This window comes from Schistocerca americana, chromosome 2, assembly GCF_021461395.2.
Source record: "Schistocerca americana isolate TAMUIC-IGC-003095 chromosome 2, iqSchAmer2.1, whole genome shotgun sequence".
Taxonomy (NCBI): domain Eukaryota; kingdom Metazoa; phylum Arthropoda; class Insecta; order Orthoptera; family Acrididae; genus Schistocerca; species Schistocerca americana.
In genome coordinates, this window is record NC_060120.1 from 447,340,159 (window position 1) to 447,484,337 (window position 144,179).

The window sequence follows — 144,179 nt, forward strand, 5'->3', positions numbered from 1 at the left end:
GTAAAATAATGTAAACTACTTTATTTCTCTCAAAACAGTGTGTCTTATTGCAAATCTTGTCATGTCTCCTATACATCAAATGACATTTCACATTACACAGTGACTTTCAGGAGACAATGAAAACAGGACAGAGGAATACGAGACAAGTGAAACAAGAAAGAAGAAAAGAAGATGGTAACTTCATGAGAACTGATCAAGATGCCTGAAAAGGTACAAACACTTCAACAAAACAATGCGGAACAAAGGATGACTGCCCAATTTGACCATTATGCAGTACTGGCCTTGCATGCTGAACCATTTGTTGCTGATGCCCCTGAGTGCTATGAAGATCTGCAAGGGAGACATGATGAACATGTATGGAGGGAAGAAATAAAAGTCATCGGAATGTAATGAGGCATGGGAGCTGGCAGAGTGCTGTCCAGCAAAGAAACCAACAACCACAATAGGTGTTCAGAACTAAATGGAATCAAGATTGAGACCTTGAAATTTCTAAGGAGAGGTTTGTAGTCATAGTTGTGTTCAGGGGGGTTTGCTTATGATAAAACATATGCCGCTCCTGTTGCAAGTTTGGCTATGTTGAGAACACTAGTGTCCATCAACATTGAAGAGGATCTATTATTTACAACTAAATGTATGTCAAAAATCTCTCTACATGGGGAACTACAGGAAGATACCTCAAGGTGTCACAGCTCAAAACAATCATATCTTCAAACAAAAATCTAAAAATAAAAGGCCTTGTATGGACTGAAACAAGATCCTCATACATGGAAGGTGACACTTGATAATTTTGTTATGCAGTTTCTATAACGAAGTACTGTCTGAAAGAAGCTGCGTAAATGCTGTTAGAATTTGGTAAGATCTCAAAGTGCTGCAATGGTTGGCAACTTGCTTTAAATGTTCAGAAATGTAAAACTGTGCACTTCACAAAATGAAAAAATGCAGTATCCTACGACTGTGATAACAGTGAATCATAGTTGGAATCTAGCAACTCACAGGATGTAACACTTGGTAGAGATATGAAATGGATTGATCACATAGGCTAAGACATGGATAGACTTGGGTTTACTGGTAGAATACTGGGGAAGTGCAATCAATCTACAAAGGAGATTTCTTACAGATCATTTGTGCGATCAGTTCTAGAACATTGCTCAAGTGTGTGGGATCCATGCTAAGAAAGATTAAAAGGGGATATTGAACGTATACAGAGAAGTGCAGCAAGAACAGTCACAGGTTTGTTTGACCTCTGGGAGAATGTTACAGTGATGCTGAAGAAACTGAACTGCCACACTCTTGAAGATGGAGATAAACTACTCTGAGAAAGTCTACTAACAAAGTTTCAAGAATCAGCTAAGAATCATGACACTAGGAATGTACTACAACCCCGCCCCCGAAGTATAACTCACAAAGGGACTGTGAGGACAAGATTAGAATACTCACAGCACACACAAAGGCACTCAAATGATCACTCTTCATATGCTCCATACATGAATGGAACAAGAAGAAACCCTTATAACTGGTACAATGGAGTGCACCCTCTGCCATGCACTTCATAGTGGTTTGCAGAGTATGGATGCAAATGAGATATATTGGACTTAAGACAGTAAAGTGTTGACAGATGTTTGCATATTGGTAACCTGGAAGATAGTAGGGTATATCTTCTGTTATACGCAGATGATATAACAACTGGATGTAACTCTGATAAGATCAAGATTGAAAGGGCTTTGAAAAGTCAATGTTTAATGGAAGATATGGTAAAACTTAAATCGTTTCTTGGCTTTTATTTCAAAAGGCTAGATGATAGATTGGTTACAACTCAACCTATGCACTTCTGGTACAAAAACTGCTGGAGAGTTTTGAGATGGACAGCTGTAACCCAATAGACACCAAACCTCCACTGGAAAGCTGAGCTGATTAATGATTAAGATTACGTAAGTGAATCCAAACCATCCCATCAGTTGACAGCTTGTTTGACATATGCTATGCTTACAAAAGACCAGAATGAGCGTACCAATAAATTATGACAGCAAATACCAAAGCAAACCAATGGAGAGCCATTGGTGGAAATTTAAAAAGTGTGTTAAGATACTTCAAAGGAACACTGATTTCTACTATGGAAATGGAGGAGCTGAGTTGGTTCTCCACTGTGCAGCTGCAGATTTTGGCAGTGGAAGAGACAAGAAGTCTACAATAGGATTCATTTAGCAAGTGCTTGGAAATACTGGTTTTTTGGATGAAAAAATGTCAATGCTGTGTCTCTATCTTCAACTGCAGCTGAACAGATAGCCTTGGCCACAGCAGCAGCTGAGCTATGGTTAATTCAATGGTTGACAGATATGCGTCTTAATTACTAAGGATTCTTTAAGGCAACCAACCCCATACCCATTTGCTTGGGAGATGGAGTGTGTAGGTAAACCACAGCAGGACTCATGCAGAATGAAGAACTAACTGGACATACACTGAATACAGATTCATTGTTATTAAATGACAACACAAACAACAGCATCTAACCAAATGACATTCTAAAACCAGACAGCTTACACACTAAAAATATAACAAACATGACTACCCTTTCTTCTGAGAATATATACCACCCGTATCAATATTGTTCACTTTTATCCTGCTAGAATGGGGTCTCCACAGAGCATATTTGTGGCACGTTAAAAGTGGTATGATGGCGAGTGATTTTTCTGTTGGGGGAAGGGGGGAGGGGCAGACAGAACAATAAACTAATTTTATTAGCGTTTCCTTACACCAATCAAATCTGCTTCACCATTTTGGCCAAATTCAGCAGAATTTGTCACAAACACATCAGTTTCAGAGTAAATGAGCACAAAAAATAAAATGTACTGCAATGTCATATATGCCTAGCCATCCCTCTTTCTCACTGTAAGTCACATACCAATCCTCATCAATGATGATGCGCGCGCACACACACAGTTTCCAGAATAATCAATTTTGGTCACCCTATCAAATACATTGCTGGCCAAAACAGGACCACACCAAATTCTGCAAACCAATTGTGAACAGTCTCTTATGCTGGAGATTTATTGATAAAAGTTGAACAAAGCTATTTGAGGTATTGTTAATGAGTTACTACTCTACAAAAGTAGTAAAAAATAATTCAACAAATCTTCATACGGAATTTCATCTGACACAAGAAGAGCAAGTCATTGGGTCGATGTGAGAGGAACGTGGACAAGGTGAGGCACAATTTGATGGCCCCCAAACAACGTGTTGCTGTCCTGTGCAGAATGAACTGGAATGTTGTTGTGGTGCAATAAAACTGCCCTGGACAACTTCTTCTTGAGACTCTACTACTACAGTTGTATGCCCTAGTCTTGCCCCCCCCCCCCCGCCCCCCCTTACAAGCCTAACCTCTTAGCACCATATTATGGCAATCCAAAAAAACACACTCGGCACCTACTTGTCCAGTGATTTTGGATCTTCCATTTTTAGTGGTGGCGACTCCTTGTGTTTCAATTATTTGCCTTGTTCAGCTGTGTTGAGGTCATAGCAATACACACAGCACTTTTCCACGATGGTTAGGCAGCTGAAGAAATCCTCTGGAATGGCCTGATACCACTGCAATATTTCCACTGCTGCCTCACTTTGCCAGGCATTTTTACAGGTGTGAGCAGCCACGAAACCTAGTCGGCTGTGACCACTGTCATGTTGAAACTGTAATGCAAATTGTTGAAAAATATTCCACGACTATTTTCATTTTTCCTCACTTTCATTATGAAGCTGATCTTTGAGCACTAAGGCCTTCACATTTTTTGCAATTCCCAATTCTTCACAGAGAGATGATCTGTCACTTTGTTCTTGGTCACTCCCACTTGTCTGACTACACTGGAAGTATCTGTCTCACTTAACAGCTGTGTTATGTGATGGTGCTTTGTTACCATATAATTCCAACAACTGAGAACGAACTGTAGCAGTGTCCACCTTCAATCACAGAAAACTAAGTGCTGAATGATGCTCCAATTCATAAACAGGCTGCTATGAGCAACAGCACATCATGGGAGAAGCAATCTGGTTGGTGGGGATAGGAGAAGGCTGGGCTGGGAAGGAGGAGGGATAGCAGAGTAGGGATGGGGGACAGTAAAGTGCTGCTCGTGGGAGTGTACAGGGATGAGCTATAGAGACGGTGGGGCAGAGCAGCTAAGAGCAGTCGAGAGGTTACAAGGAGGGTGGGTGGAGCAGTCGGGAGGTTACATGGAGGGCGGGTTGGAGAGGGAGAGAGGTGCAGGAAAAGAGAAAAGAAAAACAGCTGTGAGTGCACTGGTGGAAAAGAGGCTGTGTAGCACTGGAGTGGGAACAGAATGGGGGTGCATGGTTGAAGGACAGTGACTAAGTAAGGATGAAGCCAGGATGGTTACGGGAACACAGAATATATTGCAGGGGGAGTTCCCACCTGCACAGTTAACCCTTTACGTGCTCTGGACATGTCAACGCACACACCTTTGTACCTGTCCCTGTGTGCTCTGAACATGTTTACACACGCCACCAGTCCAGTAGACACATTCACAGTACCAGCTAGAAGGACTGGTGGCGCGCGTAAACACGTTCAGAGCACACAAGGACAAGCACAAAGGCGCGCGCGTTAACACGCCCAGAGCAGTGAAAGAGTTAAGACTAATTTTTGTCTCCACAAAATGGAAGGAAGGAAGATTAGGTCTAACGTCGTCAACGATAAAGGTCATTAGAGACAAAGTACAAGCTCAGACTCTATTGAGGATAGGGAAGGAAATCTGCTATGTTCTTTCAAAAGCACCATCTCTGAATTTTGCTTCGAGTGATTTAGGGAAATCACAAAAAACCTAAATCTTCATGGGCAGCTTCATGGGCAGAGGCGGGTCTGAACTGAGGTGAGCTTGAACCATCTTCCTCCCAAATGCAAGTCCAGTGTGCTAACTAATGTGTCATCTTGCTCAGTTTTGTATCCTCATCCAAGACAATTTCTGAGAGACCCTACTAGAACAGACTCGTCTTGACACACCTTAGTCATTTTTAGGCTGCTGTCACTAATGTGACTACCAGCAGTTCCCAACACTATGCTCATCACCATGTACTGGTACATTAATAGACGATTTTCACACTCAAGCAGGTGGGACATATATTGTGAATAGGTTCGTTCTTTCAGAATGTGTCAACAAGAATCTGTAATGCAGTTCACTTTAAAGTACAACAACACTGAACATGTCACCTGAGTTAAAAAACTATTTTTACAACATATCAGATAAAGCCAGAACTAACAAAAGCAACTTGTGACTCTCATTCGAGAGTCTTTTATATGTAATTAATGGAATAATTTGTTAGACAATTTGTGATATCACAATATTTTATTACTGTTTTTTTCCCCGTGTTGGTAATACCACAGGACTAAAATTATACATTCTTCATAATTTATATGATTATATACTGACTATTATTAACTGAAGCATAGCCACCATTTCATTTGCTCACTTTCTACAACATCGTTTAAAAATGTGCTACATCATAAAGCTTTTACAATTTACACAGGCCAGAGAGTTACTCTTGACAGTTAACACAATAAATTAATTGTACTTTTGGAATAAGGGTATTTTATAAGATGTATTTCATAAATATTTATGAAAATATAATATAATAGCTATGTATTACTACACACTATTTCAAATGAGATATAGATCCAATAAAAACTTAAATTGTGGAACAATCAAATCCAAATTCTATATGCGACAATATTCAAATGCAAATGACAAACATCTATAGAGATCAGACTCATGCCATAAATATGAAAATATCACAGTGGAAATAATTTCCTTGTTTCTACAATTATGTAGATTTTTCTAACTCAAGTACTATGTACAGTACTGAAATAATCGAGAGATACACTTTTAGTCTCTAGGCTCAGCTTATTAATTGTGAATATCCAGTATTAGTTCACAGCACTGAAAAGGATTAGACACTTACAACATTCTTCACCTATATACATTTCCCATACTACACCACAATAAAACTGTCTTAAAAATATTAAATTCATTAAAAGACACTGAAGCTAACTGTGACTACTACACAGGTATGCGAAAAACCATCACATTGATTATAAATCTATTAACATCAATGAATGAAATCAATATCTGCAAAGGTGAGACTGAAAAGGTATATTTATTGACTTAGCTGAAGTCTCGGTCAGGAAGACAAATTGGCGCAACCAGTGTCCAGGTGTACAGGGCCAGGCACAGCCAGCTAGATATTACTTTGACCCACACAGATGCTTCATTTGCATTAAGTGTCTCCAGGCTTGAGTTAGGACTGTAACAAAAATACAGCCATCTGAGAAGTTTGACAAATTACATGCATTTGCATAAAATTTTTATTTATTGATATTAACTTTGCCAAGCCAGATTTTAATGATAATAGCTTGGATTATTCTAAAAGATCTGTAACATCAGTAATTTTTTAATGCCCTAAGGCTAACTTGAGGTATGTTGTTATTTTTCTCTAAACTCTTATTCATGCTTTTTACCTTGTTGTCCTTATGTCTTTTCCTTTCTCCCATCCACTTCCCCTGGTTGCAAACATAACACTCAGTGCAGTGTTTTGGTTTTCTAAAGGTGTGTTTTACAACAGATCTAGACTGCCTCATCCTCACTGACCCTTGTAGCATGTTTCGGTTTGCCTATAGTACACTGACAGAACTCCTCTTGACCTTAACTAATGCCACTCCAACTGATTGTTGTCAGACTGTATCATTTTCCAAAGGATAAACATCTCCAATGCTTTTTTTCAATGGTTCAGTTAACAGCTGTGTACAAAATCTACATGTACTGGAAGCAGTTCCATTGGAAACACTGAAAAGCCATCTGAGTAAATTTTTATGATGTCTAAAACCAACCACACTGTCTTCTACTACCACTTTCTGCATAGAAGACCACTACATTAGAGTTACTTTAGGTCAAGTCTTTCAGCATTTGCCAGTTCATAATTGCAGCTGTTGCATTCCAGTTTACTAAGAAGGTGAAATATATGGTAGTGGCAACCACTAACAACTCAAATATGTGGTAGATTCAGAAGAAAATGCCGAAGATCTGCTGTCATATCTTACTTTAGAGAAGAAAGATCCAACTGCAGCAGCTGCAGAATCAGTGCCAGCTAAAAAGTCAGCAATTGCTGCACCAGCAACAAGAGTTGCACTAGGAGCAGGAGCACTCCACAAGGAGACTGCTGTCTTGTACACTAAATACCAAGATCAGCAGCAGATGTCACTGAAATACTACAACATTGAAATTTATACATGGTAACAAACTCTACATGCTAGATGCAAGCCCAACAGCCATTACAATGAATTAAATGAATCAGTTGGTACATGTGTGCAGTGAAAATACTAGTTGTTGTTGTTGTTGTTGTTGTTGTTGTCGTCTTCAGTCCTGAGACTGGTTAGATGCAGCTCTCCATGCTACGCTATCCTGTGCAAGTTGCTTCATCTCCCAGTACTTACTGCAACCTCCATCCTTCTGAATCTGCTTAGTGTATTCATCTCTGGGTGTCCCTCTATGATTTTTATCCTCCATGCTGCCCTCCAATGCTAAATTAGTGATCCCTTGACACCTCAGAACATGTCCTACCAACCGGTCCCTTCTTCTTGTCAAGTTGTGCCACGAACTCCTCTTCTCTCCAATTCTATTCAATACCTCCTCATTAGTTATGTGATCTACCCATCTAATCTTCAGCATTCTTCTGTGGCACCACATTTCAAAAGCTTCTACCCTCTTCTAGTCCTAACTATTTATCATCCATGTTTTACTTCCATACATGGCTACACTCCATACAAATACTTTCAGAAACAACTTCCTGACAGAATGAGATTTTCACTCTGCAGCAGAGTGTGCGCTGATATGAAACTTCCTGCCAGATTAAAACTGTGTGCCCGACCGAGACTCGAACTCGGGACCTTTGCCTTTCGCGGGCAAGTGCTCTACCATCTGAGCTACCGAAGCACGACTCACGCCCGGTCCTCACAGCTTTACTTCTGCCAGTATCTCGTCTCCTACCTTCCAAACTTTACAGAAGCTCTCCTGCGAACCCAGTTGGTAGAGTACTTGCCCGTGAAAGGCAAATGTCCCGAGTTCGAGTCTTGGTCCGGCACACAGTTTTAATCTGCCAGGAAGTTTCATATCAGCGCACACTCCACTGCAGAGTGAAAATCTCATTCTGGAAACATCCCCCAGGCTGTGGCTAAGCCATGTCTCCGCAGTATCCTTTCTTTCAGGAGTGCTAGTTCTGCAAGGTTCGCAGGAGAGCTTCTGTAAAGTTTGGAAGGTAGGAGACGAGATACTGGTGGAAGTAAAGCTGTGAGGACCGGGCGTGAGTCGTGCTTCGGTAGCTCAGATGGTAGAGCACTTGCCCGCTAAAGGCAAAGGCCCGAGTTCGAGTCTCGGTCGGGCACACAGTTTTAATCTGCCAGGAAGACTTCCTGACACAAATCTATACTTGATGTTAACAAATTTCTCTTCTTCAGAAACACTTTCCCTGCCATTGACACTCTACATTTTATATCCTCTCTACTTCTACCATCATCCATTATTTTGCTTCCCAAATAGCAAAACTCATTTACTACTTTAAATGTCTCATTTCTTAATCTAATTCCCGCAGCATCATCTGACTTAATTTGATTATATTAAATTATCCTTGTTTTGCTTTTGTTGATGTTCATCTTATATCCTCCTTTCAAGACACTGTCCATTCTGTTCAGCTGCTCTTCCAAGTTCTTTGCTGTCTCTGACAGAATTACAATGTCATCGGCGTACCTTAACGTTTTTAGTTCTTCTCCATGGATTTTAATACCTACTCTGAATTTTTCTTTTGTTTCCTTTACTGCTTGCTCAATATACATATTGAATAACACCGGGGATAGGCTACAACACAGTTTTGCTCCCTTCCCAACCACTGCTTCCCTTTCATGCCCCTCGACTCTTGTAACTGGCATCTTGTTTCTGTACAAATTGTAAATAGCCTTTCGCTCCCTGTATTTTACCCCTGCCACCTTCAGAATTTGAAAGAGAGTATTCCAGTCAACATTGTCAAAAGCTTTCTCTAAGTATGCAAATGCTAGAAATGTAGGTTTGCCTTTCCTTAATCTTCCTTCTAAGATAAGTCGAAGAGTGAACAGCATTATTTGTGCCATCCAGACGTGAAAGTGCACTGTTGAGGACTTCAAAGCACTGCCACTCTGGCTGATGATCCCAGCCCTGTGGTTTAGCTATATTGGTAGAAATTTTGTTGCCACTAGCATAGTGCATTATACAGCAAAGTACGGTCACACTGTTGCACTTCTAGACTTAGTTTTCATATTATATTTATTACATGAAGAACATTACCTTGAATCTAAAACAAGTTATAATCATGCTGTACTTCCATAATGTTATACTTTACATAAGGTTTCAATTTGTTTTTCAACAGTTATTGCGACCATGTATTTATTTATTTATTTACTTATTTATATATACTGTCATTTTGTCTTGCAGTAGGCAGATTTCTGGCACTACAATGGAGAACCTCCCCAACAAATTGTGAGCACTACATCCCATTCCGATACATTGCATAACACTGCACTAAGCACCAATTTAAATTTAGGAACTCTTCTCGCTAATGTTGACAGAAAACTGACAAGCAGCCACAATAAGACTTTCTCCAAATGACATTCATTTTTCTCAGAGACCTCTCATGTGTTTTGTGATCTAGCATTCCTTAAAGAATATCAAATTCACAACCTTATGAAGGTCTTTCTCCTATTCTACAAAAATATGATTGGTAGAAATTGTTGGATATAAGGTATGTGTGTCACGGAAAACACTTTTTTCAAACAGATCCAAACTTGTTTTAGCACATTTGTGTTACCTTCAGCAAGTTCCCTCTCTTCAAATCTGTATAACTCTAACATGTTTTAAGAGAGAATGTACAAAAATTAAGCATAAAACAGTTTGTTAGTTGCCATTGCCTTAATTTTTTTACATTATAGGGAGATGCAGGACCCTCTGTATATTATCATGTACTTTTAACTTGCCATCTGCTACTAAAGTATGTTAATGTGAATTTGGTTGGGGAATTAACACATCTAAATGTAATTTTGTTGTGGTCAGATATTTTGAGACCGCACTTTTGATTCCTTCTGTGTTTTCTGAGAGGAAAATGTACGTCATAGCAAATATTCTTGTGAAATACAGGGGTTGTACAAAAATATGGAAACATCACAGGACTGCATGCTTGAACATAAATACAGTCACTAGCCAAACCCACAAATTGCACTTGGGTTTTTGACCTGAACAGCACCTGTACAATGTTCTCAATATGTTGCAAGTGTTAGTCTTGGTCAGAACAGCACTCTGTGTAGTTTTGAGTACATTATGATCAAGCTAAGTGAATTTGAAGCTGGGTAAATTGTTGATATTTGTATAGTGGGTGCTTCTGTATCCAAGGCAGCCAAAATGGTTGGTGTTTCAAGAGGCAATGTCAAAGATTTATACCAGTTACAGGGAAAGTGGAAAACATCATCTGCTAAATCAAAACACGGACAAAAATGCATCTCGAATGACTGTGACAGATGATCATTGAAGAGGACTGTCATGAGAAATATGAGAATGACAGCTGCAAAAAGGCACTGTAGGACTGAATGCCACACTTACAAACCCTGTCACCACCAAACTAACATGAAGGGAGCGCCGTAAGAATGGAATTGCAGAGCAAGCTGAAATATCAAAACCACTCATCAGTGATGCAAATGCCCGTCCATGAAAACATGGTGCTGAAGCCATAAAACCTGAACTTGGAGCAATGGAAGAAAATTATTTTGTCAAATGAGTTATTTCACATTGGTCCAATTTCAGGCTTAGTTTACGTCGCAAGAACGAAACATGGTGGTGACTTGGTAGCCGTATCATGGTATTCTGTAGGGCCCATGGTTACCTGCAAGGCTGCATTACTGCCAAGGATTATGTAACCATTTTGGCTAGTCAGAGCCATCTCATGGTACAGTGTTTGTTCCACAATGGAGATGCTGTGTTTCAAGATGATAGGGCACCATTTCACTCAGCTACCATCATCCAGGATTGATTTTTTGAGTATGAGAACTAATTGTTGCATATTCCCTGGCTACCAGTCACCACATCTCAATATTACAGTCTTCAAAACAACCATATAGTGGCTCCAGATGCTGTATCTCTAGTAGCCACAAAAACAAGGAGTGCCAAAACAGATTGTAAAAAGCACCAGAAATACTTGTACTCATTCCAACAATATACTTGCAATTTTGTCATATGATGACATGATGGAGACCGTGGCTATTGTTTGAAGACAAATGTTGATTGTGTTAGGATAGCAACCAGTCACAAATTTACTTTCAGTTCCTTTATTCAAAGGAAACCGTTACCGGTTTCGAATCATTGTGATTCATCCTCAGACGGTTTACACGCTTTCTTTATGACATGTGGTGTGTTTTTACATAATTGTCGTCAAACGTCTGTTTGTGTGAACCAGTTCAGCTTACCAAATCCTCTGGCAATTTACATTTGTGAAACCTGGACTGCTAATCACTGATTCTATACAATGTATAAGACTCATTAGTAATTGGTGCTTTCAGACAATGTTTAACTACAGTGAATCCACAATAAATTGACCCTTTTTACTGGTGCTGCCAGTAGTGGAGAAAATTAGCATTAGCTGGAAGATTTTCATTTGTCTCTGAGGGAAGGAATCTATGCCACTTCCCTTTCACCACTCCTCCCTCCTAGCAGTCCCCGTGCTGGGGCAAGAATTGGCCTCATGCCAATCCCAAAAGCCCCTGCATGGAGGGCAAAATTATCATGGACAAACTGTGCCTTCTTTTCTAAACACTCAAATATTATTCCGTAATGCTTCTCTACACAGATGCAAAAAAACTTTCCCTAACTCCATTTTACAGATGGTATCTACTTTCTGATACTATCTGTCTAGATCAAACTTCTGCCACGTATTAGCTTCTCTCTCTCCTTTATGTTTTATGATTTTTTCTCTCTTCATTCCAAGTGTATTTTCTCTTGTTGGTTGCATTTTTCCTGGCAACATTTATGTGATGAACTGCTTTATTTCACCTGCTGTCAACACTTTGGGACTAGTATTCTGTTTGCTGACGAAAAAAAATTACTTCGGAAGCAATCAACTTGATTCCATTATGCCAATCAGGACTTACAGCAACATTAAACATTCTTGCATGAAGTAGTTCTGAGTCTGGAAAAGAATCTCTCATATGAAACCAGAGGCAAAAGAGAAGGAAGAAACAAGTCAGAGCTACCAGATACTGGGATCAATTAGTCAAATGGTGTGGGAAAAAGAAGCCACACAAATAATGCAATATTATGAGTATGTAATTTAAACGGACTGACAGCCAAGCTTCAACTGTAGCTGTCAACTGGTCAAATATTGGTGCAAATAGCAACAACAGCTGTAAAACAGTAAAGTGAAGATAGTCAGTGAAGAGTGCAAATACGAATTAGTCACAGTGAACATAAATAATTCATGTGGTGTTGAAACATGGTATCAAATACTTACGAATACCAGTTTGTTAGAGTCATCATGACATAAAGTGTAGCCAGAGCAAACATGACGTGGAAGAATGACCAAGAATAAGCAACAGAGTCTTCTTCATTGTCCCATACTTTGGAACTTCGACCACCGCTTTCTCCTCCATCATGAGAATTAGTTTCTGAAACAAATTTAAGAAGAAGACACTTTGAAGAGCTCACGATCTGAAAAAATAGTTATATATTCAGTTACACCACAAAAAAGGAAAAGAATACCTAAAGAAGTATCAGCATATCATTAACAACAAAGTCTGTATCTCTATCAAGAAGTTTTCTTGCTGATGTTGTAGTGGGGGGGAAAAAAACTAGTTCTTACTAGCAAACTAGTCTTACCCACTGGAACGAACACTTAGTACTAAGAGTGCGCGATTATGAAAAATTTCACCAACATTAAAAATGTGTGCTCGGAACACTCAACTTTTAGTCTCTCTGCATTTACAGGCTGTATCGTTACCAACAGAGCTACTAATTATCTTGGTAGTAATGCCCACATAGTACTGCAATGACAAAATTCAATGTCAGTGGATATAGTGTATTTAGCAGTAGTCAGAAACTACACTCTAGTGAGAAATACTGATCAAACTACATACTGGAAATCTCTTTTAAGCTTTTAGTTAACTTGGATAAGGGGCTGTGTAAGGTGAAGTGAGTGAGAAGAGAAAGGGGGTAGGGTTGGGGAGAATGGATGTTGACAGCTGGTAGGGAGGGACAAGTGCACAGAGAAGGAATATGACACCAGCATGCTCACCCTTGCACCTGCCAGAGGAGTTGAATGTTGTTCACTATGAGGTGGATGGGGGGAGGGTGAATTAACTGCTCATTTTAAGAGGTGGTTAAGCTTTATTTTCAGTTCTTTTACAAAAGAGAGAATGATAACAGTCAATACATTCAAGTGATGCCAGTAGACTGCCAAAGAGTATGCTAATGGAGCATCACAATTCAGAAAGCAGTACACAAAATGCTACAATGCTGGGATTATTCAACTATCTCAGAAGGAATACTTTATTTTTGTGAGGAACAGGATGGGTACTGATGTCATCTTGCAATTTAGAGTGTGAAAAATGTTACAATGAAAGATATGTGTTTTCTCCCAAACACTGATGATACTTTAGACTACTTAAATGAAGACAGGATTTTGTAAAACTATGACTTTACAAAAATGTCAAGTGTAAATTATTGCTGGATGTGATTATCAATAGTGACAATGCTGGAATGTCTTGTTTGATGTAGAAGTATACATACAGTTTAAGAACACATTATTGGCTTGAAATTACATTTCTACGGTCGAAAACAAGTACAATATAGTGAGATATCTTTAGATTGTTATATTAATAATGACTAATCAGAAACTTTTGTATCTAAGTCTAGTCACTAAAAAACTTGCACAAGATCTTAAATTCATATTGGTAATGAACATTACAAGAATCTTATATCTTCAAGAACCTCTTTTCTGTCACACACCAAGACTGATTCACAAAAGGGTCTGTAATGCAAAGTGACGCCTGTGGAGATGAGCATGAAAGTATCATATGGAAGAACAGAATTTTTTTTAAGTCTAAGAAAATAAGTTTGCTACTGAGCAACTGTCTTCATTATCTTTAGTCCACTACCAAATCTGATTGTCATGTTTTTTCCCCAATGCTACACAAGCAGACAAAATTCTTCGGTTACACTCTAATCAGGAAGTAACTGTTTTACTAAATGTTTTAATAAACATCAGCAAATATCACAACAATTAAGACATGTTGATAATCTCCACAGTTCCTTTACAATATATGCTACCGTCTCTAAGCTGAATCAACTCTTAACTCCACAGGCAAAATTTTGGAGATTGTTATGAGAAAAGAAACACCCAGGACAAGTGTCTCAATTTAATCCTTTTATGAGATCTGTTCAAAAATTCCAGAACTTTGCCCAAAAAAATTTTCTACACTTACCTTTTACTTATTGTGCATGGTCTCTGCCACATAATTCACAGTGGTTTGTGGAGTGTAAGTGTAGATGCAGGTATTTTCTGAATGGTCTCCCCCACTCATAACAGAGTAACTACATTTTGTGCCAATGCCAATGGTATATACCATGTGTCTTGTTTGTAAACAAACTTATTCCATTTTCTCACTGTACTTGCTATTGACAACAGTAACACTACTATTCAACAGTAACACTATTACTCAATAATGAGCTACTGGAGACCAGGAGTCTGCTAAACAACCTGTCTTCCTTTGACATACAAAACCTTTAAACTGATGTTCTTGTTCAAGAGACAACAGATATTTTTGACATGCCCAGAAATGGCAAATTAAATCCAGAAGAAATATGCAAACTGATCTTTCTCCTCTGTCTCATTACCTCATACAATTATTTTTCTTTTAACAGCAACATGCTTAAAGAAATAGATGGCCTTGTAATGGGCAAGGGGCTCTTAGGGTGTTTAGGAGATATATCTGTCAGTCCCCTCAAAAACTTATTCTAAGCAAGCTTCCGCCCTCTGCAAGAAAATGCTTTTTTACTGCACAAATGTGAACGATATTTTTATTATAGTGAATGTGTGCACGGATGACTTACACCTGCTCGTAGATGATTTTTTCCATTTTCATCCAGATGTCTTTTCACCCACTAACTTTTGTCAACTGAGTGCTCCATCAACTATTTGTATCTAACATTCACTTTATCCAATAACCAAATCACATTTGGGATTTATAGAAAGCCCAGAACCAGTGACATCTTGCCAACCTACCTTTCAGTTACAAAAGAAGATTCTTTTCTTCTATGGTTGATGGTTTATGTGACCTTCCCTTATACGTAGAAACTATTTTTAACAAGAGTGCTCAAACTTGACACACTGATAGAACCAACGTTTACCATTCTAGTCTGGTACACTGAATGCACAAGTTTAAAAAAAAACTCTAAAAATAGCACCTCCTCAACCTCAGGGCGAGTACTTCTGAGCCCATCTATGTCCCTGCATCTTTTCTGGGAGCCCTCTCTTACAGAATTGCCAGCCTTCTTAAAAGTCATCACATGAAGATAGCTTTCACAATTAACGATCAGGCCCAACATGTTTCTATCACAACAAATGATTGTTGAAAGACCTATATTGTCCTTCAGCACCTACACACTCCAGTGCTTAGTCTGGTCAAACTGATCAAGCCCTTAAAACCAGATATCAAGAACACCTTTTAATTAGTACGGGCACTGTCAAAAACAACAAGAGAACCAAGTATAATCATCATCCTCTAAATAAGTCGCAAATGCTCCACACTGGCCCCAAAGGGAAAAAAGGACTTTCACTTCTGGAAGAATTAGAAATTTCCAAGCTTGTGAACGGTCTGCGGACCACCGTCACAACAAGCAACTGATTACAAAAAATCTAACTCTTTGCGATACTACGTCATCTGCTGTCTTCCCAAAATGAAATCTTTCTGCCCCCCCCCCCCCCCCACTCTTATCCTATTTCCTCATTAAAACCAATTGGTTTCCCAGCTCCCTTACTTTCAACACTTATGGCACCTTTCTTTCCATTCTTCCCAGGTCAAAATTTTTATCTAACACAACAAATTCCTTTACCTTTCGTGTAACATTCTCTCTCTCTTACAAGACCCTTACATCACTCATTTCCTCTTTTACCTCTTCCCTCTCCCCCCTCCTATTCATTCATATTAATACATAAGGTTCCCTACATATTTAACCTCCTTGCTCCCATTCCCCTACATGTCATTCATACTTCTATTGCTGAAGAGCTGCCACCTGGCTGGCTTCCAACTCACGCAGTTCCTAGTTTGTAATCTAGTTGCTCCACTTGCGTGTTTACAGTTCGTGAGGACACTGCACTTCCACTTCATTCAGCTTGTTGGCTATAAATGTATACCTACTACTGCACCAGCTCTTCCTTCTGTTATAGTGATTTTAGCTACATAACATCTCTCTCTTATTACTTTATATTTTAATCCCACCCTTCCGCCCTCCCAACTTTTTATTGCAAAGGAGATTTGAACATTTGAATAATTTGCTGCATCTGCCATAATTAAACAGAATGGAATACATCACAATTCTACATCACTGGTCACTTCAAAAGTTCACAATCTTGCCATATCAGTATACTAACAATCAAAAGAGAAAGAGACTACATTAATTAACCAGTTGGCTTGGATATTTCGAAAGCTGGTGGAGGTTGCAAATACCTACTTAACCCAGTAACCCCCCCCCCCCTTCCCCAAACACACACACACACACACACACACACACACACACACACACACACACACGCGCGCGCGCGAAGAGAGATGAGTAGTCCAAAGATGCACACACTCTTTCAAAATAGTTTTTAACCTCAAGCAACTGAGTGCTTCTCTTGTATGTCTCATTGTCGATTGAGATTTTGCAACAGAGATATGAATGACTACAGGAGCATCACAGATTTTCTGTACATAATGAATGTCAATATACTTGCAGCTGGATCTGATTATTAAAAGTTTTAATTTCACACCACAGACAATGCACCATAGGGAAAAAGATATATAACTGGGTGCCTACCTTCATTAGCTACCAATGATGCCTCCCCTGTATGTCGCACTGCAGGATACAAAAAATGCATGTTACTGGCAAAATAGTTACATATGCTAAATTCTCTACTTAGAACAGATTATATTCTTTTAATTACAGAAGTATTTTTGCAATAAGAATCCAGTTTTAAAAATCACATACAGATTCTTTCCTTTGGTTTAAATCAAAACATACTCGAATGACAAACTTTTTGCAAGCAGCAGAGATGTTTTATGCGTCGGTAATTGTCCTGATGTTTATTATAAGTAATTAAGATGATCTACAGCCAATAAAAATTAATACAGTTGGAAATCGTTTCGAACTACAATGCTTAATCCATATTCCAGGGTAATGTTAATTCACTAATACTGAAGATAACTGGTTATCAATAAGAGAGCTTTGGCTCTGTAAATGCACATATTCATTATTTAATCTTATAGCTGTTGAGCTGAATAATTACGAAACAGTAAAATGTATTATTCATATTAGTATAAAATGTGGAACAGAAAAGAGCTTTAATATAAAACTAGAGGTTGATGCAGCTCTCTTAAAAGTGCAATTAAGTACTGAATACATACTAAATGTAAACCATTTCTTATTATTTTATAATATAAATGAATCTATTAAGTCATTCTTAAAAATAAGACATCATTTTCAAACAAATTTCTAAGGTAGGCATGTATTACACTACTTTCACAACTATTTACACAGATAGGGAATTTATTTTCATAACAATGTATATAACTGGCAAAGTTTTGTTCCATCACTTGTAGAAGATAAGCCCTGTAATAACAGTTCATGAAGCTAAAATCAAATATCTTGGGCGACAATGTAAGATAGGAGTATTCTGGGGGGAAAAAAAGGAAAAAAAAGGAAAATAATTTGATTTGCAAAAAAAAAAATGGTATCTTTATTCCTAAAATGGGCGGTTATTAAACTAGCCTTGAAAATGCCAATGAGATGGTGGACAACTCAGCAAAAGATTGAAAATACGCATTGCTGTTTCACACTGGACACAGAAATAAGCCTGCAATATGTTACCAAGACAGGTCAATTGTTCACAGTCATGTGAAAAATATACTACACTTTTCGCTCAAACAAGAATTTCATTAATACCAATGTAAGTAAATTGACAAATGGCTTTCCATAAATAAAATACTATAAAGGCTTTGTTTTGAATTTAATGTAATACCCATAAGATAGTACAGTTGAAATGAGTCTTCCCTAAATTTTTGTGCCATATCCCAGCAGAAAGTTTTGGAGCCTTTCTTTTTCAGTGAAGCAACTGTAACTAGTGTTTTTTATCTTGATGGGCTACAATTATGGCTCCTCCTCCAATTGGATGAAGCTGAACCACTGAATTTTATTTGGCAGCGAGATGGTGGACAAGATTGATTTAATAACGATGTACCTGCCCGCTAGGTTGGCTGCAAGAGGCCAGGTGACAGGGCTCGTTTCACAAGGGCTCTATGCTCACCTGATCTGACACCACGCAGTTTTACCTTTGTGAGATCATACACGACCATGTATATGTGCCTCCACTACCAGCTGATTTATTAAGGTTTGAGAAGAAGTCGCCCATCAAATCAATGTGTGTCAAGTGCTGAATGGTGCTCAAATTTAACACTTTAAAGAGAAATGGCGAGTTTCTTTTTCATTTGATGAATTATTCGTAACTGTAAATTTAATGTAATAAATGCAGTTTTGAAACTACTTAATCAGTCCTCTCATGCAGTATGCACCCATGTGGGATGGTAGCATATTGGCTGGGTGAACTGGTAGTCTAGGTAAAGTGAGAACTGAGTTTCTCCTGGCGTTACAATGTAACAGCCTAAGGTTAAAATCTTTAACCAATGATCAAACTGTCCCAGGTTCGAATTCACACACTGCTTTAAAAACAGTCTCTTAGTCTTGTTCTCTATATTGTTGTCATGGAAATATGTGACAATATTTTTTGTTACATTATTAGAGAAGGAAAGTTGCAACTCACCATATAGCAGAGATGCTAAGTCATGATAAGCACAACAAAAAGATGCACGAAATTATAGCTTTTGGCCATTCAGGCCATTAACAACACACACACACACACACACACACACACACACACACACACACACACACACCTGCAGTCTCAGGCAACTGAAACCACACTGCAAGCAGCAGCACCAGTGCATGACAGGAATGGCAACTGCGTGGGGGCAAGGAGGAGGCTGGGGCAGGGAGGGGGAGGGATAAAACAATGGGAGTGGCAGGCAGTGCAGTGCTGCAGTTTAAACAGAGGGCAGGAGAGAAGTTGGGGAGGGGAGGGAGGAAGCAGCAGAAAGGAGAAAAATAAAAATAAATTAAAAGACTGGGTGTGGCAGTGAAATGACAGCAGTGTAGTGCTGGAATGGGACAGTGACTAACGAAGGTTGAGGCCAGGAGGGTTACAGGAACATAGGATCTATTGCAGGGAAAGCTCCTACCTGCACAATTCAGAAAAGCTGGTGTTGGGGGTAAGGATACATATGGCATAGGCTATGAAGCAGTCACTGAAGTGAGGGGTATCATGTTTGGCAGTATGTTCAGCTACAGGGTGGTCCACTTGTTTTTTGGCCACAGTTTGTCAGTGGCCATTCATGTGGACAGACAGTTTGTTGGTTGTCATGCCTACATAGAATGCAGCACAGTGGTTGCAGCTTAGCTTGCAGACCATATGACTGGTTTCACAGGTACCCCTGCTTTTTATGGGATAGGTGATGTTAGTCACCTGACTGGACTAGGTGATAGTAGGAGGATGTATGGGACAGGTCTTGCATCTAGGTATATTACAGGGGTATTAGCCATGAGATAAGGGATTGGGAGCAGTGGTTGTGTAAGGATGGACGAGTATATTGTGTAGGTTCGGTGGATGGCAGAATACCACTGTAGGAGTGGTGGGAAGGATAGTGGGCAGGACATTTCTCATTTCAGGGCACCGCATCAGGTAATCAAAACCCTGACAGAGAATGTAATTCAGTTGCTCCAGACCTGGATGGTACTGAGTTACAAGGGGATGCTGCTCTGTGGCCGGACTGTGGGACTTTGGGAGGTGGTGGGAGACTGGAAAGATAAGGCACAGCAGATTTGTTTTTGTACAAGGTTGTGAGGATAATTACAGTCAGTAAAGGCTTCAGTGAGACCCTTGGTATATTCCGAGAGGGACTACTCGTCACTGCAGATGCGACGACTATCAGTGGCTAGGCTGTACATAAGGGACTTTTTTGTATGGAATGAGCAGCTGTCAAAGTGGAGGTATTGCTGCTAGTTAGTAGGTTCGATATGGACAGAGGTACTTATGTAGCCATCTCTGAGGTGGAGGTCAATATCTAGGAAAGTGACTTGTTGGGTTGAGCAGGGCTAGGTGAAGCAAATGGTGAAAAACTTGTTGAGGTTCTGGAGTAATGTAGATAGGGTGTCCTCATCTTCGATACAGATAGCAAAGATGTCATCAATGAATCTGAACCAGGTGAGATGTTTAGGATTCTGGGCTTTTAGGAAGGATTCTTCTAGGTGGTAAATGAATAGGTTGGCATAGGACGGTGCAATGCAGGTGCTCATAGCTGTATCCCGGATTTGTTTGTATGTAATGCCTTCAAAGGAGAAGTACTTGTGGGTGAGGATATAGTTGGTCATGGTGTCTAGGAAGGAGGTGGTTGGTTTGGAATCCATAGGGCATTTGGAAAGGCTAGTGTTCAATAGCAGTTAGGCCATTGGCACTAGGAATGTTTGTGTACAGGGAGATGGCATCAATAGTGATGAGCAGGGCGGTAATGGGACACCCATTCCATACCAAGAAGCTCTTCCGTACAGCCTAGCCACCCGTGCTCCTTGCATCTGCAGTGACCCCACCATCTCCCAAAGTCGCACAGTCCAGGGACATAGGAGCATTCCCCTCTTAACTCAGTACCATCTGGGACTGGAGCAACTGAATTACATTCTCCGCCAAGGTTTCAATTACCTCACGTTGTGCCCTGAAATGAGAAATGTCCTATCATTCCCACCTCTCCAACAGTGGTTTTCTGCCATCCACCGAACCTACACAATATACTCGTCCATCCTTACACAACTGCTGCTCCCAATACCTTACCTTAAGGCTCATTACCCCTGTAATAGACCTAGATGCAAGACCTACCCCATACATCATCCTACTACCACCACCTACTCCAGTCCTAACATCACCTATCCTATCGAAGGCAGGGCTACATGTGAAACCAGTCATGTGGTTTACAAGCTAAGCTGCAACCACTGTGCTGCATTCTATGTAGACATGACAACCAACAAGTTGTCTGTCCGCATGAATGGCCACCGACAAACTGTGGCCAAGAAACAAGTGGACCACCCTGTTGCTGAACACGCTGCCAAACCTGATATCCCTCATTTTAATAGCTGCTTCACAGCCTGTGCCATATGGATCCTTCCCACCAACACCAGCTGTTCTGAATTGCGCAGGTGGGAACTTTCCCTGCAATACATCCTATGTTCCCGTAACCCTCCTGGCCTCAACCTTCGTTAGTCACTGTCCTCACCTGTCCAGCCCCCTCCCTGTTCCCATTCCAGCACTACACAGCCATCATTTCACTGCCACACCCAGTCTTAATTTCTTTTTATTTCTCTCCTTTCCGTTACTGATGAAGTGGCATCCAAACTTCGACCATCATTTTCTTGGCAACTATTGGGTGTTGGTGCCTAAGCCGAAATAGATGTCCCCTCGGTTTCACCCTGCTCTGACTCGGCCAAGTTGTCACTATCATGTTCCTCTTGCGAGTGCCTGAGAGTGACATTCATTAGAGGGAAGATGCAAGTAATGAAATAGTATTCAAGTGATGACTAAATCATTTTTCTGAGGCTGTCCTGGCAGCAACCTGCATCAGATGCATAAAAATGGACATCAGAGTGTATGCTCACAGTGCTGCTTCAGACTGAAGACAGACAGAACATTGCAGGGTGCTGCTATAATGTGTGTTACATAGTAGACATCATCACACATTTTGATGTAGCTGTAGAAATTGTGTATTTAATGAAACAAAAGCATATACATTCACCAATACACCACAGAGAATACATCGTCCTTACATGGCTATACATTCTGGGAAGCTCAGAGATAGTCAGTGACTTAAATAATACTTTCAATGGAAGCATATGATTCATTGTATCATCTTGAAGTAAATGAGAAGGTGCTACACCTGGCGTTTTGACCCTTAGTTGCCAAACTGGCTAAAATACTTACAGTTTTTTATACATGACAAGTCAGAGGCTTACCAATTACAAAGAAACATCTGCATTCCTTTACATTAATAGCAACAAGAACTTACCTGCACCATTATCCTTAACAAGCACATGTTCTGTCATAGTGATCTTTGATGAACTGGAGGCTGTACGCAGGGATGAATACAATACACAGCACATCCATATAGCAAGCCCAATGATTCCTTCCATTTTCACATTGTTGCCATTAGGATCCTCTGTAGTTCCAGATATAGTGTTCAGAAGACTCAGCTTACAGTTTGTATCTGCAAAAGCAAGCAAAATAGCATTTTGTAGATGAAAATACTTATTTTCCTTTATGCAATCCTCTGTAAACTTCCTCAAAGTAATTCATATTATTTCAAGTTGTGTACACAGGAGAATCGCCAATATCTGAATGAAGACTCCACCATATACCCCTTGGGAAAGCAGTTCAGGACTGCTTTGTTGGTAGAATTCACTTCTGTGAGCACAAAACAATGCATGGTGGCAGTTAAATGATTTTCAGGAAGACAACAAAAGCATTCAATTTCAGTCAAGGATAGTAAGATGAACATCTGCTTCATAACGAGTTCAATAATAGTCTAGGTTCTGTCCACCCTGTGACCATGTACACCGCTGAACTGCCTTTGGCCACTACTACTATAATCCTTAAACATATTAGGACATGTATAGCATGCTATACAAACTACTCTGAATGGTCACCGTCTTAGTTTCTTCAGAATCTTGTGACAACAGATAAATTTGATTCAGAGTGAATAGGCCATTTTTTTCCTCATATACCCTGTTTTAATGCTGAATATGCATAATCAATGAAAAATTATGTCTCAGGATAAACTTTGTATAACCTTGCCTCAGAATAAATTCTACACAATCACATTTCATCTCTGTAGCTTTCATCTCCAGTTACAATCTCAAATATCAGTTCTGATCTTCTCCAATTTTGATCCCATAACCAAGTATGACATTTTTGCAGAAGACATAAAATACTACACGCAGTAAACAACAGAAATGATGGAAGGAATTTGTGTACTGCACATCCAGATGAATTTTGTTACCTATTATTTAGAAAGTTGTCTCCACCCTACGCATTACAAATTATCTTTTAGGTATGGCAGTGGAAAGTCTTGATTGAAAACAATTAATTTAAGGAGTGAGGCTAACAATTCACTGAAATGTTGATGTGCTGAGCCGTCGATTGGAGGGGTCCACAACTATTGACAGGATGTCCACAATTTAGCTCTGAAGAGGACTCAACCGAAAATTAGCAATGTTCATACAGTCCTGTTTACATTCATATCTACTCCCCACCAACTATTCAGTGAGTTACCTTCATTCCATAAAATATTTATAAATAATGATATTGTTACAGTGCAGACTAGAATTAATTAAGACAAATCACCATTCACATAGCACAAAAAATAAGCAAATTTTATGCTTTTTTTACTTGCAGACAGGTATTCTTTGAATCTGGAGCTAGTGGAATAGTTTATGAAAAATTATGTTAAATATTCACCAGTACAAAGTACTTAATTGTATTGCATACACAGAGCCGTTTCTTCATGGCAAAAACGGCATCAAAATACATTAAATGTAGGTTAACACTAACAAAATCTTGTATTGTCAAAGTGTCAGTTATTCCACAACTGTTAATTCCATGTTTATTGAAATCAAATAGTCCAGCTGCTCTTAGTTTAATAGTCTCCTCCGAACACAGCCCCAGAACAATGATGACCGTCTTAGCACTTCTGTTTCTTCATACTTCATGAAGCCCTATCACATCTACATGGAATACAGTAAACACCTGGTTTATGGAGCCCAAAGTCATCTTTCACGGTATCTAAAACAGCATGCATTTTTCGGAGGCGGATGGAAAACTCATTTAACATCACATTGAGGCAGGATTCTGCCAATTTTGTTCAATACTTTGTCAGTCTATGGCAGATATGCCATTGTCTTTTCCTCCTCATTTTCTGCCTGCTGGGCTTGCACTTTCTGTCTGAAAGCATGTCAGATTTGTCTCTTGTCATATCCTTTCATCTTGAAAACATTCTTAAGGTGGTTAAGCTCCCTTGGTACACTTCCTTCATCCGATATTGCATGGACCCTGTGAACCAGTGTATGTAGCATACCCTCACACTGTGAAGGATGATGGCAGCAGGCAGTGTGGTGATAGAAATCAGTGTAGGTGGCTTTCCTGTGTCCTACAGTGCCGTTTGTTTTGAGCTTGACTGAGATGTACAAAATGGGGAGTTCACCATTCTCTTCCACCTCCATGGTGAATCTGATACTGTGATTCAGAGAGTTGAGATGTTGGAGGAACTCCTGTAGTCTTTCACTGCCATGTGGCCACAACAGACGTATCAAAATACTGGGAAAAGCATGTAGGCTTTCCACGTCAGTGCAGTTGTTTCCAGTAATTCCTCTTTGAAGTGTTTCATAAACAAGTTTGCCACACTGGTGACAGATGGCACCCATGGCAATGCCATCCATTTGTTCATAATGGCAACTAGAAAAATGATATGACGAGAGAGAAATCCGACATGCTTTCAGCCAGAAAGCACAAGCCCAGCAGACAGAAAACAATGAGGAGGAAAAGACAATGGCATATCCACCGCACACTGGGGAAGTATTGAACAAAATCGGCACAACCCTGGCACAACTTAACATTAAATGTGTTTTCTGTCCACCTCCAAAAACACACGTCCTATTCGATATGGTGATAGATGACTTGGGCAATCCATAAACCAGGTGTTTACCATATTTCATGTAAATGTGGTAAGGTGTATATTGCATAGACGGTGTACATTGCATAGACTGCAAGGACAATTTAAGAAAGATGCAAGGAACACAGAAGACACCTCAAACTTATGCAATCCACGAAATCTGCAGTTGGCGAACCATGCATAGGTACAGGGGACTCAATAAGCACAAAGAAATGGAAGCCCTAAGACAGACCTTGTGTTCTGATTGTGTGTTCTGATGGAGGCTACTGAAATACAGGTGGCTGATCAGCTGATCAACAGACACACTGGGTTCAGACTCCGCAAAGCTTGGGAGTCAGCACTCAGCCAACTACAATCACAGCATTAGCCGAGAGCGGCTCCCACAACTGATCCAGGCTGCAGAAGTACTGAAGGACCGGAGTTCATGCCCAGCTTCGGACAGTGCTGTTGCCCTCACCACTCCACCTGTCACAGCCTGCCACCAGCAGTGGCGGAAGATGTAGGGGGTGGTAAGAGTATACAGAAGGCGGGAGGTAGCAAATATGCTCATTCTACAGGTATCACCTGAAGATGATACGTATGCTGTCGAAATATCATATTATGAAAATGACTGAACCTGTTTGGACATCAGACAACAGTACAAACATCTATGTTGTACTTCACACTTCACCTGTCTCCCCCCTCCTTCCCCTAAAAACATCTATGTTTTACTTACCCTGCCCCCCACCCCTTCCTCTCAATTTGTGATGATTTAGCTCTAAAAACAGAACTTTTAGGTCAATTTGTTAATACTTAAAACTAGTTGTTAAGGGCTTTTACTTCAAGTTTGTGTTTGACACAGAAGAATATAGAGTGTAGACTGGTTAATAGTCCAGTGATACTTGGCAGATCTGTACATTCTTATTGACTACTTAAAAGCAGCACTAAGCTTATAATAAAGCAAGCTAAATAGCCTGCATGAATGGTAATTAGTTGAAGGTAACTGCTTTTGGCAGAATTTTTCAAGTGTACAAGAACAATCATCAAACTACCAATAAATGGTAAGAAACAAAGAGATGAGAACTATTAAACTCTGCAGCATCTGTTGCCCCCATAAAGATAAAATTAAATGGGTACTTTTCAACAGATAACCCCACATGATAAAAGAGTCAAGGCTATGGGTGATGTTTAATACAGTCAGTACAGACTTACATGAATTGTGCAGAGCATTGCACTGACATGTAATTGACTGTTAAAAAATGTAGTACCTTGTAATAATAAGCTTTACCTTTCAACCTTAGTAGCAACAAGATTTAACTTATTTACCGTATAAATAAATTTCAACCACTTGTTTCGCTCAGCTAATGTTGAGGAAACACAGTGATACATAATATTTTACATTTTTTACTGACCCAATACACAGTCAAATTTGTGCGGCCTTTTTCCTCTAATGGGAGCAATGAAAACATTTAAAAGTGAAAGAACAATAGAAAGGAAATGCCATATTTCACTATTTTGTTCCAAATTTCTAATACACAAAATGAACATTGCAAAGCAGAAAATGGGAAATGTTTTTCGACTCAAGGCAAAGTACTACTTACAGTGAATGGCCTATACTACAAACATATTATGGGCATACTGTTGGGATGCAACAATTTCAGAACCTGCAATCATTAAATTGTTACATTATCCAGCAGAAACAAAATCTGAAAATTTACGACTCATTCCACACTTGATTCTGAACAAAAACACAAAAGATGTAAAAAGAAAGGAAAAAGCTATGTAATTTATCATACGACTGCAATCTGTCACATTTCATCTAGACCACTTCCATCGAAGTACCAGCGCCTTATCATAAGACATCAGCATTTAATAAATAGAGCCATGGTCTTGGATCATCACAATCACTGCTATATTTTCATGACCTATGAGAGAGAAACAAAGCTTTGAGATTTGTTTTCATTATCATATTTGAAACTCTTACATTTACATCTTTTCACAGTACTCTACCCGAGGTTCTATGCACTGCTTCCGCCAGTCACATCACTTGCTGACATTGTGGGAACTTCTAGTGGGTCCTTTATGCACACTTTATGCGCAATGATGGCAAATTAGCAAGCATGTACAGTTTCTTCTGCTTTGGGGAACAAGAAGACATGCACAGAGCTAGGGTAGGGGCTACTGGCTGAAGGAGGAAGGTGCCCGGATCTCGCATCTCAGGCAGACACTGTTCCCATTGCACAGTGGGCTGGTGCACTGTGACGACAGAAGTGTCCTGTGCAGATACAATTTTGGATTTTTCTTCTTGATGCATTCAAAGAATTTTGATAGGAAAACTCATGAGTACCAAACCTGAAGTTATTGTTTTCCCTGCATCTACCACAATGTTACTCATGTGGCCACCTACTGCAAAGTACATGTGCTCTTTCCCTTTTTATGGAGGGGAAAACCCAAATGCATGATTGCCACTTCATTTCAGGATCAAATTTGTATGCTTTTATTCTCATCAGTTATGATATTAACTACTACATTTTACTGCTCAGAATCAAATTGCCAAGTTGTTTGATCAGGTGTTAGAATGTACAGTATTTAATGACTGCAGATCTACTTAACCTGAAGATCCATACAGGATCTTGTACACAATGCATCTCATTCTCAAGGCTGCACTGTTTCGTTAATAGCAACAGGACTGTTTGATGAGAATATTGCTGCACTAAGCTCTTTTTGTTCAATTGCTGCAGTTTTGGCAATCCTGGTGAACTTTTATCTTCTAGAGGTTTTCTTTCGTGTCTGACGTCATTAGAAAAGATGACAAACTGTTGTTATGAAGGTAAATGAACACAAAAAGCCTGAATTCCACGATCTAAACAACCATTTATATACAGTCCTACCTTAAAATAATACCAAACTCATTGCACAAATCTGGCAGTAAGTGGAGCAAATCACAGACTAGTGGCTACCATTCAGTGTGGAATGTCCAGTTCAATTGAACTACAGCTGCACCAATTTTGGACTGTGATCAATGAGTGTACTAATGTCTTCAATTTGGTGAGCACAGACTGATGGGCAGCCTTATCCTGGCTCATTCCTAACAGTGCCAGTGCATTTAAACTTTTTCATTATTTTTTGAATTGCCTTGCCAGTAGGTCCAGGTTTATGGGCTCAGCAACCAAATCCAATCCAAATTTCACTACACGACAAACTCTGCAACCTTCATGCCGCAGTGACTATTCTCTCCCGCACAGTTAAGGTTGTAGTGGCAAAAGGAGATTTTAGTTTCATGACGAGGCAAATAAAAGTACAATTTGCGTTTCCATTCATTTTATCTTGAATTCTCTCCTTGCCTGGACAACTTTTTTTACCTCATTTCAATATAATCTCATTCTCTTGAATGCTTTACCCTCCCCAAATGGATTAATAAATCATTTTGTGGTACCTTTTGTTTCCATCTACATTTGTTGTTAATACTTAGAAAACAGAAATTTCTCTACCAAGGAAAGAATTTGAACTGTGAAAAGAATTCCCAAATGTCAAGAATTTAATATTCAAGAAAATTATTTGTTTCAATGCTAAAATTTAGCGACATCAGGTTTTGTTCTGCCACTGACAGTACTCAATGCAAAGGTTCCAAAGTCACTAAATGACGATAGATTTGATATGTAGTGTGGTTTCTTATGACACTTCTCTTGCCATGTCTTTGTGCAGGTGGACATTATCTTATTAATGTGTCTGATGTTTTTATATCAAAAAATGGAAACTGCACATAGGAATATCAACAATGTAGTAAAAGATAGATAACTACTTACCCAAAAAAACACACATCAAACTGCAGGCATGATTAAAAGATACTCACCAGTACCTTTCAGTCACGGCCTTTGTCAGGGGAGGGGGAGAGAGAGAGAGAGAGAGAGAGAGAGAGAGAGAGAGAGAGAGAGAGAGAGAGAGAGAGAGATACTTACATCTATAAAATAATGGTATGGAGAGCGCACATGCACGCACACACACAAAAAGCACACCTTACATACACATGACGGCCAACTCCATCTCGGGCCGAAATTCAACATCACGTGGAATGCCAAGCAGCAATCTGGAGGGGGAGGGGGGCGGGGACGGTGAAGGTGAAGAAGGTGAAGGTGAAGAAGGTGAAGAAGGTGAAGAGACAGTAGTGTATGGGTGGAGAGAGAAACAAACGCCGTGTGGTGGAGTGTGCAGGGAGTAGGCTGCCAACAGGTACATTGTCAGGAGGTTGTTGGGCAGGGAGGTGGGGAAAAACGAACAAAAAATGGAGGAGTGGGGAAAGATGAGCTAATGCATCAGCAGAGGACTGCAAATGAACAAGGTTGGAGATGAGAATGGAGAGGAGATCATAGATCAGAGGGGGTGGAAAGTGTTGGAGTGTATGGGGACAGTACACCACTGTAGGTGTGTGTGGTTTGAGGTTTTGGGGCACTAAACAGCGTGGTCATCAGCGCCCAAACGCATAGAAACAGTAACACATGCGGTGAAGGGACGAAGACGGACAGCGAACAAGGAGAACAGCTAAAAGACACAGACCTGACAGACCTGACGCAGTTCCAAATCCTCACATACAGAGGCAAAACAAGAGAAGAAACGCACTAAAAAGGGAAGGTAACACAAGGAAAAGAGAACAGAAATTGAAGTGAAACAAGTAGGTAATCATGACTGGCAGACCTCTTACCTAAAATTACGCCACTGTAGATTGAGGCCGGGATAATTATGAGAGCGAAGAATGTGTTTTAAGGATAACTCCCTTCTGTGCAGTTCGGAAAAGCTGCTGGTGGGGGGAAGGACCCATATGGCTCAGGTAGTGAAGCAGCCATTAAAAATCAAGTGTGAAATCAGCTGCATGTTGTGCCACAGGGTGGTCTACTTTGCTCTCTGCTGCAGTTTGGCAGTGGCTGTTCATCCTGGTGGACAGCTGGTTGGTAGTCATACCAATATAAAGAGCTGTGCAATGATTGCAGCAGAGCTGGTAAATGGCATGGCTGCTTTCACAAGTGGCTCGACCACTGACAGGGTAGGATAAACCTGCAGGACTGGGATAGGAAGTGCTGGGTGGGTGGACTGGGCAGGTTTTGCATCTGGGTCGTCCACAGGTCTACGACCCTTGTGGCAAGGGGTTGGGATTGGGAGGGGCATAGGGATGGACTAGGATGCTGTGGAGGTTGGGTCTTGTCAAAGACCTACTCTCCTCCTCCCGATGCGTGCAATGGAAGCACTTCTTTGCCACCAATCCCTCCAACCAAAACCACCCTAAATCCAACACTGAACCCAGCCTCTTCCAGTTCGTACCAAACTCCAACTGTGTTCCTCCCCCCACTCCCACCTAATCATCCACTGGTCACCTTCCAGGAATTCCTACCTCCAACTTAGCCTCACCATCCTTCCGCAAGTCCCTTCCTCAGAACATCAATCTTTCAGTAGAAGAAAAACCATTCACAATTTCAAAACAAATCCTGACCTAATCATACTACCTGCAGACAAAGGTTCCATCACTTATGAATCACAGTGACTACCTGGCAAAAGGCCTCTGCCAATTGTCTGACTACTCCACCTATAAGCCTTGCAGACTGATCCCATTCAAGAAGTCCAACACGAACTCCAATCCCTGCTTAAAGGCTTTGGCCCTTCCCAGGACATCTCCCCTCAATCAATTTCCCTTCTCACTCCTATGACACACCGCACACCCACCTTCCAGCTCCTCGAAATCCACAAACCCAACAATCCTGGACGCCCCATTGTGGTTGGTTATTGTGCCCCACTGATAGAATTTCAGCACACATTGATCAACACTTCCAACCAACTGCCCATAATTTAGCCTCCTACGTCAAAGACACCAATCACCCCTTTACCTCCTCAATCCTATTTGTCACTGTTGACATCACCTCCCTATACACCAACATCTCTCATGCCCAAGGTTTTATTGCTACTGCACACTACCTTTCCCAACATACGTCAGACTCCAAATCTACTACCTCATTCCTCAAACACCCAACTAACTTTAACCTAGCCCACAGCTACTTCTCATTTGAAGGGAGGGTATATAAACAAATCTGCAGCACCGCCATGGGCACCCACATGGCACCCTCCTATGCCAACCTTTTTATGGGCCATGTAGAGGAGATCTTCCTAGCCTCCCAAAACACCAAACCCCTAATCTGGTTCAAGTTCATTGTGATATCTTTGGACCCAGGGCCAAGACACTATCTTCATTCTTTTACAGCCTCAAAACCACCTCTCCCACCCACTTCACTTGGTCCTCCTCAACCTCATGTGCCACATTCCTAGAATGTTGTCCTCCTCTCTCTGACAGCTCCATCTGCACCTATGTGCACATTAAACCCACCAACCACAAACAGTACCTGCACTTTGACAGCTGTCATCCCTTTGACACCAAAAATCCCTCCAATATAGCCTGTTTACCTGGGAACAGTATCTGCTGTGACAAAAGATCCCTTCCTCAGTATGCTGAGGGTCTCACCAAGGCCTTCAGAGACAGACACACTATCCCCCAGACCTAGTCCTCAAACAGACCTCCTGTGCCATTTCCCCTCACATCCCCAATATTCTAACCAACCCCAAAAAGCAGCCACAAAGAAGTGTCTTCTTCATCACCCAGTACCACCACGGACTGGAACAACTGAACCACACTCTTCGCCAGGACTTTGATTACCTATCATTGTATCCTGAAATCACAGGAGATAATTTCCACCCCTCTTAAAGTGGTGTTCCATGGCCCACCCAACCTCCATCCCTCTGCCACTCCCAATCCCAACCCCTTGCCACAAGTGTCATATCCCTGTGAACAACCCAGGTGCAAAACCTGCCCAATCCACCAACCCAGCACTTCCTACTCCAGTCCTGTCACAGGTTTATTCCACCCCATCAGAGGCCAGGCCACCTATGAAAGCAGCCATGTCATTTACTAGCTCTGCTGGAATCATTGCACAGCTCTTTATATTGTTATGACTACCAACCAGTTGTCCACCAGGATGAACGGCCACTGCCAAACTGCAGCAAAAAACAAAGCAGACAACCCTGTGGCACAACATGCCGCTGATTTTCAATGGTTGCTTCACTACCTGAGCTATATGGATCCTTCCCTCCACCACCAGCTTTTTTGAACTGCGCGGATGGGAGTTATCCTTACAATATATTCTCTGCTCCCATAATTATTCTGGTCTCAACCTATGGTAACATACTGTCCCCACACAGTCTACCCAACAGTTTCCACCCCTTCTGTGCTATCATCTCCTCCCCATTTTCATCTACTACCCTGCTTATTTGCAGCCCTCTGCCAATACATCTGCCCATCTTTCCCAACTCCTTTCCTTTATTCCCCCCCCTTTTTTCCCACCTCTGGCTCCGCTACATCCTGATGCTGCACCCATTGGCAGCCTACTCACTGCACATTCCACCAGACTGTTCGTCTCCCTCCCAACCTGTACATTACTATGCCTTCCCCTTTTCCACCCCTTCCAGATTGCTGCTTGCATCCCCTATGATGCTACATTCTGACTCAAGATGCGGGAGATGGCAGTCATGTGTGTGTGTGTGTGTGTGTGTGTGTGTGTGTGTGTGTGTGTACTGATGAAAGGCTGTGGTCAAAAGCTACATGTGAGTGTCTCTTAATTGTGCCTGTCTGCAATTTGACATGTCTTCTTTCTGGTACGTACCACTCTATCTTTTCCTACACTGTTGATGTTTTTATATCTTGGCCGCATCCGACACATGATCTTTTCTTCCTTTGCATACTTTTTTGTCCTTTTACCATTGTTAATGGAATCTGTTCTCTGTCTTGTGTTTGAAGTGTCTTCTTTTATTCAAATAATAAAACTACTTCATCCCAAACTGTAATAACTTTGTTACAGTCTGTCCAAGATGCTATGGGTCCAGTAAAACATGTTTATTAAGTGGACTTCCACAAGCTACGGATATTTTGTTGTTGCTTGAGACTCCTGTAATGAAAGTAGGCAGAAGTTTGATACTTTAACACCACAATTACTGAAAGAAGAACAATGTTTGTCACTGATTAATAAACAACAGCTGCATTCGCTGCTGTTGAGGTTAATCATAAAAAGGATAAAAGTCGGTGTTTGTCAAGCAATTTAAGAAAAATTCTATGAACATGAAAAACACTGAGTGCTACTATTGTCACAAGAAATGTCATTGTGAGTGAAAAAAACTAATTGTTAAGAGAAAGTAATTCAATTAAACCTCATGCACCAAGTTTGTTTGTTTGTTTGTTTGTTTGTTTTTGTTTTAGGGCACAGAAACAACTGAGATCATACACACACACACGTCAAAACTATAGACCATGAAAACAGAAAGGAGTTAAAAAATGACTAAACATCAGCCCCAATTCACAAGAGAAGACAGCTAAAAACAGGAAGGTGGAGAAAGGGCTACTAAAGAAACCATAGAGAAATGGAGGTCAAAAACTAAAAATTAAATGGCTTTCCCATATTGCTTTGATGTATAAAAAGTAAAACGTGGATGAGAGCCCATATGTCATTCGCTAAAATGGCTGATAACCCAGATGACAAACCCAGGCGGGAACGTAAACGGTTAAAAAATGGACATTCTGTCAGGATGTGGCACTTAAAACTTTGGTAGAATGTGTACAATGTGGTGGGGGAGTGCCACTTATCAAATGATGATGGCTAAAAAGGCAGTGCCCAATACGCAACCGAGTTAAAATGACTTCCTCCTGGCAGGAGGGCCAAGAGGAGGACATCCAAGCTGCTGGGAGAGACTTAATAATTCTGAGCTTATTCCCTTGAAGGGAGGACCAATGGCGATGCCAATGGGAGACCACCTCTTGACAGACGGCAACACAGATATCACTGGCAGGAATGTAGGAGCTAGTGGGCTGAGGAACGAGGGCTGCAGCCTTGGCAGCAGCATCACCGGTCTCGTTTCCTGGCAGACCGACATGACTAGAAACCCACATAAACTGCAGGGTGGCTCCACCAACAATGAAGGAGGGACAGTTTTCCTTAACCCACTGCACTAAGGGATGGGCGAGGCACAGCGCACATAAACTTTGGAGGACGCTGAGAGAGTGAGCCGAGGACACAACTGAAAAGTCGGTGTCGCTGGATGTACTCCCTAGCCTGATACTGGGCAAAGAGCTTGGCTGTAAATACCGAGTACTGTGCTGGAAGCTGATATCCAAAGACATGGGCACCAATGACGAAGGCACACCTGACACCACAGTCAGTCCAAGAGCCATCAGTGTACACAAAGGTACTATAGTGAAATTCCAAACAAATGTTGTGAAACTGAAGGCAATACAGCGAGGCTGGGATAGCATCCTTAGAAAGTGAAAGACGGCCAAGGTTAACACAGGCCATTTCACGAAGCCAAGGTGGTGAAGGATTCACATCCACCGGGAAAGTTGCAGGTGGTGTGAAGTTATGCTGCCGAAGCAAGTGCTGAAAGTGGATTTCCGGAGGTAACAGAAGAGGGACACCTCCCATACTGATGATCAAAGGAATCATCGAAGGAGGAGGCATAGGATGGGTGGCCACACATGGCAGACTAACAGCATGCATACCTGCTGATGAGAAAGTCACAGCGGTAGAACAGTGGTAGTTCAGCAGCTTCAACATACAGACTCTCAACCGAGCTCATGTAAAAGGCGCCTGTGACCAAACGGATGCCACGATAGTGGATAGTGTTGAGACGGCGTAAGAGGGATAGATGGGCAGATGCATAAACAAAGCACCCATAGTTGAGACTGGAATGGACAAGGGACCAGTAAAAACGGAGGACAGTGGTTCGGTCGGCACCCCACAAAGTACCATTGAGGACACACAGGACAGTGAGGGACCGTGTACAGCCGGCTGCCAGGTATGAGACATGGGAGGACCAAGAGTTACCTATCAAGCATGAGCCCCAGGAATTTTATAGTTTTTAACGAACGGAAGAGCAACAGGCCCAAGATGTAATGATGGTGGGAGAAACCATTTGTGCTGCCAGAAAGTCATGCAAACTGTTTTGTCAGTGAAAAACCGAAAGCCAAAGATGCCACTCAATTACACAGATCCTTGGAGAACTGCAATAGATGGCAAAATAGTCAACAAAAAGGGAGCCGGAGATGCTCGACAGGAGACAGGACATTATAGGATTAATGGCGATGGCATTAGCTGGGGGTAGTAGTCAGGGAGATTAAGAGTCCATCACAGGATGCCTAGATCAGTACAGTCCAGCAAAATGTGGACCTCCATCAAATGGTAACCACAATGACAGTGGGGTGGATTCTTTTGATTGAGGAGATGATCATGCGTCGGCCAAGTATGGCTGATGCAGAGCCAGCAAACAGTAGAGTCCTTATGAAAGCCAGCATGGGGGACATCCACAGGTTTCTAGTCTCCTTTATCAGACATAGTTTTGTGAAATCAAATGGTTCAAATGGCTCTAAGCACTATGGGACTTAAATCAGAGGTCATCAGTCCCCTTTTCGGTGAAATCAAAGTGAGACATTCCGTACTCCAGATCCCTAAAAATTGATAGCATAATATTAATCAGGTCCATTCTGGAATACCTATCATAAGAGTCTGCTTACTGATAGCCTGTTTGGTTAATCTATCAGCGAGTTCATTCCCCGGGATCCCAATGTGGCCTTGAGTCCTGACGAGGGACGATGAGAGTAGCACCGGTTGAGAGCTTGCAAACTGCTCAAGGAGTCACTGCAGATGAGAAAAGTCCCACCGGTGCAGGAACGGATACGCTCAAGAATGCGAGAGATGCCTACCAACTCCACAGTGAAATCACTACAGCTACACAGCAAGAAACGGAGTTCAGGAAGTCCTGCATGATTATATGCACAAAGATTACATGGCCAGCAAACATCTAGCCATCAGTGTAGACTACTTCTGAACGCCAGGATGCACGAAGATTGAAGAAAAATTTGTGTTGGTGGCCCTCAGGTTGAATGGAGTCTTTTGGACCTCGGGATAGGTCAAGACAAAGCTGTAGCTAAGGGATGCACCACGGTTGTGTATGTGAGTGGGCCCAAAGGAGATGAGTAGAGGAAACAGCTGGAGTCCAGAGAGGAGGGCTAGGTGTGGGTCACGATCACAATCCTTGATTTGGACCGCTACTGCAGGAGATGGATTTCTATGTTTGGAAAGAGGAGATGGTAGTCTGGATGCTTTGGGGAGCTGCTGGTGGAGCACGATCCGCAATGGGGAATCCACATCAAACAAGCATCGAAGAACAGTCCAAAAGTGGCAAGTCTCCACCACATTGAGTAGTTGGTCATTGAGGTAAAGTTTTAGTTGTGGCTGAACAGTATGACATCAACAGAATTACATGATGAGTCATAGTGGCTGAAATCTGAAAGTTATAGGTGAGGACCCATGACTGTGCCTTTCGTATGGCACCTTGCAGTTGACTTGCAGTGATAGAGGAGCGATAGTAGAGGCAAAAGTCATCAGCATACAAGGAGGTTGATACTGAGGACCCCACAGCTGCTGCCAGACCACTGATAGGTACTAGGGAGAGGGGTTCTCAGTACAGAGCACTGTGGAACCTCTTTCTCTTGGATGTGGATGGTAATGTGGGAAGCACAAACTCAAACCAGGTCAGAAGTTCTGGATAAAAATTACGAGCGGACCCGAGACCCAACTTGTGCAAGGTAGTGAGGATATGGTGTCACAGGCCTTTTGCAGATCGAAGAAGAAGGCTAGATGTTGAGGTCAGACAATAGCTGCTTGGATGGCAGATTCCAGGTGGTATGCAAATAGAATAGTTAATTCACATGATTAAATTAAAACCATATGGTAAGTTGTGAAGGAAGTCTCTGGTCAGCAGCACAAGGTTGGCGATATGAAGTCAGTTCATACCAAAAATATTTCTGTTACTGATAAATCAGGTGTATGTACAGTGTTTAACAATCATTTTCTGAGCATTGCTGGTAATTTAAATAAAAATTTAGTTTCTGCACAGAATCATATCACTTTCTTGGCAAATGCCTCTCTGAGATTGATGTCTGAAATACTGTGATACAGACAAAAGGAGATTGAGTCAATAATTAAATTACTGAAGACTAAGGACTCTCATGGTTATAGCCGGTTGGTTTAAAAGAGGGGGGGGAAGGGACCAAACTGCTAAGTTGTCGGTCCCTTGTTCGGAATAAAACAATGCCACAAGGGTGAGAATAAAACAAATGAGACTGACAACACAAAACAGAGAAAAACCACAAGAATGACAGAAGGGAAACAAACACTTAAATGGACAAGAGGGGAGAAGAAAACTACAGAAACACAAGAAACAGGTAGAAGAGATTAAAATGACAAAACAATTACCACGGCTGGCTGACAGAATAAAAAGGAGAAGCCAGGCATTCTGCGACACATTAAAATCTCCATCCTAAAAGCACTAGGGTGGAGGACACAGAGGGACAAAGGACACGCGCTAAAACTTAGATCAAATGATACAATCCACGCTCATGACTAAAACGTCAGATAGAGTCAGCGGCAACGAGTCTGGTAACAGAAGATTTCATCGCAGGGCAGTCAAAGTGGGACAGTGCACCAGAATACGGGCCACAGTCAACCGGGCGCCACATCGACACTGAGGCGGGTCTTCACAGCACAGGAAGTAGCCGTGGGTCGCCCAAGTGTGGCCAATGCGGAGCCAGCAGAGAACCACAGAGTCCCTGTGATGGAGGACTGCCACACATTCGTAGTCTTCTTAATGGCACGCAGTTTATTGTCCGTGCTTAGACCATGCCATTCCATCTCCCAAAGCTGAAAAACCTGGTGGCATAAAAACGAACGCAGGTCAGTTATTGGAATGCTGATCTCCATAAGCAGTTTCCATGTAGCCTGTTTGGCCAGCCTGTCAGCAAGTTCGTTGCCTGGGATTCCGATGTGTCCTGGGGTCCACACAAACACCACTGAATGACCGGACCATTCCAGGGCATAGATGAACCCCTGGATGGTCGCAACCAAAGGATGATGAGGGTAGCACTGGTCGATAGCTTGTAGGCTGCTCAAGGAGTCAGTACACAGAAGAAATGACTCCCCAGAGAATGAACAGATGTGCTCAAGGGCAAAAGATACAGCCACCAACAATGCAGTGAAAACACGGCAGCCATCAGGCAAGGAACGCTGTTCAATATGTCCTCCACGACCATATGTGAAGCCAATGTTACCATCAGCCATCAACTCATCGGTGTGAACCTCTTAATGGCCTCGGTACATGTCAAGAATCTAGAGGAAGTTATAGCGGAGAGCCGTGGGTTGAACCGAGTCCTTTGGGCCACATGAAAGGTCCAGGCGAAGCCGCGGCCTAGGTGCACACCATGGAGGTGTAAGCAAATGGACCTCGAGTATAGGTGGTAAAGGCAAGGACTCCACTTCAGGCAGAAGAGATTGGACGCGAACTACAATTGTAAGTCCTGACCTGCGCTGCTGATGTGGGAGATGAACTGCCATGGGTGGAAAAAGGGGACAGTAATTCGGATGCGCAGGAGAACTATGAATGTACAACATAACTGGTGAGCAGTTGTGCATGCCTGACCTGCAATGGAGGATCTCTGGCCTCCGCCAGGACACTGGTCACTGGACTCGTCCTAAAAGCTCCCGTCGCTAGCCGAATGCCACAGTGGTGCACCAGGTCAAGTAAATGGAACGCAGAGGGTCCCACCAAACTATAAACCAGACTCCCATAGTCAAGGTGGGATTGAACAAGGACTCCGTAGAGCTGCAGCAGCGTACAGCAATCTGCACCCCAGTTGGTGTTACTCAGGCAGCGGAGGGCACTGATGTGCTGCCAGCACTTCCGCTTAAGCTGATGAAGGTGAGGAAGCCAAGTCAATTGGGTGTCAAAAACCAGTCCTAAAAATCGACATGTCTCCACTACAGTGAGGGGATCATCAGTAAGGTAAAGTTCTAGTTCCGGATGAACAGTATGACGCTGACAGAAGAGCATAACACACGACTTTGCGGCTGAAAACTGGAAGCCGTGGACTACAGTTCATCACTGCGCCTTGTGGATGGTTCCCTGACTAGTACTGGTGGAGCAGTACAAAATGCAGAAGTCGTCTGCATACAGAAAGGGTGAGATGGACGGCCCCACAGCTGCTGCTAGACTGTTAATGGCCACTAAAAATAGACACATTCAATACAGACCTCTGACGGACCCCATTCTCCTGGATGTGGGACGAACTATGGAAGGCACCAACTTGGAAAGTACGAAGCGACAGGAAATTCTGGATAAAAATCGAGAGCGAGCCTCGGAGACCCCAATCGTATAATGTGGAAAGGATACAATGTCACCAGGTCATGTCATATGCTTTTTGTAAATAAAAAAGATGACAACCAAGTGTTGCTGTCTGGAAAAGGCTGTTCGGATGGCAGACTCTATGGACACAAGACTATCAGTGGTAGAGTGACCGAGGTGAAATCCGCCCTGGCACCGAGCCAGTAGGCCACTAACTCAAGGACCCAACCCAACCGCCGACACACCATACGTTCCTGCACCTTACAAGGAACATTGGTGAGGCTGATGGGCCAATAGCTATCCACATCATGTGGGTTTTTGCCGGGTTTGAGCACTGGTATGGTGGTGCTCTCCTGCCAGTGCGATGGAAAGAGACCATCACACCAGTTCCTATTGAAGATAATGATGAGATGTCACTTGTACTCAGACGGCAGATGATTAATCATCTGATTGAGGATCCGATCTGGCCCAGGAGCTATGTCGGGGCAATGTGCAAGGGCACTGAGGAGCTCCCACTCTGTGAATGGAGTGTTATAGGGTTCACTGTGGCATGTAGTGAACAAGAAGACATTCCCTTCTATCCTCCGCGTTTGAGAGTGCAAAAGGCCGGGGGTGGTTCTCCAACGCAGAGGCGCGAGCATAGTGCTCAGCAAAGTGCTGGGCAATCACATTTGCATTGGTAGATAACACACCATTTATGTTAACACCAGAAACACCTGTTGGGGGTCTGGTACTCAAAAACTTGTGTGATCTTTGCCCAGACTTGGGAAGGTAACATATGACACCCAATGATCAAGACTTATCTCTCACAATGCTCATGTTTCCATCTTTTCATAAGCTGGCAAATGAGGGCATGGATCTGTTTAAAGACTATGAGATGCTCCAGGCAAGGGTGCCACTTATGCCACTGTAGAGCTTGCTGACACTCCTTAATTGCCGCAGCGATTCCAGTGACCACCTAGGGACTGTCTTTCGCCAGGAGCAACCTAAAAAATGAGGGATCGTGTTTTCCGCCACAGAAAGGATTGTTTTAGTTACCTGCTCAACCACCACATCAATGTTACCATGTGGGAAAGATTCAACGGTGACCACAGAGGTGAAAGTGTCCCGGTCTGCCTTATTTAAAGCCCATCTGGACAGGCATTCATGGGCCCGACGCCAGGGCAGTGACAGGAAGATGGGGAAGTAGTCACTACCACACAGGTTGTCATGTGCTCTCCAGTAGATAGATGGGAGAAGGCCAGGACTGCAAGCCGATATCAATGGCCGAATATGTGCCATGTGCCACACTGAAATTTGTGGGGGCACCTGTATTTAAGATGCAGAGGTCGAAATGTGACAGTAAATTTTCAGCATTTCTGCCTCAGCCAGTAAGCACAATGCCACCTCACAAGGGGTTACGAGTGTTAAAATCTCAAAGTAGGAAAGGTTTAGGGAGTTGATCAATCAGTGCAGCCAATGCGTTCAGGGGTACTGCACCTTCTGGAGGAAGATATTCGTTGCAGACAGTTATTTCCTGAGCTGTCCTTATCCTGACAGCCACAGCTTCAAGAGGGGTTTAAAGGGGCACAGGGTCACTGCATACTGAGTCCAGGACATAGACACAAACTCCACCTGACACTATTATAGTCACTACGGTTCTTGTAATATCCCCTATAGCTACGGAGAGCAGGGGGTCCGCATTTCCGGGAACAAGGATTCCTGAAGGGCAATGCTGAATGCAGGTGTAAAGCTTAACAGTTACCGTAGCTCAGCCAGGCAGTGGAAAAAACCGCCGCACTTCCACTGGAGGATAACATTATCGTGAAGCTGGGAAGGCACGAAGCACGCAAGGAGGCAGGTTATGCCTCAGGGTCACCTGCTGCCACCGATTGAGTATTTGTAACCATTTCTATGGTGGATGAGGCATCAGTGAGATCCAGGTCTGCAGGGGACACTAAGATCTCTAATGCATCCTCAGATGCAGAACTGATAGGAAGTGGTAGTGTTGGGGCCACCAGAGGGTCCTGTTTCTTAGTAGACTACTACTTAATTTGCTTGCTCTCTCGCTTCTCTTTAGGGGCTTGCTGGGAAGATTTCTCCAAAGCAGCTTCAGGCACAGAGGAAGACCGTAAAGCTCTTCGTCAAGCAGCTTTTGGCTCCTCGAGCCACTGGAGAGTGTCTGCCGTAGCATTAGTGGAGACCTTGGGAGAGAGGGCCCCAAGAGCCCCCTTCTGCACGAAAGGAGCTGGAGGAGGCTGTTGCTTCTCCGGGAGGGGACCAATGTCCCCTGTGTTTAGGGGGGGCCTTGCTCCCAAAGTAGGTGCTTTGGAAGCATCGGAGGAAGATTTGCCCCCTATCACCAATGGGACAGATGTATTCTGGTGGCCCGAAGGGCCCACTGTTCGTGGCACAGACTGAGGAACCACTGGCACCTGGGACAGTGATGGTGACTGTGATGTAGCTGCAGCATATGTTGACACCATCCTAATGAGGTGTAATCTTTTAAATTTATGTTCAGCCTCTGTGTAAGTCAACCGGTCCAGGGTCTTTTACTCCATGATTTTCCACTCCTTTTGGACTACTGTGCAGTCTGGCGAGCAGGGGAGTGGTGCTCTCCACAGCTGATGCAAGTGGGAGGAGGTGCACACGGAGTATGTGGGTGCAATGGACGTCTGCAGTCTCGACATGTGGCACTGGAAGTGCAGTGGGAAGACATGTGCCCGAACTTCCAGCACTTAAATCACCGCATATGGGGAGGGACGTACGGTTTGACGTCACAGTGGTGGACTAGTGAACTATCACCTTGACCTTTTCAGCCATTGAATCACCCTCAAAGGCCAAGATGAGGGCACTGGTAGCAACCATGTTGTCTTTGGATCCCCTGTGAACGTGCCGTATGAAATGAGCACTCGGGCATTCTAAATTGGCACGGAGCTCGTCATCAGACTGGGAGAAGAGATCACGATGGAAAATGACCCCCTCGATCATGTTGAGGCTTTTATGGGGAGCAACGGTAACAGGAATATCACCCAGCTTGACACAGGCAAGTAACGCTCAGGATTTGGCTGGGGATGCTGCGTGAATCGAGACTGCACCGTTTCGCATCTCTGACAGCGCTGTCACTTCTCCAAACTTATCCTCAATGTGTTCAATGAAAAATTGAGGCTTCATAGGTAGAAAGGAGTCCCCATCAGTTCTGCTACACGCTAAAAACCGAGGCGAATATAGCTCTCTCCGTTACGTAGCCCTACGTTCCTCCCACAGTGTAGCGAGGGGGGGAAACTGTTTATGGTCATACCCATCGGCATTGTATTCGATCTTGCCCTTCTTTGAGACTGCTGGTGCCGTACAGTCACTAACAAGAGATGACCTAATTCGCTTCATTGTGGGGCATCTGCCCTGATGCCACCCACTCCAATCAGGGGCTCTCCCCACAGACACCTCACAACCACAGCAAAGACCAATGATGGCCATTGCTGGGAGTCCTGATGCCCAAGGAAGATAGGCATCTACTCCTTGGCATACATGGGGTGTTTACAGTTTATCAGCAGTGCAATCCCTGTGTTATCAGGGGGCTACCATGACATCCCCACCACAATGGACTGGCTGCCATGCTGGATACTGGGCACAGAGAAATCCAGCGGGGTGAAAGAGGACAGGAGACAATGGAAGAAGATGACATACCCCAGAAAGTGTACTCACCCACAGAAGTTGAATCACAGGTGGAGATGCAAATCCATGACAAGAGATTCAGGAGACTGAATCTAAGGGCACCATGGATAACTCGTGCACCATGTAAGGCGTTCTTCCCCATACGGCCTGCACTTCTGTAGAATTTTGAAAAGTGGCAGGTCAAACCACAGAATGGGACCTGAATTCATAGGGCTGAAAAGTGTGAGACTCCTTTTAGTTGCCTCTTACAACAGGTAGGAATACCATGGGCCTATCCTAACACCTGGATCTGCAGGGGGGGGGGGGGGGGGGGCGGAGGCACTCATGGTTATTACGGAGTGGCTAGCAGAATATTAAAGTACTGTGCTGCACATGTTAACCCCATATTTAGCCACATTTGTAATTTTTGCTTTAGGAATGGTCGGTTCCCTGAACGATTAAAGTACTCAGTAGTAAAGCCGCTTTATAAAAAGGGAGAAAGGGATAATGAAGATAATTTTAGACCTATTTCTGTGCCATCAGCGTTTGCAAAAGTTATTGAAAAGGCTGTGTTTGTAAGGATAATTGACCATTTTATATCACACGATTTGCTATCAAATGAACAGTTCAGCCTTAGAAGTTGTTTAACAAGCGAAAATACTATATTCTCTGTTCTCTGTGAGGTACTGGATGTGTTAAACAGAAGGTTTCATGGGCATAATTTTTGATTGAACTAAGGTGTTTGATTGTGTTGCTCACAAAATATTGTTCCAGCAGTTGGACCATTATGGAATACTGGGAATAGCTCACAATTGGTTCACCTCTTACTTAAGCAACAGACAGGAAAAGGTCATTATTCACAGTGTTTAGAATGGCTGTGATCTGGGGTCTGAGTGGGAAACGGTCAAGTGGGGGTTGCCCCAAGGATCAGTGTTGGGGCCACTCCTGTTTCTTATCTATATAAATGATATGCCCTCTAGCATTACGAGTAACTCTAAAATATTTCTGTTTGTTGATGACACTAGCTTGGTAGAAAAGGATGTTGTGTGCAACACTGGCTCAGTTTCAAATACTGCAGTTCATGACCTAAGTTCACAGTTTGTAGAAAATAAACTAATGCTAAATCACAGTAAGACTCAGTTTTTACACTTTCTAACACACAATTCAACAAAACCTGATGTTTTAATTTCACAGAATGGGCATACAATTCGTGAAACTGAACAGTTCAAATTTCTAGGTTTTCAGATACATAGTAAACTGTTGTGGAAAGCCCAAGTTCAGGATCTTGTTCAGAGACTTAATGCTGCAATTTTTACTATTCGAATGGTATATGAAATGAGTGATCGTTCAACATGAAAATTAGTCTACTTATTTTCAATCACTTATGTATGGTATTATATTTTGGTGTAACTCTTTCCATTCTAAAAGGATATTTTTGGCTCAGAAACTGGCAGTTTGGGCAACAAGTGGTGTAAGTTCACGAACCTCTTGTGGACCCCTGTTCATGAGTCTGGGTATTTTGACATTATCCTCTCAATATATATAGTCCTTACTGTCATTTCTTGTTAACGATATTAGCTTATTCCCAAGAATAAGCAGTTTTCACTCAGTTAATGCTCAGCAGAAACCCAACCTGCATTTGGATCGGACTTCCTTGACTCTTGTGCAGAAAGGCGTGCATTATACTGCTGCATCCATTTTCAATAAGCTGCCACTCAAATTAAAAAATCTTAGCAGTAATCCATATGCTTTCAAATCGAAACTGAAGAGTTTCCTTATGGGTCACTCCTATTCTGTCAAGGAGTTCCTTGTAAAATTAAGCTGATTCTTCTTTTGTTGATTGCATTTACTTCAACTTATGGATTGACTTTTTGGGTTTCTAAACATTTTATTTTTATCTGTTATTACCTTTATGTTGTAATTTCATGTACTGACAAATTCCATGAGCTTGGAGATTTGCTCCTCAATTTGGTCCTACGAAACTTGATGTGTAAATAAATAAACCAGATTATCAGTAGTGGAACAACATTGGCGAAAACCAGCCTGGGATGGAGCCAGAAGACGCTGAGACTCAGCCAACACAGCCACCGGCTCACCAAGCGTTCAAACAACTGACAAAGAATATTGGTAAGACTAACTGGACAGTAACTATCCATCTCTAGTAAGTACTTACCCAGTTTCAGTACAGGGACAACGATGTTTTCTCACCAGTGTGATGAGAACTCACCCTCGCTCCAGCCACAGTTACAGATGGCAAGCAGTTGAACATGGCAGAGATACGACACTGACAGTCCACTGGTAGGTACTTTATCATTTGGGTGTGGACATGGTCCGGCCCTGGGTCTGTATCAGGGCAATGGGCTAGGACACTGACGAATTCCCACTTGCTGAATGGAGCATTATATGGCTCCAGGTGGCATGTAGTAAAAGATAAGAGCTTTGGCTCTACCTGCTGTTTTTGGACACGAAAGGCAAGTTGATAATTCTAGATGATGAGGCTTGAGCATATTGCAGAGCAGAATGTTCAGTGACATCATCTGGGACAGTGTAGACAGTGCCATTCGAGGTAATACAAGATACACCTGCAGCTATCCGGTATCCAGAGACATCTGATCTTTGTCCAAACCTGCGAAGGAGAGGAGCGTGATCCAATTGTTGAAATGTATAGTACCCAGCAATCTCGCTTCCATTGTTTCATTAGGTGATGGAGCCGATTAAAGGCAATGAGGTCGCTCCATCGATGGATGCTGCTCATGGTGTTTGAGAACCTGCCTACAATTTCTGATGGGATCTGTGATTTCTGATAACCACCAAGGTACTGTCTTCCATCAGGGCAGGACCAAGGAACAGGGGATCACAATCAGCTGCCAAAAGAATGGCTGTAGTTGTATTTTGGACTGCGTCATCAATATCTCTGAGCAGTGGGGATCCAAGGTTGACAGTAAAGGCAAAAGCATCCCAATCAGCATGGTTGAGAGCCCATCTGGAAAGGTGTCCATGGGAACAACGCTGAGGGACAGAAAGGAAGAATGGGAAGTGGTCACTACCACACAGGTCATCATGGACTATCCAGGGGATGGATGGGGGTAGACAAGGACTGCAGATGGAAACATCAATGGCCAAGAAAGTACTGTGTGCCACAGTGAAGTGTGTGGGGGCACCAGCATTAAAAAGGCAAAGGTCAAGTTGTGCCAGTAACTTTTTGAGTTCTCTACTGCAACCAGTAATCTTGGTTCCACACCACAAAGGGTTATGGGCATTGAAATCAACCATGATTAGGAAAGATGGGGGGAGCTGAGAAACCAATGCAAACAATATGTTCTAGGACACTTCACCACTGGGAAGGAGGTGAACACTGCAGACGGTAATATCCTGAAATGCCCTTACCTGAAAGGCCATTGCCTCCAAATGTGCATTAAGAGGCCAAGTTCACTATCCAGAACATACATGCAAACTCTGCCTGACACCCAGTCAAAGGTAGCATGATTCTTATAATATCCCTAGTATTCAGGAAAGGCTGGGGCCTGCATTGCTGGAAACCAAGTCTCCTGAAGGGCAATGCAGAATGCAAGTGAAGTGCTTAACCCTTTCACTACACAAATGTACTGTTCACGTCAATATGACCCGACATAATAAAATACTGGAAAAACTTCTACCACATGTATTTTTCTTACAGTTGTTAGCCATCGACATTGTTATATTACAGATGCTGTTAATTATCACAGTGATGCTGATGATGATGATGATGATACTCAGAACTACACTAAAGAAAATTTATTATTTTAATATTCATGCAGGATATGTCAGGTACAACAGATATTTCCACCAAAAAGCCAGGCTCAACAACCATCCCTCTGCGTGTATCATTCTCTTTCCTTCTTGTGCACTGCAGTTTTGACACAAGTAGGTGACGCGTGTTTTGCGTACAATTTTATTACACTTTCCACACAACATGTTTGTTGTATTGTCATTTCTTGTAGAACAGAGCTTACAGCATTCACGTTTAATACAGTTTCTTCTTGTTACTAATTTTGCCACACCTGCCACTCCTTCAGGGTCTTGGATGTTCCTGACCATTCTCAAAGAATCTTCTGTTCTTGGAAAATGCTTCCTTGATGCAATGTGCTCTGCAACCAGTGACTTTCCCAGTTCCTTTAAAAATATGCTCCTTCTAGTCACTTTTCTTGGATTCCAGTTAATGTCAATTCAAGTCCATGAGATATATGCATTATAAGCAGCAATATCAAGAATATTGCAGAAAACTATTATGTTAACTGAGAGTGTGTCTACAGCCCTTCTGGTTGAATTATTATCTTTTCTTTTTTCTTTTCCGTTTCTTGTCAGCCCTGTCACTTATTTCCCCACTATAATGGAGAGTGCTCATTGTACAACAATCTTATTTCTCTTAGGAATATAATTGACCACCGTAGTGTCATTTGCGAAGCAAAATTAAAAGCTATGAACCTCCTTGTTAGTCATATTTTGTGGAAGCTCCAGCTTATTTTTATGTATTGTTCCTAACATTGTTAGTTTCCTCTTCAGGAGGAGCTGTCCCAAATTGTATTACATATAAAAAGTTGTCACACATTACATTCTGACCTCGCAAGTCAGAGGTAAGATTAGCAACTACCCTCATTCCCCGATTTTATTTTCTGGTGCCGCTCCACTATCCTTCCCTGTATAAATTTGGGCTTTCAGTATCTATGAAGATTCGCTGTCACACAGAGTCCATATCTTGACCCCATATTTTGCCAGTTTGCTTAGGATGTACTGCTTGAATCAACAGTGGCTCTAAAGCCTACCAGCTGCTCGTCTATGGTCACATGTCCCCTGGATTATACAGTTTAGCACTGACTTCTAACAACTTCTCCCAGATACTGCAAATTGCAGCAAGTTTACCAGTAGGTCATCTTTTCCCTCTTGTAGAGTTTTTATCAAATCACAAGACAGGCTATATTTTACACAATGGTTCTAGGGACATGCTTGCTCGAAATATGTTCTGCTCAACATACTTATCCCACAAACTTTTTGTAGATTCCTATGTGAGTGATAAACACCGACAAGGGAGAACAGGAGTCCTAACTACTACTACTACTACTACTACTAGTAGTAGTAGTAGTAGTAGTAGTAGTAGAGATAGTATGGTATTCTGCCTTACGGCAGGTCTTGTCATGGGTTAAGCCTCTTCCACTTTTGTCTGTCCATAGCCAGTCTTTTCATTTCTGAATATGTCTCTCCTTTGATATTGTCCAGCATTTTATATCTTCTTTTTCCTCTTCCTCTTTTTCCCTCCACCATTCCTTCTATTCCTTCCTTCAATAAACAGTCATTCCTCAAACAATGTCCAACCCAGTTCCATTTTCTCTTTCTGACGACTTTCAGCATGTTTCTTTCTTCTCCAAGTCTTCTTAATACTTCTTCATTCCTTACTCAGTCTTCCCATTTCACTTTTTCCATTCTTCTCCACATTCACATCTCTAGTGCCTCCCATTTTCTTTCATCTTCCTTCCTCAATGTACAGGTCTCCGCACCATATAGTGCAATGCTCCAGATGTAACATTTGGAAAGTCTTTTCCTCAGATCTTTGTTTTGTCGTCCACAAAGTAATTTCTGTTTCCTCTTGAATCCTCCTTTTGCCATTGGAATCCTTTTCCTAATTTCAGTTGAGCAGTACATATCATTCATTATTACACGTCCCAAGTAATTTAAGTTATTTACTTGCTCTATTTCTTCTCCCCCTATTTTCATACGGCATTTTTTCCTCTTTCCTCCAATTACCATGCTTTTTCATTTTCTTCTTGTTAATCTTCATTCCATATTCTGCTAATTTTGTGTTTAGACTGACTAACATTTGTTCCATCTCTCTTGCAGTCTCTGCCATCACAACCATGTCATCTGCAAATCTTATACACTCCACTCTCCGACTCCCTATAAAACTCCTCTCCTTCCATCAAAACTTTCATTAATAATTTCCTCCAGATAGATATTGAACAGTGCTGTTGATAAACAACCACCTTGTCTTACACCTCTTCCCAGTTCAATTTCTTCACTCATCACACCACCTATTCTTACTCTTGCTCTCTGGTTCAAATATAAATTTCTAATTAGCTGTCTATCCCTTCAGTCAACTCCATGTTTCCTTAGGATTTCCATCCGTTTGTCCCATCTAATAAAAAGCCTTCTCAAGATCGATGATCACAACATACACCTTCCTTTTCTTCTCTATGTACCTCTCCCTTATCACTCTCCATAGCCCAATGGCATCTCTAGTTCCCACTCCTCACCTGAAACCAAATTGTTCATCTCCTATTATGTAATTCAACTTTCCATATAGCCTTCTGTTGAATGTCCTCAGCAAGACTTGGTCTGCATGCAATATCAGGCTTACTGTTCTATGTTCCTCACACTTTTTGCTGTTCTTTTTCTTTTCTATAGGTATTAAGATACTTTCTGTGAAGTCCTTTGGCCGTTTTCCTGTCATGTATATTTGATTACACAATTCAATCAACTCCCTTTTCCCTTCTTTCTCCAATGACTAACAGTTCCACCGGAATCTCACCAATTCCCATTGCCTTTCCATTTTTCATCTCCTTCAAAGATTCTTCCACCTCACTAGTTAGTATTGCATTTCCTTTGTCATCATCTGCAACTTCATCTTCTTCTTCTATCCCAAGGTCTTCTTCACTTGGTCGGCTGTCTGCACCATATAGCCATTCTATACATTCTTCCCATCTTCTCATTATTTCTTGGGATTCACTCACCATTTTACCATCTGCTGCCTCTACATCACATCATATTTTCCTTCTTTCTCTAATTTCTCTATCTTGTCACATTTTCCTGTCAGCCATTTCTCCTTTGCTTTTTCTGTCTCCCTTCTTAATTCATTATGCATGTAAAAAAGAATATTCAACGTTTGTCCATTATTTACCATAAACCCGTTGCCCCTCAATATCCGACATCTCTTATTTCATTCTGAAGTGCTGTAGAAAATATGAGGCCGGTTTGAATAGTTCTCGGAATGACCACGAGAGGTGAGCGCTAGCACAACAAGTTGCTCACATGATATTCATTGGACTGTTGCCTGTAAACACGTGCCACATCAGTGCTCTTGGAAGAGCACTCTGGCAGTGACATAGATCTCTTGTTGTTCCCACACAGTGATTTGTTAAGATGGAAAAATCGAGATTCGAGCAAATGATTAAGTACTTCGTAAAGAAAGGTATGAAAGCAAAGGACATTCATGCAGATTTCCAGGATACACTGGGGGACTCTGTTCCTTCACATTCAACTGTTGCTAAGTGGACACATGAATTTAGATTTGGTCAGGATAGCTTAGATGATGATTTGCACAGCAGTCAGCCAAGATGTGTCACTACTCCAGAAATAATTGCTTAAGTGCACAAAATGGTCAGGCAGGACTGCCGATTAAAAGTGCATGAAATTTATAATGCTTGCCAAATGTCGGCTGAAAAGATATATCACATTTTAACTCAAGAATTAGAAATGAAAAAAAATATCTGCAGGATGGGTGCCACGAATCTTGGCGCTGGATCAAAAATGCATGAGAATGGACATATCTGAACAATGTTTGGCCCGCATAGGAGAAACGAACAAGATTTTTTGCACCGGTTTGTGACCACAGATGAAACTTGGGTGTGCTACTGTACCCCAGAGACAAAACAGTCAAAGCAATGGAAACGTGCTGATTATCCAACACCAAAGAAAGCAAAGTCAATTCCTTCGGTGGGGAAGGTCATGGCATCAGTGTCCTGGGATGCAAAGGGGATTCTGTTTGTAGATTATCTCCCCACAGGGCAAACAATTACTGGAGAATACTATTCTAATATCCTGGACAAATTGCAATAAAAGATATGCGAAAAAAGGCCATGTTTAGCAAGGAAGAAAGTCATCTTCCATCAAGACAATGCGTGCCTGCACACATGCCGTCCCCATAGCAAAATTACACAAACTAAGGTATGAATTGCTGCCACACCTGCCTTATTCATCTGATATGGCTCCTTCAGACTTCCATCTCTTCCCAAAACTGAATTTTTCTTGGTGGACGAAGATCCACTTCCAATGAAGAATTGATAGCCGAAGTTGACAAATATTTTGCAGGCCTGGAGGACACTCATTTTCGTGATGGGATCAAGGCACTGGAACATCGTTGGACCAAGTGCATTAATCTACCAGGAGACTACATTTAAAAAAAAGTTTCAAAGATGTAAGTACTTTTTTTCTATTCTGTTCCAAGAACTTTTCAGCCACCCTGGTATTACTTCAAATGAGCTTTCTACACCACTTATTCTGCTGCTTGTATACCTGGTAGCTCCTAGGGTATTCTTGATGATATTCGAAGCAGGTAGGCGGCCGTATTGTCCTGGTGGTTTTAACTGCCATTGTATGTTCTCGTTTTTAGATATAGAATTCTATACACTACTTTGAACAGGCTGTGAACTGTTGTCAATGTCATCAGAACACTCACTTTCAGATGCATTACTGACATCTTTGAACTCAGAAACTGATCATCTGTTGAGCTATTTACTAATTCTTCCAACACAGTGTCAGTGAAGTATTTCGAAGATTGCAAGGGCTTTTCTGAATTAGTTTCAGGTAATAATGATGATCAGAAAGCCCTGCTGCCAGCAGCCTGTGGTTCCTTCAGCTACTGATTGGTATCCAGTTGTAGACCAGCAGAAGCCTTGGAAGGAAGTAACTCGAGAGTTTTCTTCCTGGTGAAAGAAGCTGGACGAAGGTGATTTGTCTCCGGGTGGGAAGCCAATGATCCCAAAGAAGGTAAGAGGGGAGCAGCAAGAGGAGGGCCCTGAACTATCAGGAAGACAGGCTTGGTTGAGCGGCTCTGAGTGTCCACTGAAGGAGGCATAATAGGTGGGAGTCCATTGACAAAAGGGGAGATGTCGTCGTAGCTGCACCATATGATACATTTACGCATGCTGGGCCTCTTGACAAGTTAGTTTGTCCATAGTCTTATATTATTTTCTTCTCTTTCTGGAGAGGAGTTCTCTTCCAAGCAGGCATAATGGTGCTTTCCACAATTAACACAGAGGGGGCAAGGTGGGGGGAGGGGCTGGGGGGTAGAAGGAGCATTTGCATGCAGCAGTCATCCACAATCTCTACAGATAGGGTTAGTGTCGCAATGCGAAGATGTGCTCAAATTTCAAACACTTGCGGCACCACATGGGGGAGGGGGGGTTGGCGGCATATGGTTTCACACTTCAATGATATACCAACACATTGACCTTTTCAGGCAATGTATCACCTCCGAAGGTCAGGGTGAAGGCACCAGTAGCAACTCTGTTGTCCTCCGGCCCCCTATGGATATGACCAATGAAGTGCACATCCTGTCACTCCAAGTTAGTGTGTAGCTTGTCATCAGATTGTTACAAGTCAGAAGAACCCGTCACTAGGCAGGAGATGCTGTTTTGATCAAAACTGATGCACTTTTCATTTCAGAGATGGGTGCCACTTCCCCAAGACAATGCTGCTTCTAAGGGCTTTGTGGCCAAGAAGGAATAATCATGAGTCCTTGTGCAGACCAAATATTGCTGGGAGTATTGCTCTGTTTGCTGCTTAGCCCTCTCATCACGTAGCCTGGGGAGGGAACATTTTAGGGCCCTCCTCTCTGCATTAAGATATTATTTTCCTTCCATAGACACAGTTGGGGCCATGTGGCCACCAGAAAGAGATAACTTGATCCACTTGATTTGTGGCTCATCTGCCATGGTGCCACCCACTTCAAATGGAGCCTCTCCCCATGGGCGCCACCCAGCCTCAGCAACAGCTACCTGGCTAGTCACAATGCTCATAGTGCCCATGCCCCAGTCACACACACACACACACACACACACACACACACACACTCTTCTTGGCATACACAGTGAGTTTTCAACTCAGGTGCCAACACTGATCCCTGAGTGGTCAGGGGCGCTACCACCACATTGGGTGAACTTACCTGCAAGATTCAAACTTCTGAGGAATTTTGAAAATTGGTGGCAGGTCAAGCTCAACAATGGAGACCATGTTTAATTAATGAAAAGTTGTAGAAAACACCAGAAGTGGAACCTGGAGTCCCAAATCAAAAACCAGGTCCAAGCAGGGTCTACACCAAGAAAACATCCAATGGAGAGGCTGAGGGGGAAAGGGGTAGTGAAAGTATAAGCTTACAACATGGGAAGGGAGTAATGCTGCAAAGGCTGGGGCCACATGGAAGCCGAGCACATGCTCCACAGGAGAGTTGAGTGTGCCCTGTGGGGAAATGTGCATGTACTCCACAGACATCTGCCCATGCAGATGTATGGGGGAAGATGCCACTCATATCAATAATTTTACTTCATACAGATTTGTATATTGTGCTAAGAACAAAAGTAACATTACCTCTGTATTCTTAGTGTTTCAGCAGGTGGTGTGAAGGCAGGCAAGGAATCGGCTTAAAGTTATCAGAAATGATAAAAAAATTGTTAAAAATAAGCTTCATTATCATTTCAAGATGACTAGCATCAGCCGTGAAAGAACACTGGTAATCTGAATATGTTATGTCAACAGTAGTAAGTGCACAGTACTACTCTATTCTGGTCTTCCAAGCAAAATTTGGGCAGAAGCTGTTAACACAGCAACCTGTACATCAAGTCTCTGCGCAAATAAGTCTATCTGTGGAAAGATACCTTAGGACAGATGGTTTTTGGAAGAAAACATTATTAAAGTATACAAGGCGATTTGGATCTGAATGCTTCATGCATACTCCCAAACAGATTTAATCCAAATTTCAAAGCAAATCAAAGATGGTTATGGTTATTTTCAGTAACAATTGTAGGCTGTATGATCCCGTAATGAAAAAAAATAACTTTCATGACACACAGTTCTCAATGAAAACACCACAAGGTGTTCTAAACAACTGAGGAACAACAACATTAAATACATATATAGGTCCCCAAAAGAAGCACAAGAATGTGAAATTCAACAGCTTCTGGAAAATGGAGATGTAGTCATGCAAGAACAAAGACCCTGGGCTACTGAGAAAGTTGTTCAACTTGGAATGAATCTTAGAAACACTGGCAAACTTTGTCTTCTTGTTCATTTCCAAAATTATGTGTCTTACACAACAGTCACTGATGAAGCAAATTTCCAAGGTGGAAATGGTCTTCAAGAGAGACTGGTTGGCAATAAATAATTCTTGGGACTTAGTGAATGTCTCCAGATCATCAGGCTATTGGTTTTAAATAGGTTTACAAAATGAAATGTGAAGCACATAATAGTAAAATAAGGTACAAAGCTAGATTACGTGAAAAACGATGTTTCACAAATCCTGAATTGATTATGGAGAAACTTTTTCCACTTGTTAGGTATGGATTAATTTTTACTCTTTTAGCTTTGGCTGGAGTGTATGATATGGCCTGGAAGCAGTTTGATGTAAAAACTGCCTTTCTCAGTCGTGATTTGCACGAAGTAGTTTTCATGGAACAGCCTGAAGGTTTCATCAATGATAATTCAACCTCAATCTGCGAATTATGAAAAGCCTTTATGGACTGAAGTAGGTTTCTCAATAATGGAACAAAAATATTGTTCAGTTTATGAAGTGTTTTCATTTTAAACAGCTTTACTCAGATAAGTCTGTTTCACACTCAAGTTGCTGGCCAGAAGGTGATCTATTTTTGCTTATAACGAACTTCAGAAAAGGACAACACACCAAGTTACACAACATTTGTGAAAAGGACATATGTGAATGGCTCTAAGACTTCTTAAGTAATAGAACCCAGTACGCTGTCCTCAACAGCAAGTGTTCATCAGACCAGGGTATCATCAGGAGAGCTCCAGTAAAGTGTGATGGGGCCACTGTTATCTACATACATTAAAGAGCAAAAAAAAACTCGTGCACCTGCCTAGTATCGCGTAGGGTCCCTGCAAGCATGCATAAGTGCCCAACATGTGGCGGCATAGACTCAACTAATGTCTGAAGTAGTGCTGGAGGGAATTGACACCATGAAACCTGTGGGGCTGTTCATAAATTAAGAGTTATGAGGGGTGGAGACCTCTTCTGAATAGCACGACACAAGGCATCTCAGATACACTCCATAATGTTCATGTCTGAGGAGTTTGGTGGCCAGCAGAAGTGTTTGAACTCAGAAGAGTGTTCCTGGAGCCACTCTAGCAATTCTGGACGTGTGGGGGTGTCGCACTATTCTCCTCTAATTGCCCGGGTCTGTTGGGATTTAGGTGATCAGACAGGACACTTACATATGTGTCAGCTGTCAGTCATACCTAGACCTATCAGGGGTCCCATATCACTAACTGCACACATCCCACACCATTACAGAGACTCCACCAGTTTGAACAATTCCCTGATGACATGTAGGGTCCACGGATTCATGAGGTTGTCTCCATACCCACACGTCAATCCGCTCAATACAATTTGAAACAAGACTCGTCTGACCAAGAAACATGTTTCCAGTTATCAACAGTCCAACGGAGGTGTTAACAGGCCCAGGCGAGGCGTAAAGTTATGTGTCATGCAGTAATCAAGGGTACAAGAGTGGGCCTTTGGCTCTCAAGGCTCACATCGATGATGTTTTGTTGAATAATTCTCTCTCAAAGTCAGAAAATCATGGACGCTTAATTATTTAAATTCATTGCTGATTTTTAGTAAATGTCATGCAAAATGTATGTCTGAATCAAAGTAATTACTTTACAATATTATAAGCGAGTCGGAAAACAATTCATAATTTTCTTCGAAAGCATTTTATAACAAAAATGAGATACAGAAATTTATACCCATTTTTCTTTTTATGACACTATTCACAAATTATTAGTGTCTTTTGTCATGACTTTCCATGAATTAAAATTGCCTAAAATGTAATAATCAACACTGCACTGTTGAAAAGAGTTCATTTGTTTTTTTCGTCATCTGCTTCTCACTGAACTTGTATAGCCGAGCTGAATTTGCACATGGACAAGGATTATCCAAGAAGAGCAGTACTTGGAAAATGGGAACTGCACACTGATCTTTTGGTGATGGCCATTTGAAAGCATTAGCAAGACCACGAGGTGTCATTAAGGAGACAGACAATTATTATCTGACCCACCCACTGATTGTCATACACACAAGAAATGAAGTGCCTCACTACAAAGTCTTCTGACATCTACCGTGGTCTCTGCATTTCAGAAACAGTAACAGGCTGCATTTCGTGGAGAACTGTTCTTGCAATGTATGTGCTACTCCAGGATGCTGCTCTCATAGCATCAACATCTTCATGCAGGAGATTAAATGTTGTTGCAACACTTTTACAGATACCTCCTACCCCATCACATGCACTTTTCCCATGACATGTTGCTAAAAATATTTTTTTTTTCTTAATTCCTGTACTACAGTGTTGACCAAACTCACAAAGCTGAAAGTGGTTTTTAAAATGAGATACTGCACATCAGTCACATACACATGTTTAGGAAATGCATAGCCTCTAGATGCTGTGCACTGTCATGAATGAGATTATCACTGACAGTAGCAAGACAGTAAGGAAGTGAGCAACAAATGTGAATATTGCTACCTGTGATGTGTGCCAGTGGAAACTTTGAATTTCATTCTGCAAAGCAACAGACTAGTTCTCAGCAAAGACGAAATGAAGAACTAATGTGTCAGTATTCTGGGATGTGGCTGATTTTATTTCTGCTATGGCCTGTCAAATGCTTCAACAGTCATCACTTCAGTATCAGGACACTATGCCATTCTGCAACCAACACTTATCTTGCAGCTCTTGATATATACACAACAGCATCAGGTCCAACTCTTTACTTCTTTCCGCTGGCACTACTTATGGCAAAACAAACAAGTTTCAAATTAGTGCAGTAAATACATGTGCATACTTCCTTCACTAGCTGCCATTTTACCCATTTTGGTCTAATGAATAGAATTTTGTGAGACCAGTTTTTAAATTCAGATTCTCCTTTCTCAGTAGGAGATATGCTTCTACTATCAACCTTGTGAGATATCTTAACTTTTTCACCATTTTTACTAACTACATCAGCCTGATTAGGATTTTGGCTGCTGCAATTTTTGTCATCACTTAAGTAATATTCCAGAGTAAGTGTATCATCTTGCAATGGATGCCCACAGTAAGAATCTGGACATGCCCAAATCCTCTTGTCATTCTTTATTTTATGAGCTTCTGAAATCAAATAGTGTGAGGAAGAGAGTATGTATTTCTGTGTCTGTTGCTTAGAATAGTTACCTGGTATCTGTGTCAGTGACTGCACTTTCTCAGTATAGGTGGCTGTTGAGATAGCAGTACCTAAGTTTCGAAATCATGCATCGTGTTTCATGCATATATATCATTATCTTCAGGTTCTGCATGAAGTGCACGTTTCATGCCCATATCACTATCTTCAGGTTCTGCGTCAAGTGCATCTGTATTATACACTTCACAAGGTTTTGAAGATGTTGCTTTTGTTAAACTTGTTTCAATTTCTTCCACTATTCTTTTCACATACTGTTTTCTTCTTGTGCTTCTTACTTTTCCTGGACATTTCTGGAGAGGTGTAGTAGGGGCTAGAGCAGAAATGCTAACATTCAACATATCAGCAACTCCACACCCAGGAATATAAATATCTGCACTGTCTTCTTCAGTTTCACATTCGGGTGATGGTGATTGTTCAGGTGGGCTGTCACTAAATTTCTTCTTTTAGTGAGTGTAGCAATTCCTGCACAATGGACATGACACTAATACGATTTTTGAGCACCTCTGACAGTTTTCCAACAATTGTGAATGTGTTTTCCACTTCCCTTAAATACCATTTCTTGTGTCTTTTTGATAGCCCACACATCTCACTCTTTCACTACTGTGTTTCCTCACTGATATTGTATCTAAAAAAAATTCAAACCAAACACAAAACTCAATACAGAATGGATTATGTGCAAGTTCTCACACATCTGTGATAAACAGAAGAGCACTGGAAACATTGTTGCTAACACACATTTTACACTAGAAATTCAGTGATGCGAAATATGCAGAATGTTGAAAAATTTTTAATACTTTAGACAAAAATATTGCCCACTGTGACTGCACTGACTAGTAACATACTAACCAAACAATACTTTGTGCAAATTTTTAAAAGTTTTCAGATGGTTTTCATGCAAATAATTCATAAAAACTAGTAAAAATGCTATTGTTTACATTTTTAATAATAAATATTTACATAATACAGTTAGCTGGAGCAGAGAAGATACTGTTTATAATTACGTCAGTAGTATCTGGTAATATGACAAGATAGCATTCTGTGACTCTCCAGATCAGACAGAAATAATCTTTTTAAGAGGAAAAATTAACTTAAATTTCTTATTTTTGTCAAATTGTAAGTTAAAGGAAGCCCATAAGTGTAGGGATGCCAACTAAATTTCAACACATTAAGGAGAAGTGTTAACGTAAAACAACTGCCAGGTCTCTAGTAGTTTTGGTTTATTATATTTATATTTTTTGTTCTCTACTTGTCAGGAGTCAAAGCAGGAATAGCACAATGGGGTGTAGGGCTTTACATCAGGAAAGAAATGGAACCCAGCGTAGTTGCAATAAGATATGTACGCGAATGACTGATGTGGATAGATTTGACAGTGTCTAGCAAGAAAATTAGGATTGTGTCAGTATATTCGCATTGTGAAGGGACTGATCAAGATAAGGTGGATAGTTTTTATGAGGCACTCAGTGATGTAGTTGTTAGAGTAAAGGACAAGGACAGTGTTCTGCTCATGGGTGATTTTAACGCCAGGATTGGAAATCAAACAGAAGGGTATGAAAAGGTTATGGGTAAATTTGGAGAGGATATGGAGGCCAACAGGAATGGGCAGCAACTCTTGGATTTCTGTGCCAGTATGGGCTTAGTAATCACAAACTCCTTTTTTAAACATAAGAACATTCACCGGTATACTTGGGAAAGCAGGGGAACCAGATCTGTCATTGACTATATAATAACAGATCAGGAATTCAGGAAGGCTGTGAGGGACACACGTGTATTCAGGGGATTCTTTGATGACACTGATCATTATTTAATCTGCAGTGAAATTGGGATCGCGAGGCCGAAAGTGCAGGAGGTCAGGTCCATATGTAGGAGGATAAGAGTGGAGAAACTTCAGGATAAGGAAATCAGGCACAAGTACATAACAGCGATCTCAGAAAGGTACCAGTTAGTTGAATGTAGTCAATTACAGTCATTGGAAAAGGAATGGACAAGGTACAGGAACACAGTACTAGAAGTGGCTAAACAATGTCTTGGAACAGTAGTGTGTAAAAGTAGGAGGAACCAAACAGCTTGGTGGAATGACACAGTCAAGGCAGCCTGTAAAAGGAAAAAGAAGGCGTATAAAAAATGGCTACATACTAGAACTCAGGTAGACAGAGAAAGTTATGTTGAAGAAAGAAACAAAGCCAAACAGATAATTGCAGCATCCAAGAAGAAATCTTGGGAAGACTTTGGAAACAGGTTGGAGACATTGGGTCAAGCTGCTGGAAAACCATTCTGGAGTGTAATTAGCAGTCTTCGAAAGGGAGGTAAGAAGGAAATGACAAGTATTTTGGACAGGTCAGGAAAACTGCTGGTGAATCCTGTGGATGCCTTGGGCAGATGGAGGGAATATTTTGAAGAGTTGCTCAATGTAGGTGAAAATACGATCAGTAATGTTTCAGATTTCGAGGTAGAATGGGATAGGAATGATGATGGAAATAGGATCACGTTTGAGGAAGTGGAGAAAAATGGTCAATAGATTGCAGTGCAATAAAGCAGCTGGGGTGGATGAAATTAAGTCGGAACTCATAAAGTACAGTGGAATGTCAGGTCTTAAATGGCTACACAGGATAATTGAAATGGCCTGGGAGTCGGGACAGGTTCCATCAGACTGGACAAAAGCAGTAAAGCAGTAATCACACCAATCTTTAAACATGGAAACAGAAAAGATTGTAACAACTACAGAGGTATCTCTTTAATCAGCGTTGTGGGTAAAATCTTCTCAGGTATTGTTGAAAGGAAAGTGCGAGTATTAGTTGAGGAGCAATTGGATGAAAATCAGCGTGGGTTTAGGCCTCTTAGAGGTTGTCAGGACCAGATCTTTAGCTTACGACAAATAATGGAGAAGTGTTATGAGTGGAACAGGGAATTGTATCTATGCTTTATAGATCTACAAAAGGCATATGACCGGGTTCCTAGGAGGAAGTTATTGTCTGTTCTAGGAGATTATGGAATAGGAGGCAAACTTTTGCAAGCAATTAAAGGTCTTTAAATGGATAGTCAGGCAGCAGTTAGAGTTGACGGTAAACTTAGTTCATGGTTCAGAGTAGTTTCAGGGGTAAGACAAGGCTGCAACCTGTCTCCACTGTTGTTCACATTATTTATGGATCATATGTTGAAAACAATAGACTGGCTGGGTGAGATTAAGATATGTGAACACAAAATAAGCAGTCTTGCATATGCGGATGACTTAGTTGTGATGGCAGATTCGATTGAAAGTTTGCAGAGTAATATTTCAGAGCTAGATCAGAAATGTAAGGACTATGGTATGAAGATTAGCATCTCCAAAACGAAAGTAATGTCAGTGGGAAAGAAATATAAACGGATTGAGTGCCAAATAGGAGGAACAAAGTTAGAACAGGTGGACGGTTTCAAGTACTTAGGATGCATATTCTCACAGGATGGCAACATAGTGAAAGAACTGGAAGCGAGGTGTAGCAAGGCTAACGCAGTGAGCGCTCAGCTACGATCTGCTCTCTTCGGCAAGAAGGAAGTCAGTACCAAGACTAAGTTGTCTGTGCACCGTTCAATCTTTCGACCAACTTTATTGTATGGGAGCGAAAGCTGGGTGGATTCAGGTTACCTTATCAATAAGGTTGAGGTTACGGATATGAAAGTAGCTAGGATGATTGCAGGAACTAGTAGATGGGAACAATGGCAGGAGGGTGTCCACAATGAGGAAATCAAAGAAAAACTGGGAATGAACTCTACAGATGTAGCAGTCAGGGCGAACAGGCTTAGATGGTGGGGTCATGTTACACGCATGGGAGAAGCAAGGTTACCCAAGAAACTCATGGGTTCAGCAGTAGAGGATAGGCGGAGTCGGGGCAGACCAAGGAGAAGGTACCTGGATTCGGTTAAGAATGATTTTGAAGAAATAGGTTTAACATCAGAAGAGGCACCAATGTTAGCACTGAATAGGGGATCATGGAGGAATTTTATAAGGGGGGCTATGCTCCAGACTGAACACTGAAAGGCATAATCAGTCTTAAATGATGATGATGATGATGATGATGATGGACTGTTTTAAGAGTTATTTACAAAAAATTTTTTTTGAAGACTCGTGCCACACACAAAAAACGAAAATACTTTATTTCTTAACACTTATGATATAGAGGTCTAATATATATATATTTCTTCACAGAAATTCATAACTACAAGTTGACATGACCTGTATGATTTAAGACGAGATCACCCTGCTGCTAACATACATTGTACATAAAAGCTTTAAGCTAAATTCTAACTTCAACTGTATAACAATTTCCTTGAGACAGAAAAATTAACCCATCAAGATTATTCAAAATTTTAAATATAATTGTAAATAAGTTAATAAAATTACCTGGCTGATTGGAAAGGGATGACCATGTGAGGTAAACAACATACAGTGTTACTACAGAAGACTGCAGAAGGCCAGACCTTGGTTGCGCATCTTGAACAGGGCCCAGAATTGATACCACACTCACAATGAGGCACAGTATCAAGTTGAATGATAAGAAGAACTTGTTCAAGGCACATTCATCAGGCTGAAATGAAAAGCAAATCACGTTTACAATATCATTGATGGCAAAATTTTTCATTAGTTATTAACGAGAAACTGAAAATCGAAAAATAAGGAGCAGTTACAGAATATGAGAGTGTGTTTTCAAGATTCTACTCGATACAAGTTTCCCATTGAAAGAACATGATGCCAGCACTGGAATTGCACTTGTGCTAGAAAAAAGAGTCATCGCTCAAAAGCTAATGTGGAGGCTCTTTTCTGTGATATGTTTCTGTGCTTCATGCGTTGATCTGCTCTAGGTGAGAGTGTCTCTCTCCCTTATGTTGCATAAATATCAAGTATGTTAGATGAAATGCATTCATACCTTCGTAGTAATGTCTTGGAAAGGAGAGGGGGAAGTGGAGGGGGAGATAGGAAACAGCAAAAAGTAAAGATCTTACCATTTTAACACTAAAGGATGGTGCATTCATGATCTTTGTTATGAATGCTTTGACAAATTACTGTTAAAATTTTGACAGTCAAAGAGTCTTTAGTTTAGTTTAAATGCAACCTGATTTCACTCTCTACCTAATGACTCTACAGCTGTCATGCTCAAATTATACTCAGAACCAACAGTTGGGTGAAACCCAATGTGTAGAAAGCTCTGCAATAATTATCAGGCATGGAATGTATATCACACAGACAGGTTAGTTGCAATAAGAGGGGGACAGTTCATAGCAACTGAAAAAAACTATTGTGTTTATCAAGGTTGAAATGGAGTCTGACTGAAGTTATCGAGACAAGTAACCTGTCTAGAACTCAACTGAACCATCAGATGTTTTTACCAGCAACCGAACTCTGCTGTGACAGTTGTAGAATCATTCTAAGAAAATCTAAACTCAGTAGCAATTGCAGATTGCCTGTAGCTAGTATGGTCAGACATTCTTGTGAAGAAGGTCTGAACATGTTTCCTCAAACCTATCTTAAGCAGCCAGTTTGACAACCCACACACAACGGAAATCTTTTCAACTTCGTAGCTACAAACAGGCCTTACCTTACTGTCAGTGTCAGTAGAGAGACATGGAATAGTGACCATATCACAGCAATGAGTTTTTATGCTGGAAAGAGGAGGTAAGCAGTTCAGCAGCCTACTTAGACAATGAATGGCCATCACTTTGCTCATAACCCCTGTGTCCATCATATTTAAATAAAGTTTAAACTAGTTGTAAATCACACTCAAGAGAAGTATGTGCTGACTAAGTGTATTAAGGATTGGAAAGACCCATTGTGGTTTAATTACAAAATTCAGGAAATGATGATGAGGCAGAAATTGTTGCACTCCCAGTTAAAAAACTGGTCACAGAAATTTCAACAGGCAAAAGTTAGTAGAAATTCTTACATATATTGAAAGCTTTACTGTATGGTTAAATGATGATGGCATCCTCTTGGGTAAAATATTCCAGAGGTAAAATAGTCCCCCATTCGGATCTCTGGGCGGGGATTACTCAGGAGGATGTTGTTATCAGGAGAAAGAAAACTGATATTCTACGGATTGGAGTGTGGAATGTCAGATCCCTTAATCGGGCAGGTAGGTTAGAAAATTTAAAAAGTGTAATGGATAGGTTAAAGTTAGATATAGTGGGAATTAGTGAAGTTCGGTGGCAGGAGGAACAAGACTTCTGGTCAGGTGAATACAGGGTTATAAATACAAAATCAAATAGGGGTAATGCAGGAGTAAGTTTAATAATGAATAAAAAAAATAGGAGTGCAGGTAAGCTACTACAAACAGCATAGTGAACGCCTTATTGTGACCAAGGTAGACACGAAGCCCACACCTACAACAGTAGTACAAGTTTATATGCCAACTAGCTCTGCAGATGAAGAAATCGAAGAAATGTATGACGAGATAAAAGAAATTATTCATATAGTGAAGGGAGATGAAAATTTAGTAGTCATGGGTGACTGGAATTCGATAGTAGGAAAAGGAAGAGAAGGAAATTTAGTAGGTAAATATGGACTGGCGGTAAGAAATGAAAGAGGAAGCTGTCTAGTAGAATTTTGCACAGAGCATAACTCGCATCTTTACAGTGAGTAGCAATGTACTGGTATCCTTTTCCTGATACTGTTGATAAGCTAACTTCAAATGCAATCAGAAGTGTAGTTTTTACCACATACTCAAAATATTTTACATTACTGAGAGCAGTAGTTAAAGATCACTCTAATGATATGAATTTGACGATATTGCTACAGATTTCTACTGGCTCAAAGCAATGTAGATGGGGAGAAAAGGTAGGATCGTTATCTTCTGCGTAGAGAACCCATTACAAATGTCAAACTGAGTCATTTAGCAAATAATGCTGTGTAGAATGATTACTGTAAGCCACTTTTCAAATAAAATCTTTGAAAAGACTGAACAAAATGAAATGAACCTGTGATTTCAGGATATTGGTAACTCCATTTTTATAGGTGGCTGCCACTGAAACAAATTTAAGTTTGTTGGTAACTAGCTCTTGAGTCATTGATTGTGGCACTTTTACTACAGTGGTCCTATTAGTCAGTTCAAGGTTTAACCACTTTTGTATGACTCCCACCACAGCTAACAAAATCACCACTTCTGACAGCCAAACCAATTATGCTATCTCCTTATGCACTTCATTTCTCTAACTAACATCTATTGGTGTCATGCAAAGAATTTTTTGTTGTTATTTGTGAACTCATTTTCATTCTCCTCAATGTTTTTAGTTGTTTCTTGCCCATCTCTTTTGTTGTTTTAAATTTATTCTTGAAGTGTCTTTTGTGTGTAACACATGTGTTGGTAATGGTCAGGGTAATCTTGTAGTGCTTTTGGCAGTGCTTTGATTTAACAGGTTAGAATGTTTTATTATCAAGATTAAAATAAGTGAAAAATAATTAAAAACGTGGAAATTTTTTCAATGCATCTTAAAAACTGAGTAAACTACCAGTTTTTGTATCTTCAGGTTCACTGTCATGACAGCATATGAAAAACTTCTAAATGCTAACAGACACACAACCTGGGACTTAATACCGATTTTTGTTTACAGTAGCTCCTTTTTTCTGATTGTACAATAGTATATCAGCTAGTATTTATCTAAACGTATCGGTTTGGTTACAGTGATTTCCTAATAATGTTCTGATAAGCATAACCATCCAGTGATACTCAACTTGTTCATTTTCCTATATTGGTGTTATCCTCCCTATCTACATGACCACTCATCTTTTGACAAATGATGGAATGAGTGTCCCTTCAGATCTGGAGACTGGTCCATATTTTAATGTTTTGCTTTGCTAGTCATCCTTTCAACTGTAAAAATATTTACTCTGCAGCTATATCTACCTGGATAATTTACTCTAAAAACGCTAACAAAGTTTCAGATCCTGTAATCCAACCGGATATATTGATGGACCAATCAATGTAATTACACAAACATCTGGCTACGATGGTGGACGTGGCAAGGTGTGACATCAACTGGCACCAGGTCACATGGATAAACGACGACAGATTCAGGGACTTCTGCAGACTGTCGTGGTCTCACATGTCTCAGCTCCAGATGTGTACTAAAAGCTCTCCGGTGGACTTATTTATGAAAACCTTGTGATATTTGTCTATTTTCTCAACACTGATTTGGACTTATTTCCGTCCATCAACATTTGGCTGAAAAACGGACATGTTTATTTTCCTCAACTGCATGTTGTACCTACCGTAAGTGCACCGACTGTGTGCGCATGCACTCCAAGAGTGGTCCATATTAGAGTGTTAGCCAATCTGAGAAAGTCCCCTAACACTAATGTTTTGAGTTATTCACTAAGTTTCTAGAGTATTTTAACAGTCAAGAGGTATCCATTTCTAGAAGTCTATGTTTCTGTTTTGTTCAAGAAGCGTCAGGACCTACTATTTTCTGTGATTTGATTTGTACTTAATTGCTGTTCAATAAACCCTATGTTGTTGAAGAAGACATACAAATCTGGAAGCCAGCAAACAGTTTGGCCAGAATGGATCCTGGTGGTCATTAGCTACACATTACACCTTGAACATTCAGATACAGACTGTCTTTTGTAACACACAATCAAATGAGGGGCAATGCTGCATGGCACACTTTGAATGTCCCTTTCCCCTTGGTGATTCTCTCACTAATAAGTTCCATGGTGCACTTCCTCAGAGATTTTACATAACGCTTGAAGAATAGTTCATCACTTGTTTCAACTGTTACATACTCCATGTTTGGGTACTGTTACTCTCCAAGTCCATGTTACCCCCCAGGTACTTGTCTGACAGGTAGAGGTGTTTGAGATTATCATTATCAGACTGCTCCCAACAATCATCTCCCAAGTAGAGGATTGTCATGAACCCCTTTAAGATACCACTCCTTTCTTTCCATTTGTAGATTCTAGTCTTTCAGAGGGAACATGTAAATAATTTGAAACACAGACACATTACACACTTAATGCCCAAAAGAAACAAAAAAGTTAATAGCAGCATAAATAAAAACATAAAAAAACACACACACACACACACACACAAAACATGAAAAACAGATCAACTTTCAACAGATAACATTAACAAAAACTGACCTTGGTGTAATACACAAACAGCAAAGTGAATCCAGTAATAGCCAGGGCATAGTTTAGAAAGGTTACCGTAAGTAAGGCACAATACCTGCAACAAGTAGAAAATTATCTTAAAGACCGCTATTACAAACAGTAGTAATTAACTCTGGAATATTCTATCTAATTGCACAATCTAAGTAGGGAGTGCAAAACAATCTTCATTTTGATAAACATAAAGCATCAGTTATCAAAACTTCAACAACTGAAATCTAATTCATAGCAACAATTGACGGAATCCGTCAATAGCAATGGAAATTTAGAACTTAAATACTGAAATAAAAATCAATGAGGTTTCCAGAAATTCTTATTCTACTTCACTAAACTATGATTCCCACAGGCATTTATGCAACTGCAACATTCATCATACAAGATCCCAAACTGAACTAAGTAGTATGGTAACTTCTTGTCAGTTAGTGTTCATGAAATTAATCATAGGACTTGTCAAAATAAACATTGAATGCCATGTTAGTCATAAACATACAATTATGGGAAGATATATTAGTAAGAAGACAAAAAGGCCATGTCCATCTATGGACATATGTTAGAATGTACCTCCAATAGCCGATGGGAGATACTTGTGAGCGAAACACCTATCATCTTATGAATACGGGATTCAGAACAGAAATCTTGAGTGTTGCCTACTTTTAATGTAGACTTACTACTTTTAGTAGAGCACGTAGTTAGTACAGTGTGTGAAGGATAAAGGCATGAATTCTTTCAAAATAGGAATGGTTTTAACGTATTTTAACTGTAGAATGAATATGAACTGTAGAATGAATACAGAGAGAATAGAGGTGTTATGACACCTGGATGAGCACAACATTACAATTAAATTAGGAAAGTTGTAATGACTAAATTCCTGGACCATATTAATTACTGTGCAAGTATCAGGCAAAATCCCGCAAAAATGGAAATAATAATGAAATGCACTGAAATAAAGAATTAGAAACAATTGTCCTCCTTAGCGTCTGCCAAATTCTATCAATGTTTTATCCCCAAAATGACTTGGAGAACGTTGACATTACAGTATTGGAAAAGCTGTAAAGTGTTTTTGATCAGATGAATGAAGGATGGAATTCATTTGTGGAAAGAACATTTTAAATGCTGTTTTTAAGTAATAATTTGTGCAGTGAGAAACCACAACATTTTATCCCCTAAAATAGCATGATTTAGATATTTTTAAATCAGGCATTATCTGAATTGCTGTCTCCACTTAAAGTGATGGGAAACCTACAGAGCACAGCAGACTATAACCTTAATACAAATTGTTACTGCAAATTCTTTTCCTCTCACACTACATAAAATTAATGTTTGATATCAGTTTTATCAATACTGAGTACAGCACTGTGGGAGTCAGTAATAAACACTACTAACCTATTAGTTGTGACACGCTGATAAAATAAAGATGAGACTCCTTAATAAAGAACTTTATGCAGGAAATGAGTTGGGATGACAAATGTAAATGTTTTTTAATCTGTCTAGTTGATGGAAATATCAGTGAAACAGCGTATTTTGTTTCATATACAAAAGATTGACAGAAAGCTGAAATTGCAGTAGATGTTAGAAATGGACAAGTTATGGTCAATGGAAAGGGCAGTTCTATAGGAATACTATCAATAAACTAAGGGGAGAGGGAGGGGATGGAGCAGCAGAAAGCTTTTAAAATTCCACACAATGGCTGAAGCCCACAGAAAGCACCAAGACTGCCTAAGGCAGAGTAGCATGGAAGGGACCAGTCTTGTGATCAATGGAACACCAAAAAATGGAATGTACAGGATGGATAAAAAGTAAACAATGAGGGAGAGATGAGAGGATCACTGGAAGAGCACCAAATCTCGGTGGTGTATTAAGCCCATGTCAAACACTGACATTTCACAAATAAGAGTTCGTTGGAGCTGAGCAAAAATGGAATAAGGAAAGACAGGTATATTGAACAAGATGTGAAATCCAATATCAGCTGATGATATTCTCAGGTGAAAGCAACAAAATGGCAAGAGGCAGATATGCTGACAGGACAAAAAAATAAAAAAAGTGTTTTTCACAGCAAACTGTGAATAAAAGTAACACCATATGTGGTATGAAAGACAAATGAACCATAACTTTCAAGTATTATTCTGGAATGCAGACTTTGCATTTTGGTGATATCTAGAGTTATAATACAGGAAAACTTTGTGTTTTGCTTTATTGTGGGCCTTGGGTTGACTAGAGAGAGTCCAATACATTATGATTATAAATTAATTTTCCCCTCATCAAATACTGCCGAAACTAATGTGCATGACAAGTGTACTCTGAAAAAAGGTAACCAGCAAACTTTTGACAACTGAATCATTTCTAATGCTGAAACACAAAGTGACTTTTACAATGCTGTTGCACACTCAAATTCAATCAGCTATCCCAAATATGGATCTTCAGAATTATATTGCTTATACTGTGGTCTTGGTTGGAAGACTGGTTAGTTAAACCACTGTCTTCCTCTACAATCCACTCCCCCCCCCCCCCCCCCAACACACACACACACACACACACACACACACACACACACACACACACACACACACACACACACACTTCCTTTTGGTACTAAAATATTCGAAGATGCTACAGAATGTGTCGTTTTCACAGATCCTTTCTTTAAATGAAGTTGTGTCGCAAATTTCTTTCCTCCATGATTCGATTCAGTACTCTTCATTAGTTATTCGTTCTATCCACCTGATTCCAGCATCCTTCTATACTGTGACACTCCAAAAACTTTTACTCTTTTTTTATCTGATCTTTAACTCTTTATCATCCACATCTCATTTCTGTATAATGCTGCACTCCAGACAGACTTCCTCACACAAATTTATATTCAATACTAACATGTTTCTCTTTCTCAGGGAATTGTTTGTTTATTTTGCCAGCCTGCATAATACACCCTATTTACTTCAGGCATTGTTATTTACTTTGCTGACCAAATAGTAAAACTTGCCTACTACTTTTAGTATCTCTCTTCCTTATTTAATTGATTCAGCACTGCGTAATTTAATTCTACTGCATTTCATTACTCTTGTTTTACTTTTATTGATGTTCATCTTATAACCTCTCTTCAACACTATTCATTCCATTCAACTGTTCTTCCAAGTCCTTTGCTGTTTCTGACAGAAGACAATAACAGTGGTAAACCTCCCAGTTTTTATTTTCTCCTTCTGAACTTAAATCCTCATTCCAAATTTCCCCTTAGTTGCATTTACTGCTCACTCTATGTACAGACTGAATAATATAGAAGATAGGATTGTTATCCATCTTACTCCTTTCTCAGCAACTGCTTCCCTTTAAGTCCTTTGACTCCCGTAACTACAGTGTGTTTTCTGTAAAAGCTGTACATTAATTTTCGTTCCCTGTATTTCATTCCTGCGACTTTCACAATTTCAAACAATGTAAGTCAGTGAACAATATTGAAAGACTTCTCTAAATTTCTAAATGATATAAACAAAGTTTCAGCTTCCTTTAACTCCTAAAGTAAGTCATAGAGCGCATATTCCTCATGTGTTCCTACATTTCCCCAGGGTCCAAAATGATCTTCGCCAAGGCTGGCTGCAACCAGTCTTTTCATTCTTCTGAAAATAATTTCCGTTTGTATTCTGAAACCATAACACTGATGGTTCAGTAATATTCGCACCTGTCAACATCTGCTTTCTTTGGTATTTGGAGTATCACATTCTTTTTGAAATCTGAGGGTATATTTGACTGCCTCATATATGTTGCATACAATGTAGAGCAGTTTTGTTTTGGTCAATCCTCACAAAAATTTTAATTATTCTGAGAAAGTTTTGTTTACTCCAGCTGCCTTGTTTTAATTTAGTTCTCTCAATGCTTTGTCAAATTATTCTCTCAGTATCGCATTCCCCACATGTTCATTTACTTTTTCCACCCTTCCCATAACACTGTCTTCATGTTCCTTTTATTTATATAGCACTTATATAAGTTCCGTTCACATTTCAGCTTTCTCTGCTTTATACTGGCATGCCGTTTAAGATCTTGATATTTATACAGCTGCTTCTCTTTTCTCCCAAGGGCTCTTTAATTTTCCTATAGTCATGATTGCTTTTCCTATAGTCTTGTATACTTCAACAGCTTTGAATTTCTCCTAATAACCATTCCTGCCTTGCTATTAAGTACTTCCCACCAGTCTCTTTCAACTTCCTCAGTAGCTGTGTTTTTGTATTTTCCTCCTTTCATCCATTAAATTCAATATCCATGTTTAGGATTTCTTTTGCACCTTGTCTTTTTGCCTAATTGTTTCTGTAATACTTCAAAGCTACCCATTTGTCACTGACATCCTGCTGACTGGTCAACTTCCATTGGAGTTTAAAAAGGCGAAGATAATATCTGTTCTGAAACCTGGCAAACCCAGCAACAAGGTAGAAAGCTATCGCCCCATTGCCCTGCTTAGCTGCTGCTACAAGCTTTTTGAAAGGCTAATATATAACAGAATAAGTAGCGCTATCCTAGAGAACGTTCCAGTTGATCAGGCAGGCTTCAGACCAGGGCGTAGCTGCTGCGACCAAGTATTGTCTCTCACATCTTTCATAGAGTCAGGATACCAAATGAAGCAGGAAACATCTGTGGCATTTGTTGATCTAACTGCCGCCTTCGACACTGTGTGGAGGGAAGGCCATATCTATGAATTTATCTGCATCATACCCTGCAGAACAATGGCTTGACTGATTAATAGCATGCTAAGTGATCGGAAGTTCCAGGTAATCACTGGAAGCAACATAAGGAGAGGAAGCTGAACAACGGATTGCCTCAAGGATCAGTTCTCTCACCCTTACTGTTCAACCTGTATCTATCTGATCTACCTGACACTTCGTCCAGAAAATACTGCTATTCCGATGACCTGGCTCTAGCCATAAAACACCACGAAATGAAGACAACAGAAGAGATTCTAGCCAATGACCTGTCTGCATTAGATAATTACTTCAAAATCTAGAGAGTCCAACCCAGTGTGAGTAAAACAGAAGTGTGTTGCTTCCATCTAAATAACCAGTTGGCGAACGTAAAACTGGAAGTAAGTTTCAGAGGCAGAATTCTTCGTCACAATTGAAACCCAAAATATTTTGGTGTCATCCTGGATTGTACACTATGCTTCAAACAACATCTTAACTTAGCTCAAAAGTTGAGGACTCAAAACAACATCCTCCATAAGCTATGCGGAACTACCTGGGGATCTTTAGCAACCACCCTGTGCTCTTCAGCTTTGGGCTTGGTGTACTCAAGTGCTGAGTATTGTGCATCTGTTTGGACGAACAGTCATCATACAAGGCTTGTTGATACCCAGCTGAATATGACAATGCGCATAATATCAGGCACAATCAGATCTACTCCAGTTTATTGGCTTCCACTGTTAACCGGTATAATGCCTCCTGATCGACGCAGATGTACTGCCCTTCCACAAGATCTCCAGGAATTCTAGCCTACCGGTGCATAGCGACCTGCCACTTTTAAATCTTAAGAGACTGAAATCACGCCATCCACCTCTGTGCGATGCTGCTGACATGGTTGCTAAGGATTTCAAACCTCTTGAAGAATGGAAAGGTCGGTGGGAAACAGTGACAGATGTACACCTGCATATCATCATCTCAGGTGCTAGACTTCCAAGTGGATTCGACATACCACGCAAGACCTGGACTACTCTCAACAGAATCTGTACCGGACATGGCCCATGCAGGGATGCTCTCTCTAAGTGGAAGTAGATGCCGGATCCAGCCTGAGACTGTGGGGCTCCATACCAGACTGTTCACCACATTGTCAGTGAATGCAGGATTCAAGCCTATCGTGCCGCCAAAGAGGGCTTCCTGTTAGCAACTCCAGATGCAGTGTGCTGGATTGAAGGACTGGATATTCAGTTGTAAAGACAAACTTAAGTTTCTTGTGTGTCAATATGAACATATGTATATGTAATTTAATTTCATGATACGTCTGTATTAGCCATACGCTAAATAAAATGTCTTCTATTTTATTCTTTTCCCAGCCTTCAGTCAATAGTTACCTGATGTTGCCTTTGAAACTAACAATAACTTTTCGTTCTGTATCTTATCCAGGACCCATACCTTGATTTTCCATTTTTCTAAAATTTCTTTAGTTTTACTCTGCTGTTTATAACCAATAAATTATGGTAAGAGTCAACAACAGTTGCTGAAAATGTTGTGTAGTTTAAAATCTGGTTTTGAAATCTATGTCCTAATATTATACAATCCTAGACTTTACAATGTCTCTTCCTCATTGCCTCATACACAACCTTATTTCATGATTCAGAAATCAACAAGGGTCCACAATGTTTCAATTATGCACTGTGCAAAATGCTACCAGCTGTCTATATTAAAGGACAGCATATTGAAATTGTGGATAACTTAAAACATCTAGGAAGTGTAATAATGGAGAATGCAAGAATGGGGGGAGAAGTTATCAAAAGGGTACAATGGAACAATGCATTTTAGCAGTGTGTGAGGCACTTAGTGTGGGGAAGGGAGGTGCCAATGAAATGTAAGAGAGTGCTGCAATGGGCATACTTTACACCCACATTGAAATATGCTTTGGAGACCTGGGCAATGACAAGAAGAGAGGAGACTAGAATCCAAGTCGGATCAATGGAATTCCCAAGAAGTATGCAAAGGGAAACGAGGAGAGACTAAGTCAGAAATGAACATGCTATGAACGAAATTGGAGTAGAAAACCTGAATGAGAGACTTGAGAAGAACAGGTTAAATGGTTCAGACATGTGCAAAGTGTGGAAGAATATAAAATGAATGATGGAGGCCCAGTTTGGGAGCAAGTGAGCCACCTACAGCAAGGTGAACTAATCAGTCAATTAAAGAAGAAGAAATCTGGACTGCAACAAAACAGTTCAAGAAGAAAAATGGTGGAAAGACGAGAAAAGTGGAGAAGTGGAATAAACATCTGAACCTGTTGTTGTTGTTGTTATTGTTGTTGTGCTGGACTTCAGTCCTGAGACTGATTTGATGCAGCTCTCCATGCTAATCTATCCTGTGCAAGCTGCTTCATCTCCCAGTACCTACTGCAACCTACATCCTTCTGAATCTGCTTAGTGTATTCATCCCTCTACGATTTTTACCCTCCACGCTGCCCTCCAATACTAAATTGGTGATCCCTTGATGCCTTAGACCATGTCCTACCAACCGGTCCCTTCTTCTTGTCAAGTTGTGCCACAGACACCTCTTCTCCCCAATCCTATTCAATACCTCCTCATCAGTTGTGTGATCTACCCATCTAATCTTCACTGTAGTACCACATTTTGAAAGCTTCTATTCTCTTCTTGTCCAAACTATTTATCCATGTTTCACTTCCATACATGGCTACACTCCATACAAATACTTTCAGAGACAACATCCTGACGCTTAAATCTATACTCTATCTTAACAAATTTCTCTTCTTCAGAAATGCTTTCCTTGCCACTGCCAGTTTACGTTTCATATCCTCCCTACTACAACCATCATCAATTATTATGCTCGCCACATAGAAAAACTCATCTACTACTTCAAGTGTCATTTCCTAATCTAGTTCCCTCCTCATCACCTGATTTAATTCACCTACATTCCATTATCCTCATTTTGCTTTTGTTGAAGTTCATATTATATCTTCCTTTCAAGACACTGTCCATTCCGTTCAACTTCTTTTCCAAGTCCTTTGCTGTCTCTGACAGAATTACAATGTCATCGGCGAACCACAAAGTTTTTATTTCTTCTCCATGGATTTTAATACCTACTCCAAATTTTTCTTTTGTTTCCTTTACTGCTTGCTCAATGTACAGATGGAATAACATCGGGGAGAGGCTACAACCTTGTCTCACTCCCTTCTCAACCACTGCTCCCCTTTCATGCCCCTCCACCATAATAACTGCCATCTGGTCTCTGTATAAACTGTAAATAGCCTTTCTCTCCCTGTATTTGACCCCTGTCACCTTCAGAATTTGAGAGAGTATTCCAGTCAACACTGTCAAAAGCTTCCTCTAAGTCTACAAATGCTAGAAATGTAGGTTTGCCTTTCCTTAATCTATTTTCTTAAGACAAGTCATAGGGTCAGTATTGCCTCACGTGTTCCAATATTTCTACGGAATCCAAACTGATCTTCTCTCAGGTCAGCTTCTACCAGTTTTTCCATTTGTCTGTAAAGAATTCTTGTTAGTATTTTGCAGCTGTGGCTTATTAAATTGATAGTTCAGTAATTTTCACATCTGTCAACACCTGCTTTCTTTGGGATTGGAATTATTATATTCTGCTTGAAGTCTGAGGGTATTTCGCCTCTCTCATACATCTTGCTCACCAGATGGTAGAGTTTTCTTAGGCCTGGTTCTCCCAAGGCTGTCAATAGTTCTAATGGAATGTTGTCTACTCCCGGGGCCTTGTTTCGACTTAGGTCTTTCAATGCACTGTCAAACTCTTCACGCAGTGTCATATCTCCTATTTTATCTTCATCTACATTCTCTTCCGTTTCCATAATATTGTCCTCAAGTACATCACCCTTGTATAAACCCTCTACATACTAGTTCCACCTTTCTGCTTTCCCTTCTTTGTTTAGAACTGGGTTTCCATCTGAGCTCCTGATATTCATACAAGTGGTTCTCTTTTCTCCAAAGGTCTATTTAATTTTCCAGTAGGCAGTATCTATCTTACCCCTAGTGAGATAAGCCTCTACATCCCTACATTTGTCCTCTAGCCAGCCCTGCTTAGCCATTTTGCACTTCCTGTCGATCTCATTTTTGAGACGTTTGTATTCTTTTTGCCTGCTTCATTTACTGTATTTTAATATTTTCTCCTTTCATCAATTACATTCAATATCTTCTGTTACCCAAGGATTTCTACTAGCCCTCATCTTTTTACCTACTTGACCCTCTGCTGGCTTCACTTCATTCCTCAAGGCTACCCATTCTTCTTCTACTGTATTTCTTTCCCCCATTCCTGTCAATTGTTCCCTTATGCTCTCCCTGAAACACTGTACAACCTCTGGTTTAGCCAATTTATCCAGGTCCCATCTCCTTAAATTCGCACCAGTTTCTTCACTTTTAATCTACAGCTCATAACCAATAGATTGTGGCCAGGGTCCTCATCTGCACCTGGAAATGTCTTACAATTTAAAACCTGGTTCCTAAATCTCTGTCTTACCATTATATAATCTGTCTGATACCTTCTAGTATCTCCAGGCTTCTTCCGTGTATACAACCTTCTTTCATGATTCTTGAGCCAAGTGTTAGCTATGATTAAATTCCAGTCACCCATTACTATTAAATTTTTGTCTCCCTTCACTATCTGAACAATTTCTTTTATCTCATCATACATTTCATGAATTTCTTCGTCATCCGCAGAGCTAGTTGGCATATAAACTTGTACTAATGTAGTAGGCGTGGGCTTCGTGCCTATAATAATGCATTCACATGCTGTTTGTAGTAACTTACACACACTCTTATTTTTTTTATTTATTATTAAACCTACTCCTGCATTACCCCTATTTGATTTTGTATTTATAACCCTGTATTCACTGACCAAAAGTCTTGTTCCTCCTGCCACCAAACTTCACTAATTCACACTATACCTAACTTTAACCTATCCATTTCACTTTTTAAATTTTCTAACCCACCAGCCCGATTAAGGGATCTGACATTCCATGCTCCGATCCATAGAACTTTCTCCTGATAACGATGTCCTCTTGAGTAGTCCCTGCCCAGAGATCCGAATGGGGGACTATTTTACCTCCGGAATATTTTCCCAAGAGGACGTCGTCGTCATTTAACCATACAGTAAAGCTGCATGCCCTTGGGAAAAATTACAGCTGTAGTTTCCCCTTGCTTTCAGCCGTTCACAGTACCAGCGCAGCAAGGCCGTTTTGGTTAGTGTAACAAGGCCACATCAGTCAATCATCCAGACTGTTGCCCCTGCAACTACTGAAAAGGCTGCTGCCCATCTTCAGGAACCACATGTTTGTCTGGCCTCTCAACACATACCTCTCCATTGTCATTGCACCTACAGTATGGCTATCTGTATCGCTGAGGCACACAAGCCTTCCCACCAATGGCAAGGTCCATGGTTCATGGTGGGGAACCTGGCCTTCTATCACATAAAGAAAAAAGTAAGACAACAATGATTTCAGTGAATGTTCTATTTTTCTTCTCTTTCTTTTCCTTATATTAAATTCTAATCCGTCAATTACATTATTTTCATTAACAACTGAGCATATTTTATCTTGGCAAACAATATATTTCTCTTAACCCTTTGAATATCTGTGGGGCTAACTGGCATACATACTTTTACAACTGTGATGGGTCTTGGATTTGTGTCTACCTTTGCTATAACAATGTTTTCACTATGCTAATCATATAGTCACACATATTCTGTTTTCTTACTTATTATTTGATCTACTCCTTCACTGCCCCTATTTGATTTTTTTTTTTTTAAATCTGTACTCACATGACCAAAAAGCCGTTCTTCCTGCCCCTCAATTCACTAATTCCCACTGTACCTTCAGACTTTCCATTTTTCTTTTCAAGTTCTTTAACCAACAACCCAATTAAGGGATGTAAGATTTCATGCTCTAACTTTTACAGCAACCCAAGTAGTCCCTGTGCAGAAGTCCAGATGGAGGAGGATGTTGTTATTAAGCCACACACAATGTCCTTGGAAAAAATAATGGCTACAGATTTTCCTTGCTTTCAAGCTGTGATTTAGCACCAAGATAGCAAGGTCATGTGGGCAAATGTTACATGGCTAGATCTGTGTCTACCATCTACATCTGCCATCCACAAGTCACCACACTATGCATGGTGGAGAGTACTTTGTATACCACTGCCACTTCCTCACTTTCCTGTTCCAGGCACGAATAGTTATAGAAAGAATTGCCGGTAAGTCTCCGAGTCGACTCCTCAGATCATTCCAATTTTATCTTCATGGTATTCTCTTGAGATATACAAAGGAGGAACCCATATATTTGTTGGCTGGGCTGTTCTATAAACACACACTCTTGGAACTTTCACAATAAACATTGTGATGCAGAACACCTCTCTTCTGCATCTGCTGCTGGAGTTTGTTGGTCATCTCTGTGATGCTTTCATGCTTACTAAATGAACCTGAAACAAAATGTGTTGCTCTTCTTTGGATCTTCCCTATTTCCTTTATCAGTCCTAACTGGTATGGATCCTAACTGATCAGCAATATTCAAGCACTGGTTCAACGAGTGTTTTGTAAGCTATTTTGTTTTGTTGGACTATGAAGGGGTAAAAAAATTTTTAAAATGGAACTATTTTTTTGAAATTTATATAATTTCAAATTGTTTACAGATAAACCTTATCCCATTCAAAATACTCTCCGTTATAACTAATATATTTGTCCCAACAGTGTTTCCACTGTTCAAAGCATTTTTGTAGTTATCTTTATAAATGGCTGACAGCTCATCGCTCATTTTTTCCTTTTCTTCAATATTGTCAAATCAATGTCCTTTCATGCCCCTTTTCATGTGTGGAAATAAGAAAAATTCACACGGAGCCAGGTCCGATGAGTAAGGTGCACAGAGCACAGGAACCATGCCACTTTTAGCCAAAAACTGTCTAACAGAGATGGCTATGCGTGCAGGTGTGGTGTTTGTGGTGGAAGAACAAGTCTCCTGCCTGCCACAAATTGGGTCTTTTATGACCAACACTGTTGGACAATTGTCTTAAAACTTATAAATAAAAAGTTTGATTGACAGTCTATGCTCTTGGCATCTAAAATGTAAATCAGTATTGTTTTGAATGAGGTGACTGATGTCTTCCATTGGCATGTCTTCCATTGGCTTCACTGCTCCATTGTTTCTGGGTCATAGCCACAGCACCATGACTCATCACCAGTAATGATCTTTGACAGAAAATCTGGATCAGTTTCAAGCTGTTGTTTCAAAGCATGACATTTTTCAACTCAACGTTCATTTTAACTGTGAGTCAGAACACAAGGAACAAACATGGCAGCAATCCATTTGATTTCTAAATCTTCCGTTACAATTTGCTGAACCAAGCTCCAAGATAACCCACTAATCTCTGACAGTTTATCAATTGTCTGCCGATGATTTGTAAGCATAGACTCATAAATTTTTCAAAATTTATGTATATTCAGTCAATTGATAGACAGCTAGAACGAGGTTGTCATTAATCGACATGTTGCCATTTTTAAGTTGAGCAAGAAACTCATACACTTGAGTTTTTCCCATATCATCATCTTGGTAAGCTGTTTTCAACATTAAAACAGTTTCAGCAGCATTTTTACGAAGTAGAAAACAAAATTTCACAGCCCTATGTTGTTCACTTACACTTATCACAAAAAACAAACAAAAAAAAACAGTGCCAGCAAAAAAATCACTGTAGATAAACAGAACAAGTCAAGTTGACAACAAAGGCAGCATTGAACTGGAAATAAGTTGCACTATACATGCCTAATGGCAGAAATGCATACTACACAAGTTATGCCCAATGCAATGTTATTCCGTCCCGCACTCCCCTCTCCCTATACATTTCCTGAGGATTCTTTCAACGAATCTGTCTGGCACGTGCCTTACCTGTGATTCATTTTGTGATCATTCCACTTAAAATCACTCCATATGCATTCTCCTAGATATTTTATGGAAGTAACTGCTTCCAGTGACCATCTTGAGTCAGATAATCATACAATAAAGGGTCTTTCTGTCACTGCAGTATGTTATGTTTGTTTATGTTGAGGGTCACTTGGCACCCCTGCACCAATTGTCGATCCTCAGTAGGTCTTCCTGCATTTGACTACAATTTTCTAACACAGCAGCTTCTGAGTATAACAGCATCATCCATGAAAATCCTCATCAAATTTCCGATGTTACCTACTAGGTAATTTCTGGCTTCCACCTGGTGATCTATATCACCTACTTAGATTCTGAGTCTTGTGGATGGACAGAGTGAGCTGGGTTTCACATGATCATTGTTTTTGGAACCCATGTAGGTGCCTACAAAGAAGATTTTTGGCCAACAGAAATGCCATAATACATGACCATAAAACATGTTCCAAAATTCTACAACTGACCAATGTTAATAGGCTTATAGTTTTGCACATCCATTCAACAACCCTTCCTGGCAATAGTAACGATCTGCACTTTTTTCCAACTGCTCCTAGGGGGAGGACAAGTTCTTTTGCTTACTGTATGTAGAATCATACTGGTATCTCATCAGGTCCAGTGGCCTTCCGGGGCTCTGTTGAGCAATTTCAGTTTTCTAACCCATGGTCACTTATTTTGCTATCAGCCATTTTGCAGTTCATGCAACAATTTGAAGGAGGCACTCTTCCTCTGCGAAACAGTTTTGGAAAAAGACATTTAGTGTTTTTGTCTTTTCTGTGTCGTCCTCTGTTTCAGTGCCTTTATGATCACAGAGTGTCTGGGCAGGTGGTTTCGACATGTTTGCTGATTTACTCAAAGACCAAACCGTTTCAAGATTTTCTGTCAAGTTGGTGGATAGAATTTTACTTTTGAATTTGTTGAATGCTTCACACAAGGCTCTCCTCACACTAATTTTGGCTTCGTTTAGTTTTTGTTTGTTTGAGGGGCTTTGGCTATACATACATTTTCACATCTCTGAATCATTCAGACTGTTGTCTGTGAAAGACAAAACATCCCTCTCAAAATTCTCCTCCTACTTGACGACGTTCCCAGCCACCCACTTTACATTTGTGATTGAAAACCCGTATTAGGTTGTACATGGAATTAATGAAAATGATATGAGTGTATTACTGCGTGTGTCAGCATTAAATATTTGTGTGCCTTAATTTTGTGTTAAAATGCATTTCAGAAAGAAGATAATGGTTATTTTTGGTGAAAGTACTAAGAGACTCTGCTACCTTAAACTTAATATATGAGTAAATGAGAACCTAACCCCACATTTTACATACAAAATGACTCAATGTATACAAATTTGGCACATGCAGTGATTCTGTGGTCCATAACTATTGTGTATGACGAGATTTACCTGCATACAACTATGTGTAAGCTGTGTCTCGTGAATATAAATGTGTGGAATAAAGAACACTCGTTGGCACATTACCAATGCTGAGTAATTGTTTACGGAGACCACGAGGTAGGGTCGTCATCCTCCTATTCTCCCCAGGACAGAAGCAGTGTGTGTATGGATTAAATGCTGTCTGCAAGTGAGAGAAAGCATTCTAAATGTTCATATAGCCTTTAACTGTGATGGAACATATGAACACGTCAGTATACACCCAGTGGGATGTGGGGAAGTGCCTAAGAATACACCCAGGTTGGTTAGCAAACCGACCTCTCGTTATCAATCCGCTGGGTGCATTCGGTCCGGGACCAGCATACCTCCCTGTACCGGAAGCTGTCACATTAACACACACAACTACCCATGCAAGTGCGGGCATGCTATCTGTTTCTCAACATAGACTCTTCAGTGAGTCTGGTAAAGTAAACACCAAAAAAGAAAAGAAAATCTGCCAATGCTAACCTGTGCACACTACTTTAGAGAAATGCCTGGATTTAGTAATCCTACAGGATCTACAGAGACTGAAAAATAATACATTTGAGGGGAGAAACCATTTGTATATCTACATATGCACTAATATTTAAACATTTTGACCAAATATCAGATACAAATAGAACTATACAATGCAGTTTGATCTATTTCATGACATAACCCAACCAACAACAACATATGGTGTAGATAGAACTTTGTTGAAAGCAACTACGGAAGAAGGAAACTAAACTACCAAAACGAGGAATATACTCTCTGGAGAAGAGAAGTCTCCTCCAACTTACAGTTATTTTAAGAAGATGGGACATAAGAGACCGGACATATAGGGAAATTACATACCTATTAAAGTGTAAATATGAATAGAAATGAACACAATCTTATAAGTATAGTGGTAAAGTTAATGAAGTGTACTTTAGCACACTCAGTACAAAGCCTATCCTGTATACCAGCCTGTAAAATCTGAACAATTTTAGCAATATCCAAGTAAGTGCTATTGTGTAATTTGATGTAACACAGGATTATTCCCAAGTACCTCCAGAGTTCAGATGACGGCTGCATGAAAACTGCACGAGATACCGAAAATAGACATGTCAGTGGATAGAGAGTATCTCCAAGTTTTTAACTCGGATTGTAGTTGGAAAATATGGGCACCTTTTGTGGCATGGTAAATGGCAACATATTTGTGTAATTCATTCAAATTGTATAAATTTTGACTGCTTGGAGCTCCACAACTTGTCAATATTTGTTAAAGGACTTTTATAAAAACCATGAACTGAATTTAAAATATTTAGTAGCTAAACTGCTATTCGGGCGTAGATCCCATTGTCAGGGTCATCTGATACAGAGGACAACAAACAAACGTATGCATAGTAATATCTACAACATAACAGTTGCATACTGTGGTGGAAAATAACAATCACCCAGAATAACATTTCACTTCTTCCTCACAAGCCAATGAAAAATTTAATGTAAAAATGTTATTTGGGTAGTTAGCATGCACAGAATTTCCCACTGTGTGCATGCTGGACTGATGTAAGTGCAGATTAGAGAGAGAGAGAGAGAGAGAGAGAGAGAGAGAGAGAGAGAGAGGAAAAAAAAAAAGCGTGAGCACAGAACGCCACATGGTGTGGTGGCAATTGAGCATCTCCACCTGCTGTGAAGGGATCACTGATGCTTTAGCATCACAGCTTGACAGTCTATAGGAAATCAAGGAACAGAGGGGCAGGCAATAACATCAATGCCCAATAAACAGTTGAAGAGACATAAGATCCTATTCGGAGATGTTCTTATTTATGAATTAATAAGAGATCTGTTCACACAGTATTGTAATTGTTATATACAACGAACAAACTTCAGAAGAGTTATTTAAATAGTGGTTACATCATTTTATAGCTTGTGTAGATCAGAGCTCTCTAAGGGTTCCCTTAGTTACTTGCCAGTGAATGAAAGTATAGCTGTTAATGCACTGCCTTAGCTTATTAGCTTCATAGCATACATCACAGTCTAGCACTGAAAGCGATTCATACCAATGCCCCAACCAGTTCTCTGAATGCATAATGAGCACAAGCTTCTGTGCTCATAGCTGCTGCTTATAACTTGCTACTTGCAGTTGGCAGAGGAGTCCTTACTGGCTTGCAGTCATCCATTCTGAATTGGTGTAGAGTTTCTCTGATGTTATCACTTGACATAATGTAATTTTGTCAAGAGACTGACTTTGATATCCAGATAGTACCTTATGGCACCAAGGTCCTTTATATCAAATCTGGCCGATAACTCATCCTCAATTTGTTTTGTAATGTCCGAGTCAGCTGAAATGATGATAATGTCATCACCATAAAAGTGTAGGAAGACCTTACTTTCTCTACACTGTCTATGAAAGTGCGTGGCTCTCAATTTGTGGGTTGCAATCCAATTTATTTTGAGGTTTCATTCAACTTTGGATACTACTCTCAACCAGCTTCGTGCAGCCCATAAATGGCTTGTTCAAGTTTCACAAAATTATGAAAATGATTTGCTACTGACAGTAAAGATGACCCATTGCATTGCAAATAGGTGCAACGAAATGCCAAAACCTTACTGTGGAACAGTCTTTTCATTGTGCCTGTCTGCAACTCAAAGGGTCATCTTTACTGTTGCAACTCAACATGTCATCTTTATGGTGAGGAGCAATCTGTCATTTTCCTAGTATTGCTTTATTCTAACTTGGTGTGTCCATTGTTTGATTTCCAAGTTTACAAATTGTATTACTGGATTTCAATGTTTGGAGCCCTGCCCTCATAAAAAAAATTGACTATGGTTATCTTTCTCCAAACTTTCACCTTTTGTAAGAATTTGACAACTGAGTCCAGCTGTTCGATGAATTATTTCTATGCCAATTTCACAACTGAGAAACGCATGGAGATATACAACAGCAATACACCCAAGTCAAATTTGACTAACAAAGCCATGGGTAGTTAGAATGGTTCAATTCTTGCAACTGGAGAGAATTTTTCCACAAAGTCAACAACAGCCCTTTGGTTGAATCCTCAAACAATTGTTCTTGTTTTTCTCCTCAGCAATGAGGAATCATTTGTGTATTCTTTCCTCAAAGCAATCCTTTAGTCAATACCCTTTCACTTATTAGCTCTCTACAATGTCCTAGGCACTGTTTTTGGCCAATGGCGCGATTTCATAATACATAGCTTCAAACCCCTGAACTGGACCACATAATGCTTCACTGACACTGACCTCTATTACATTTGAAATGAAGTTAGCATTATAAATTGAAACATCTGATGAATCTACATCTGGTGCAGACTATTGAGAAAGTGTGACATTTTAAGAATTATTTTTTTCGTCGCGTGAGTCATCATAGGAATTGAATTCTTGCCCTTTAATGATTGGAAGTCCATCGTCTTCAAAGCTGTAGAATGGTTCATTGTCTGACAATGGCACTAGTTCCATGTTTCTATCACCACTGAAATCTCCCCCAACAAAATTCCTGTTGATGCCTCCTCTTTGGGGATGATTTGGTTCATCTTCATAGAAGTCCAGATAAGATAGTTTTGGCTCAAAACTGTAATGGTCAACGAACTTCACATCTGTTGGATGTGATTCTTGTGCACTCTTGGTACCCAAACATGGTAGGCTTTCGAACATTCTGAATAGCCTATAGAAATCCCTTCTTTGCCGTTATGGTCAAAATTTCCTTTGGAGATTCATCCAATATGAGAACTTTTTATCAAATGTGCAAAGGTGAGATAGGTCATGATTCCTTCTGTCACTCCTCATATGGAGTTACATTACACAGGGCATCAGTTAAGCAATAATTTTGGATATAGTTAGCTATGTTGATGGTTTTAACCCAAAACAATGCAGTAGTCCTGATTCTAGCACCATGTAGCAAGCCACTTCAACCAAGAAACAGTTCTTTCGTTTGACATCTCTCCTACGGTATGTATGACTCTGTTAAGACGTCACTGTATTCCTGCCCTTTTGAGGCTGGAGTCCATTCTTCAACTGCAGTACTCGCTAACATTGTCTGAAAAGGATTTAATTTTATGACTAGTCTGATTTTCACTAGGTTTTCAAATTCAATAAATCTGTCAACAATTTCTCCTTTATGTCAATAGTAATAGATTTGGCTCCACCTGTTGTTGTTGTTGTCTACAAAGGCCACAAAACATTTCGCACTACCTTGAGATGCTTCCCTCATTGACCCACAGAAATCAGAGTGGATTAACTCCAGAAGTTAATGAGTTCCCTTTTTGTTTAGCGAAGGGAGAGGCTGTGATTTTTTTTTCTTCAAGGCATGTGGGGCATCTGGTCAGATGGACATCACTGAATTTCAGACCTGCCACATATTCATTTTTAAGCATTTTGATCGTATCTTGTAAGTTCAAGTGGGCTAATCAAGTATGCCAGATTTGCATATCACTTTTGTAACTTGTGACTTGGCAATGATGGAAGCCCTTGGACCATTTTCTTAAATAAAACAAATTACCAACTCTGTTTGCAATCACTTCGATTTTACCATTAGTATCTTGTACAACAGCATGTGGTGATGGTGTTGTCAACAACATTTGCCACTGAAATGAGGTTGGTTCTGAGTTTTGGTACAACATGAATGAAGTTTTTTTTGGCATTATGGAGTTGGTGTCAGTAACTGCAGCTGCAATACAAATGCCACCTTTAGCTGATACTTGCAGAGCTCAACTGCCTCTAGGCACTAAATTTTCCTGCATTTCTGTATGTGTGAACATGTTTGGATCATTGGACATGCATGTTGTGCAACTACTGCCTATGTGCCAAAAAATGTTGGAGTCACAAAACCTTGAAGTAGGCTCATTCATGGAGAAACAGCAATGAGCTTTGTTGACACTATTTGCACATTGTGTACTTAGTTTCTTCTTGAAAAAGCACTTATCTTCCAAGTGTCCTTTTTTGTTACAAAAGCTGCATTTGTATGTGGATTTTCCCTTTTTGTTTTTGTTTTGATTTTTGTTCCAATCTGTCACTGTCACTCATAGACCTTTTTAGCTTTTTCTCAAAATTTTTACATGATTTAACAAACATTGTGCACTCATACTTTCACTGTTTTTCTGAATTCTTTGTGATGTTATGTGATTTTTACGATCAGAGTCTCAACATCTCGCAGACTGTCAAGGGATTTAATAGCACACTTAAAATTGCAGTAGCTATCTGGAAGACTGTTAGGCAGCATAACTGACAGTAAAATCACCATTTATGTAGACATCCATTGCTTTTGACTTGTTCACAGTGTCTAAGAATTCAGTAATATGATGTGTCACCTTATCATTAGGTTGAATTTTGTGAAATGTGACGCATTTGAGCAAAGTTGCTTTGTGAGGCTAAGCCATACTTGACATGATTTAGTGTAGTTCTCTACTTGCGTTAGCTTGGTAAGATTGACGGATAAAAATCAAGTCTGCTTTTGCTTTCCTGTCTACCACTAGCCACACTTTGTATGCAGCTTCTTCAGCAGCGAGCATCTGATCTTCACCAGTCATGGCAAGTAGTAGTATCTCTCCAGTTACAAATCCCCATATGTCATTTATGATGAGTAGTGTTTGGACTTTTATTCTCCATGTGTTATAATTGTCTTGTGACAGCATTCCCAGTCTAACTTCAAGTGCAGCAGTCATCTATGTCACTTGCATTCTATCAACAACCTCATTAACTATTGCAATTTTAAGCTTATGAATTTAAATTTTCATTTAATCGAAAAATGTTTCTTTTGCAGATCGTGTAACCTGGGCCCATAACCTGTTGGGATGTGGTTTGACAATACTGGCAGGACAACATCATTACAAAACAACTTTACTCATAACTCACTTGACAAAGAATAACACAGAACTACCAAGAACTGACATGAAAACGTGCAAAGCAACATCTATAGATACCGAACAGATGCATGGCAGTAAAATTTAAATCTCAACATTTATCATATCAGACATTTGTTGACTCTCCAAGCAGTTCTTTCAGGTAAAACTCTTCAATAATTCTCTATCCATACCACCTCTCTTAAGCAGTGTGCCATTGACACATTCTGCTTCTATTGGTCTCAATGCAATTGCGATTTTTTACTTTCTTCCAGTGCAACAGATACTGCCCAGTAATATCAGTTATCCATTAATAGGTTTGTGAGCATCTATACAAGAAGCCCAATCTGAATCACCAAATAATTTAAGTATTTGACCAATGTGATAATCTGTGAGCTTGTATTATTTCTTTCAAATATCTTTGTACTCTTTTCTGCATTCCAAGAAATTCACTTTAAATTTTGATGAATACTGTGATAACTTTGCCACTGAGTGACCTGTGTCTAGTAGAGTCCTCTATGAGCAGCTCAAGGAAATTTGGTTTCATTTCCATCATGGCCTTGGTGCTCTCGGCATTTTTATATCTGAATCTGTCAAGTAGTTGATTAATTTACTCCCTTTGAGAAAGATTAATCATTAAGTAATCTCTGCTTTCAAACTTCACACCTACTGTGTGACACTACTCCCATGTGCTTATGTCGAAGCACTTTTCTACAAGAGCTTCCACCTTTTGCCTCATTTCTTCACTCTGTGCTAACACAACCATGTCGTCCACATACACTAACAGAATAGCTTTCCTCTTCCTTTGCACCTTATTTGTCCTTACCATTCTGAACAAATCCCTTCTTTCCTACTGAGTTATTTAATTGACCATTCCAGCATCTGCCACTTTGTTTCAGCCCATATATTGACTTGTTTAACTTGCAAACCAAACTTTCTTGTACCTTCCTGAAGAAACCTGGCTAGAGCATATATACATATTTTCCTTTAATATCCTATGCAGACAGTCAGCATATAGTACTAATGAATATGCCACTATTTCTAGAAACATCCCCTAGGCTGTGGCTAAGCCATGTCTCCGCAATATCCTCTCTTTCAGGAGTGCTCATTCTGCAAGGTTCGCAGGAGAGCTGCTGTAAAGTTTGGAAGGCAGGAGACGAGGTACTGGCAGAAGTAAAGCTGTGACGACAGGGCGTGAGTCTTACTTGAGTAGCTCAGTTGGTAGAGCACTTGCCCACGAAAGGCAAAGGTCCCGAGTTCGAGTCTCAGTCTGGCACACAGTTTTAATCTTCCAGGAAGTTTCATGCCACTTTTTCTCAACAATGGCTGCTACCAAAAGATAAACTGTTTTAAAATTTGAAACAGGAGCATAAATATCTTTATTGTGTATGTCTTCAACTTGACTAAAGCCCTTTACAACTAAACAACCATCAAAAATTTCCTTCTCACCAATTGTGGTCTTTTTTAATACCCCCCCTTTCCCCCGTTCTCTACTGTAATTACACCAGACTGTAGCTCGACAAATTTACAAGCATCATGACTCTTCAGGGAGTTTATCTTTTCATTCAACAGAACTATTCACTCCGCTAGATCAGAAATAACTACTTCACAACAGGGTTATTGTCATTCTTCCTTCCTCATTATTTGTGCTTCTTCAGTATAAGACTTCCTAATAGAATGAAATACCATCCAACAACATTTGCTTAAAGCGATTTTTTCTTTTGTTTTACCCTTTCTTGTCTTGCGTTGATTTCATGAAGTTTCACCATGTTCCACAATTCCTGATTACCTTAATTTAATGAATACATTTCAGACAAATTTTCCTCCCAATACGAGAAATCACAAAATTTCCCTTTAGTGTTTGAATCTCCTCTGCTATGATGTATTCCATCTTCAATACTTGGAAATGGTAATGCTCTTTCATTGTATAGTTCAATAAATCCTTTATGTGTATTTTAAGTTGAGCATTTGCTATCCAAAAATTCTTTGGATAAACAGTCTACACTACACAACCTATTTTGTTTCTGGCATTCGGATCCCATATCCATGCCCACAGATAAAATCATATAAGAATGCTTTTTTAAAAATTTAGAATGACCTCTTTGTTTGGGTACATGAACACAAATTTCACATCCTATCACATGTAAATGTCATACACTAGGCTTTCTACCTGTCCATAATTCATAAGGCTTTTTTTTTTTTTTTTTTTTTTTTTTGAGGTATTTGTAATATGATCTCTTATGTTGTACGTCAGTTCAGCACACAAACTCTTTGTTAAATCACTTCCTAGGAACCGTGGCTTTACCATTTCAACAATTTATCGGCATGTTTTGTTGCAGTATATATGTCATGGATTTTCTATGCCAAATTCCTTCATATTCACAGAACTGTAACCATTTGTGAGAACAGAATTCTGGCCCATTATCAGTGAAGATTCTCCAAGTATTTTCCAGTTTGTTTTTCTGTTTGATTCTTCCATTTCTTGAATTCTTCAACCACTTCATCCTTATTTTGTAAGATGCACAAATAAATATTTGTGCTTACATAATCCACACTCCCAAACTTTGAGCATCAGTTAGGACCTACAAGATCATTATGAATAAGTTATAAAGTGGTTGTTCATTCCTTTGAATTTTGCAATATAGTTTTCGTATATGGTCTGTGTTGATTTACCTGCCAGACAGACATCACACATATTTATTTCACCTTCTTCACAGTCTAATCTGAGGACTGCTTCCTTTTTTATCATATTGTTGATTGTACTTTTACTAACATAAGTCATTTGACGATGCCGCCAGTCTAGTGATTTTGAGTTAATTCATCATTTCCCAGTACATTTAGTGGCCGTTGCACAAGCCACTGTATTTTGTAATGTAAACAACCTTTCTGTTGAGTTTCACGAGTAGTCTTCCAGAGTTGTTAATTATCGTTTCTGAGTGGCTTTCTGTTTTTTGTTTTGTCATGAACTAAAGTTGATTTCAACTACAGTATTTTTGTCAATGGCTGAAAAAAAAAAATGTTCATCTGGAACTCTGATGAGTTGCCCCTAGATAAACCATCCAGTTACCACTATTCAACGTAACTGTGAAACACAAAGCACTCTTACTAACAGCACCTCATTTCTTTTGCTATTTTATTTAAATTTCCCATTTTTAGGGCAAGTTGTGGATTTGTGTGACTGACAGATGTAACAAACATGCCTACTTTTTTGTGTTATTTTTTCGTTGTTCCTGTCCTTTGTCACATGATTCTATAAGTGGCATTTCTTGATATCCTTGATTAACAGTATTAGCTTTCAAGTACACAGCAGAATGCTTATCTTCATTATATTCATAGTGTCTAGCATACTGTGCAGGCAGACACCTTTAATCTGCAGCACATTTAAAATCATTATCATACAAACTGCACAAAGCTGTATCCTATTCATCTAAATGTCCACATACAATAGTCATTTCCATGCCTCCATCTTTAATTTCATCACCAATGGTCACTAGATCTGCTACAGCTTTGGTTGTCAGTACTAGAAAATTTTCCACAGATTTACAATTCTTCATTTTTAGTGAATATTATTTCACATTTCAGTTGCACCCTGCGAAATTTGCTATCCTTCGAGGCATACAGTTTCTGAAGCTCTCCCCATACTAATTTCGGATTTGTCACATATGTAAACAACAACTTTTGCTAGTGCCTTAATTTGAAGAGATATATCTTCTTTTTTATCAGGAACTGGTACACCTTCACCAGATGCATTTCTTTAATGTGAAATTTGCGAACAAAGATCGGTGTCAATGTTTTCCAAACATGTTGCACAGAAATAGTCAGCATCAAATGTTTCATCTTTGCCATACATATGGGTTTTAGAGTGGCTAACAGGCATTAATGCAGTTACATCTATTTTTTATTAGCACTCCAGGGCCCAAAACCAATGTTGAAGTGGAATAAAATGGCTGTATCTCACACATTAATACTAACTGAGAAAACTTGGGTACACCATTAAAGCAGCAAAAACTGAACTTTTTAAGAGAACAAAGACATCTCAATTCTTCACTGTCTTTTTAAAAAATTTGCAAAGATAATCCAGTCTTGCCACAAAAACAGAATAAATAGAGCAGCTCTTGTCTAATTGTTTAACTCTTAACATTACTAAGTTATCACTTTTCAATACACACATTCACTTACTACGTTCTGAAGAAAACTGATGAATAAATGATCATTTCTCTTAACAGGATGCATATATCTGAGCATCTCAGGTAGTGCTCACTACTTCAGTTCAGATTAGCTTCCTGTTTCATAGTAAATATTCTCACAGATGCAGTAACAGCTACATACAATAACTGAAGACACCAAGCATGAGCCTTTTGAATTTCCTCAAAAGTCATCTAAAGTCATCTAAAAGCAATAACAGTAAACTGTTCATATTACACTTACCACTTCTTGGATTCAGACTCTTCATATTTTCCAACCCAATTCTCAGCCCACGAGTGGGCAAAATCCACAATCAAAATAAGCTGTATAATGATGAACAAAAATCCTCCAATCATCCCAAAATACATCCATGTTTTTCCAAATGAGCCTTCTGGTATGAAAAAAGCTCCCACAATGCCAGCTATAACCAAAAGATATTTTATGCCCCAAAACCTGAAATAATAGATAATATATTACAATTTTACTTTGGAAATTGGATTATCATTAAATTTAACATCATATCATAATGACCAATGGTGTATTATGTGCTGGAATATTCAACTCTGCTGAATTTATGACATTTATTATTTAACTTACACTACGGATTACAGAGTTTTATAACTAAACCATCAAGCATCCATGTGAGTGTATGACAAACAATGGTGGTGTACACTACGGAATATGGACAGTATGCTCACAGAAGACCCACTGTGCAAGCAAACTTTAGAAGCATACGCTTGAAGAAGATACTAACAACAGCTATAATGACATCAAGCCCCATCTCTGCCTAGCAGAAAGTGAACTTGTTACGGAAGTGTTATGCAGGTCACTAGTAATTCTAATGTGACAAGTATCAGAGGAGGACAGTACATCTGTTTCCACACATATCCAAAAAAGAGACTTGGTACTACGAAAACATCTTCTAGTAAGCCATGATACAGACGGACTCCCTCACAAGCAACAAAACAAACCATATAAACTGAATTTCATAAAAAAAATGGCCTGACAAGTTATTCAAACTATTTGCAGAACTATTGAGATATTTATCAATGTCTTGAGTTTGAAAAGCATGTTCCTCATTTCCAGACAGGTGAAGTATATTGTTAATTGTTATAGTCCATAGTAGTATTTGGTGATTTTTTTGAGGGGAAAAGTGTGGGGAGGGGTAGGGGGGCAGGAAGGGGCAGGTGGGAGGTCAGATAACGGAGCGCTCCATTGCATCTGCTTCAAAGGATAGTCTGAAGGAGCAGCACATGCTGATGATGTTGCTGTTATCATCTTCAGTCTGTAGACTGGTTTGAGGCAGCTCTCCACACTACTCTATCCTGCGCAAGCTTCTTTATTTCCAAGTAACTACTTGCTTTCCTTGCCATTGCCAGTCTACGTTTCAAATTCTCCCTACTACAACCATCATCAGTTATTTTGCTCCCCACATAGCAAAACTCATCTACTACTTTAATTGTGTCATTTCCTAATCTAGTTCCCTCTTCATCATTGATTTAATTCACTTACATTCCATTATCCTCATTTTGCTTGTGTTGATGTTGATCTTATATCCTCCTTTCAAGACACCATCCATTCTGTTCAACTGCTCTTCCAAGTCCTTTGCTGTCTCTGACAGAATTACAATGTCATCGGCGAACCTCAAAGTTTTTATTTCTTCTTTTAATACCTACTCCGAATTTTTCTTTTGTTTCCTTTACTGCTTGCTCAATATATAGATTGAATAACATCAGGGATAGCCTAAAATCCTGTCTCACTCCCTTCTCAACCACTGCTCCCCTTTCATGCCCCTCCACCCTTGTAACTGCCATCTGGTTTCTGTACAAATTGTAAATAGCCTTTCACTCCCTGTATTTGACCCCTGTCACCTTCAGAATTTGAAAGAGAGTATTCCAGTAAACATTGTCAAAAGCTTTCTCTAAGTCTATAAATGCTAGAAACGTAGGTTTGCCTTTCCTTAATCTATTTTCTTAAGATAAGTCATAGGGTCTGTATCGCCTCACATGTTCCAACATTTCTACAGAATCCCAACTGATCTTCCCCGATGTCGGTTTCTACCAGTTTTTCCACTTGTCTATAAAGAATTTGTGTTAGTATTTTGCAGTCGTGGCTTATTAAACTCATTTCTGTAATTTTCACATCTGTCAACATCTGCTTTCTTTGGGATTGGAGTTATTATATTCTTCTTGAAGTCTGAGGGTATTTCGCCTGTCATACATCTTGCTCACCAGATGGTAGAGTTTTGTCAGAGCTGGCTCTCCCAATTCTATCAGTAGTTCTAATGGAATGTCATCTACTCCCGGGGCCTTGCTTCAACTTAGGTCTATCAGTACTCTGTCTAATTCTTCACGCAGTATCATATCTCCTATTTCATCTTCACCTACACCCCCTTCCATTTCCATAATATTGACCTCAAGTACAACACCCTTGTATAGACCCTCTATACACTCCTTCCACCTTTCCGCCTTCCCTTCTTTGCTTAGAACTGGATTTCCATCTGAGCTCTTGATATTCATACAAGTGGTTCTCTTTTCTCCAAAGGTCTCTTTAATTTTCCTGTAGACAGTATCTATTTTACCCCTAGTGAGATAAGCCTCTACATCCTTACATTTGTCCTCTAGCCATCCCTGCTTAGCCATTTTGCACTTCCTGTCGATCTCATTTTTGAGACATTTGTATTTCTTTTTGCCTGCTTCATTTACTGCATTTTTATATTTTCCCCTTTCATCAATTAAATTCAATATTTCTTCTGTTACGCAAGGATTTCTACTAGCCCTCGTCTTTTTACCTATTTGATCCTCTGCTGCCTTCACTACTTCATCCCTCAAAGCTACCCATTCTTCTTCTACTGTATTTCTTACCCCCATTCCTGTCAATCGTTCCCTTATGCTCTCCCTGGAACACTCTACAACCTCTGGTTCGTTTAGTTTATCCAGGTCTCGTCTCCTTAAATTCTCACCTTTTTGCAGTTTCTTCAGTTTTAATCTACAGTTCATTACCAATAGATTATGGTCAGAATCCACGTTTGCCCCTGGAAATGTCTTAAAATTTAAAACCTGTTTCCCAAATCTCTGTCTTACCAGTGTCTCCAGGCCTCTTCCACGTATACAAACTCCTTTCATTATTCTTAAACCAAGTGTTAGCTATGATTAAGTTATGCTCTGTGCAAAATTCTACCAGGCGGCTTCCTCTTTCATTCCTTACCCCCATTCCATATTCACCTACTACTTTTCCTTCTCTTCCTTTTTCTACTATCGAATTACGAATTACAGCACCCCCCCCCCCCCCCACCAAGACTATTAAATTTTTAATACTTTCTTTTGTCTCATCACACATTTCTTCATTATCTGCATATACAATTGTACTACTGTGGTAGGTGTGGGCTTCATTTCTATCTATGCTATAATTGTGTGTTCACTACGCTGTTTGTAGTAGCTTACCTGCACCCCTGTTTTTATTCATTATTAAACCTACTCCTGCATTACCCCTATTTGATTTCGTATTTATAACCCTGTATTCACCTGACCAGAAGTCTTGTTCCTCCTGCCACCAAACTTCACTAATTCCCACTAGGTCTAACTTTAACCTATCCATTTCCCTTTTTAAATTTTCTAACCTGCTTGTCCAATTAAGGGATCTGACATTCCACATTCCGATCCGTTTTGTTTCTCCTGATAACGACATTGTCCTGAGTAGTACCTGCTTGGAGATCCGAATGGTTGACTGTTTCACCTCCAGAATATTTTACCCAAGAGAACGCTGTCATCGTTTAACAAGAAGTATAGCTACATGTTCTTGGGAAAGGTTTCCCCTTGCTTTCAGCCATTCGCAGTACCAGCACAGCAAGGCCATTTTGATTAATGTTACGAGGAAAGATCAGCCAATTATCCAGACTGCAAGTACTGTAAAGGCTGCTGCCCTCGTCAGGAACCACATGTTTGTCTGGCCTCTCAACAGATACCCCTCTGTTGTGGTTACACCTACAGTACGACCATCTGTATTGCTGAGGCACGCAAGCCTACCCACCAATGGCAAGGTCCATGGTTCATAGGGGGGAGGGGGGCACAAGTTGATATGACACACAAAACTGTCTTCACACTAGGTCTGGAGATAATGCCTGCCTGTAAGGGCTTTAGTGAGACCTTCAGAATACTGAGTAGGAGACTGCCCATCACTGCAGATGCTCCACTGTCCACTCCTGGCTTTATTATATCAGACACACTTCATTGTGAAACTGATGGCAGCAATCAAAATGCCAGACTTCACATCTAGCCCACTAATAATCAGCAGCACCTGCATTTTTATAGCCATCATCCATTCCACACGAAGTTTCTATCATATACTCTGGCCCCCCTGTGGACAGCGAATTTGAAATGAGAAGCAATTCCTTGTCTGGTGTGCTGATACATCTTATTGAGGGATTCAGTCTGGCATTATACCCAAACCTTGCCTGCAAGTAGATTAATACTCTGAACAATCCTATGAACCAGCTGTAAAGGGTCCCCTGTCCCACCTCCTATACGAAACGGAATCTATGAAAGCAGCCGTATGATTTATTAGTTCTTCTGTAATGTCTATACAGCATTTTATGTGGGCACAACAACCAACCAGGTTGGTTGGTTTAAAATACGGGAGGGAGGGGGGTGAAGGGACCAAACTACAAGGTCACCAGCCCATTGTTCCTAATGAAACAATGCCACAAGTGTGAGAATAAAACAAACAAGACATATAACACTGAACGGAAAGAAAGGAAAACCCACAAAAATGAAGGAAAGGCAACAAACACTAAAAGGAACAAAAGAGGACAAGAAAACAACAGAGAGACACTAGAAACAGTAGGGTAGAACAAGAAAGCAGATTACAGTGGCTGGCTGACCACAAGAACAAAAAGGAAAAGCCAGCCACTCAGCAACACATTAAAACCTCAACCCTAAAAGCACTAGGGTGGCAGAGACAGAGGGACAAAGGACATGCGCTAAAACCTACATAGAAGTATAAAACCCACTCTCACAGATAAAACGTAAAACTAAAGCTGCTGCTGAGCCGTTGCCGAACACCGAAGGTAGGGAGCTGGGAAAGTTAAAAGTCCGCCAAAGAGGTGCCAAAAGTGGGCAGTCCAGCAAGACGTGGACGATTGTCATTTGGGAGCCACAGCGTAACAGAGGTGGGTACTTGCGATGGAGAAGTTAACACCACCAACCAGCTGTCTACCTACAATGTTAAGCACATATGGCAAGGTACAGGCGGCAGTCCTCTGCTGAAGATGGATGCGTATTTGGCACCACCCAGTGTGACGACCACAGTGCGAAGGAAATAGAGCTGAGCATACAATACTATCGTGGGTGTTGCGCAAATGAAGGCTGATGTTTCCTGGCACTTCCTGTGCCGGCCTAATATCGGCTGCTCCAACTGAACAAATCTGACTATACCACATCCAATGTTGCAGGACATGAAAGTCCCTCACTGACACCTCGCTAAGGGCGAGGATGACTGGGTCCCTCATAATACACCTGAGACGGTTGCAAAGGGCTGAGTTGCTTGAGCATACACATGCTCATACGATGTGGAGGGAATGAAGCCCCCCTCATTGTAACAATACTGACCATCACACTGGGCATCACGTAATTGCCCCAGCTTTTTGACAAGATGAGCTAGCACGGCTGGATTTAAATGCTGCTGCTCCCTGCTGACTTCACAGTTACAGCTGTGTTTGTATGTCACACTGAACAATCTGGAGCACAGAATGCCCACGGTGGCTGTTGTAACTGGCAATGCGCATCGAAGACGCAGAATTCGATCATGCCAGAACGGCGTATCTGAGGCTGGCCCCATGGTATTAACACCAAGAATGTTATCACATTTTGCTGCTGCTGAAGTGTGTTGGTGAAGCAGAGGCAGGAGCCAGCAGTGGCCATTGTTCGTTTCTTGGCACATTGTTCTTGGCTTCAAGCTCTCCTGGGGTTATCCAAATGAATGCCATCACCAAACTGAGGCCAAGAGCTAAGATCACACCCCAATGACAGAACATATTGCTGCATGCTTGACTTCAGTGACTGATTCAAGACCTGTGCCACCTGTAATTCACTGCCCACTGCCCACTCACCCCCACAGCACCTCCACCACCTCCCCTGAAATACAATCCTTTGATCACATGATCCTCCTGTCCTCAATCTTTGGGTGTCCCCATCCTGCACCCATGTCCACATACCCTTCCCTCTCCACACTTAACTCAAACCTTCCTCTCTGCACTCCCTCTTTCTCTGTTCTATCTCCCTCTCCCAGTCAACTGCCTCTTCATACATAAACACACAAGATATTAGGCTTACTGTTTAACTCTAGCTCCTGAGAGAACAAAATTCGGCTCCATTTTACATGCTTCTTTAAGTTTCTTTTACCCAGTACATTTCGGGCTCTGATTTCATGTGAATGAGCATAAGTCAAAAAATGACAATTTTTATGAAAAGGACTGCAGACAATTCAGGCAGACATGTCTGCATGGGAGCTAAGAGACAATACAGAAGTTGCTGCCAAGGAGTGAGGCTATGAATAGCTGGGATTGAGGACAGGCAAGGTAATCGGGCAGCGTATTTGCGAAAGCAGAGCCTGTAGAGTATATCATGCATGGGTACTATAAAAGTTATTGAGGACCATGTTTATGAAGACAATAGCAGCAGGTGAGCAATTAACTGCTCAACCATCAGCACTGTATGTGTATATAATATAGCAGTGAACAATGGTCATTGTGTATGTATTCCAAGACTTATTGTGAATATTATCTGGCATCATAAATATTATACACACTGTGTGAATACACTGCTCATAAATACCAAAGCAGTGTACCTGTGTTTTCAAACAAGACCCATATAATTCCATATGCCAGTGCACCACCATTGTTGAAATTTTAACCTTTCAGCCCACAGTGATAAACTGACATAAGCTTGACACAGTAAGGTTTGAAAACAGCGGGAAACATCATCATCATAACCTTATATATATAAAAAAAATTCTTTCTACAACTACTACTATTATTATTATTGTTTCTTTTCTCAGACATTATGTCTGGTCAAAAATAGAAAGTGACGCGGACCTTGATCAAGCGTGACTTCCTTTTAACTGTACAGTATATGTTACGTTTCATTTAGGAACTTTCGGGTAATTGAACACGTATCAATAATTACAGATTTCTGTAGTTGTATATATATGCTTGGATGTAGCTGTATTGCGTTGATGTACTGGTGGATATTGTGTGGTATGACTCCTGTAGTTGATAGTATAATTGGTATAATGTCAACTTTATCCTGATGCCACATGTCCTTGATTTCCTCAGCCAGTTGGATGTATTTTTCAATTTTTTCTCCTGTTTTCTTCTGTATATTTGTGGTATTGGGTATGGATTTTCGATTAGTTGTGTTAATTTCTTCTTTTTATTGGTGAGTATGATGTCAGGTTTGTTATGTAGTGTTTTATATGTTATAATGGTTCTGTTCCAGTATAATTTGTATTCATCATTCTCCAGTAGATTTTGTGGGAACGTGTTGTTTAATTAGTTTATGTTGTATGGCAAGTTGTTGTATTATTTTTGCTACATTGTCATGTCTTCTGGGGTATTCTGTATTTGCTAGTATTGTACATCCGCTTGTAATGTGATCTACTGTTTCTATTTGTTGTTTGCAAAGTCGGCATTTATCTGTTGTGGTATTGGGGTCTTTAATAATATGCTTGCTGTAATATCTGGTGTTTATTGTTTGATCCGGTATTGCAATCACGAATCCTTCCGTCTCACTGTATATATTGTCTTTTCTTAGCCATGTGTTGGATGCGTCTTGATCAATGTGTGGCTGTGTTAGATGATAAGGGTGCTTGCCATGTAGTGTTTTCTTTTTCCAATTTCTAAAGGGTTGTAGAAGTGGTTATGAAATTGCAATGGTGTAGCTGATGTATTTATATGAGTGATTGCTTTGTGTATTTTGCTAGTTTCTGCTCATTCTATAAAGAATTTTCTTAAATTGTCTACCTATCCATAATGTAGGTTTTTTATGTCCATAAATCCCCTTCCTCCTTCCTTTCTGCTTAATGTGAATCTTTCTGTTGTTGAATGTATGTGATGTATTCTATATTTGTGGCATTGTGATTGTGTAAGTGTATTGAGTGCTTCTAGGTCTGTGTTACTCCATATCACTACTCCAAATGAGCAGGTCAATATTGGTATAGCGTAAGTATTTATAGCTTTTGTCTTGTTTCTTGCTGTCAATTCTGTTTTCAGCATTTTTGTTAGTCGTTGTCTATATTTTTCTTTTAGTTCTTCTTTAATATTTGTATTATCTATTCCTATTTTTTGTCTGTATCCTAGATATTTATAGGCATCTGTTTTTTCCACCACTTCTATGCAGTCGCTGTGGTTATCCAGTATGTAATCTTCTTGTTTAGTGTGTTTTCCCTTGACTATGCTATATTTCTTACATTTGTCTGTTCCAAAAGCCATATTTATATCATTGCTGAATACTTCCGTTATCTTTAGTAATTGGTTGAGTTGTTGTTTTGTTGCTGCCAGTAGTTTTAGATCATCCATGTATAACAAATGTGTTATTTTGTGTGGGTATGTTCCAGTAATATTATATCCCTAATTTGTATTATTTAGCATGTTGGATAGTGGGTTCAGAGCAAGGCAGAACCAGAAAGGACTTAATGAGTCTCCCTGGTATATTCCACACTTAATCTGTATTGGCTGTGATGTGATATTATTTGAATTTGTTTGGATATTAAGTGTGGTTTTCCAATTTTTCATGTTTAGGAACTGTATTAATTTAGGATCTACTTTGTAGATTTCCAATATCTGTAGTAACCATGAGTGGGGTACACTATCAAAAGCTTTTTGGTAATCAATGTATGCATAGTGCAGTGACCTTTGTTAAGTTTTAGCTTGATATGTCACCTCTGTATCTATTATCAGTTGCTCTTTACACCCTCGTGCTCCTTTGCAACAGCCTTTTTGTCCTTCATTTATAATTTTGTTCTATGTTGTATGTGTCATTAATGTCTGTGTAATGACTGAAGTTAATATTTTGTATATTGTTGGTAGGCATGTTATGGGGCGATATTTTGCTGGGTTTGCTGTGTCTGCTTGATCTTTAGGTTTCAGATAGGTTATTCCATGTGTAAGTGTATCAGGGAATGTGTATGGGTCTGCAATGTAACTGTTAAATAATAAAACAAAGATGATGTGACTTACCAAACGAAAGCGCTGGCAGGTCGATAGACACACAAACAAACACAAACAAACATACACACAAAATTCAAGCTTTCGCAACCCACAGTTGCTTCATCAGCAAAGAGGGAAGGAGAGGGAAAGATGAAAGGATGTGGGTTTTAAGGGAGAGGGTAAGGAGTCATTCCAATCCCGGGAGCGGAAAGACTTATCTTAGGGGGAAAAAGGGAGAGGTACACACACACACACACACACACACACACACACACACACACACACACAAGCAGACATTTGTAAAGGCAAAGAGTTTGGGCAGAGATGTCAGTCGAGGCGGAAGTAAAGAGGCAAAGATGTTGTTGAAACACAGGTGAGGTATGAGCGGCGGAAACTTGAAATTAGCGGAGGTTGAGGCCTGGCGGATAACGAGAAGAGGATATACTGAAGGGCAAGTTCCCATCTCCGGAGTTCTGACAGGTTGGTGTTAGTGGGAAGTATCCAGATAACCCGGACGGTGTAACACTGTGCCAAGATGTGCTTGCCATGCACCAAGGCATGTTTAGCCACAGGGTGATCCTCATTACCAACAAACACTGTCTGCCTGTGTCCATTCATGCGAATGGACAGTTTGTTGCTGGTCATTCCCACATAGAGAGCTTCACAGTGTGGGCAGGTCAGTTGGTAAATCACGTGGGTGCTTTCACACGTGGCTCTGCCTTTGATCGTGTACACCTTCCGGGTCCCAGGACTGGAGTAGGTGGTGGTGGGAGGGTGCATGGGACAGGTTTTACACCGGGGGCGGTTACAAGGGTAGGAGCCAGAGGGTAGGGAAGGTGGTTTGGGGATTTCATAGGGATGAACTAAGAGGTTACAAAGGTTAGGTGGACGGCGGAAAGACACTCTTGGTAGAGTGGGGAGGATTTCATGAAGGATGGATCTCATTTCAGGGCAGGATTTGAGGAAGTCGTATCCCTGCTGGAGAGCCACATTCAGAGTCTGATCCAGTCCCAGAAAGTATCCTGTCACAAGTAGGGCACTTTTGGGGTTCTGTGGGAGGTTCTGGGTTTGAGGGGATGAGGAAGTGGCTCTGGTTATTTGCTTCTGTACCAGGTTGGGAGGGTAGTTGCGGGATGCGAAAGCTGTTTTCAGGTGGTTGGTGTAATGGTTCAGGGATTCCGGACTGGAACAGATTCATTTGCCACGAAGACCTAGGCTGTAGGGAAGGGACCGTTTGATGTGGAATGGGTGGCAGCTGTCATAATGGAGGTACAGTTGCTTGTTGGCGAGTTTGATGTGGACGGACGTGTGAAGCTGGCCATTGGACAGATGGAGGGCAACGTCAAGGGAAGTGGCATGGGATGTGGAGTAGGACCAGGTGAATCTGATGGAACCAAAGGAGTTGAGGTTGGAGAGGAAATTCTGGAGTTTTTCTTCACTGTGAGTCCAGATCATGAAGATGTCATCAATAAATCTGTACCAAACTTTGGGTTGGCAGGCCTGGGTAACCAAGAAGGCTTCCTCTAAGCACCCCATGAATAGGTTGGCGTACGAGGGGGCCATCCTGGTGCCCATGGCTGTTCCCTTTAATTGTTGGTATGTCTGGCCTTCGAAAGTGAAGAAGTTGTGGGTCAGGATGAAGCTGGCTAAGGTAATGAGGAAAGAGGTTTTAGGTAGGGTGGCAGGTGATTGGCATGAAAGGAAGTGCTCCATCGCAGCGAGGCCCTGGACGTGCGGAATATTTGTGTATAAGGAAGTGGCATCAATGGTTACAAGGATGGTTTCCGGGGGTAACACATTGGGTAAGGATTCCAGGCGTTCGAGAAAGTGGTTGGTGTCTTTGATGAAGGATGGGAGACTGCATGTAATGGGTTGAAGGTGTTGATCTACGTAGGCAGAGATACGTTCTGTGGGGGCTTGGTAACCAGCTACAATGGGGTGGCCGGGGTGATTGTGTTTGTGAATTTTAGGAAGAAGGTAGAAGGTAGGGTTGTGGGCTGTCGGTGGGGTCAGGAGGTTGATGGAGTCAGGTGAAAGGTTTTGTAGGGGGCCTAAGGTTCTGGGGATTCCTTGAAGCTCCACCTGGACATCAGGAATGGGATTACCTTGGCAAACTTTGTATGTGGTGTTGTCTGAAAGCTGACGCAGTCCCTCAGCCACATACTCCCGACGATCAAGTACCACGGTCGTGGAACCTTTGTCCGCCGGAAGAATGACGATGGATCGGTCAGCCTTCAGATAATGGATAGCCTGGGCTTCAGCAGTGGTGATGTTGTGAGTAGGATTAAGGTTTTTTAAGAAGTATTGAGAGGCAAGGCTGGAAGTCAGAAATTCCTGGAAGGATTGGAGAGGGTGATTTTGAGGAAGAGGAGGTGGGTCCCGCTGTGACGGAGGACGGAACTGTTCCAGGCAGGGTTCAATTTGGATAGTGTCTTGGGGAGTTGGATCATTAGGAGTAGGATTAGAATCATTTTTCTTCATGGCAAAGTGATATTTCCAGCAGAGAGTACGAGTGTAGGACAGTAAATCTTTGACGAGGCTGTTTGGTTGAATCTGGGAGTGGGACTGAAGGTGAGGCCTTTGGATAGGACAGAGGTTTCGGATTGGGAGAGAGGTTTGGAGGAAAGGTTAACTACTGAATTAGGGTGTTGTGGTTCCAGATTGTGTTGATTGGAATTTTGAGGTTTTGGAGGGAGTGGAGCTGGAAGTGGGAGATTGAGTAGATGGGAGAGACTGGGTTTGTGTGCAATGAGAGGAGGTTGAGGTTTGCTGGAAAGGTTGTGAAGGGTGAGTGAGTTGCCTTTCCGGAGGTGGGAAACCAGGAGACTGGATAGTTTTTTGAGGTGGAGGGTGGCATGCTGTTCCAATTTGTGGTTGGCCTGCAGGAGGATGCTCTGAACAGCCGGTGTGGATGTGGGAGAGGAAAGATTGAGGACTTTTATTAAGGACAGGAGTTGATGGGTGTGTTCATTGGCTGAGTTGATGTGTAGGTGAAGGATTAGGTGGGTGAGGGCAATGGATTGTTCAGTTTGGAACTGGTATAGGGACTGATGGAAAGAAGGGTTGCAGCCAGAGATGGGAACTTTAAGTGTGAGGCCTTTGGGGGTAATGCCAAATGTCAGACAAGCCTGAGAAAATAAAATATGGGAGCGTAATCTGGCTAGGGCGAAGGCATGTTTGCGGAGGGAATGTAAATAAAACTTAATGGGGTCGTTGTGGGGGTGTTGTGAGGGTGACATGGTATTAGAAGGTGGAAAGTGTAACATGAGGCTGGAATGAAAATGAAAATAAAAATATATGGGGAGAGATAAAGATGAACTAGAAAGCAACTGGAGATCTGGTGTGAAAAAAGGCGAAAAAGTGTTGGTTAGAGCTGGGCTATGTTGATCCTGTGGTGAACTTGGGTTGGTAGACAACGATGTGCATAAAGGTTAGGTGGTCGTGTTGCCGCCAAAACACGTAAAAGGGTGGAGAAATTCGGGAAAATTTCGAAAAAACTATGTGTAAATGTATTAAAAGGAGTGGTTTTGTGGTGGCAGATTATCAAAATGAGGCTAACAATTGTCTGACGAAGAAATAATGACGTTAAAACCTGTGGGGAGCAGCTAAAAATGATCAGTGATGTGGGAAAAACGGAAATGGAAATAAAGCGAAAGTTATTAGAACTAGCCGAAATGGTTGTTTAATAGGTGAAAGGAACTGTTTGTGAACTAGAAACGGTGGATTTTATAGCAGCGGTAGTGTTGAAAGCGGGAAAAAATTTTTTGGTTATGGTTTGGAAGTGGATTACGTACTATTTAGTATATATAGGCGGGATAAAATTGTATAGTAGATTACGGTAAAAAGGAGAAGGTGAATACAAAGTGAAACTACTGGCAAAAACAGAAAGAGAAAATAGAGAGGGTGGGGAGTTGTTCCGGTCCCGAGAGCGGGGAGATTTACCTTTGGGGGGGAAGGGGGGGGGGTGGTATGCACTCGTACCCACACGCATGTCCGTCCGCCCGCACATATGCAGATTGTGTGTGTGTGTGTGTGTGTGTGTGTGTGTGTGTGTGTGTGTGTCTACCTGTCCCTTTTTCCTCCTAAGGTAAGTCTTTCCGCTCCCGGGATTGGAATGACTCCTTACCCTCTCCCTTAAAACCCACATCCTTTCATCTTTCCCGCTTTCCTGATGAAGCAACTGTGGGTTGCGAAAGCTTGAATTTTGTGTGTATGTTTGCGTGTCTATCGACCTGCCAGCCCTTTCTTTTGGTAAGTCACATCATCTTTGTTTTTAGATATATTTTTGCCACATGGAAGTTTCCCTCTATTATATTCATATCATTAATTTGAACCCAACAATTATGTTAAATAATTTAGTAAGATGTGAATGTGTTGAGGTGCACTACTTTAGCCAGAAATTTGCTATTTTATCATTTCCAGGGGCTTTCCAATTGCGTGTAGAATTAATTGCTCGGGTGACTTCATGTTGCAAAATTATCACTTCAGACATTTGTGGTATCATCTTGTATGAGTGTTTCTGCTTGTATCCCTCGTGCGTGTCTTATGTTGTATCGGGTTTGACCACATGTTGCTCCACAAGTGTTCCATGTCTGTTATGTTCGGTGGATTGTCTATTTTAATGTGTGTGTTATCTATTGTCTGGTAAAATTTCTTTTGGTTTGTGTTGAATGTTTGGTTTTGCTTCCTTCTATTTTCACTTTTTTTGTATCTTTTAAGTCGTTTGGCCAATGCTTGTAATTTCTGCTTCTTTTCATCTAATTGCTCTATCACTTCTTGTTGAGAGATTTTACCTAACCTTTTTCGTTTTTTGTCTGATATTTCATTTCTTATAAATTGTGTTAGCTGTCCGATGTCTTTTCTCAGTTTTTCTATTCTGATCTGTAGCCTGTGTTGCCATGCTGGTTTTGTGGGTTTCTTCTGTGTGTGTTAGTTGGTTCTGATCTCTGTCTAGTGTGTATATTTAGTGTAGTGAGTGCTCCTACATAAACCAGTAGTTGTAACTCTTCCATAGTTGTATTTTCATTTATTTTGTTGTGTATTATTATTATTATTTTATACTATTGGACAACTACTTGTAAGTATACAGCTCTGGTACAGCAATGATAAGAAACAGAAACCATTAATAGAGCAAACAAAAGGAAAAATTAAATTTCAATATTCAGTTTTTCCAACCAAACAATTGATTTGGTGCAAGCTTGATATAAATCTTCCAGCAATCCATTAGTAGTGCACAAAGGACAGTCAAATGGTTCAAATGGCTCTGAGCACTATGGGACTTAACATCTATGGTCATCAGTCCCCTAGAACTTAGAACTACTTAAACCTAACTAACCTAAGGACATCACACAACATCCAGCCATCACGAGCCAGAGAAAATGCCTGACCCCGCCGGGAATCAAACCCGGGAACCCGGGCGCAGGAAGCGAGAACACAATGGACAGTCCATTATGATACTTAGCACCATTTGTGCCACAGATTTGTGAGTCATCCCATTTTTGCATGTGGACAGTAACTAGTTCTTACTGTACCAACAAATGATATGGTTGAGTTTGCAAAATGTATTCTGAGGAAGGCTCAAACAAGGAAATTTGATCTTTGTATTTTCAACTTACAAGCAGTTTTGCTCAGGTGAGGATGACCAATCCGATTCTCCTGAAGCTTCCAGACTGAAAGCCTTGGAGAACATAGCAGGATTATATTGTTCACAGAGAGAAGTTAGTTGTTCAGTAGTCTAACCCATAACCAGGCACAAAAGATCACTGACTTATTAAGTAAAGTAGAATGGATAATGCTTAGATACTAGTTTGTTGAGCCACTGGATAGATTTCATTAACGACAGTAACTCAGGATACTGTCAAATGTATTACAATACCTGTTCACACAAAAAGCTAAGTTGGGGCATGTTTGAGTATGAACTGGTTTTATACCATACAGCATTTATTACTTCATACACAATGGAAAGACAGATGAAAAGCCACAAAAACAAACAGGTCAGGTGTCTAAAAAATAATCTTACAGGCTAGTATTTTACAAGTGAGCTCTCTATCCTCAGATGTTTACAGTTTTCCATTAACATTCACAGAAATCTTTTACTGCAATGTGACTCACCCATTCTGAATTCCTGAACGAGGATCTTTAGACGTCTTAACACCAATCATAATAAGAGCCATGAGTGCAAAGAAGCATGTAAGTGCAAAACATATCCTGTAGACAGCCAAATAACCAACTGCATTTTGACAATTTACATCAGGCATTATCCCACTATTCCCACAGAATGGAACCTGAGAACAGAAAAATTTCAGATTTGCATCAGAGGCCTTAAATGTAATAAATAGAATTTAATGCAATACAAATTCATGTGTGACACACTATCACTCATTTCTGCTACAGGCAATGTTTAAACCCGCAAATCTGAATAAATGTACTTTCTGACTACATCACGAGCAGCATCATAAAATTAGATTGTGTTTTCAATTGAAGTGTTTCTCAGGAGAAACAAGTTGGGAGGGGAGTCCACCCATTAATTATGTGAGGTGCTTGGTAGGAGGGAGTGGGGGGGGGGGGGGGGGGGGATGTGGTGGGGATCGGGTGGGGTGTCAAGCTGAATCTCGCCCAATCTTACATGGGGGACAGGGGGTTGGTCAGTTGGTTTAAAAGAGGGTGGGGGGAGGGGGGGGGGGGGGGGGGAAGAGACCAAACTGCTAGGTCATTGGTCCCTCATACCAATTAAAATAATTCCACAAGGGTGGGGGTAAAATAATCGAGACATACAAAACCCAGCTGGAGAAAGCAGAAAACCACAAGAATGACAGAACGGCAACAAACACTAAAATGGACAAACTCGGACAAGAAAATCACAGAGACACAAGAAACATGAAGAGATCAATACAAGAGAGCAGATTACCATGGCTGGCTGTCCATGAGAATATAAAGGAGAAGCCAGCCACTCTGCAACACATTAAAACCTCCACCCTAAAAGCACTAGGGTGGAGGACACAGAGGGACAAAGGACATGCGCTAAAACTTAAATCAAATGATAGAACCCACCCTCACAAATAAAACTTAAAACTAAAGCTGCTGTTGAGGCATTGTTGCCCAACACCGAAGGTAGGGAGGTGGGGAAGCTAAAAGTCCGCTGCAGAGTAGCGGAAAGTGGGCAGTCCAGAAGGAGGTGGACGGCCACCATTTGTGAGCCACAGCGACACCGAGGTGGGTCGGCACAACGGAGGAGGTAATCATGCGTTAGCCACATATGGCCAACGTGGAGCTGGCAGAGGGCGACAGACTCCCTGCGAGAGGACCACAGTTTGTTGTGCGTACTGTCCTGCCATTCCGTCTCCCAAAGCCGAAAAACCCTGCCATGTAAGACAAAATGCAAGTAAGTTTCAGAGATGCCCATCACCAGAAGCAGTTTCCACGGAGCCTATTTGGCCAGCCTGTCACCAAGTTCGTTGCCTGGGATTCCGACGTGTCCTGGTGTCCACACAAACATCGCTGAAAGATGGGACCATGCCAGGGTATAGATGGATTCCTGGATGGTGACTACCAAAGGATGACAAGGGTAGCAATTGTCAATAGCTTGTAGGCTGCTCGAGTCAGTACACAGGAGACATCACTCCCCAGGGGATGAGCACTAGATACGGCTGCCAGCTCTGCAGTGAAAACACTGCAGCCATCTGGCAAGGAGTGCTGTTCAATATGTCCTCCACGGGCATACGCAAAGCCTACGCGACCATCACCCATCGAGCTGTCGGTGTAAACAACTTCATGGCTCCGGTACTTGTTGAGAATCGAGAGGAAGTGACAGCGGAGAGCCGCAGGGTTAATGCAGTCCTTAGGGCCATGATAAAGGTCCAGAAGAATCTGCGGCCTAGGTGTACACCATGGAGATGTACGTGAATGGACCTCGAGGAGAGATAAGGGGAAGGACTCTAGTTCAGAGAGAAGGGACAAACACGAATCGCAATCTTAAGCCCTGACCTGGGCCGCCGATGCGTGAGATGAACCGCCGTAGTTGAGAAAAGGAGACGCTAATTCGGATGCGCAGGAGAACTACGAATGTGTGCAACTTAAGTGGCAAGCAGTTGTGCATGCCTAACCTTTAATGGAGTGACTCCAGCCTCCACCAGGACACCTGTCACCGGACTCATTCTAAAAGCTCCCACCGATAGGCAAAGGCCGTGGTGCACTGGGTTGTGTAAATGCAATGCTGAGGGCACCGCCAAACTGTAAACCAGACTCTCATAGTCAAGGCAGGATTGAACAACGGCTCTGTCTGTAGAGCTGCAGCAGCGTAGAGCAATCTGCACCCCCAGTTGGTGTTGCTCAGGCAGCAGAGGGCATTGAGATACCACAAGCACTTCCGCTTAAGCTGACGAAGGTGAGATAGCCAAGTCAATCAGACATTGAAAACCAGTCCTAAGAATCAATGTCTCCACTACAGTGAGTTCTGGTTCTGGATAAACGGTGTGACGTCAACAGAAATGCATGACACACAACTTTGTGGCTGAAAACTGGTAAGCCTTGGGTTACAGCCCATGACTGCGCCTTGTGAATGGCAACCTGTAGGCGCCGCTGAGCAGCACCAGTACTGGTGAAGTAGTAAGAAATGCAGAAGGTATCCCATACAGAGAAGGTGAGAGCGTCAGCACTACAGCCACTGTTAGACCGATAATAGCCACTAAAAATAGATACACCCAATACGGAGCCCTGCAGAATGCCGTTCTTCTGAATACAGGGGGAACTATGAGAGACACTGACTTGGACATGGAATGTAAAGAGCAGCAGGAGGTTTTGGAAAAAAAAATTGGAAGCAGGCCCGGATACCCCACTCATTCAATGTGGCAAGGATATGATGTCACCACGTCATGTCGTATGCTTTACGTAAGTCAAAAAAGACAGCAACCAGATGCTGGCATCTGGAAAAGGCTGTTGGGATGGCAGACTCGAGGGACCCAAGATTATCAGCAGTAGAGCGACCCTGGCAGATGCCGCCCTGACATGGAGCCAGTAGGCCACGTGACTCCATGACCCAACCAAACTGCTGACACACCATACACTCCAGCACCTTACAATAAAAGTTGGTGAAGCTGATGGGCTGGTAGCTATCCACATCAAGTGGGTTTTGACTGTGATTGAGCACCAGAATGATGGTGCTCTCCCACCACTGCGATGGAAAGACGCCATCACACCAGATCCGGTTGAAGATTACGAGAAGATGTCACTTGTAGTTAGACAAGTGATGTTTAATCATCTGACTGTGGATCCGAACCGGCTGAGGAGCTGTGTCTGGGAAACGTGCAAATGCGCTGAGGAGCTTCCACTCTGTAAACGGAACATTATAGGGTTCACTGTGGCATGTAGTGAATGAGAGGAATTTCCTTTCCACCCACACTTTGAGAGTGCAAAAGGATGGGGGGGGGGGGGCGGGGGGCTAGTTCTCCAACACAGAGGCCCGCACATAGTGCTCAGCAATCACAATTGTGTCGGTAGATAACACACCATTGATGTTAATGCCATGTTGCTTATGTTGCTGTAGAATGCGCCGATGCTCTAATTTCTTCAGTGACTTCCAGTGACCACCGAGGGACTGTCTTTCACTGGGGGCACCACAAAGAATGAGGGATAGTATTTTCCACTGCAGAAACAATCATTGTAGTGACCCGCTCAATGACAACATTGATGGCACCACGTGGGGGAGATTCAGCAGTGACAGCATAGATGAAGGCTTCCCAGTCTGCCTTAAAGCCCATCTGGGTAGGCATCTGTGGGCATGATGCCAGGGGAGTGACAGGAAGATGGGGAACTGATCACTACCATACAGGTCGTCATGTGCTCTCCAGTGGATAGATGGGAGAAGGCCAGGACTGCAAACCGAGATATCAATGGCTGAATATGTGCCATGTGCCACATTGAAATGTGTGGCGGCACCTGTACTTAAGAGGCAGAGGTCGAGTTGTGACAGTAAATTTTCGACCTCTCTCCCTCAGTCAGTAAGCATTGCGCCACCACACAAGGGGTTATGAGCGTTAATATCTCCCAAAGTAGGAAAGGTTTAAGGAGTTGATCAATCAGTGCAGCCAATACGTTCAGGAGTACTGCACCATCTGGAGGAAGACATACGTTGCAGACAGTTATTTCCTGCATTGTCCTTATCCTGACAGCCAGAGCTTCAAGAGGGGTTTGAGGGGGCACAGGTTCACTACATACTGAGTTCAGGACAGACGCAAACTCTACTCGACACTTGATTATAGTCACTGCCGTTCCTGTAGTACCCCTTACAGCCGCGGAGGGCACTGGTCCGCATTGGTGGGAACCAAGTTTCCTGGAAGGAAATGCAGAAAGCTGGTGTAAAGTTTAACAGTTGCCGCAGCTCAGCCAGGTGGTGGAAAAAACCACCAAAATTCCACTGGAGGATTACATGATCATGACACTGGGAAGGCATGAAACACTCAATGAGGTAGTCTACGCCTGAGGGTCACCTGCTGCCACCAGTTGAGTACCTGTGCGATCGACATCCTTTGTGCCTGAGGGCCCAGCAAGATTTAGGTCCTCGGAGGACGCCAGAATTTCCACCTCATCCTCAGACACAAGAGCTTGTAGGTAGTCGTGGTGGTGTGGATGCCACCGCAGTGCCTGGGTTCTTGGGTTTTTTTCTTCTTCTTCTTCTTTTTAGGTTTTTCTCACTGCTCCTTAGGTTTGTCCAGCTGGGAGGGCTTCACTGATTCAGTCTCAGGGACTGAGGAGGACCATGAAGCCCTACGCCCAGCTACGTGTGGTTGCTTCAACCACTGGTGGGTATCAGCTTTGCCACTGGTAGGAACCTTGGAAGTGAGTGACTCAATGGGTCCCTTCCTAGTGAGAGGAGCTGAAGAAGACTTACATTTCTTTGACTAAGAAGTGGGGACTGACATTGCCAATGGTTAGGGGGGGGGGGGGGGGGGTTGCTCCTTAAGTAGGTTGTGCAGGAGCAACAGGGAGGAAAGTGCCCCCCACCATCAAGAGGGCAGGTGTGGAGCATGACAGCTCAGAGCCAACTGCTCGTGGCGGAATGGAAGATGGTAGAACCATTGTCTTCGTGGCAGCGTAGGTTGATGTCATATGCAGAGGATGTATCCTCTCCTACTTTCTCTTAGCCTCAGTGTAGGTCAGTCAGTCCATGGTCTTTTATTCCATTACTTTTCTTTCTATCTGGAGAATCCTGCAGTCTGGCAAGCACAGCAAATGGTGCTCTCTGCAGTTGACACCTATGGGAGGCACAGCACAGCGAGTACTGGGATGTGAAGGATGTTCACAGTCCCAACAGGTGACACTGGAAGTACAGTGGGAAGACATATAGCCGAACTTCCAGCACTCAAACCACCGCATTGGAGGAGGGATATATGGCTTTATGTCACAGCGGTAGACCATCACCTTGCCTTCCTCGGGTAATGTGTCACCCTCGAAGGCCAAGATGAAGGCACCGGTGGCAACCTGATTTTCCCTTTAACCCCAGTGGACTTACCAGACGAAACGGACACCTCACCGCTCTAAATTGGTGCACAGCTCACTGTCAGACTGCAAAAGAAGGTCCCTGTGAAATATGATACACTTGAACATATTTAAGCTCTTATGGGGCATGATGGAAACAGAAACAACCCCTAGCTTGTCACAGGTGAGTAGCGCCCGTGACTGGGCAAAGGATGCTGTTTTGATCAAGACCGACCCTGACTGCATTTTGGACAAACCCTCCACCTCCCCAAACTTGTCCTCTAAATTCTCGACAAAAAACTGAGGTTTCATTGACAAGAAAGGTACCCCATCAACTCTCGTACATACAAGGTACCGGGGTGAGTAGACTTCACTGCCATCCTCCAACGGTTTGGCCAGAGGGGGGGGGGGGGGGGGGGGGTTGATGATGATTTGGGGTTTTATTTCTTAGCACTGAAGTTAGACCTTGACCACTTAGAGACAGCTGACGTTTGACCACCAGCAAGAGATGACGCACTACACTTCACTGTGTGTCATCCGCCCTGATGCCCCCCACTCTGATCAGGGCCCCAGCGTAAGGGTAGGTGCCATCCAGCCGCAGAAAAGGCCACCTGGCAAGATGGGCATTGCCAAGAGGCCCAATGCCCCAGGATGACAGGCATCTACTCCTTGGCAGACGTTGGGAGTTAAAGGTGCAGGCATCAGCCGAATGATCCCTGTGTGGCCTGGGGGCTACAACCAACAGGGTACATGAGGCCCCACCACAATGGACTGGCTACTGTGCTGGATATCATGTGCAAACGAGCCAAGAAGTCCATTATCGTCGAGATCACAGAAAGCGATACTGCATGGAGGATGGAAGAAAACACACCCAGGAGGGTGACCTCACCCAACAGCTGGAGAATGAGCACAAGTGCAGATCCACGTTGACTAAGGGTGCAAGAGGTCTCAGCACATGATTGACACTATGCACCATGTAAGGAGCCCTACCTCAATTGGCACGCTCTTTGGGAAAATTTTGAAAAATGGATGTCACATCCTACAGAGGACCATCACAAAGGCCGAAACATGTGAGACTTCTTTTAGTCACCTCTTACGATAGGCAGGAATACCTCAGACCTATTCTAAACCCAGACCCGCAGAGGGTATCAGTTTGCATTCTATATCGTTATTTCATCTGAAGAGGCAATTATCTCTTGTTAAGCACCCCCTCAAACTCACAAACAATAAAATATCACCAGTCAGAATCTTACAAGCTCTATGTAAAGCATTCAGCTCTGTAGATCACAAAATTTTACTAAGGAAAGCTGGACGCTATAGCTTAAATAGTAATGTTAGGATGTGCTTCAAGACATGACTGTATGACAGAACACAGAAGGCAGTGTACAAAAATTTTGCAGTGGTACCTGCCTGCTCTGCCTCGAGTACAGTGAAATGTGAGGTACTGCGTGGCTCCATGCTTGGCCCCTTACTATTCATCATTTTTATCTATGACCTGCATATGAGCCAAAAAGTACAAATGACACATCCATTACATCTGATAAAGAACAAAACTGCACGCTAGAGAAACTACGATTACTGTATACAATGAAGCTCTAGACTGGCTTGGTTTAAATGGTTTGCCCCAGAATGTTAACAACACTAAGGTAATTCAGTTTCACACAGCACATCACACGAAGATGCTGAAATAAAATGTGATGACAAAGAAATATTGAGAACTGAGTCTTCGAAATTCCAGGGATTACATATTAATAACAAACTTAACTGATGAGTTCATATCCTCAACTTATGTACAAAGCAAAATTCCGCGGCATTTGGTTTTCACTCAATTTCATACTTGTTCGTTACTTTGAAACAAACAAAGCTGCATGACCCTGGATATTTCTAGTCACTTGATAGATTTTGGATAATATTCAGAGGAAATCTGTCACAAGCAAATAAAGTCTGCACAGCATAGAAGAGCATATCAGAATTATGATTAGAGTCCACCCTAATATGCTCTTGAACGGCTGAGAAACCTCACCATGCCAGGTCAGTACATTTTTCCATCATGTTTTGTGAACAAGACAGTACACTTTACAAAATGAACAGTGCATATCATGATTATTGTACAGCAAGTACTCATGATCTTCATAAAGATATAAAAATCACAGCTTTGTACAGAAATGAGCATGTTGGTGAAGCCTAAAGGTACACAATGAACTAGGTTCATATCAAATTGGTCACTGGAGATTGACTAAATTCAGAAAACACTTAAAACTATCTTTTGGACAGCCCTTTCTATTCTTTACACGAATTTTATGACTATGTGCAACACTTTGTGAACTGTATTTAATTTCAAGCATTTGGCAACTGGTAACTTGATTATTGACAATGTTTTACATATAAATTTGAGTACAAGCCTTTTAATTTGTGTGGTTATTACTACTACAATTATCTGATCACTCAGGACCTCACTTTTCATGTATCCGATTACATACGATTTAGACTGTAGCCATCTGAATGATGATATTACTGTAATAATCTGAAATATTCTACGTCCTACAGCCACACACTCTGAGAATCCACAGAACTTTAAAATAAATAAATCTCTTGTCTTTGTCCCACATCAAACTTTAAAGCCACTGCCTAGAATGGCAAATGGCAGTGCCAGAGGAAGCATCACATTGGGTCACTGCTTCTGCCTCCGACTGTTGCTACATAAACTCATGGGGACACACAACAATCACAGTTTGTCAAGCTAATGCTTGTAATATTTGTGTTATGCCACCTATAGTGAAGAGTATAGTGGCTAAATAGCTTCAAATTACCTGAACTAACTGAAAATCACCACTAAATGTTCTACAAGCACCCCAAAGCAGACACAGTTACACATGGATGGAATGTCAGATGGTGCACTGTCCCACACCAGTATACATCACTCCACCACCTGCCTTATTGTGTGTGTAAACCATTTTAGCACCACCTTAGGGAGACACTACAACTTATTACCAGAAACTGTACAAGCACTGCACACAAGTCACTGTCATGGCCTTTTTTCAAGACTTCTGGACATAAAGAGACTAGTGTAGTAAACCAGTTACACACCAGAATAAAGTCAAATCTATACTGTTACAGGCCAATAAGACCAGAACACATCACAGAGAAAAAAAAGACAATGGTTACGTACAATTCAGTATTGATCTACTCACCTTTTCAAGTTCTTTCTGTAGACCTGGAGAGAGCGTTATGCATGCAGCTATGGTACCCAACAACAACATAACGGCATACATGATGCGTGTTGATGTTGAGTTACGACATGAGGGACAAGCTGCACAGCATAAGGAACAGGCTGCACTTGTACAACAGCAAGCCAACTGTAACAGACATTACACTTAGTAGTATTAGGCCCCCTCAGAAAACACAAATATGTTTTGAACTCAGCAGTACTATAATGGCTGTGACCTGTGACAATGATTCTGTGGCATGTGACAACAGTGCCCAGAGAGACACTGGCAAAATCTATCTTGCTCCTATATAATTTTTACAGAGTAACAAACTGAGCAGGGTGGCGCAGTGGTTAGCACACTGGACTCCCATACAGGTCGACGATGGTTCAAACCCGAGTCCATCCATCCCGATTTGGGCTTTCCGTGATTTCCCTCAATTGTTTGAGACAAAAGCCGGGATGGTTCCCTTGAAAGGGGACGGTTGGCTTCCTTCTTCATCCTTCCCTAATCCAATGGCACAGATGACCTCCCTCCCGCAAATCAACCAAGCAACCAGACAAACAAGAGATCAAGGTTGGATGGTAAATGACAGTTTGATTATGAGTTAGCAGAGCTAAGGAACAACCTGTTACGAGGTTAAGTACACTTCGTGATATGGAGGGTTATTGGCGAATAATGCATTTCGATACTTTGTTTATAACTGCTATTCTGATGACGGCAAGTGTCTTGGTTGTATTGATGATTCAATATAGCCTACAATGTCATTTCGTCTTCATGAAATATCATAAGAAAAACTGCTTACACCACACGCCTAAACCACGTCACGAAAACTACGGTATTTAAATAGAAACTCACAATGCTCTTTAATTTTTTTTTTAAATAATAGAATATGTTATATTTACGTATGTTCACGGCGTGATAACAGCCCCTTCTTAAACATACAGAGTAAACTAAGTGATGCAGGAGATTTCTGATGTTATTTACCTCGTTTGCCTGTCGTAGATTTTCAAATGTATAGGACTATGAAAAGGATTCATTAATCAGTTACAAACATATTCTACATATGCGCTCATAGGTGTACGCTGAAGCTTCACGAAATTAGTAGGACATAATTTCTCTTTCAAAAAGAATCTCATCAATATTTGTTGATAACAATAATGTAGGCTATTGCACCTTATATCAATAACAAAGACGTGACAACTTATTTTCACAAAGCATTATGTAATTGACAGCTATTACCTGGCCTACTGACAGGAGACCAAAAACTGCTCCCATGATGAAGGACTTTAATTCTTATGATTTTTAGTAATTATCTTTTTCTTGTAGTTGGTCTAGTAGACGTAAAGAAACGAGATGTTTCAACACTGATGGTATTTTCATGCACTTCCTTAGGACTAGGAGTGTGACAGAAAATTTCCCCCACTACGCATCCCACATTATGACTTAACTACACTGTCAAAAAGATACCCCACAAACACATTTTAGTCAGAGTATATTGAATACCATCCAAAGACATTACGTGCTTATAGGGAGAGACTAGCTACCACAGTCGCGACACTTCGCCTCCATTTCGTCGTCTGCTGCACCAGCAGTACGCCAAGCGGACAGTAAGTAAAACTGTTGAGCCCGGCGGGATCAAGAAAGCAAATAGTAGTTTTTATTTTGCTTTGTACAATGGTTTTTACAAACTTGAGCGTAGAGTGGCGTAATAAATTGCAGAAACAACAAGGAGAAGATACTACATGTCCTTTTTTAGGTTTCTTAAGGACCCTGAAAGGTATATACTATCATGTTACTGAACTGTATCCTCAAGATTCACTTGAAAACTACATGTATATTAATTATTAATGTTTCATTTTAGTAGTAGAAAATGGCCAGTGCATAACAGACGATAAGATCTTATGAAGAAAGACCCTGCTTACCTTTAAAATAATGTTAAGTTTTGTTCACTACATGTCGAACAAGACCATTTCATGAATGCAGAAAATAATAAACTCGTATGGAATGCAGTAACCACAATGTTTGACATCCCGAAATAACCATCTCAACTGACGATGAGAGGAAGCTGCGACAAAGGTTCGACAATCCGTCTAAAGCTGTAAAAAACTCCTATGGCACAGAAGTAGCCAGTTCAACTCTCCATATATCAATGCCAGATCCATCTTAATCGTCAATACAGCCCTGTTTTGACAATGAAGTGGTAAAATTAAGTGAAGTTATTAATGTCTAGAAAAAGCGCCTGAAGTATCAAAATGTGCAGATCACTAGACTTCATGCAAAACAACTACGGGACAAGGAAAGCGCCTATCATTTTGAGTATAGACGCAACAGAACCTGTATCAGAAGAATAAAGTGAAGAAGGACAAACAAAATTTGACGACTGTAGGATCCCGCTGTTTAAAAGAAGATGCCCTTGACTTGTTGTTATGCCAGATAAGCATGCTATCTGCAAGATGGAAAGACGAAAATAAGCTGTTCGCGCTAAGTTTGTTATACTACAGCACTCAGGCATATAGGTTTGGTCAGAATGTTTTATGTTTTCCAATAGTGTGTACATTACAGAGGTATGTGGAAGGCTTAGAAATAAAATGTGGGATAAGTGACAATATGTTCTACCCTTTAAAGCACAAAGTACAACATTTCTCCGAGACTGATAAGGAAGCGCATATGTAATTCGATGAAAAGTCTCTAATGGCAAATTTAACATATGACAGCACTTCTGATAGTGTTATTGGCTTTGAGGAGTTGGGATTTATACTCACAGTATATTTCTCCCACTGAAAGCAAATGAAGCATCGATCCTTTTTGCACATAGAGGTACATATCTGTGCTTCTAACATGTGAATTTATATGTTTATATTCCGTTGATATCAACGTGGTAAGCTGCATTTCTGTCCAACGTCACAAGTGTTTCTTCCCGAATATGTTGTAACTTGCCACTGCATTCACGATTTTTACCCCTACTTGCGCTTATTTTAGAATCATTTTTTTAAAAAAACCCTATGTCTTCCGATATTACACAAACCCTTGGAGGCAAAAAAAAAACAAATATTTTGTGTATCACGTGCGGAAGGTATGCAAAACAAACACTACGCTTAGAATGCACCTGATGTTCTCCTCTCTCGCCACTTGAGGCACTAGTGTTGCTCCAGCTGTCAAACGGTAACAACTTTTACAGCAGTGAGTGTCACGACTGTTATGTTAGACTATGCTAGCTACTGAGCTGCGATTCGGAAAGTGTTTACGTACAGAAAAGTCTCGTCCTTCATTGGCCGAGAGTCATGATGTCATTTCTGGCCTAGCCAAGTCCGACTAAAGATACATCTCTAGTTGGTCACGTAGCTGAGCCGAGGCCAGGAGTGAACGAAGTGGGCATAGAACATATGTATTAACTATGGATTATAGTGTAGGGCTACAAAATGTGGAGCAGCACGATAGATGTCTCTATGGTCAAGCTACCGTAATCCTTTGCGAAAACAGGGTGTTCATTTCCACTGTTTAGCTCGGGAAATCGGGAGAAGACAATTCAAAACAGACACGTCACTATACAATATGCTCATTAAATTTCTTTACTAACTTACTTCACTGGAGACTCACTATACTAAAATTTTTGATCAAAGTTGCTCAGGAACCATTGTTGAACGGTTAATAGTCTGTACAACAGCATTTAATTGAATGTTGGTAGCAAGCTCATTATTGAAAAAGAAAAGAGAGAGAGAGGCAGAAATGGAAATTATTGTGAGTGAACCTGTGGATAGCGAGAAAAGCTCAATGTATTCACCAGAATTAGCTGCATGAGTAAAGTGCGAGGACACAAATAACTACGAAATCATTTGAGAATGGGTGACTAAACATATCAATTTGTCCTTTCAAAAGTCGTCCTCCATATTCGAAAACAAGACATCCATTTAACAAATGTCATTTCCTAATTTCATGTCATCATAATCGATGTTTTTAGGAGGCATGCAAACTCCTGCAGATGTGTCATTCATGATTTAAATAACGTTATAATGCTCAACATGACACGTTTCGAGAAATTATTGTCATTATCAAGTGCAAACATTTACAGTACATAGGCATTTTATGTGATATTTAAATGTGTGTTGTTCAGCCTCTCGTGTCCTGCAGCTGTTTATGGTTTACTGCAGCCATGGGCAGGCAACCTTTGGTGAGTCGCAGGCTGGATTCACAGACATATTTCAGCTTGCAGGCCGCATTGTCACATGATGTGACAGCAGTGTTCCTAACACATAAAGTCAAAACTAATGGGTCTGCGACGTTAATGTTTACAGGGTAATGGACCGATATGAATGACACCCCTTTCCCTACAAGTCATGCCAACAAATTATGACTCGAAAATAGCATTGTTGAATGTAAGTTTATATTCACCCACTCTTCACGTTTTTATTCATTTACTCGTCTTTATCTATGACCTCTTTCAATAGCTGGCTTAAAACTTCCAGTGAAAAATTCTGTAACACAGTTAGTAAAGAAACTATGCTCATGACATGTTAATAAATAAATTTATGTCAAGATGAGATGGTAGTCATCTTGAAATGTCATCATGTACAAATAAATTCCTATAAAACTAACTGGTTGCAGCTAATTCATTATAAATTACCCACAATTTCAACAGCTTCAGTTTTCTAATATCTCCAAAACACACAAGAATTATTTGCTAAAGATTATATGAGAAAGAACTGTAAACAAGTGAACAGAATGGTGATTTGTCAAACCGATGATAAATGTCCTAAAAGGCTCAATAAATTTTGGTAATACTGAAAATATTTTTGATGGCATCAATACTATTCCTCTATATTTCTAGTATTAACAATAACATAACACTCACCCTCAGATGGTCATTATATTGACGTACTGACAATAGTATTGAATGTGTCAGGGCCTCCTGACTTCCGTGTGAAATTTGTATCATTGCTAATAGTACACACAGATCGTATAATGTTTACACTGCACGAAAAGGCCGAAACTGCTCACACCAAAGAGAGCAGAGGTTTTACAGACCATACAGTCAATAATAAGACAGTAATTATGTGATGTGATAGCAGTGCCTGTAATTCATAAGTTCCAAGACATCTGTGATATGCAGGTTTCCAAATAAGATATTTGGAATCACACCTAAGCTCTTCAAGAGAACATAAGTATTATCATAGAAACTGAAACACAAAAACTCGACTATACAGCCAAAAGGAAATTCACCTGACTTGACAGCAGCTTGCCCAGTGCATAAGGTGGAACTTCATCATCCGTGACTGTGATAATACGCGAAACCACATCCTCAGATGTTTATATCTATTTTCGAGCCATACTTTGTCTCAACGTCTTGATTGTATTCCAAAATAAAACTTTTCAAGATCATGTGGTTGTACAGAAACCCATGTGAGGCATGGTGACTTTGTCTCAACCCAGTACGATGAACACACAGATTTTGCCCTCAGCCATCAGGGAAGTTGAAAAGTTACACTTAATGATTGTATTTACAGTGGTTTACTGATTTAAAAAAATATTGAACAGCACATTAATCTGACCTCTGAGTTTGAATTTTCAACACAAGATTATTGACATCTGGATTTCGTCAACAATTCTGATTCTTAAGGTATTTTCCAGATTGTCGCCTGTTAACCTCGTACGTGTGTTGCACTTGTTTCCATAAGAGAGAAAAAGTTGTTCACACTTACATGTGCTTCCAAAATGACAAATTTTCCTTGTTGCAAATGATCTCAGCTGCGCATATTTCTCTTCGGTCAAATAAGTTTTATAAAATTCGACCAGGCCTACTCCTTCAAATTTAGATTTTAAAGACAAATCTTTCTGAAGTTCAATAAGATCCATTTGAAAGTTTTCTACATCACATGTTATTGGGTTCGCAAATATAGCAATCGTGCTGTCTGCATTCCTGAAATCAGAAAACTTCGCTGTAAATTGCACTAATAATGATTTCAGCTCATCAGCATAAGTGACATGATCAACATTTTCAAGAGTTGACACTGTAGGAAAGTCTGAAGAGCTGTCAGGTGACTGTATAATTCGTGAATTAACTGCCCTGGAGTTTGTAGTTTAACTCATTTAAATGAGCTGTGATGTTAACCAGAAATGTTAAATCACAAATCCATTGGGGATCATATATTTCAGCCAAGGGGTTCGCTTTGATAGCCAGAAATCTGCTGTTTCTTGTGGAAGATCATAAAAACGTTTTAACATTTGGCCCTTACTCGGCTATCTCAGTTCACAACGGTGAACTAAATCTTCATGTTCAGAGCACAGATCGTCCAAATACTGTTTGAATTGGCGGTGATTTAGTGCACGTGACTTAATGAAACTGATGCTCATGGCAACTATGTCAGTGACATGTTTCATGTTAATTAATTTAGCACACAAATTTTGTTGCTTAATAATGCATTGAGGAATTGTTAAACTCTCTTTGTCAATATTTAGTTCAAGAGATTTTTCCTTTAATATGCCAATAAAACCTTTTCGTGAACCAACCATGGCAGGTGCTCCTTCTGAACAAACTCCACTGAGCTGTCTACACTGCGGATTGAAGGTTTCGGTGATTTTTTCAACTTCGTGGAAAACATTTCAGCAGTAGTGGTTCCTTTTAATGGTTCTAATGCTAATATTTCTTCTGTTATTTTGAAGTCGACATCCAAACCATGAACAAAAATAGCTAATTGAGCTGTGTCTGACACACCAGTTCTCTCGTTCAAAGCAATGGAAAATGCTTCGAACATGGCAGCACGGTCACACATACTTTTTTTTATGTCACCAGCCATCATCTCAGATCATCGAACCTCTCTTCGTCATGACAAACTTATTTGTTCAAACACTTTTTTTATGAGGACATAGTACACCTGCAATGTCGGAGAAGCACTAATGACTTGGTAGTGGTACTGTTCACTTTAAACCTAACTTTAACCTAATCGTCACACTGTGCCCTCGGTTTGGCAAGCATTTGCTGTTGCTTGTCCAAACTGGAAATTAATAACTTCATTTTGTCTTTCCGCAGTTGCCCTGTAAGCTGCTGTTGAGCATTGTGTTTCGCAGAAAAGTGCCTTTTCATATTATTTTCTTTCACAACAGAAATGATTCACAGCACAATTTAGCAAACAGGTTTATTGTTATACTTCGAGAAGAAGTAATCCTCAGTCCATTTCTTCTGAAATTGACGACATTCAGCACCTACTTTCCTATTCTTAACACCAGACATTTTGTGAATAAACTCGATGCACAGACACTTGCACAAAATTAAGGAACAGCTAGCTCAGAACTTCAAGTGCAAACTGACAACTGAGAACTGGTTTCTTCAGCGGCACCAGCTGCCATTGTTGAAGTCGGCATGTTTCGTGGGCAGTCGGTAATTTTAGTAGCATTGTTGCCTACTACAAGCGTTTGCGCTCTATCAGTGTGTGGCACAGACGTAGGCTGTAAATAATGTGCACATTTGACTGCTGTGCTGTAGCAGTGGTGAGAGGTAGTTCTGTACTGTGCTACACATGCATGGTGCTAATGAGGTATCAGCCACTTCCACAGCAACTGCCGACACAGCAACAGCCAGTCACTGAGGCCAACTCTTGCCTGTGTGGCGTCCCCTGCCTTGTAAACACCAGCTATCCGCCACGACCTGAGACGTGTCACCAGGTTGCATTCTGTCTGGCCAAGTCATTAAGCAGGACTTTCACTGGTCTGCATCATCAGCTGCAGACCTGTGCTAAGCCTAGCTGAGCACTGGCAGGAATACCCGAAAATGCGTCCCAGGTGGAGTACAGTATGAGTACCTTGTCCTCTCTGGCGGATATCATCTGCAGGCTGGATTGAAATCAATCACATGGCGGATCCAGCCCATGGGCTGCCGGTTGCCCAACTGTGATTCACTGCAGTCAGACAGATTTATTTTTTCTGATTGTCAGTAACACCACAGAATATACGTATGTAAATATTTGTACCTGTGAAACATGTCGCACTAAGCATGACAAAATATGTAACTGGTAACATGTTTCCCTTTTTAAACCATGAATATGAAAAAGCACTGGCCACACCCATCTACAAGAAGGTTAGTAGAAGTGATCCACAAAATGACCGCCCAATATTCTTGACATCTATCTGTTGTAGAATTTTAGAACATATTCTGAGCTCAAACATTATGAGGTATATTGAACAGAATGGCCTCCTCAGTGCCAGCGAGCATGGATTCCATAAACATCGATCACATGGAATTCAACTCCCACTTTTCTCACAAGATGTACCGAAAGTTTTGTATGAAGACAATCAGGTAGATGCAGTATGTCTTAATTTCCCAAAAGCATTTGACTCAGTACCTCATATACACCTATTGCGAAAAATACGATCACATGGGGTATCAAGCGAAATTTGTGACCAGCTTGAGAACATTTTGGTAGGGACGACACAGCATGGTACGTTGGATGGAGAGTCATCACCAGATGTAGAAGTAGCTTGGAACCCTTGCTGTTCATGTTGTATACAGAGGGTATAAAAAATGTATCCACTGTTTAAAAGTCCATAACTGGTAAACTAATTGATGGAGTTGACTCATCGTTGGTAGTGTAATAGTTTGTAGTTCCGGCTATCGCCATACAAGTATTGTATTGCGTTGTTTTGTTTTGTCAGATGACAGTCGCCAGATAGTCAGTGTTTTGTTCTTAGTTGCACCTAATTACTCGAGTAAACATGGCTGTCGCAAGGCTTACATTCTATGAAAAGAAGTCAGTTTTGAAGTGGTATTTTAAGTACGAAAACATTAATGAGGTTCAACGGCAATGGCGAAATGAGTACCAAACAGAGCCACCGACACGATTAACGATTCGTCGCATTCGAGACAAATTTGAAGCCGAAAGCTATGTTAAACATGTACACAAACAACGATCTGGACGACCTGTAACAGTAACAAGTCCAGCTAACTCCCGTCGTGTGTTAAACAATTCACTCGCTCACCACAGAAGTCTGTGAGACAGTGTACCCGTCAAACTGGAGTGAGTCGCTCAAGTGTTCAGCGAATTTTGAAAACAGCAAAGTGAAAGTGCTACTCCCACGATTGCTACACGCAATGAACGAGGACGACCCAGATCGTAGAATGGAGTACTGCGAGTGGTTTATTAACATGGTGCGCAACGATGAAGTGTTTGCAGAGATGATTATGTGGTCTGATGAGGCACAGTTCAAACTCAATGGTACAGTAAATCGCCACAATTCCATCTACTGGGCCGCCGAAAATCCGAGCGTCCATGTAGACATAGCCGTGAATTTTCCAGGACTAAATGTGTGGTGTGGGTTGTCTTACCGGTGCTTGATTGGGCCATTCTTCTTTGACGGCACAGGTGAGGTGTACCTTCTGAAGCTTCAGACATCCATTTTACCTGCCATCCGAGACTTGTATGGAGACGGAAGAGTTTACTTTCAACAAGATGGTGCCCCAGACAACTACCAAAATTGTGTTAGGGCGTATCTTGACGAAAATCAACCAGGAAGATGGATAGGCCGTAGAGGTGCTGTGGAATATCCACCACCTTCCCCAGACCTAACTCCTCTGGACTTTTACCTGTGGGGAACACTAAAGTACGTCGTTTAACGATAAAAGCCACGCACATTGGATGAACTTCCAGAATCCATCGTACAATCATGTGCAAATATCCAACTGAATACGTTGCAGTCAGTAGTTCGTGCTGCAGTTCGGTGGCATCGTTTGTGTGTGGATGGTAATGGTGACCATTCCTAACACCTACAGTGATATCTTTAAATTGGACTTTAAGCTACACTTTCACCAAAAATGAGACAACTCCGTCAATCATTTTGCAAGTTATGGACTTTTAAACAGTGGATACATTTTTTTTGGCCCCTCTGTATTAATGACCTTGCAGACAATGTTAGCAGTAGCCTCTGGCGTTTTGCAAATGATGCCGTTATTTATAATGAAGTACTGTCTGAAAGAAGATGCATAAACATTCAGTAAGATTTTGATAAGGTTTCAAAGTGGTGTGACGATTAACAACTAGCTTGAAATGTTCAGAAATGTAAAACTGTGAACATCACAAAACGAAAAAACGTAGTGTCCTATTATTGTAAAGTCAACGAATCACTGTTGCAACTGGCCAGCTCATACAAATGCCTGGATGTATCACCTTGTGGGGATATGAAATGGAATTATCACACATGCTCAGTTGTGGTTAAAGCAAGTGGTATAGTTTGGTTTATTGGTAGAATACTGGAGAAGTGCAATCAGTCTACAAAGGCGACTGCTTACAAATCACTTGTGCTATCAGTTCTAGAATATTGTTCAAATGTGTGGGACTCATACCACATAGGACTAACAGGGGACATTGAACATGTACACAGAAGGGCAGCACAAATGGTCACAGGTTGTTCGATCCATAGGAGAGTGTTACAGATATACTGAAGTAACTGAACTGGCAGACTCTTGAGCTATCATGAGAAAGTCTATTACCAAAGTTTCAAGAAATGGACTTAAATTATGGCCATTGGAATTTACTACAACTCCCTATGTATCACTCACCTAGGGATCGTGAGAATAAGATCAGAATAAGTACTGCATACACTGAAATGTTCAAACAATCATTCCTCCCACACTCTATACGTGAATGGAATGGAAAGAATCTCTCATGATGGGTACTGTGGTACATACTCTCTGCCATGCACCTGACGGTGGTTTGCAGAGTATAGAGGTAAATGTAGACGTAAAATACAATTTCCGCTTAAATCCTTTCACGGTTAGGTTAAGCTTATTACCAACAGACGAAAGCCATTCTGGCTTGCAGTACAGAACTTGAATCCTACAGCGTACCATTTGACTACTATTACACAAACATGTGAACCAAAATATAAACCACTTAAAGGGAAGCTTATGACAGATTGGGTAATTCAAAGCACAAATAAATACATTTATTTAAGTTATGTAACCTAGTCTTTACTTGCTACACTTGACGGTCTACGACTCCTTATAGTCCATTTAATTTCTTCTTACATCATGTGCAGCACTTACAAACACACCTGACTGCTCCACCTATTTCTTTGCAACATTCTAATCGCCTATTGCGGTTCCTGTAATGGGCGTGCTTTGTGTAGTTAAAAAGGTCGTATTTTTCATACTTTGCAACGATCATTGCGTTGGTAGTCACAAACTAAACATACTTCGACGTCATTTTATAGGCCAAAGGCACTACAGCAAGCGAAGTGACAGGCATACAATAACGAACTGGAGGCCTTTTAAGACCGCTATATCATTAACTGACAATTATAACAACTCGTAAAAAAGAGTGACGTGTTAGTGGCAAATCTTCAGTACACCGTTCTTCTGAATTGGCTTTTCGACTTCCCGAGCTGAATAGCGGAAATGGGCACCCTAGTCTCGCAAAGAGACCGTAAGGATATGTATCGGATTTGAAACTTCCTGGCAGATTACAACTGTGTGCCCGACCGAGACTCGAACTCGGGACCTTTGCCTTTTGCGGGCAAGTGCTCTACCAACTGAGCTACCGAAGCACGACTCACGCCCGGTACTCACAGAGCACTTGGCCGCGAAAGGCAAAGGTCCCGAGTTCGAGTCTCGGTCAGGCACACAGTTTTAATCTGCCAGGAAGTTTCATATCAGCGCACACTCTGCTGCAGAGTGAAAATCTCATTCTAGAAACATCCCCCAGGCTGTGGCTAAGCCATGTCTCCGCAGTATCCTTTCTTTCTGGAGTGCTAGTTCTGCAAGGTTCGCAGGAGAGCTTCTGTAAAGTTTGGAAGGTAGGAGACGAGATACTGGCAGAAGTAAAGCTGTGAATACCGGGCGTGAGTCGTGCTTCGGTAGCTCAGATGGTAGAGCACTTGCCTGCGAAAGGCAAAGGTCCCGAGTTCGAGTCTCGGTCGGGAACACAGTTTTAATCTGCCAGGAAGTTTCATATCAGCGCACACTCCGCTGCAGAGTGAAAATCTCATTCTTGATGTATCGGATTGTTTCGTAGTCGAGCGTCCCCATTTCTGTTAGCCCTAGATGCCTGTACAAACTGCATTGAGCGACTACAGCGCCGTCGTGTTGTGAGTTGTTTAAAAAAGTTCACTGTATTTAAGTTCTACGAGATTTCGCTTGGTTTTACACAGAAACAAAACTGAGGGTTTGCCTTGGATGTTTTAGAGGCAACAAGGGCAAAAAAGCTGAGAATAAGCTGTGGGCAAAGAACTGGCTAATGCAAGAAAAGAAATTCACCCATGTTCTGTTATTTAAGCAGCCATGGTCTGATGATTTTGGCAATCAAAAAATAATGGGTGAATCATGCATTTTGGAGTTGCTGTACATCATCAAACCATCTTTAACGAATACAAATACACTCATGAGAGAAACTGTAAAGTGCAAGGAAATGTTGTTAGCTACTTTACGATTTCTAGTGACTAGCAGAGTCGAGAGGACCTCAAATTCAGTGCTGTAGTATCCCAGCAACTATTAATTAAATTGATTCCTGAAACCTGCAATGTGATTTACACTTGACTGAGGAAATACATCATGCTAACGCAAAATAAATGAAAAAGACATTCATGTACACATTATTAACTTGTGTATGCATGTAGCATAAAGGGTGACCTGTAAGTTTAAGAAACTGATTTAGAATTCGAACAAGAAAGGCTACATTTAGCGGTGGAGCACATCATCTAATAAATACAACAGATACATAATAAATGAAGCACTTAAGAACTGTTAGACTTGGAAAAAAAAATCCTACACTTAGCTCTTCATCACAGAGGGCTTGGATGTAGGCTGGACTTTTTTAATACTTATGAAAATGAAGCAAGAACATTTTAGGAAGTGACATCAATTGAGTACCGAAATATCTGTTTTTAATTTCATAAGTATCGGAAACAAAACCTAACACAAGAAATACAGAATTTCGACGAACTTTTTTTCTCTCTAAGCGCCACATGAAACCATTATAGTGCTTCATTTCTTGCATCTATGTTATTACACTCCTTGCATGATGTGTACCAGAATCATCTCGAGTCTGCCTTTAAAGTTTCATCTGCCTTGCACCCTGCTATGTATATAAGAATGGCATTTAATCCCATTCACAGTAACAAAAGACGAACTTTTGTTGGGAGTTTGGCACGACAATGCTACTATACACGGCACAATTTGTTGGATGGAGTGGTGTGGAGGTCGGCTGTCAGGTGGTCCTACATGCGCAATATCGTGACAAGAAATGTTCATTGGTCAGTCAGTCACAATCCCAACATGCATTCAATTTGGCTGTCATTCGTTTGGTCCATGTGTAGGCACTTTAAAATTTTACTGGCACATTTGTGTTTGATACATCTTAAAGGGTACCACCCGATAAAAAAGACCAACACTATATGCAAATACTTAGCTTTTCTTGTAGCTATACTGTATGTATGTTAATTTAAACCGTGAATATTTTCAATCTGTGCATTAGCTCTCCTTACCAGTGATGATGCCATTGGCTGACTGCATCACATATCCGATGCTCTGAATATATGCTGTCATTGGCTAGTGAGATCACATTATGTGAGCTATGATTGGCTGACAAAAGCGCATCCCAATCTCCATTTCACTGCTTCGGAAGCTACCTTGCTGTGTTTGATGGAATTCATATTTATACTTTTGTAATACGAAAATATGCAGAGTATATGTTGTCACATATCAAAGATCTTTCCAAACATAACCTTTTTTACTGGATCTCGTTCCCCAAAGGTCTGGGAAGTCCTATGTCAGTGCATTAAACCTTATCCACTCAAAGGGTTGATAAGCTTTACAGCTCTAAGGGAAAGTGTATTGTCACTTAACACAGAAAAAAATGTACTTTCACCGAATATGTAGCGAATTTTCACCCAGGAAAAAGTGCTATAGAGATTCAGAAGCACCGCAATAATTTAAATAAAAAAAGAGGAAGGCTTAAAGTTAGATAAGGTATGGCAGCCGACTTTGCACCAACGATGTGACCGTCAATTACTTACAATTGAGAATAATGATTTTAGTCAGAGACAGATTTATAATCAGCCTCATGTGATGTATAGTGGCGCCCTCTACGAGCTATATATAAAAAGGACCTCCACGGCCTGGCAGTTCTCCCTCCAACTTAACTACCATTGCTCCGCCAGTTTTGTTTCCCTCGACCTCTAAAATGCCTATGAGCGTGTGTGGTATCTCGGTCTCCTCTTTAAACTCTAAACCCACGCCCTGCCTATCAATTTTGCCCATCTGGTCACTTCCTTCCTCTCGCACCGTCCTTCCTATGACACCCTCCACAACACCAACTCTCGTATCTTTTATCCTGCTGCTGGCATCCCCCAGGCCTCTGTCTTCTCCACTCTCCTTTATCCCTTGTACACGGCTGATACGCCCAAGCCACCCCCACCTGTCCACCTTCTCCAATATGCTAATGACACCGCCTTTCTGGCTCTCTATCCTACCCCTCAAGGTTTCTCAACGTACCCTCCAAACCCACCTTGACCAGTTCACCACTTGGTGTAACCATTGGTTCATTCGTCTCAACCCCTCCAAAACCCAAGCAATCTCATAGACCGCACCAACCACTCCTTCCGTTTCCATAATTTCTACCTCACCCTTTATGGTCGTCCCATCCAGCTCACCAGCACCCAGAAATACCTTGCCTCACCCTGAACCGTCACCTCACCTGGACCCCTCACCTCCTGACCATCCAGCAGAAGGCCCATTCCCACCTCTGTCTCCTGAAACTCCTCTCTGGCCGGATATGGGGATTGCATCCTTCCACTGTCCTCCACACCTACAAATCTCTCACCCATCCTATCCTCTGTTATGCCAGCATTGACTGGATCTCCACACCCATCCGCTTTTACAAGGCCCTCCAAATCCTCGAACACCATGCAATCCACCTTGCCTTCCATATCGTCCTTCCTCGTCCCCCTCATGGCTCCTGTACGGCCTCATCCCCTTCCCGCACCTCTTCCTTTTTCTCCAACATCTCCGCATCCCTTACACTGTCTGTAGGCTTGATTCCCTCACCCCCTGGTTTCCTCCTTCCTCTCCACCCCTGACCGACTGCCGCGCTTCTATCGCTGTATCCCTCCCTCTCTCCACCTCCGCACCCTCCATCTCCTTCATCAGGGCAATTTCGAGCACCTCCCCCTCCCGGATGTTGAACTTCGCCATAACATATACCCTTCCCTCCAACTGTAACCGGGCCTTGTTGCCCCCTCCCCAGGGCCCCCTTTTCCTCTCCCCTCCGTCTCCCAGAGCGGATTTTCCTCTTCCCCCCCCCCCCGAGTCACTGCACCCCATCCTCGCCTCTTTCCCTCCCATGTCCTTCCCTCCCCGGCCCTCTTCGGCGCGCCCCCCACCTGTCTCCCCCCCCTCTACCCTTCCATCCCCTCTTTCCTTCTCCCTCATCTCCTTGCGCCTGGCAGATCCTCCATTTTGCTCATCGTCATCAGTGTGCTATGTCAGTGTTGTGTTTGGTGCTGTTCTCCTGTGCGTCGAGAGGTGTGATTTGAATTGTTTGCTGGACTTGTACATAGTGTTAATGTCAGTGATTGTTATGTGGTGCTACACTGTCTGTCGATACTTTTATGCTCCGGTCATACTTCGCCTTGTGTTCTTTTAGTTGTCCCAGTGTGTGGTTTTTTGTGTGCACTACTTTTTTACGGTTTTTATCTCCATTTTACAGTCGCCCCTTTTCTCTATTGTCTTCCATAATGTTCCCCCTTTTTTAAATCTATGTACACCATATTTTATCCTTTATCTTATTTTTAAATGTCTTCTATTCCATGTTCTATGCCTTTCAGCTGAAGAGCAGTGCATATACTGCTGCCAGCCCGCCCCAATGGGGAATTGAAATACAATAAAGAAAGAAAAAAAAAAGAAAAAAAGGCCTGGCAGTCAGTCATTGACTCACCTCGGGAAATGTTGCCTGTAGGTGGTAACGAAACGTCAGGAAGAAATAGTTTCACAGATCGACCACAGCCTCTCATCCAGGAAGTTTTAACTACTGACACTTTTCTTTAGTTAACTGAGATTTTTGACATAGGAAGATGAGTGGGCATTTGTTGATAATTATTAACATTATTTATGACTCCACAATGAAATAACCTTTACAACTGTGAGTGCATCTCACAAGCATCTTGTGATTACTGGGTGTATACACAACAAGAAAAAAAATCCCGGTTTTTCACAGTTTAAAAATACCCTTTCTCCCTTGTATAAATACGCTATATATGTTGGGCGAAAGTATATTTTTTCTGTATTAAGTGACAATACACTTTCCCGCAGTACTGTAAAACTTATCAATCCTTTGAATGGTGAAGGTTTTCATGTATCGGCGTAGACCTTCTCAGCAATTAACGAATAGAAATCTAGCAAAAAAAAAAAAAAAACGCGTTTTGGAAAGATCTTTGGTGCAAGGTGACATGTACCCCACATATTTTCATATTACGAAAGTTCAAACACGAATTTTACCAGACGCAGCACATTAGTTTCCGAAGCTTTGAAATCGTGATTGTAATGAGCTTTTGTCAGCCAATCATAGCTGATGCCACATGATCTCACCAGCCAGTGACAGCAGCTATTCAGCGCATAGGCTGCATGATGTGGTCAACCAGTAGCAACGTCACTGTTATGCAGCACAAACACAGAAACAGGAACAATTGATGGTTAAATTAATACACATATAGTATAGATACTTGAAAAGCTAATCTTTCACTTATAATATTGGTCTTTTTGCGTGTGTTATCCTTTAAGAAATATCAATCTCAGATGTGCCTCTAAAATTTTAAGTAACGACGTAAATATCTGCTCTTGTGGGCCTAAAATTTTTCTAATTAGCTGGCCCTCGAAGTGTTAAGTTTTGAGTGAGAGTCAAACGTTGTGTGATTTCAGAAATTCGTCCCGTTTATTTCACACGTGACATAATGCATCATGCGTAAAAAGAAATTTACTTTGAAATTAACGCTTTTCAAACCAACATTCACAGTATTTCCCGCAACCTTTAAGTTTGCGGTCACAGTGGCACCGAAATCGGTGGATTCCGCCAACGACCGACATCAGCCGAAGACGGTCGATCTTTTCAAACCAATGCAACATTAGTGAGCGGTCACACTATGTAGCTAGCCTCATCACCTGAACGTACAGATTTCGGGTGACAATCTTCGAAATTCAAATCAGTATGTTTTTTCGGTCATAATGGCCGACACGACACGAAACATTAGCTCTGAGAAACCGATAAATTAAGTCAAAGCAGATGTTCGTACCATCCTGAGGATGAAAAATTTCGAAATCGGGATATCGTTCGGAATCTGTGGACTGAAATCGCTGGTTTGTTAGAAACTATAAGTGGGCAAAATCTTTGTGAGAAGCTTTAGATGTAGATGATAGCCTCTAAAAATAATTTGTTCAAGTGACAAGGATGGCGTATCTTATGACTAAAATTACTGTAGTGTGTCTTCTTGGGTTGTGGTAAGTGGACATTAGCTCTCTACAAATAGTATTACTGCTTACTGGCGTTTTAATACGAGTAGGCCAGTGACTTTGTTGCATGAAGCGGTTCTGCACAAGTTCAAATAAATTCAGCAAACCAGAATTCGAGTAAGTCTCCTTGTGGAGTTGGTTTGTTGGTTGGTTGGTTTGGGAGAGGGAACCAAACAGTCAGGTCATCGGTCCCATCAGATTAGGGAAGGATGGGGAAGGAAGTTGGTCATGCCTTTTCAAAGGAACCATCCCAGCATTTTCCCTGAAGCAATTTAGGGAAATGACAGAAAACCTAAATCAGGATAGCGGGACAGGGATTTGAATCATCGTCCTCCCGAATGCGAGTCCAGTGCTATGACCTCTTCACCACCTCCCTTGGTATGTGGAGGTGTGATTTGAGCTCTATTAAAAAATCTGATACTCATGTTAAAGGTGCAGTTCTAGCTCAAGTAAAACGAGCTCTCTGATATTTGACATCTGGTGATTACATCTTTCCAATAATCAGACATATGCTTTCTGACCCCCACCACCGTGAACCACGGACCCTGCCGTTGGTGAGGAGGCTTGTGTGCCTCAGCGATACAGATAGCCGTACCGTAGGTGCAACCACAACGGAGGGGTATCTGTTGAGAGGCCAGAAAAATGCATGGTTCCTGAAGAGGGGCAGCACCCTTTTCAGTAGTTACAGGGACAACAATTTGGATGACTGACTGATCTGGCCTTGTAACACTAACCAAAATGGCCTTGCTGTGCTGGTACTGCAAACGGCTGAAAGCTAGGGGAAACTACAGCCGTAATTTTTTCCAAAGGACATATAGCTTTGTGTATGGTTAAATGATGATGGCGTCCTCTTGGGTAAAATATTCAGGAGGTAAAATATTCCCCGATTCGGATCTCCGGGCGAGGATTACTCAAGAGGACGCCGTTATCAGGAGAAAGAAAACTGGCGTTCTACGGATAGGAGCGTGGAATGACAGATCCCTTAATCGGCAGGTAGGTTAGAAAATTTAAAAAGGGAAGTGGATAGGTTTAAGTTGGATATAGTGGGAATTAGTGAAGTTCAGTGGCAGGAGGAACAAGACTTTTGGTCAGGTGAATACAGGGCCATAAATACAAAATCAAATAGGGGCAATGCAGGAGTAGGTTTAATAATGAATAAAAAAAATAAGCGTGCTGGTAAGTTACTACAAACACAAGTGAACGCATTATTGTGGCCAAGATTGGCACGAAGTCCACGCCTACTACATTAGTACAAGTTCATATGCCAACTAGGTCTGCAGATGACGAATAAATTCATGAAATGTATGATGAGATAAAAGAAATTATTCAGATAGTGAAGGGAGACGAAAATTTAATTGTCATGGGTGACTGGAAATCGATAGTAGGAAAAGGGAGACAAGGAAACGTAGTAGGTGAATATGGATTGGGACTAAGAAATGAAAGAGGAAGCCGCCTGGTAGAATTTTGCGCAGAGCATAACTTAATCATAGCTAAAACTTGGTTCAAGAATCATGAAAGAAGGTTGTATACATGGAAGAAGCCTGGAGATATTTACAAGTTTCAGATACATTATATAATGGTAAGACAGAGATTTAGGAACCAGATTTTAAATTGTAAGACATTTTCAGGGGCAGATGTGGACTCTGACCACAATCTATTGATTATGAACTGTAGATTAAAACTGAAGAAACTGGTGGGAATTTAAGAAGATGGGACGTGGGTAAATTGGCTAAACCAGAGGTTGTACAGTGTTTCAGGGAGAGCATAAGGGAACAATTGACAGAAATGGGGGAAAGAAATACAGTAGAAGAAGAATTGGTAGGTTTGAGGGATGAAGTAGTGAAGGCAGCACAGGATCAAGTAGGTAAAAAGACGAGGGCTAGTAGAAATCCTTGGGTAACAGAAGAAATATTGAACTTAATAGATGAAAGGAGAAAGTACTAAAATGCTGTAAATGAAGCAGGCAAAAAAGGAATACAAACGTATCAAAAATGAGATCAACAGGAAGTGCAAAATGGCTAAGCAGGGATGACTAGAGGACAAATGTAAGGATGTAGAGGCTTATCTCACTAGGGGTAAGATAGATACTGCCTACAGGAAAATTAAAGAGACCTTTGGAGAAAAGAGAACCACTTGTATGAATATCAAGAGCTCAGATGGAAACCCAGTTCTAACCAAAGAAGGGAAAGCAGAAAGATGGAGGGAGTATATAGAGGATCTATACAAGGGCGATGTACTTGGGGACAATATTATGCAAATGGAAGAGGATGTAGATGAAGATGAAATGGGTGATATGATAACTGAGTGAAGTGTTTGACAGAGCACTGAAAGACCTGAGTTGAAACAAGGCCTCAGGAGTAGACAACATTCCATTAGAACTACTGACAGCCTTGGGAGGGCCAGTCCTGACAAAACTCTACCATCTGGTGAGCAAGATGTATGAGACAGGCGAAATACCCTCAGACTTGAAGCAGAATATAATAATTCCAATCCCAAATAAAGAAGGTGTTGACAGATGTGAAAATTACCGAACTATCAGTTTAATATGTCATTGCTGCAAAATACTAACTTGAATTCTTTACAGATGAATGGAAAAACTGGTAGAAGCTGACCTTGGGGAAGAACAGTTTGGATTCATGGACATGAAAGGGAAGCAGTGATTGGGAAGGGAGTGAGACAGAATTGTAGCCTATCCCCGACGTTATTCAATCTGTATATTGAGCAAGCAGTAAAGGAAACAAAAGTAAATTCGGAGTAGGTATTAAAATCAATGAAGAAGAAATAAAAACTTTGAGGTTCACTGATGACATTGTAATTCTGTCAGAGACAGCAAAGAACTTGCAAGAGCAGTTGAACGGAATGGACAGTGTCTTGAAAGGAGGATATAAGATGAACACCAACAAAAGCAAAACGAGGATAAGGGAATGTAGTCCAATTAAACCAGGTGATGCTGAGGGTATTAGATTAGGAAATGAGACACTTAAGCCAGCCGCGGTGGTCTCGCGGTTCTGGGCGCGCAGTCCGGAACCGCGCAACTGCTACGGTCGCAGGTTCGAATCCTGCCTCGGGCATGGATGTGCGTGATGTCCTTAGGTTAGTTAGATTTAAGTAGTTCTAAGTTTTAGGGGACTGATGACCACAGCTGTTTAGTCCCATAGTGCTCAGAGCCATTTGAACCATTTGAGACACTTAAGGTAGTAAAGGAGTTTTGCTGTTTGGGGAGCAAAATAATGGATGATGGTCGAAGTAGAGAGGATATAAAATGTAGACTGGCAATGGCAAGGAAAGCGTTTCTGAAGGAGAGAAATTTGTTAACATAGAGTATGGATTTAAGTTTCAGGAGATCGTGTCTGAAAGTATTTGTATGGAGTGTAGCCATGTATGGAAGTGAAACATGGACGGTAAATAGTCTGGACAAGAAGAGAATAGAAGCTTTCGAAATTTGTTGCTATAGAAGAATGCTGAAGATTAGATGGGTAGATCACATATCTAATGAGCAGGTATCGAATAGAATTGGGGAGAAGAGGAGTTTGTGGCATAACTTGAGTAGAAGAAGGGATCGGTTGGTAGGACATGTTCTGAGGCATCAAGGGAGCACCGATTCAGTATTGGAGGGCAGCGTGGAGGGTAAAAATCGTAGAGGGAGACCAAGAGATGAATACACTAAGGAGATTCAGAAGGATGTAGGTTGCAGTAGGTACTGGGAAATGAAGCAACTTGCACAGAATAGAGTAGCATGGAGAGCTGCATCAAACCAGTCTCACGACAGAAGACCACAACAACAACAACATACTTTCTGAAATGCGCGGTTTCAAAGTTTTTGTGGGATACGTTGGATACTATTAACAACGCCCTAATAACTAATTTATATATATATTTATTCATAAAAACCACCTTTTCTTCTTGCACAAATCTATGCTTGCTGTGGAGGACGGCCATGCAAACATAATTGTTACTAATTTAAAAGTTGATATCTTCACTCTTGCGCCCTAAATAGTATGAAATTTTTATTTTATTCTATGCCGAATTTTGGAGCGATGCTTCATGGAAGTTCACTAAAAGACATTGTAACATAGTCGATTTTATTTATTAAAATCTACACCCTATCTGAAATAATATGGCTCAAATGGCTCTGAGCACTATGAGACTTAACTTCTGAGGTCATCAGTCCCCTAGAACTTAGAACTACTTAAACCTAACTAACCTAAGGACATCACACACATCCATGCACCGAGGCAGGATTCGAACCTGCGACCGTATCGGTCGCGCGGTTCCGAACTGTAGCGCCTAGAACCGCACGGCCACTCCGGCCGGCTCTGAAATAATAGTGTCACCAGTAATCTTGTTTCTTCCTTTCTCAAATCCACTGGCAAGTTTTCAACATGGGCATGTTTCCAGTACTTTGAAATAAATATTAGTGTCAGTGGTGTTGAGATGTATCTGAAATCGTTAAAATTGAACAAAGCTCTAGGGTCAAATGGGATCCCTGTCAGATTCTGTACTGAATTTGTGGCTGAGTTAGCCCCTCTTCTAACTAAAATCTATCTTAGATCCCACAAACAAAGAACTGTACCTAGTTCTTGGTAAAAAGATCAGATCACACCCGTTTACAAGAAGGGCAATAGAACTACCGTCCAGTATCCTTTACATCGATTTGTTGTAGAATCTTAGAACATATTCCGAGCCCAAACATAATAAGAAATCTTGAACAGAATGACCTCCTCAATGCCAACCAGCATGGATTTCGGAAACATCGACTGTATGAAACCCAGCTCACACTTTTCCCATATGACATACCGAAAGCAGTGGATCAAGGCAACCAGGTAGATGCAGTATTTCTTTATTTGCGAAAATCATTTGATTCAGAACCACAACTAGATTTTTTCTCAAAGATATAATTGTATGGGGTAGTAATTATAATTTGTGACTGGCTTGAGAAATTTTTTGTAGGTAGAACACAGCATGTTACGTTGGATGGGGAGTCTTCGTCAGATGGAGAAGTGACTTGGAACCCTTGCTGCTCACGTTGTATGTTAATGACCTTGTAGACAATGTTAGCAGCAGCCTCAGGCTTTTTGCAAACAGTGCAGACATCTGTAATGAAGTACTGTTTGAAAGAAACTTCATAAATATTCAGTGAGATATTGATAATATTTTAAAGTGGTGCAAAGATTGACTATTGATTGAAATGTTCAAAAATAAAAAATTGTGCACTTCACAAAACGGAAAAACGTAGTAACCTGTGGCTGTAACATCAATCAGTCACTGTTGAACTCGGTCAACTCATACAAATACCTGGAGTAATACTTTGTAAGGATATGAAACGGAGTGATCAAAGAGGCGCAGTTGTGGCTAAAGCAGGTGGCAGACTTCACTTTATTGGTAGAATACTGGGGACATGCTATCAGTCTATAAAGGAGATTACTTACAAATCACGCATCCAAGAAATTCTGTAAACAAAGTTTCAATAACTGTCTGCAGATAAACACTCTAGGAATATGTTACAAACCCATTATGTAACACTCACATAGGGATCGTGATGATAAGATTAGAATAATTACTGCGTGCTCAGAGGCATTCAACAATCATTCTTCATGCACTACATACGAATGGAACAGCAAGAAACCCCAATAACTGGCATAATGTTACATGCTCTCTGCCAGGCATGTCACAATGGTTTGTAGGGATAGGTACGGATGTAGATTGTCTGTAGGTACTAGAATCTAATTATCTGAATATTGGCCTAATGCAAGTATCACATTAATTTTCAGCATTTTCAGAATAAGGTGAGTTGTTGTGAAACCAGAACTGTAACTTTTACTAGTTAAATAATAGTTTCTTACGCCCACATAAATTGAATGTATGTATCATATAACAGAAATATCTACTTTCACCCCATGAATTAGCAATTATGAGCTCATAACCTCACTGGCAAAAACTTCACACTGTGCACTGAAGTTGCACTTCCTGGAACTGTAAAGTTGTAAATCATACTCTGAATAACATGTTTTGGAGAGATCCTTAGCGGTGTGTGTCACTGAAACTACAGTAGTTTCAAATGTGCTACCATTTCTGATGCTAATCAGTGGTGAGAGAAAGAATGTGGGGTCACCACAAAGTTAAAGCGTTTTAAACTTTCGTGGCATGGCGTTTTTCCTTTCATCTCAAGCATTCGTAGAACTTGTCTGGTAATTTCAATAACTGAAGACAAAGTATACAGAACTTCTATTTGAGACAGATATAGCCCATTTACATGGATTTGGCATATGGTTAATAGCAAACACCACATTGCAACACTTATCTTCAAGCACAGAGACATCATAGTATCCAGCCCATCCTTGGAGGTTAATATCTAACCTACTTCATTCATAGAATAGATTCCAACATAACCTAACTTAACACCTTTGACCCACCAAAAACTGGTGACTGACATTGGAAGCACTGTGTCCAAGGTCTAACAACAGCATCTAATGACCATTGTTGGTGCCACTGAAAATGCAGTCTTAGAAATTTTAAACAGTGTGACGTCATGCTCATCGAAAGTAGTTTGGTAGTAGTCTAACATAAACAATCACGACACTCACTGCTGTGAAATCAGCATTTGTGGTTTACAATTTAGCCAAAGAATGTATCACCTGTGAATTTCATTGTAAATCAGTGCAAATAAACAAGCATTTTTGAGAATTTTCGGAAACTACCATTGTCCTTTGCAAAATCTACGTGCAATTTATAGCAAATCGGCGTTTGTGATTTAGTTATGTAGCAGATTTCTAACTAAAATATTGTATAACACCTAGTACTCTCTTAAAGTGGACCGAGTGAGGTGGCATAGTTATTAGCACACTGGACTCGCATTCTCGAGGATGACGGTTCAATCCCGCGTCTGGCCATCCTAATTTAGGTTTTCTCTGATGTCCCTAAATCGCTCCAGGCAAATCCCAGGATTGTTCGTTTGAAAGGGCATGACTGACTTCCTTCCCCGCCCTTCCCTAATCTGATGAGACCGATGACCTCGCTGTTTGTTCTCTTCCTCCAAACAACCCAATCGAATCCAATCTTAAAGAGGAATAGCCCTATCTATTATCTGCATTTAACGTGAATTAACTCTTTCTCGAGTTTCCTAACAACTATAACTGACATCAAAACGTGCTAGTAATTTTTTACCCCAGGTTTGTGTTGTCTTAATACTGGATGTATACGTGGATGACGAAAAAAAATTCCCGGATTTCCTGGTTAAAAATATACTTTCTCCCGGATGAAACACATTTTTTTCCGTGTTAAGTAACAGTATACTTTTCCTCGAAATTGTAAAACTTCTCAATCCTTTAAAAGGATGTGGTTTTATACATCGGCGTAGAATTTCCCGGCACTTTAGAAAACGATACTCAGGGGAAAAATACGTTTTAGAAAGATGTCTGATGTGCAGCAACATGTACACTGCATATTTTCGTATTACGAAAGTATAAATTCGAATTCCACCAAACACCACTTGTTACTTTCTGAAGGATTGAAATCGAGATTGAGATGCGCTTTTGTAAGCCAGTTGTAGCTCATGTCAAGCGATCTTGCCAGCCGATGACAGTGGATATTCTGATCATAGGACATGTGATGTAGTCAGCCAATAGCAGCATTACTGTAAAGTAGCGCGAACACACAAACGGAAAAAGGTAATGGTCTAAATCAATATACATATGTACATAGTCTTGCTACAAGAAAAGAAAAGCTTTTATGTTTAATATTGGTCACTAAGATTAATAAGCTGCAAGAGAAGCTAAGCTTTAACACGTAATGATCATTTTTGTGTGTGTTAGACTTTAAAGATACATCACAAAAATGTGTAGTAAATTTTTTAAAAACGACATAAATGTCCGATCTTCTGGGCTCGAAAATATTCTAAATAGTCGCCCTCAAAGATTTGATTTTTGAATGAGAGTCAAATGCTCTGTGATTTAAGAAATTCATCGGACATTTGCGCGCACAGAGTCCATCTAGTGTAAAAGGAAATTTACTTTGAAAGTAACGCTTTCCAAACAACCATTCGCAATATTTTTCCACGAGCTGTTAGAAATAGAATCGTTTCTGCAGTTGCCAGAGCGCGCCATATAACAGGTGTCGCAGCGCTTGCGCAGCTACGATGACGCAGGAAGCCCATACGTTCGTACGTGTAAAACATTAAAAAATCTTACATTATGTCATAATAGAAACAAGACATTAGAGGACACTCCAAGAGCATGGGAATTTTGTGAACTGTACTAAAATGCATCATTCGGCTTAAAGTGCACATTCGTATGTCCAGATTCAGATGTAAATTTTCTTGGAGTACCTGTACTGTATTATCTCATGTTTGGTTCTTTATTAAGGCATAATGCCATACGTGCTAGAAGATGAAAACGTGAACTTGAAGTGCAGCGAACAGTTGAAACTAGCCAATAATGTGGAATTAAACACTTAGTTTCAAATAAATTGACTGCCTCAGCAGAAAAGATTAGTAAAAGTCAAATTTCTTTAACAAACCGACAAAAATAACTTCATTGTTCTGCAAGGCCATGTATTTTAATTAACTTGACAGCTCCCAGCCACAGAAATCCGTTTTGTTTTCATTTGAAGTGAGAGCAATAAACGAAGCGGAAACAGCAAAATCACTTAACGTAAACACGGGTCACGTGGAGACTACCACCACCTGCGATATAAGACAGTGGCGCAACCCCCTCCCTTGAGCATTTGAGGTAGGACGCCAAAAATTTAAAAATCGACTTTTCAAAAATATCTTCATTTTGTAGCACACATCTTTCTGGAGAGTCTGATACATAAAACATATATATTCGAGGGAACGTAAGACATGTTATTTGGTCTTAAGTGTGGCAAAGTGCAGTGCCACGCCTGTTGTATTTCTCTCTGTGGAATTAAGACATGTAATATTTTGTAATGGAATGGGTGCCACCAAACTATATTCACGCCAGTGGAAATTAAAATGTCCTGTGGTGAGTCTCCTGCTCCGAGTCGGCCGGTTTGACATCTTGCTCCTCTTTATTGACGTCCTGCTCCTCTTTAAAAAAATCTCGGAATTAATACTGGTTGGGATTATTTGTAACCGGCAGACCAAGAACTCTTCAGAAAATTTACAGTCTTTACTGCCTATTAGCTAATAACTTGCTGAGTTGTGTGACAACAATTTTCTGTCAAAATTTCATTTTCTTGGACACACGGAGGAGACAATACGCAATCTTTGTTGCCTGTTATTCCTGTTAGTCATTTTTTTCCACTCTGGTTGTCTGAATCTATGGAATTCGATAGTAGTTATAACAACGCTGATCATTTGCAAACCCAGTCAACCACATAAACAGCGACTGGCATTCATCCGTTCGCCTTTATTCCGCTCAGCTCGTGAAGACCCGTCCCCATTTGTCTACAGGAAAGTTTATTTCTAGATGCGACGGGGATTCCCCTGGCAGAGACATTACGTACACTATGCACGCATTCAAAAATCGACTTGCGATTCTTTCAGAAATCGACTTAGAATTTGTTTAAAAATGTTCAAAAAACCAACAGGGATGCGTTCAAAATCATATGAGAAATCAATAGACCAACGTGCGCTGGGTGCTAGGGGCTTTGTATAACAAGGTATTTTTCCTCAATAATATGAATTTGGCGCCCCCTTCCTCTGAAACTATCGCCCGGGGCAGATAACCCGGGCCAGCCGCGGTGGTCTAGCGGTTCTAGGCGCGCAGTCCGGAACCGCGCGGTTCGAATCCTGCCTCGGGCATGGAAGTGTGTGATGTTCTTAGGTTAGTTAGGTTTAAGTAGTTCTAAGTTCTAGGGGACTGATGACCACAGTAGTTAAGTCCCATAGTGCTCAGAGCCATTTGAACTATTTAGATAACCCGGTTTGCCCCCGCCCCCTAGTTCCCGGTCTGTTGCGCATACGTGAACCTGGCAGCTTAGGTGCACCAGTAAAATTTTTCCGGATAGCATCTGGCTGCTTGCTGCTATTGCTTATACAGCTAACTCCCACACTTCTGTAGCCAGAAGCAGGAGAAGGTGCTATTCATACGAGACTCAACTGCACACATGCATAAGCTCGCTCGCAACCGCTCAAACAAATCTAATGTAAAGATGTGACGTCACGCCCATCGAAGGCAATTTGTTGTTATGAAACTTTGCATAGTCTTCCTAAAGCCTTTGACACATTTTACTGTTGGCAGACGCTTGTAAGAGCACTGTGTTTTGTTGTTGAGTACGGTGAAATTTCCTTGGCAACTTAAATTTTATTTTCGTTTCTTTTTCTCTCGTTCGTTTTTTATTGCTGCAGTATTATTCTGCAGTAGCTACATACAGTAATATTCTTTATTAGAGTATTAGTTCTTACCTGTCAAAGTTACAAAAATTTAACTGAAAACTAAAACAATGAAAAATTCCCGGAATTCTAAAAAATACCCGGTTTTCTCCCGGATGAAAAAATTCATGGGTTTTTCCCGGATCTCCCGGTTGTCCCGGGTCGTATACACCCTGTAATAGAAATCTCGTTTTCGTGTATTGGCTTCAGTTCTGATAAGTAATTAGCAACAGATTAAAAGATAATCAGTGGGTTTAGTTTCAAGTGATTTGTTCATTGCCTTGTAATTCACTGCACCAGCCAAAATGCATCCCTGCTGTGAATGCTGTTTTCAAAAAGGGGATGAGTTGGTTCATATTGATAAGCTTTTGGAAATATCCCTGACTACTGTGAAATGATTGGCAGCTGGTGTGAATTACTGTGTTGGAAGAGCTCCCAAGAGTCATGTACCGGCAAAACCTATACCAGAGGTATCTCAAGTACTATTCTCTTCTGTGCATCCTGTCTTCTCTGCTGTAAGTACGGGATCTGTCTTTACCCGTCCACTTGACTGTGAGCAGCATGTCGGTGGTAGAACTGGGCATCCTGTACAGGGTGGACGGGGCTGGGGAGGACTCATGGTGTTGTACTGAACCCCCTAATCAACAAGTTTGAGGTGCTATCTTTCGCTGAAACTGAAACTCAGCCAGTGGAACTCACTTCACATGTTTTGGAAAAAAACAATTTTGTCTGGTGTCAAGAGGAGGCAAAGGCAAAAAAGTAGGGGTCTATTAATAGCTGGCAGTTCAAACGTACAGTGAATGATGGTACCCCGTGGGAAAATGGTAGCAAGGAACAGGAAAGGAACTCACGTGCACTCAGTGTGTATCTCTGGGGGCCCCATTCAGCATGTTGAAGAGGCTATTCAGGTAACCATTGGGGGAACAGGATGCAACCACCTGCAGTTTGTGGTGCATGTTGGAACAAATGATGCCTGTCATCTGGGTTCTGAGGTGATTATTGGGTCATTCCAGTGACTGGCAAAGAAGGTGGGAAGATCAGTTTTATGTGGGGAGTTTCAACAAAGCTCACAATTTGCAGCACTATCCCCAGACTGATCATGTCCCTTTGCTTCTGAGTCGAGTGGAAGGACTGAACCAGAGACTTCGAAGGCTCTTGTGCCAAGCTAGGCTGCGACTTTCTGGACTTGCATCATAGGATTGTGAATTGTAGGGTTCCCCTAAATAGGCCAGGTGTGCACTACACACCAGAGGCTGCTACTCAGTTAGCTGACTGTGTGTGGGATGCATGCAAGGTTTTTTTTTTTTTTTTTTTTTTTTTTTTATTTTTTTTTTTTTTTTAGATTAGGCGACTCTCCATCAAATATACATAACGACAGCTGTAGGAAACCCAGAAGTGTCAGTGTAAGATCGAAAGAAATGCCTCCCACAAGTGAGGGTATTCAAATCCTAATGGTAAACTGCTGAAGCATTTGCAGTGAAGTGAAAAGCAGTGAAGCTCGCATAACACTAGGTACAGAAAGCTGGTTGAAAGCTGAAATTGATAGCAGTGAGAATTTTGGGAAAAATTTAAGCGTATATCGAGAGGATAGTCAAATTGGAAATGGAGATGATGTATCTGTCGCAATAGACAAGAAACTCAAACCCACTGAGGTAGAAATAGAAGATGCATGTGAGATTGTTTCGGAAAGACTCAGTATCAGGTGTGGGCATAAAATGATAATTGGATCCTTCTATCGCTCACCCGACTCATCTCCTGGTGTAACCGAAAAATTTAGAAAAACCCTCTATTCACTTGTATGTAAGTTCCCCAATCATACTGTAATCATAAGTAGAGACTTTAATTATCCAGCAATTAATAGTGAAAATTACAGCTTTATTGGGATGGGCATGATAAGATGCACTGTGGCATAACTAAATGTCTTCTCTGAAAACTACATAGACCACATGGAAATATACTGGATCTGATGGCAACAAATGGACCTGACCTCTTTGACGATGCCCACACCAAAACTGGTATCAGTGCCAATCACAGCAATGATTACCAAAGTATAAAAGACAAC

At 41.0% G+C, this 144,179-nt stretch overlaps 1 protein-coding gene and 1 non-coding gene across 3 annotated transcripts; both read right to left on the reverse strand.

Moving 5' to 3' along the window:
• Positions 1-5,323: 5,323 nt before the first annotated feature.
• LOC124595439 (probable serine incorporator) lies at positions 5,324-115,783 on the reverse strand. Of its 2 annotated transcripts, XM_047134179.1 has the most exons (10): positions 115,542-115,783; positions 114,285-114,449; positions 105,733-105,905; positions 90,663-90,872; positions 66,351-66,435; positions 61,623-61,806; positions 22,475-22,672; positions 17,133-17,171; positions 12,568-12,721; positions 5,324-6,297 (listed from the first exon to the last, which is right to left on the reverse strand). In XM_047134179.1, exons 1-10 carry the CDS (start codon positions 115,575-115,577, stop codon positions 6,159-6,161), a joined length of 1,383 nt encoding a protein of 460 aa, XP_046990135.1. In that variant the 5' UTR covers positions 115,578-115,783; the 3' UTR covers positions 5,324-6,158. The 2 variants fall into 2 exon arrangements, with proteins under 2 accessions (XP_046990135.1, XP_046990136.1); XM_047134180.1 differs by lacking the exon at positions 17,133-17,171 and having other exon boundaries at positions 115,542-115,782.
• Positions 115,784-125,757: 9,974 nt separating this feature from the next.
• Trnal-caa lies at positions 125,758-125,832 on the reverse strand. Its single transcript has one exon. It is a non-coding gene; the product is annotated as a tRNA-Leu (tRNA).
• Positions 125,833-144,179: the final 18,347 nt, after the last annotated feature.

Bases quoted from the DNA above. Each gene is read 5' to 3' on its own strand.
- LOC124595439 (XM_047134179.1), bottom strand. From the start codon at position 115,577: ATGGGAGCAGTTTTTGGTCTCCTGTCAGTAGGCCAG. The intron at 90,873-105,732 runs GTGAGTCACATT...CTATTATTTCAG, and splicing joins CGTTCAGGAATTCAGAATGG to GTTTTGGGGCATAAAATATC. The intron at 17,172-22,474 runs GTAAGTTCTTGT...TGTATCCTGCAG, and splicing joins TGTTAAGGATAATGGTGCAG to TGCGACATACAGGGGAGGCA.